The sequence below is a fragment of the Eumetopias jubatus genome, unplaced genomic scaffold, assembly GCF_037043125.1.
Source record: "Eumetopias jubatus isolate StellerSeaLion01/CBP00866 unplaced genomic scaffold, mEumJub1_p1.0 scaffold_3, whole genome shotgun sequence".
In the NCBI taxonomy this organism is placed as follows: domain Eukaryota; kingdom Metazoa; phylum Chordata; class Mammalia; order Carnivora; family Otariidae; genus Eumetopias; species Eumetopias jubatus.
In genome coordinates, this window is record NW_028274809.1 from 41,680,348 (window position 1) to 41,824,526 (window position 144,179).

The 144,179-nt window shown below is 32.9% G+C and overlaps 1 long non-coding RNA gene and 1 pseudogene across 1 annotated transcript; both read right to left on the reverse strand.

Annotated features, from left to right (window-relative positions):
- Positions 1-18,807: 18,807 nt before the first annotated feature.
- LOC148164688 (uncharacterized) lies at positions 18,808-109,281 on the reverse strand. Its single transcript, XR_015767928.1, has 4 exons — positions 109,151-109,281; positions 98,938-98,996; positions 22,073-22,170; positions 18,808-19,195 (listed from the first exon to the last, which is right to left on the reverse strand). It is a non-coding gene; the product is annotated as an uncharacterized LOC148164688 (long non-coding RNA).
- Positions 109,282-117,799: 8,518 nt separating this feature from the next.
- On the reverse strand, positions 117,800-118,685 carry LOC114222687 (ER membrane protein complex subunit 2 pseudogene; annotated as a pseudogene).
- Positions 118,686-144,179: the final 25,494 nt, after the last annotated feature.

Here is a 144,179-nt window from a genome sequence, read left to right on the forward strand (position 1 = left end):
TTTATGTGGAAAACCCAAAAACCTCCACCCCAAAACTGCTAGAACTCATACAGGAATTCAGTAAAGTGGCAGGATATAAAATCAATGCACAGAAACCAGTGGCATTCCTATCCACCAACAAGACAGAAGAAAGAGAATTTAAGGAGTCAATCCCATTTACAATTGCACCCAAAACCATAAGACCTAGGAATAAATCTAACCAAAGAGGCAAAGAATCTGTACTCAGAAAACTATAAAATACTCATGAAAGAAATTGAGGAAGACACAAAGAAATGGAAAAACGTTCCATGCTCATGGATTGGAAGAACAAACATTGTGAAGATGTCAATGCTACCTAGAGCAATCTACACAAACAATGCAATCCCCATCAAAATACCATCCACTTTTTTCAAAGAAATGGAACAAATAATCCTGAAATTTGTATGGAACAAGAAAAGATCCCGAATAGCCAGAGGAATGTTGAAAAAGAAAAGCAAAGCTGGTGGCATCACAATTCCAGACTTCCAGCTCTATTAAGAAGCTGTCATCATCAAGACAGTATGGTACTGGCACAAAAACAGACACATAGATCAATGGAACAGAATAGAGAGCCCAGAAATGGACCCTCAACTCTGTGGTCAACTCATCTTTGACAAAGCAGGAAAGAATGTCCATTGGAAAAAAGACAGTCTCTTCAACAAATGGTGTTGGGAAAATTGGAGAGCCACATGCAGAAGAATGAAATTGGACCATTTCCTTACACCACACACAAAAATATACTCAAAATGGTTGAAAGACCTAAATGTGAGACAGGAGTCCATCAATATCCTAAAGGAGAACACAGGAAGCAACCTCTTCAACCTCAGCCACAGCAACTTCTTCCTAGAAACCTTGCCAAAGGCAAGGGAGGCAAGGGCAAAAATGAACTATTGGAACTTCATCAAGATAAAAAGCTTTTGCACAGCAAAAGAAACAGTCAACAAAACCAAAAGAGAACTGACAGAATGGGAGAAGATATTTGCAAATGACATATCAGATAAAGGGCTAGTATCCAAAATCTATAAAGAACTTCTTAAAGTCCACACCCAAAAACAAATAATCCAATCAAGAAATGGGCAGAAGACATGAACAGACATTTTTCCAAAGAAGACATCCAAATGGCCAACAGGCACATGAAAAAGTGCTCAACATCGCTTGACATCAGGGAAATCCAAATCAAAACCTCAATGAGATACCACCTCACACCCGTCAGAATGGCTAAAATTAACAAGTCAGGGAACGACAGATGTTGGCGGGGATGTGGAGAAAGGGGAACCCTCCTACACTGTTGGTGGGAATGCAAGCTGGTGCAACCCCTCTGGAAAACAGTATGGAGGTTCCTCAAACAGTTGAAGTCAAGCATTTCTTTGGCATTTCTCCTACCTCCGCTGCCTGGCCCTTTCCCTTAGTGTCCATCAGTAGCCCCCTTGTGGACATCATTTTGGGAAAAACCAAGTCTAGTTATCTAAATCATATCATCGACATCAGATGCTCCTAGCTTGGCCTCATGCTGATTTACAGTGCCAGTTTGTCCTTTCTTTTGGTTGTGTAAAAAGGGATAAAAACTTAAGTTATTGAGTGTAATGATTAGTTAATGCCTCTAAGGGACTAAAAAAGTTCTAAAGTGTACTGGATGATGGAGAAATACAAATTTGTGGATGTAGCAGTTCAATTCTTCACCAGCACTTTAGGCAATGAATACAGTATACAGATCTCACATCCTAGCATTTGTCATTTCCAGGAGAAAATGCTTTTCTTACATGAAAACTATTAAGAGTAAGTCATATATTTATATATCTGTTGATAGTTTTATTGGAAGATACTTTAAACTGTATTTGCATTTGGGGTATAATATGCTTTTGATTTTGCCATAAAGTTATATGGGATAATCTTTGTAGAACAGTATTTAATGAGAAAGATAACTAAATTATAACAACTCCACACTGCTATGATATTGTCTACTTTATTATTATTGAAGAAGAGATTGTAGAATCGCTCAAATATTATTTCCTTAAATTTTGTCTAACAAAGCAAACAGCTCTTGCTTAAGTCATATTGAAAATATTTTTAACTCAGATGCTCTGGTTGAGGAGCAAGTGAATACTAGCAAATGGGGGTGCAAGTTTATTATACACTTAAACATTGGAGTGTTTTATTTAAGGCTTATTGTTCATTTACAAACATAACACTTATAGAATATGGTCACTTTTAGATTGCTGAGAATAAAGTATTTTTATATTTTACCCTAAAGAGTTATAAACATTATGATGCACACTTTATTGCAGCATAACCTACAATATGTTGTCATGTAAAACTGCAGAATTTTTTAAAAAAGTAAATTACTCTTTAAATGCCACTTACTTTAGGGGCGCCTGGGTGGCTCAGTCGTTAAGCGTCTGCCTTCAGCTCAGGTCATGATCCCAGGGTCCTGGGATCGAGTCCCACATTGGGCTCCCTGCTCAGCGGGAAGCCTGCTTCTCCCTCTCCCACTCCCCCTGCTTGTGTTCCCTCTCTCGCTGTCTCTCTCTGTCAAATAAAATAAAATCTTAAAAAAAATTTAAATGCCACTTATTTTATGTTCTTGCTGATAGAGAACATAGCATATATTGACTATGCTGGGTTAATTTCTTTTTTATTATTTTACTACTTTCTCTGGTGGCTAATTTTTCCTTAATTTTAGTTTCATGAATTACCGTGTTTTGCACAAAGTATACAGGCCAGAAATAAGATTAAAGTTGTTCAGATCATATGATAGCTATTTCTTCATAGGAATATTCAATTTGTTCCAAAACTTAGGCCTTCTTTCTTTTTGGTGTATCTAAATTATGATCCCATTAAGCCTTTACAGTTACACAGTTGCCATATTGTGCATTCCCCATTGTAGAATATTCATCACCCAAAAGACATTCTCCCAGTCTACCAGGAATCATGAATGATAATGATCTTAGAATTAATTAACCTTTTTATTCATGATATACTTGCTAAGACTTTCCATACTATATTTTAAGAGAATTCATATGTATTTACATTATCTTTTTTATCTTTATCATGAACTTTGTGAAAACTTGGGACATATATAGAAAAAGTGCTTTTAATTTTTTCTAGATATTACAAGTTATAAAGAACAGTACATTTCTTTAAATGATTACTTCTGAATTTAATAAAATAAAAAGCAGTAACTGCATTGCTGGAAAAAATTTACCTGTGGAGACACTAAAAACACAATTGGTTGCTAGGGATTTGGGGATACAGGAAAGGCAGATAAATAGGTGGAACACAGGAAAATTTTAGGGCAGTGAAACTATTCTGTATAATACTGGAAACTATTCTGTATGATACATGTCATTCTGCATTTGTCCAAATCCATAGATTCTACAACACAAAGAGTGAACAATAATGTAGTCTACGGGCCTTAGTTAATAATAATGTATAAATATTGGCTTGTTAATTCTAACAAATGTATCACACCAATGCAAGATGTTAATAATAGGAGAAACTAGGAGAGGGAATGCTAAGACAATATGTGGGAACTTCCTTTAGTTTCTACTCAATTTTTCTGTAAACCTGAAACTATCTGAAAAAGTAAAGTCTATTGATTTTTTAAAAAGCCAGTTTAGAGTTAGCGGGAAACATTGGCATACAGAAAGATTTTTGGCTTTATTTAGACCTTCATTTTCTAATAATGTTGTCTTAGAATCATTTAAATTATCTGTGCTTTGGTTTGATCATCCATAAATGATTAATAGTAACTACCTTACACATTTATTGTGAGTGTGAAGTCAGATAATGTCCATGCAGCCAACTATCATAATATTGACACTAAGCAGGTGTTCCACAATTAACAGATAATATCAGATCTCATATAGCTACACCTTCATTCATTTAGCAAATATTTGGTGAGTACTTCCTGTTTGCCAAGCACTATTCCATATCTGAAAAAGGGAGGAGAAAGATGAAATCCCTGTCCTCCTGGTAAGGATGACTTTCATGCTCAAGGGGCTTTCATAATCTCTCATTTCTAAATAGATAAAACTCTTTCAGTTCTTAAAATAGCTCAAGGAATGTTGTTTTCTTACACTTTGAGCTGTAACTGATAGATACAGAATGAAAGTTTATGTAAATTCATATCAAGAGAATTATTTTGCATTTCAACTCTGTAAGAAGAATGATATTTACAAATCTGTGAATATGTGAGTTTAGCTTTATTTCTATGTAACTGGGAATTAATTATTTTGTTTATTTGAGAGTGAGAAAGCAAGAGAAAGAGAGTGGGAGCACAAGTGGTGGGGCAGGGGTGGGGTGGGGGAGGGCAGAGGGAGAGGGAGAAGCAGGCTCCCCCAGGATTATGATCTGAGCTGAAGGCAGATGCTTAACGGACTGAGCCACCCAGGTGCCCTGTAACTGGGAATTTTAACATGTGTCCTTTCTATCTCCCAAGTTATAGGGTTAATTCGTAAACAATAATGTATACAATTAGGTCACAACATTATTACCATTACTTTGGATATGTTAGTCCAATTTGTCATTTGCTCTGCTAGAGGACTAAATATAAAGACATTGTTAGAGGACATACATATAACAATATAGGGAGCTCTAGCATCCATACAATAGGATACACAGAAATATAGATATTGTGTAAAACTCATCTATAATTAGATCAATTTTAAAATTTGAAGTCATTTTTAGCTATGTGTCAGGCAAAAGCTGGGAGACACTGTCAAAGATTCTGATCTGAAAATCAAACTAAAAAAGAATTATGTAGCCCCTGGCTCTGATTTTTTTAAATATTGTGCAAAAGAACTAAAATTAATAGATATCTATATATCATATCATACAGAAAGCCCATAAATAGTACTAATAGTTCAAGGCCAGACTTTGGTCTTCAAAGCAGGGACAGTATTTAATTCCCCTTATGCCAGTGAGACCACGAGTAAGATTTAGCAAGAATTAAAAGTATTAGCAATAGTGCTTGAAATGTAGGCTACTAGCACAGAGCTACTTCTATCTGGATTACAGTAGTATATAATATAAAGTAAGTGGTATGGTAGCAGAGAATTTAAAAAATAGTGACAACAATTCTCATATTTTATGGATAAATTCATACATGTATATACAATGTGATATATGTATAATATATATGTATGCCTATATAGTATTTATACATGATACTTAAAATAGATATAATCATTTTGATCTTGCCTCCCACCAACATGGCAAAGCAGGGATGTGACTAATCCTCACTCCTTTTTGTCTCACATAGTCCTCTGTAGGACTTTTTGTGTTTTCTATCCTGCTTTAAGATTGCAGTAATTTTAGCTTATCTCATAATATAAGTTTTTCCATTACCCTCTGTGGTAATTGAAATATAGAGGGTGACTAGAAGACATATACATAAGGATGTTTTAGGCTCTGAATACCAAATCCTTCTGATATTGCACTTTCAGAGAAAAAGAAAAAAAAAGGGACTAATTAGCCAGATGCATTTTGATTTATGAATGGCAGGTCTAATTTTGATGTGTATTTGGGACACACATAAGCATATGTATATATGTAATCCTGTTCTCAGTGTTAAAAATACAACTCACATGTCTCTGAACCCTAACTATGGTTTGGGCTCTATTCTAAATCCTTCATAAATATTGCCTCATGTAATGCTCATCATAATGCCAACAGGTAGTTAGAATTATTGTCCAATTTCACAAAAGAGGAAAGCTGAAGTATAAGATGTTAAATGACTTCCAGAGATCATAAAAAGTGAATGGTGGAGCTAGACTTTAAACAGAATTGACTGGCTTCCAAGTCCATACTCTTAACTTCTCTTCTGTGCTGCCATTTATTAGGAGAATCGTTTCATTCAGATCCCAATGTTTGTTTGAATTATGATGAGAAAAATAGAAAAGTTTGTGTTCCGTAAGAGAAATGTAAACATAAATGTTGTTTCATTGTGACACATTTTATGCATCATGCCATAGAAAATATTCACTAGAAAATTCTACTCTCTCATGGTCTAATACTGTATAAATAAGGTCTCCTATGAGATAATTGGCAATTTTTCCCTAGCATATATATTTCTTTAATTTTTCCATTGAACAATGCATAAGATTTCTTTATTGTACATTTTCTCTCTTATACAAGAAGATGGTTGTTATTGCTTTGATGTTTCCATCTTAGTTAATGTCATTCTTGCTGTAGGGGTAAAGATTTACTCTTAACGGTTTTGACACAATTCTAGCATAAACACTTCACCCATTCTAATCATGAATATTTTAATTATTTAGTCCAATGAAAATTATATAGGTATTTGTAGTGAAATGGTATTGCCTTCTTTATTATTAATATTATTGACATTAATATTATTATTATTATTAAAATGTATGCCAGGCAGACTGTCAATAAATATAAGGGCAAGGCTGCAACACATCACACTTAATATCATTGGTATGTCCAAAAAACTTTACAAGTAACTTTCCCAGAACCTGACTAGAGAACTCGTTTTCAAGTATAAATTGCTCCCAAATTTTGAGTTTTTGACACTTTATATTATATAGAGTTTGGGAAGATGGTTCTCCCTGCACTCAAGAACCTAAACAAAATTAGAGATATTAAATTACATTAATATTTTGGAAAATATGATTGTTGGATTAGTTATAAAGTGCTTTAGACTTGGGTGCCTGGGTGGCTCAGTCATTAAGCATCTGCCTTTGGCTCAGGTCAGGATCCCAGGGTCCTGGGATCGAATCCCACATTAGGCTCCCCGCTCTGCAGGAAGCCTGCTTATCCCTCTCCCACTCCCCCTGCTTGTGTTCCCTCTCTCTGTCAAATAAATAAAATCTTAAAAAAAAAGTGCTTTAGACTAGACATCACAATTGTTGATTTAAAAGTTATTTATATATTCATTTGTTTAAATGAATTACTATTTTCAGTAGTTCTGTGGGGATAAAAAATGCTAATGTTTTTGAAATGTTTCACATCTTGATTTATATTAGCAATGAAATTTTTGTATGATAGTTATATAGTGTTCATATTGAAAGTTGTACACAAATACGATGTTCAGTGGGGAAATTTTGTCCAATTTTGAATATTAATACATAGCCAATTTTAGTAGTATGTCATCTTAAAATTTTACTTTGTAGATATTACAAGCTAAGAAGATTAGGTTATCTAAGATATATCAAAGGAAAAATATAGACACTGAAAAAATTAAAGGAAAGACTTTTAAATAAGTTGTAACAGACCCTTTTGACCAGTGACTATGAAGCTCCTCATTGGCTGTGTATAATACTGCCATTTCATATGATTTTATTAGCATTTTATAACTAATTTGAAATAAATATCTCATTGAAAAAGGTTTCTTTTAATTGATGGCCATACCAAGGAAAGGGTTTATGTAGGTGAAAATGAAAATGTTAACCTTGTTCATTTTTTATGGAGTTGTTCTACTTGATTTCATGGACATCTGTGCATATTAGTTTTAAATAAGGCAATGATAACAGTTTCTCTCTAATGTTTCTGGGTTCTGGGTACTGTGTGCTATTGAGTGCTCTTTTGCTATCTTCTATAACTGCAGCCCAAATCTTATAGTCTCACTCCTATAATGAACAAGCCATGATCAATACGATGTTGATTTTATTTGAACACCTTTATTCAATTCTCTTCTTGATTTATAATTAATAGTTATAATTTAATCTAGACTGGTTTTTAAAAGCAGAGATTCCAGGAACTTCGTAAACCTAAGATTCTATTTTGTTCTGCTCATGGAAAGCTGATCAAGTACAGTACAAAAAAAAGATGAAGATTTTCTACTTAATAACTTCATAGAGAGGTATTATTTTGATAATCATAAACATTGTGAAAACCTATATCATAATTAAAAGTAAAAATTGGGCATATTACATGGAATAATACAAAAAATAAAATCTAGAATGGAAGAAATTTTTGTATATATTTACAAATACAAAATTTTTTACACTATGAAAATAAAATGATAAGTTAATAAATACTAATTATCTAAAATAGACTGATAGTGATATCTTTAGTTCTGCTTACTTATTAGAGATGCATTTTTTCCATTGGGACAAATATTTCAAGTATATGTAATAATAATAATCTGTGCATAGTTATTTTTCTCTTCCCCTTTCCCCTTAAAGATAACTTTACAAATCTCAGATTATAGCGTAAACATTCAAAATGTCATTACAGAACAGTATATCAAAGAAAATGGAGATCATTTATAATAACATTTCTCAAAACTAAACATTATTTTCACTTTGATATATGCTTTTCTTTTTTTTTAAGATTTTATTTATTTATTTGAGAGAGAGAATGAAAGAGAGAGAGCACCAGAGGGAGGAGGGTCAGAGGGAGAAGCAGACTTCCCACTGAGCAGGGAGCCCGATGCAGTACTTGATCCTGGGACTCCAGGATCATGACCTGAGCCAAAGGCAGATGTATAACTGGTTGAGCCACCAAGGTGCCTGATATATGCTTTTCAATCCTATGTTAAATTATACACACACACACACACACACACACACACATAAAGGCACATTGTTATTAAATAAAAAGCATATCTTATTGCATACACTAACTGTTCCTTGCTTTTTTATTTAAAAATATTTCATATGTACATTGTGACAATAAATATGTCATAAATATAAAATACTTCTTTAATAATCAATCACTATAATATACCACAATGAGTTTAAGAAAATCTACCATTTTTATCACATGAACTATTTATACATTTTATTATGATTTGTTTTTCATTGAGATAAACCTCATTTTATGTGCATGTCACATACAGTATTATTTTAGAATAAATTTATAAATGTAGAATTTATGGGTCAAATAATGTTCTCACTTTAAACTTGGTATATAGGACCAAAGTTATTTGAAAATGTATGAATGTAGAAATACTCATATGACTAGTCCTGGACATTACCAGTCTTTTAAATATTTGCCAATGCATTGTTCAATATATTCAATTTTTAAAAAAAAATATTTTTTATCTATTTATTTGACAGAGAAAGACACAGTGAGAGAGGGAACACAAACAGGGGGAGTGGGAGAGGGAGAAGCAGGCTTCCCGCTGAGCAGGGAGCCCAATGCGAGGCTCAATCCCAGGACCTGGGATCATGACCTGAGCTGAAGGCAGATGCTTAACAACTGAGCCACCCAAGACAGACGCTTAATGACTGAGCCACCCAGGTGCTCTATTCAATTATTTTTTCAATATATTCAATTATTATATTAAAACATAATAGCCTACTATTGTTTAATTAGCATTGCTCTGATAGGAAGTGAAAGTTATCAGATTTTCATATTATTGGTTCTTGTAATTTCTAAATTTGTGACACCTTTACAAGTTATTTGTCCATTTATCCATTGAGACACTCATTATCTTTTTGTTACCTTATGTTGCTGTATAAATTGTTTTAAAACTGTATTTTGAGGCAGAAATAAAATAACACATTAAAAAGAAATCATACGCTCACAGTTAAAATAATAATTTTAATAATAAATAATAATTTATTTGCTAGTAAACATGAATACTCCTTTGTATTCTTTCCCATTCTGTTTTACTCCTTCTATTCAGAGAGGTGAATATATATTTATTTTTTTGGTGCTTATAATTCCTACATAATTTTAAACCTAGTAAGCATATAAATAGTATGTGCAAGGAATTCTACCTGCTGTAACAAATAGCAAGTCAATATTACTGCTTTAATGCAACAAAATTTTGTTTCTCACTTAAATTACAGTCCAATATGGGTTGTTGAGGGGCTCTGCTAAACTTATAGGAACAGAGGTTTCTTCTAGCAAAAACTTCTGCCATCTCTTAAGCCCTCAAATCTTCCATCAAACCTTGCATTGGCCAGATGCAAGGGTAAATCTGATCATGGGCAATGTTAAAGACTGGGCTGGAAGTTTTGTTAAGCCATTTTAGTCCACATTCAAATGTCAGAACCCAGTTGCATGGCTCTTCCTTGAAGAAAATAGATTAAAATTGTGCACCTGGGTGGCTCAGTTGGTTAAGTGTCCAGCCTTTGATGTCGGCTTAGGTTATGATCTCAGGGTCATGGAATTGAGCCCCAAATCAGTCTCCCCACTCAGTGGGGCGTCTGCTTGGGATTCTTTCTCTCTTCCTCTCCTTCTGCCCTGCCTCCTGCTCATGCACTCTCTCTCCCTCAAATAAGTAAATAAATCTTAAAAAAAAGAATAGATTTAGAAAGAAATAAAGAAGGAAAGAATTTGAACATGGTGACCTATTCTGCCATTTATAGGCAATTTTGAATCAGCTTGTACTGCATGAAATAAAAGAGCAAGAAAATAAGGCATGACTTGTAAGACATTTACTTTTAGAACTAAGAACCCAGGCTCCATCAAGACAAAGGAAAGAAATGGGACATGATTATTTTCACAGAATATGGGAAGAGTAAACATTACTCTTTCTAAGTTTTCTAAACTCATTTATTTTGTGGAGGACCAATTATTTCTCCATTTTGACACCCTTTCCATAATCTGTATCATGGTACAAGGAAGTTACTTTTCACATTGATTATAGCCTTATACAAGTCAAAATATAAGTAATATATTGTTGACAGAAAGGAATTAAGTTTTATTTTGAGTGTGTGTGTGTGTGTGTGTGTGTGTGTGTGTGTGTGTGTGTGTGAGGGATGGTGAGAGAATGGAAGAGAGAGTCTGAGATTCCTGGAGAATGAAGGTTATTAGTGTGAACTAGTTATTCTTTCTACTCTTCATTGTTATTTTCTTATAATGTTATTTAGCAGTCTGAACAGTCTGCACTTTAAGCACCTTCCATTGCCAAATCTGATGTTTTCTCTACACAGAATACTATCCTATCAAATTTGGCTACATATTATATCGTGCTTAATGTTTCACTTCCAAAAGGGAGCTTTTGACACCTTTGACTAGATAAAATTTTAATGCTATCCTCATGGCACATTTTTCCCCCTCATAATCATCATACTTTTAGTTATTGTGTATAGAATAATGGTATCTGTGCGTAAGTCCCATGAGGACAATGGCCATATGGGTTCCTTTCCTTGCTCTATCACAAGTATGTTGAACACTAATAAATATTCAATTGAATTATAATTAGATTAAAATTATTGGTCAAAAGACACAACTACATAATATGTAAGCAAACAAAACAATTTGTGTTAGCAGTTTAATAAACTTAGAGACTGAAATACTATAAGCTACCCACACACACAAAAATTGCTGGGATCGAGCCCCACATCGGGCTCCCTGCTCAGCGGGAAGCCTGCTTCTCCCTCTCCCACTCCCCCTGCTTGTGTTCCCTCTCTCGCTGTGTCTCTCTCTGTCAAATAAATAATAAAATAAAATCTTTAAAAAAAATTGCTATTCTTTCAGATCATACCTGTTTTCTGCTATTAGTTATCATTTACCGTGTTTATGGACTAAGAGGAAAAAAGAAATTATAGAAATAGGCAGGAAAATGATTCTTTGAAATGTACTGGAGGTGAAGAAATAAGAGAATAAGGAGCTATTGAAAATGAAAGTTAAAAAATATATATATATATATAAATGGACTTGTTTTCTTCTCCAGTCCATAAGGTGATATAGTTGGAGGAATGTGCTGAAGCTAGTTTGTACTAGCTCAAAAGATCTGGCTGTTAAATTTGTGGGAATACTCTGAGCCAAGTATTAAACATAATCATTATAAAAATCACATTATATAAATATATAATTAGTGCTAGGCTAAAAAGATTTGTTTAATGAATATAATTTGTAGAATATGAGAAATAGTTGAACAATAAATCAAATATCACATTTGATTATAATAAGGTTAGTGTATTGGGAGATGATTCCATTTGTCAAATCATGGTTGAATTGCAACAATAGATTGGCTACAGATATAATTTGGTGAAATTCAACAAAAGCACTCTGGGGAATCCATTGGTTATATGAAATTTACAATACAGAATATTATATATACTATTATTTTAAATTATGTACCACACAGCCTTTATATCAGAAAGAATTATAATAAACTTTGTGCAAAAATATACACACTTTTTTCCCAGAAAAAACAGTGGTTAAGCATTTATTACCACTCCATTTTCTAGACACTCTTACCAATATACTTCCCTATTCCCTAAATTTTCTTTTTCCTTTCAATACATCATTCTGTTTAATTCTAAAGTTATTGACTTCAAGTTTGTCATTATCCTTTGGAGATTTTTGCTCTAATAATGTATGCCAAACATCATAGAGATATAGATATCCATACACTGTTCTTTTACTTTATTTGCTTATCAGAAAGTTGCTAATCAGATTTTTTAAATTCTAATACAGATTACAAAATATACTTGTAAATACACATGCCTTATAAAGTCATTTTAAGACCTTGTGGATATTTGCAACTAAAATTTTTGGTAATGCTATAACAAGTGAGTATAGATGGAGAGAGGTACAATGCCTTCTGGTTAGTAATACATATGTTCACCTGTGCATATGTTTTGAAGAGGACAAATATTGATTGGGGTTGCATTTCACATTTGGCGGGAAATGCCAAAAGATACTAAAATATTAGTATTGAATTGTAGAACACTTAGTTTATAAGCATAAGACCTTAAGAATTTGGCCATTATTTCTGAGACTAAATAAAATATAAGGATTATGCTTAGAATTCTCATAGAGTAGCTCCTCTCAACACGTGTTAGAGAGAATTCTTGAGATGCCAAGAAAATAGAGTGAGATGGACACTTGAATCTTCATAAAGAAATAAACAGCACTAAAATATATTTTCTTTTTATTTATTTAAAGTACGTATGACTGCTTAAGACCAAAAATTAAAGCACTGTATTGTGAGGTACATAATGTATCCACATTTAACACATATAACTACTGAATGTAAGGTGGAGAAGAAATTAAGTCGACTTAAAGAGCGCAAAATTTCTAAAATTTTAAGTGGACTAGTAAATATTAACTCTAGAGAAATTATGAGAAATTTAGAATGTTTATTATAATCCCTAAATCAGTCACTAAAATAGTAGTGCAAAGATATATAGCTAAATGCTAACAGATATTTCAAAATTTAATTATAAAAACAGCAACAAGAACAACAAAAAAGATTTAACTAATCCAAAAGAGGACAAGGAATGACACAAAATAGAGGGGTTAAGCAGAATATAAAGAATAAAATGGTAGACATGAATCCAAACATATTAAAAATTATATGGCAACAAAGAAATTAAATAATTGATTTTTAAAAATGAAATCTAGGGGCACCTGGGTGGCTCAGTTGTTAAGCATCTGCCTTTGGCTCAGGTCATGATCCCAGGGTCCTGGGATCGAGCCCTGCGTGGGGACTCCCTGCTCAGCAGGGAACCTGCTTCTCCCTCTGCCTGCTGCTCCCCCTGCTTGTGCTCGCTCTCTCTCTCTCTCTCTCTGACAAATAAATAAATAAATCTTAAAAAAAAAACAAAAAAATTAAAATAAAATGAAATCTAAATCTATGTTTTTTAAAGGGAGGCACTTAAAAATATTCTCTATATTTTCTATATTTGAATATTTTATACAATACATAAAATACCTACTATAACATATACATATGTTATACATAACTGAACTACTGAAACTAGGAGGACAAACTTTTACCATGCAAAGAGAAAATATAAGAAAGCAGAGTTTATATACTATATAAGATAAATTATGATTCAAGGCAAAAAACATTGCGAGAAATAAAAAATATATAATAAAAATAAAATCTCAGTTCATTAGAAAAACATAACAGTCATAATTGTATATATGCCAATAGCAGATTTTAAAATATATTAAGAAAGCCAAGGGGACAACTGACCATTAAATAATCATAGCTGGAGATGTCAACATGTCTCTATTAGCAATTAATAGAACAGCAAAATAAAGACACAAAATGATTAATACCTAATAATTGAACAAAACTATCCAACTGTTTTTACTGAATTGATATTTATGAGCCACTACTCTCAACAAAAAGAAACATGCCTTCTTTTCAAGTACACACAGTATATTCAACAAAATGGACCTCGTGTTTGGGCTTAAAACAAAGATGGAATCTTAAAGCCAAAGGAATAAAGACCCCTGATAAAGGTAACTACCTAGGTAAATATAAAAGCCAATATTGTTGTGTTTTGTTTTGTGACTTTTTTTACACGATTTGAAAGGAAAATGAATAAAATAGAAATTATAAGTTTTTGTTACTATATGCACAATATATAAAGTTATAATTTCTGACAACAGCACACAGGGGAGTGTGAAACTCCATGGGAACAGAGATTTTAGAAACTATTGAAGTTAGATGGTATTACTTTAAAGTGGCTCATTATAAATTTAAGATGTGAATTGTAACCTCCAGATGACCACTAAGAAAATTATGCAAAATATATACAGAAAAAGAAATCAAATTCAACTAAAAATCAATTAAACATAAAAGAAAATAATAAGGGAACTGAGAAAAAAATAAATATGACATATAGAAAAATATATCAAAATGGCATACATAAGAACTTCCATGTCAGTAACTGCTTTAAATGCAAATGGAAAAAAAAAACTAATCAAAAGTCAGAAATTGGCTGAATGAGGAAAAACAAAGATACCAAAAAATAAACTTGATCCAGCTATGTCTACAAGAGACTTATTTTAGATGCACAGACAAGAAAAAAGAAAAGAAAAAACATCCAAATCAGAAATGAAGAAGTAAAATCACTCCTAATTTTATATGACATAGCCCTGAAAATCCACAAAAAACAAAAACCTATTAGAGCTAATAAATGAATTCAGGAAAAAAAAAAACAGTTGTATTTTCATATGCTAGCAATGAACAATATGAAAAGGAAATAAAGGAAATTAAGAAAATAACTCCATTTATAATTCCTATAAAAAGAATAAAATACTTAGGAATAGGTTTAACCAAAGAGCTGCAAGACTTGCACTGAAAACAGTAATACCTTCCTGGAAGAAAATCTAATAAATCAAAAGGTACCCTATATGTAGGAATTGGAGAACTTAGTATTGTCAGTATTTTTACCCAAAGTGATTTATAGGTTTAAGGCAATCCCTATCAAAATCCAGTGACCTTTTTTTTTAGAGTTGGAAAAGCTGATCCTCAAATTCATAAAATTGCAAGGGACCTCAAATAGTAAACAAACAAATAAGCAAACAAAAAAGACAAAACTAAAAAAAAAAACACAAACTCTTAAAAAATAACAAAAAAGATTCATGCATGCTGAGTCCAAAAGTTACTACAAAACTACAGTTATGACAAAACAATGGGGCTCTGACATTGGGATAGACATGTAGAATGATGGAATAGAATAAAAATACATAAACAAACTCATATATCTATGGTTAATTATTTTTGGCAAAGGGCTAACACTACTCAATGAGAAAAGTATAGATTCTGTAATAATTAGTGCTAGGACAACTGGGCATCCACTTACAGAAGAATGAAGCTGGACTGTTAGATCACATACAAAATTTAAGAAGAATCAATGTCTTAAATATAAGAGATAAAACACTAATACTTAGAAGGAAACATAGGGATACATCTATGCAACCTTGGACTTAGCAAGAGTTGTAGATATGACATCGAAGCACAACCAACAAAACAGAAAATAGCTAAATTGGACTTCACCAAAATTAAAAATGTTTGTTGTCAACTGACACTATCAGGAGAGAGAAAAGACAACCCATATAGTTGATCAGGATCTATTACTGAGACTATATGAGGAGCCCTTATGTTTCAACAATATAAAGAGCCCATACAGACCTTTCTACAAAGAAAATATACAAATGACTGACAAGCATATGAGAAAATGTCCAACATCATTAGTCATTAGGTAAATGCATACCAAAATCACAATGAAATACATTTCATACACATTAAGATGTCTATAATTTAATGCAAAACAAAACAACAGAAAACAAGATATGCTGGTGAAGATGTGGAGTAATGGAACCCTCATACCTTGTTAATGGCAATGTGAAATGGCACAGCCACTCTAGAAAATAGATTCATTTCTCAGTAAGTGAAACAGAGAATTACCATATGACCTGACAATTTTCTTTCTAACATGCTTTAAAGAATTACACATTTTTGATTATACATTTGTAAAAGAATGTTCATAGTTATACTATCCACAATAGCCAAATATCAACCAATTGATAAATGGATTAATAAATAGCAGTATAGCCATACAATGGAATATTATTCAGCCATAAAAAGGAATGAAATACTGCTACCTGCTACAACACGATTAACTCTGAAAACGTTATGCTAAGTAAAAGAATCTAAACGTCAAAGAGCACATATTATGTGATTGCATTTGTGTGCAATATGCAGAAAATATAAATTCATTAGGACGGAAAGCAGATTATTGGCTGCCAATGGATTCGGGTAGGGAGATGTAGAGAGTGACTGCTTACTGGATATGGGGTTTCTTTTTGGCTTGATGAAAATGTTTTGGAACCAGGAATTTCAGAACTCCCTTCCAAGTTAAAAAAGAAAAAAACTGGTAAAATTTCTCTAATTATAATAATCCAGTTCTCCTTTTCTCTAAATTGCTGCATTAAATGTTCTTTATCATTCAGACCATTTTATTTTTAAGTCTTTTCTATGAATCATTTGATCGTCTATCACCTTGTCACTTTATTTTTTTATTTTTAATTTAGAGATTTATTAACTACATTTTTTTCATTTCTCTTAGTTAATTGATTTCAGCTATTCTAACTTAACTATAAATTCCTTTCTTTGTTAACCTATGACATGTAATTTCTTAAACATAATCTGTGAATTCTCATCATAGTTCTTCAATATTGAATTATTTAAATATGGGTTATTGAAATAAATTATGCCTTAAGTATTCCATATTCTGATTCATCAGTTTTAAAACTGAATTGTAAACCCATCATAATTAATATTTTATTTCAAAGGCACACGGGGTAAATTACAAAAAAAGAGAAACATTTTGTTTTATGAAGTCCAAATATATTACTTATGTGGATAAAGATAAAGACTAAGAAAATAGTCACAGATGGAGAGCAGAATAACTATTTATTATTATTAACGTGCTGTGCTCTCTATGTTTCTTGGAGAGTATATTCACTTACTTACCAATTAATGTGTTTGCTGTCTTCGAGATATATTTAGGTATATGGTACTATCAACCTGGGAGAGCACTAAGTAAACAGCTCAATCTACCTTCTCAAATTACTATATTATGGAAGTGTACGACATACTTTACTATGATTTCTTTGGAGCAATTATTTCTATCACGGTGGTCATAAAATAATAATTGATCACCCATGTAGAGGTGATCTTAAACTACTAAATAGTGGTATGTCTCTCTTCCCTGAAGGAATATGTGATTTATGTAGCTAGGAGAGCATATTTTTTTAATTATTACAACCGCCTCATGATTTGTATAGACTTGTGGAGGATAGAAAAGTTTACCTCCATTAATATTTTTTTGGTTTTCTATTTTTAAATAAAATTTTAGATTTGTTAAAGGTCTAAGATAGCACTGGGGATTGATTTTTTTTTACCCTGAACCACTTGAAAAATAATCCCAAATAAATATACATTGTTCCTTCTATGCCTTCCACATAGTATGAGTACTTGGCTATTTAATTTTAAGATTGCTGTACTAACAGATAATTGTTCAACAAACTTCTTCTAATCATGTGCTCATATCGATTGAAAGACTGAAATTAACAAATTATACTTTTAAACATGGTCTATACGTGGTATACATGTAAATATCTATACTTGGGAAAATTATGATTCCTTTAGTTATTAGGGATCTGACCCAGATGGACTTATGCTAAAAAATAATTGATAATGGGGCACCTGGGTGGCTCAGTCAGTTAAGTGTCTACCTTAGGCTCAGGTCATGATCTCAAAGTCCTGGGATCGAGCCCCACATCGGGCTCCCTGCTCAACAGGGAGTCTGCTTCTCCCTCTCCCTCTGCCTCTCCCCCTGCTTGTGCACTCTCTCTCTATCTTTAAATAAATAAATAAATAAATAAATAAATAATCTTAAATTAAAAAAACCCTTTAAAATCATCAATAAAATTTAAAATCTTATTTTCAGTATACCATGGAAGAATAGAAGTTGATATGATTGTTTTTAAGCAAAACTGGATCCAGGGCTTAAATGTGATTACCCAAACTATCTCTGTTATTCCCTCTTCTAGCTGATCTTTCCTTTTATTGGCCTTATATTTAACACTCCAAAAATTTATTGTAAGACAAAAACAACTTGAGCAATGAACAGAAACCAGATTCATGTTCTTTCAGTATCATAACCCTAGAGTCCAGAGGGTCTGTCTCATTAATTATAGAAGAATTTTTTTTTTGGAGGCAATTGTTTGGCATCTTTTGTCTTATTACTCCCACTACACTGCTTTGTGGTGGTTAGGAGGAAACTGATAGCCTGTGGTTTGTTATTTGAAAAAGCGGTAAAGGTAAATATTTTCCAAAAATAAGCATTCTTCTGTATAAAAAACATATAAATATAAACATACACACACCAAAAAGACCACACTAAGACTGAAGAAGCCTACTAATTTTTTTCTCATTTATATGGTGAGCTAGTATATGAGTTGAGGAAGGGAAATGTAGATATGAATTATAATTTGATATACAATAACTTTCACATCTGTTCCCTATGAACAACTGCATACCTTTTAATGAAGTTCAAGAATCATCTTTTTAAATAATTATTTCTTAGAATGGGACCAAGAAACTAAATCAACATATTAGTTCATAAGAGTAGCACTTTAATCCATTTTTTAAAACTGTAGAACTTTGGAACCAAAAAAGAACTTAGAGATCATTTAACCCAGACTAATTCAGTTACAGATGAGGAAACTGATTCGTAGGTTAAATAGTTGTCCAAAGTCGCACAAGAGATCTTAAGCAGTTGCAGAACTTACATCTTTGTTTAGGAAGCCACCATCAAGACTGAGAAGTGCAAAACTTATGATTCACCTTAACAAGAAAATAATGCTGGTTTAGGGAAGCAGATACAATTTGCATCTAAATGTATAGATATCAGGTACGAACAAACGTAGATTGTTGCTCTGTCAACTGTTGTCTCTCTGTCCACACAAATTCCTTCAAGCTCCAATCTTTTGCCAGAGAGATCTGCCAAAGGAAACCCTAATTTATAACATGCAAGAAAAAAATTTTCCAACTGATCAAAAAACAGATAAGGAAATACAGTATCACAAGAATTAAAACCAAGGACAGATAAGAGCCAAATAGCACTGATGTATTTCAGAGATGTGCAGAATAATATCTTTGTTCTTTTTAAAACTTTTGTCCAGAATCAAGATTTCCAAGAATAATCTTCTAATTGACTAGTAAGAAGGTAACAATTTAGCTGTTTTCTTACTGCTACACTGTTTCTCATTCTAACCCCAGTCATGAAAACATTTAGAAATTCTGAAGAAAAATACAAGATAGTGTCCTTACTGACCTAGATAGGTAGATAGATAAATACAAACAATAAAATACAATTCTAATTATTTTCCTTGCATTTCCTAGAGTTTTATTAAAGTAATTGTCCTGTTTTAAAAGTAGTACATTTACCTCTTCCTATAAATACTGACACTTTTGTCTTCACCTTAAAGTAACCATTAATCAGACACACATATGTAGCATGAATAACTCATTAAAGAGAAAAAATATCAATTTTAAATGGAAATTATATCAATTCATGTCTTGAAGGTAATATTATTATTACTAAAAATAAAAGCATTGATTATGTGCATACTGAAACAAATAATATTAAGTGGCTCACAGGGATTATTTCATTCAATCATCACAAAATCTTTTAAAGATTACATGGTTGTTAGCAGATAGAAAAGCAAGAGTTGAACAGGATTGTTTAATTCAAGAACCCAAACTATTATCTATTACACTATAACTGATATAAAAATAGGTTCTATAGCAAAAAATAATCACTAAAATTCTCAAGAAACAAAATAATACAAAAATATATAAAAATTAAACTGACAAATATCTAAGTAGAACATTCATGGTATATTTTACCCTATTTGCATAGAGGCAAATGCTTCAATTCATACATATGTGAATAAAAATATGCATCAATAAAATTGTAGCACAATAAATCTTTGGAATGAAAAGAAATTGAGAAATAAGCAAAAAAGGGTACTTATAATAGGTTTAGTGATTTATTTGAATAGAATTTAAGATATTAGAGATTTGATAAAATTTACATTATTATAAAATGTATTACTATTTTCAATCTTACTCTTATGAAAATTAATGTGTAATATAAAGAAATTTGGGATTAAGTAAATTTGTAATAATGTACTGTAAAGCCCCAAAATAATGAGTTTGTCGTGGCACTGGTTTCAGAAAACAGTAATTCAAAATTAATTGAAAAGTCCAAGATTTAGTGAGAATAGAACATAGTTTTTAAATTCCTTCCACATTAAATTGATATCATCTTAAAATCAGAATGAGACATTTGGTTAGATTCCTTGTAAAGTTAATATACATATCTCTTAAGAATATATTATATTATACATGTTACTTTTAAATTACATAGAATAAAACTTCAATTTTAGATATATATTACTTTATTTGATTAAGAGAAAATAATTAAATCTGTATTTCATTTTTTAAAGCCTCTAAAGGATATATTTATATGTAAACTATAAAATATTGGATGGTAATCTTTTTTATTTTCATATCATTTGTTCCCCATTTGTTCCCCATCCCCTGTCTTATTTCTGTCAGTCACATATCAAAAGCTACCACTGTCAAGTTTTCTATAAGCCACACTATCAAGTCTATTTAAGACCTTTTAATTACAAATATATATTTGATTATTGTTTTAATTTATATAAACATATCACACTTTTCATATAAGTCTGTGTCAAACATACACTTTGTATTTTTCTCATTATAAAAACATATATGTGTATACATATAGACATATATATATACACACACATATATATAATCATTGTATATATGATCACTATCATCAAAAGTTCTTTTGGTATGATATAATTATGCTGTTTCTAATAGGTAATTATTTGTTTTTATATCTCATTATATATATTTATGACTAACTTCCAGTGCCATCAGGGAAGTGTTGATATTTTAAGATAAGAGCCATTCGGAAATTTGCATTCATACTTATGATAAAATGTTCCTGGAAAATTTCCAAACCACATCTTTCTTCGCAGAACACACCTTATGTGATTCTTAGGATCAAAATGCCTAGTACTAATTTGTCTGACAAAAAGAACAATATATAGACTTAAATAACTATTATCAAAATGCTGCTTAGACTATATTCTGTATATATGAATCCAGTGTGAAAAAAATAATAAATTTGTGAAAGATACCTGAATGCATAATAAAGAATTCTCATCCCTGCTTTTATTACTAAAAATGGACCTCAGATAGATGACAGAAAATATCCAAGAAAAGCATCCAAAATATAATAAGCATGCCAAATTACAGACACATTGAAATGTTTACAATTATGAATTCCAATTTTTATGACCAGGGCAATGAAGTACAATGTGATCAGTACCATTAAGAGTGTACAGAACTGGGGCACCTGGGTGGCTCAGTCGTTAAGCGTCTGCATTCGGCTCAGGTCATGATCCCAGGGTCCTGGGATCCAGCCCCGCATCGGGCTCCCTGCTCTGCGGGAAGCCTGCTTCTCCCTCTCCCACTCCCCCTGTTTGTGTTCCTGCTCTCGCTGTGTCTCTCTCTGTCAAATAAATAAATAAAATCTTAAAAAAAAAAAGAGTGTACAGAACTGACAAACAACAGCAACAACAAACTAGAAGCTTTTTAAAAATGTTGGCAGGATGGTTTTTGGCGAAACTAAAGGAATTAAACATTGCTTTCATTATAGCAGAGCATCAAAATTTCTGAAACTAATAACCTAGAGAAATTTCTTAGGCTTAACAGAAGAAATTGAGAAATATAATAAAATTATGAGACTCAAAGTTCAAACTACTTTCTACTTACTGATTTCTTTATCAGCGTTCTGACTCAGGAGAGCTGTAGTAACCAGGAATAGTAAGTCATTCCATTCTGACTATCCTCTTCTCTATTAGTTTCAAACACTGAAACACAAAAAGTAATAGAAATGTTCGTTGAAGTATACAGTGAAGCACTCTAAAGATAGATAAGACTTGACACATTAGATTATTAAAAATATTGGTGCTAGAAATATCATCACATGAAAACATTGCATTAGGTACTTTTAAAGAAACTTTAATTAATTGGAGTGACCAACCTGATCAATTTCCTTTTTTTCTCCATAAAGTGTTTCTCAAGTTGGAAAACAGAGAAATAGAAAGCAAAAGACTTCAGAATTACTTAGGGAAGGAACAGGTTATGCATGCTATTGATTCTAAAATAGAGTCACTATTACTTTCAATACTTGGCTATCTTGTTCCAGCATTTCTCAGTCTATATCCCTTCTAATGTAATTTTATATCCTTAATTATCTCATTCTTGTGACAGATTTCTAATTTTTATTACAATTCCTTTTCATTCTTGTGATTGCAGACACTAAATCACACTTATATTTTCAAATGACTCTTTAAGTTTAAAAGCTGGGGGCGAGGTTTTGTTTCTTTTTTTGCCTAACCTCCAAAATTGGGGCTTTTATACAATCTCAGTCCATCCATGCATTGCCTCTGAAACCAAAGCCCACCCTTTGATTTCCACTTTCCTAGTTTAGGGACTCATTAACACTTGCCTGAAGGTCTGAAATGCTGTCCAAAGGGACTCCCAGGTTTCAGTTTCCTCCATTAGATACAGGAAAGCTGACCCATCTTCATTAAATCAGCTCTGGTTATATTACACCCTACTAACTGAGCTCCAATGTGTACATTTCCTTTATATAATCATCAGTATATATGTAGCATTCTCTGCAATCTAACCAAGACCCATTTTGCCAAATGTATTTCTTCCTACATCCTGAAAACACAGTCTCTATTCCACTCAATCCTGCAACTTACCTTGCACTTTTCTATATCCATGACCAAGCTGTTTTTCCACATGGAATTATTTGGGGGAGGTGGGTGTATATCTTCCAGTTCTCAACTAAATATTATCTGAATGAAATGTCTTTCAAAGTCTGCTTCTTCCATTGTATCATGAAATACTTGAAGACGTAAGTCTTGCTTATTCTCTGAATCCTTACTTCCTCTGGTTTTGTAAAGTAAGCACATGGCATGTCCCAAATAAAAGAATGTTGTATGACTTAATATGAACCTCAGTTAATATCAGTTATTTGGTACTCAAATCATCAATACAGGATGGAATACAGATAATTTCCTATTCTCATTAAAGTTTAATTTTCATTGAGCAACCATTATCAAGCACAAATATTAACTAACACTCAATTGCACAGATAATATTTGTAAATAGTCTTCTACTTGTCCTTATGTGTAAAATTGCATTGTTTTTGAAAAGATAATAAGCATAGTTTGTAAAAATGGAAAATGCATATTGGTAAAAAAAATGACCTAATTTTTGTAATTCAATAATTGATTAACCACAATTTTTATTTTTTATTTTTATTTTTTTATTTTTAAAAAGATTATCTAGACATTTTTATACATTTTTATATGTACACATACACATTTAAAAGATAATTTAGCCTATATTATTAATATTTTCCTTATGATACAATATAGCTATTTTAATAGCTACTTTGTATTACCCTGAACAAATTATCAGGATAATTTACATTTTAAGTGTAAATTGACATTTTTTAAAATATTTTATTTATTTATTTGAGAGAGAATGAGATAGAGAGAGAGAGAGCATGAGAGGGGGGAGGTTCAGGGGGAGAAGTAGACACCCCGCTGAGCGGGGAGCCCGATGCAGGACTCGATCCGGGGACTCCAGGATCATGACCTGAGCCGAAGGCAGTCACTCAACCAACTGAGCCACCCAGGAGCCCTGTAAATTGACATTTAAGATTATTTACATTTTAAGGTGATTTACATTTTTTAAGTATTATTTTTATACAGTAACCATGAATTTATAGTGCAAACTGTGACACTTTGGAAATAAGAATGATGCTATTCATATTCACTCTAATTATAAACAATATGTATATTTTAAAGATTTATTTATTTATTTATTTATTTAGAGAAAGTATAATCAGGGGGAGGGGCAGCTGGAAAGGAAGAGGGAGAGAATCTCAGGCAGACTCTCTGCTGAGTGTGGAGCCCCACATGGGCTCCATCCCAGGACCCTGATATCATGAACTGAGCCAAAATCAAGAGTCAGATGCTTGACTGTTGAGCCACCCAGGCACCCCTCTAATCATAAACAATATTATAATGAACAACATTGCACACATTTTTGAAGTAAACCACACTATTTTTATTGTGGCTTCTTAAAGTTTGAATTGCTTTGTCAGAGTATAAATATTTTTTAAGTCTTCAAACTGTGCTCCCCTCAGAAGTGTATTTTATATTCTGCCACCAGCAATAACAGAAGTAAATATTCCCTGTACTCCCAATAAGCTAGGAGTAGTTTTCTATGTCATAAGTTTAAATAAGGGATCATGTCACAATGTTGATTTGACTTTTATTTCTTTGGATACTGGTAGGTAAAACATTCTTTCATATATTGTTTTGGCTACTAATATTTCTTCTTTACATTTTTAAAGCTTAGGAAAGTCATGGTTTATTTTTTGTTTGATTTTGTTTTGTTTTGCTTTGAGGTTGAGTTCTGGCTGCATGAACATTGAAGACAACAGAGAACTATAATAGAGTAGTTAAAGTAATCACAAGCTAATGTGATTTGAGATTTATTTTCAACATTGTCTGAGGGTGGAAATATAAAAAAATATTAAAATATTGGAAAACATAACACTTAATAACTGCTGATGATAATATGGTAATTAAGGGTAATAAGATAATTGAGGATAGGATAATAGGGAAATTTATTTTGAATTTATTGTTATAATTATATATTTTAAATGAAAAAGGATAAATGTATTAGCCGAAGTTCCTCATTACACATACTACTTTTGATCAGATTGATTTATTTAGTATTTTATATATCAGCCTATAAAGGTAATATAAAGTTTAAGTCAGGCTGGAGTGGTTGCATTTGAAAAGAACACCGCTTGATTTACTTTATAATGTGTTCTTTATTTTATTTTTTGTTAAGAACATGAGTCAGGAAGTCAGAAGCCTTCTGAAATACAAGAATAAAACAGAAAATGTCAATTTTGTGAATATGAATGAGTACCAAGCTGCCTCTAAAGGACATTTGAATTATTATCAGAAATTTTTTATAGATGGTATGAAATGAATAGATTGCATTCTGACCAAAGAATCATTTTAACCAGAAAAAAAATGAGCTGAGCTATTGATAGGAATATCTGTTAGAATACAATCAAATTGAGAAAAAAATTAATTATTATTTCTCATTATATCAGTACTGGCTAAATTCTAAAATTTACTCTGTCTTGTGTAGGGTATGGATGTCAAAGTCAAAGGTGGTTCATTTAGCTATAATTAGCTTTTTAAATGTTTACTTTCTTTTAGTATTTGAGCTAAATATTACTTTGGAAGACTAACAATCCATCTCAAATAGTCTTTTCCCCCTATAATTAGATTAATATTGAGTTGCTATAGTCAGATCAAGTTAAATAGTTACAACAGTTTTTTTAATGCAATTGAATTACTGTGAAAATTATTGATAACTACTAATCACTTGGGGACAGATATCTAGATAAATGTCAAGTTAACCATATAATTATTCCAATTGAATATGTAATAGAAGTAACTTAATATATGTTAAACTACCTTAATTATGTAGCTTTGTGTCCTGCAGACTTTGCAAAAATGCAAAGAGGAGGAAAATATAAATATTCTCAAATTGTTTGTCGTTGAATTTTGTTCCAAGATATTCTGAGAGATAATAGAAAGAATGTAGTCATGAAATATCACATTTTGTTCAGCACTGCATTGCTATAAAATATCTTGCTGTCATGGACACTAAAACCAAATTTGTCATTCAAGACTGAAGCTTTACCAGAGGTAATGAATCTGTTAATTCAAACATGATTCTCAAAATTCAATTAAATGTAGCTGACACAATCATGTTAAATGTACACATCACTTCTGAGGACATATTGCAGTGAGTCTGTTCTTAGTATTCCCCTGCCAAACTATTACCACTTATTCTGCTATAAATTCGGTAACTTGCAAGATTAAGTTGCTATTTATTTTAATTATTCTACATGAAGCTTTTAGAAATATCCAATTCTATTTTTAGTCTCTTTCCAACTTTCTAGTATTATCTGTAAGTCTATTTGGAAAATCTTTGTTGTATCCTCAGTATATATTTCAGAATACAATGACCTTAATTAACTTTATGTCATTTACTTATAATGAAAAACAATCAACTATATTATGGATCATCTGTTGGTTACTCAGCTATTTAAATATTATCTATAATATCAAAAATTTAAATGGAATCTTGGATCTTATAATAAAACAAAGGGTAAAGACACACATAGAATCTTTGATTCATAAACTTTTATTACTTTAAAACATTTTGGATATATTTTGATAGATAATATACATTAATATAAATGCAGATGATATAAACATAGAAATAAAATATTATTTGGTAATTTAAAATATTCAGATATATGAATGCCATATGAATTTTCTGTTTATTAGATGTTCATCCTCATTGGAATATGAGTTTCAAACTTCAAACAAAAAACTAAACCACTCGTTTTAAATTCAATTTCAGAATGTCATATTTTGCCTATGGTTTGTTTCTCTAATGAATTAAGATTTATTCATTCAACTATTTATTTACTATATTGTGTGGACTATCTAATTTGGTCTAGGCTCCTTTTAAGTATTAGGGGACACAGCAGTGGACAAAACAGAAAGATTATATCTGTTCTTGTGGATTTCATTGCTGAGTGATAATGTCATAGTAAGAAAACAACAACAACAACAAAACCTCAATTACATGAACAGCCACAAAAGAATAGCAATGAAGGAGCTAGTTCTCAATTAGTCTCTCTGCTGATAAATGACCATTAATAACAAGAATGAGAAGGAACTTTCGGCAGCTCACTTGCCTCATGGGTTTCAGATAATTTTTCTCACCATTTCTTGGTTCCAATGTGTTGAATAAGGAGACTGATCTCTGAACCTTCCAACTGGGACCAGCAGAGAGAAGGGATTGGTAGAAGATTGGGAGGTGGAAGAAGGGAAAATCAAGAATATTCCATCCCTGGCGTCTTCAGCAGTTGCTCTATTTTCTATGGCTCCGGTTGCCAATGGAGAACCCATTTCTACATTTCGAGCTTTCTCTAAGCAGTGTTTTGTATGGGTGTGGTCGCCCAATCCAAAAAGGTCCAGGCTGTTGAATTAGTTTCCACCTCCTTTTCTCTTTACTTCTTCAGTCCTGCAATTGATAACTGTCTCCTTGTTGCCAACACAGGAGTGTCCTAACCATTTTCTGTTTGTCTGTTCACCTATTCCATCCCACGTTATCAATTTCTTGCATTGGTGTTCTCATTTTAAAATCCTAGAGTTGTTTCTGTGTTTCTGACTAAACTGAAATTTATTTTATTTAAAATACTGATTCCTATAAAAATCTAGAGAGTATAAGTGATTTTTAACTTTGTCCAAAATTATCAGGAGAAGCTGGTAAGTTTTCAGTAGCTATTTACTTTTAGGACTTTCAAAAGAATAATAGTCTTACAGCATGCTTTAGGATAGCTCAACAGATTTTCATAAGAAATTAAATCTAAAATCTACATTGAGAAGAGAAATCTTAAGCAACCTGTGTTAGAGATTCAATGCTTTATTTTGTTTTAAAAGTGTTAGAAGAATTTCTAATTTCTTTTGAAATGCTTTTGATTATAGCACAAGTACATAGGTTTGCCCCCAAAGAATGCTAACTGAATTAAAATAGCCCTGTGTTGGGTGCCTGGGTGCCTGGTGCCTCAGTCTGTTATGCATCTGCCTTCGGCTTATGTCATGATCTCAGGATCCTGGGATTGAGCCCCACTTCAGGCTCTCTGCTCAGTGGGGAGTCTGCTTCTCTCTCTCTCTCTCTCTCTCTCTCTCAAATAAATAAATAAAATCTTAAAAAAATAAAAAAATAAAAAAATAACCCTGTGTAAATGAGTTAGTAAAATTTTCATTAAATGGGATCTTATGGTGGAAATCCCAAGAACTTCCTCCAGACAGAGATACTATTTTTTATAACTGTAAAAGTATAATGAAAAACTTAAAGTAAAACATGAGGACATATTATAAACTAAAAGATATTCCAATTATATTTTGTATTTTATAGATTTTTCTATGGTGCAAATTCTGTCTGGATATTCTTAATCATTTTGTATACTTTTGTCATATACTCTAGTATATTTTTCTTCTGTGACAAATAGCTTAAAGGAAAAGATAAGTAGGGTAATAGAAAAGTGGCTCCAAAATAAGTTGTATTTTACATGGCTCATGCTCTAAAATTGTCATTTTAAAGCTACAAATAGTAGACGACGATTGGTATGAGTACTTTTATTTTGTTTAGTTTTCCTAACGCTTTTATTTTTTGCCTTGTAGAACTAAACTACTCTCTTATTTTAGCATTAACACAGATTCTGACCATATATTTGTATATTAATTAGCTATAAATTAAAATACTAAGTCAATAAGAATATCAAAATGTGAAAATAAATGTTATATTCACCAAAGTGTGACAAGAAAGAAAGATGGTTAATCAAGATGAGGGATGACTGTTTTCAAACAAAATAGGTGCTTATTTTCTCATATAATATTCAAAATTTGCTGAACCATGCATGACTGGTAGGAATGCAAAATGAAGGGTACTTTGGCAACATCTAGCAACATGTTGCTAAGTCAATTAGAAAAAAAAAAGTAAAAGTAATTGTTTAAGTTCTGAAGATGTTTGAAATAAACCATAAGGAAATCTGAATTGTATTACTATGTATCTCTGGCAGCCAATGTAGAGCATCTACTTTTTTTTAAATTTTTTTTAAAGAAGGGAGAGCATACTAGATTTTATTTTTTATTTTTATTTTTTTAAAGCTTTTATTTATTTATTTATTCATGAGAGACAGAGACAGAGAGAGGCAGAGGGAGAAGCAGGCTCCCAAGGAGCAGGGAGCCCGATGCGGGACTCGATTCCAGGACCCTGGGATCATGACCTGAGCCGAAGGCAGACGCTTAACCATCTGAGCCACCCAGGCGCCCCTAGAGCATCCACTTAAACTGTATAAAAGGTAAAGATGGAAGTAGGAATACATTAAATCGCCCTGTTTCTTACACTATTCTAATTGTGTTTTTAATATCAACTTCTCCAACCTTTTTTCTGTTTAGAAAATAGTTTACCCAATTCATATTTATATGAAACAGAAATCCAAGCATATGAGCATATCGAATGTGCTTTTATCTAGTACATTTATATAGCAATTATTAAATAATATATATATTTCTAAGTGACAAAAAATGAGCATGTGTGGTAGCACTTACACAAGTATTGCTTATAAATAGTGAAGTCACAGGAGTTTTTGGTAACTCCTCCCTATTTTTTGGATTCACCTTATCTGCTAAGATGCAAATTAGTAGGAATAATTGAGTATTTGGAAATTTCCCCAGAAAGTTACTTTACCAAAAATGTTCAATTCAAGCTTAATTAAGTTGTTTTGGTTGTTGTTGTTCATCGGTTTGAAAATCATGATACTTGCATAAAAAAATATGCTGACTTAAAAGTTGTAATTTTGCCACTAGATCACTAGATGGTATACAGTTTCTTTAAGGAAATTTGAATTGGGGAATGTGTACAACAATGACTTCATATCCAATAGCTAAACTTATTCATTTAATAATATTAATTTCCATCAAAATTAATATATTACTACAGAATATTTTTAACACAGATTATAAAATCATCTTCCTATTGTTATATAGTAAAATGATGGCTTTCCAGATTGTTGGTTAAATATTAGGACATATCATTTTTGTTTATAATTAGTAGTGTATTACCAGGTCTACCTTGGTATATAGTTCTGAAAATGTTATAAGCTAAGATACCTATAAAAACATGAATTTTATATTTACCAGTTCTTCAAATACTACAGTACATTATTAGGTTAATATTGAAAACTAATATCCAATGTGATGTTGTACCTTTAGTAATAGGCATCCTCCAGGCTAAATAACTCCAGATTATCATCATAAAGGTCCCAGACAATTCCACACTTACTAACTGAACTATATTGATTAATGTTTTAAGCCCACTAAAATTCTAGGAAAACTGGACAATTAATATCTGGGCTATCAAAAATGAAAAAGTCATATAACTGCTTAACTGAATAGTTGTGAAATATATGAAATACACTGGAAACATTAAGTGAATAAACCATTAATTGTAAAGAATTGCAGAAAAAACATGATTTAAGGAAATGTAAACTGAAATTTTAAATGCTAATACTAACTTGAAAGTACTTGATTTTAAAAGAAAATCTGATGTTGGTATTAATTCCTAAAATGGATTTGTTTTTGTTTCTCATTAATTAACAAAATCTTATGTAGACTTCTAATTTCAGCCAAGATGGAGTGGCCACATTCTTCCCAGTTCCAGTCTTACAACTAACAAAATGAACTAGAATTGGAGGAATCACCCTGCCCATTAAGATTTATTATATAGCTAAAGCAATCAAGAGTGTGTTATTCTTAGAAGGATGAACATATTGATCAATAGAACTCAGAAACAGATGCATACAATATGCCTGGCTGATTACTCACAAACTTGGAAAAGGTACTCTGTGTATATTGGGTAGTCTTTTCAACAAATTGTGCTAAAGCAATTCAACATCCATAGGCAAATGACTGACTGAAAAGAACTTCTACCTGGATCTCACCCTTACACAAAACGTTGTAGATCATGGATCCATAGATTATGGATTTATATGTGAAACATAATGCTATATTTTTTTTAGAAAAAATACAAGAAAATCTGTGGGATCTAATGATAGGCAGAATTCTTGGACTTTACTTCAAAAACACTATCCTTAAAAGAAAAAAAAATCAAATCAGATCTTACCAAAATTAAAAACTGTTGGCCTGCAGTAGACCCTGTTAAAAGACCAAAAGATAAGCTACAAAGTGGAAGAGAATGTAGCTTATATAAAGAACTCTAAAAACTCAACAGTAAAAATCATTCCAATTAGGAAATTATCAAAATAAATAAAGGAATATTATACCTAAAACAATGTACAGATAGCAAATAAACACATGAAAGATGTTTATCATTAGTTATTAACGGAAAGCAAATTAAAACCACAGTGAGATATTGCTATATGAGCCTATCATGATGTCTGAAAATATAAAAAAAAATATTGACAGCACCAAATGCTTTGAGGATGTGAAGAAACTGGATCACTCCCATATTGCTGGTAGAAATTCAAAATATTGCAGCCACTTGGGAAAAGAATATGACAATTTCTTAAAAAACTAACCAGGCATTTACTATACAACCAAGTAATTACAGTCTCGGACATTTATTCCAAATAAATGAAAACTTAATGTTCACACAAAATTCTGTACATAGATGTTCAAAGAAGCTTTAATCATAATAGCTAAAAATGGAAAAAAGTCTAAATGCCTTACAATGGCTAAATGTTTAATCTGTCACACATCCCTAGACCATAAGATATTATTCACAAAGACTATTGATCTAATGATACAAGCAACAATTTGGATAAATATGCAGAGTGAGAAAAGAATCTCAAAAAGTTACTTGTATGTGATTCAACTCATATGCCATTCTTAAAATGACAAGTTTACAAAGATGAAGAAATGAGTGATTGCCAGGGCATAGGGAGGGAGGGCATGAGAGATGTGACTGTGATCATGAAAGGTAGCACAATGGATCTTTGTAATGGAATTATTCTGCATCTTGACAGCATTGGTGGTCACACAAATCACGATGTGTTAAAACTACACACAACCAAATACAGATGTATGCATTGTAAAACTCATGAAATCTGAATAAGGTGATATATTGCATTAAGGTCGATTTCATAGTGTGCGAAGGATATATGGAATCTTTCTTGCAATCTCATTTCTTACAAAAGCACATGGATCTACAATTGTTGCTAAAACAAAAACAAGAACAACAAAAAACTCGTGCTTGATTATACATTTATTATTTTTAAAATTTTAAGTCCACTTTAGTTAGCATATAGTGTTATATTAGTTTCAGGTGTACAATAAAGTGATTTAACAATTCCATATATTAGTGCTCATCAAGATAAGTGTACTCTTAATCCAAATGTTATGTAGAGAAGAGTAAAATAATTAGCACAATTTCTGTACCAAAAGGAGACAGAGGTTGGATTAAACCACTGGTGTGCTCATAAATGTTTAACAACTAGCTGGGGGTGGGGGATGTCTGGGAAAGATCCCTGATTACATAGCATTTGCTGATTTCTCTGCTGCAGGTACTCTCATCATGGCCAATTTTTAGCTACCTCACTTGAACGCTCAGATGGGAAGAGAGGTGAACAATTGGTTTTTACAAGATGATAGAAGCCAGCTTGCGCACACTAGTGAATCAGAGCTTCTCTGTGAACCATACATCCTGTACCCTTAGTTTGGACATATATACTTTTCTTACCTAATTCAGCAACCTAAATCCTACTTCTCTGTTTATGCTAAATCCAGTCTTACCTGGCTTAGGAAAGGGGAAAAAGCACTGTATTTGGTCTATTGGCTACTATTTTCTTCTATCTTAGGCATAAGATAAGCGAATATACTGCCTGCAATATTTATATCATGTCACATAATGTTAATATATTACCACTAAATGAAATTGGATTATATCTATCTCTCCATCATGTGTGTCAGTGCCCATACATATGTGTACATGTCCCTGCACATACACATATGACTGTATGACAGAGAAAGATCTTAAAGTACATTTCCTTGGAATCAGAATACATACTTGGGGATTATGACCAAAATACTTTTAACATTATTCACTTCAAAACACTGGTGGTGCACTGAAAATTAGCTCATTAGCTTCTTTTCCACATTTCTCTTGAATGTTTTTTTTCCAGTACTAGGTAATTCTTTGATAAGAACTATGAAGCCTCTAATAAATATTTAGTAAACTAATAATAATGTCTTTTTATGATTAATTATTGCTGCCCCTTAGCAGTAATTTTCTGTTAATTTGATATTTAATTCAACTTGTGGTTATTTTTTTGGCTGATGTTTTGCCCTGAAAAAATACATCCAAATATCCTGCTAATTTTCCACCTGATTTTTTTGAGGAAAATAAAGTGAATACAATTGTTTCTAGCTCTTTCCAAACCATGTTGCTCTCTACAATCGGGTGGTTTAGTTGTTCTGTCACTGAGGACTTTTTGTTTCCTGTGTAAAAACAGTAGAAAAAGTAAGAAGTTTGGAAAGTTATATTTTGTTTTAAATTCTTTAGTGCTAGGGGGAAAAAACTGTTAACCAGCTGTTGCTAGTTATTTCACCACATTTTTTTCTAAGTAATTCTTAGAGTCCGGACATTCCTCTGGTTCCTTGGAGGATGGAGAACTCATCATATGATGAATTCTTGCTTTATTTATTTTTAAATACACATGAGCCCAGTTGGAAATAAATTTGGATGGCTGACATATAAGTGATTTAGAGAGTCAAGTAAAATATTTCTATTTCATTTTCTTTTTTATTTCATGTTTAATTTCCAACATGAGGCTAATTAAATATATTTTATTTATAAAGAAAACATATCACTCTAGGGTTCTCAAAGCATCAGTGAAAACAAGGGCATCAGCATTTTCCATTTGTCAATCTTAGTGTAGTAATTTAAATTTTACCTCTTTCTAAATAGTTCTATAAAAGTTTGGTACCTATTAAATTGTCTTCTTTTAAAACGATTGCCACAGGTTATATAAAAGAAATAAAACCAATGGAACATTTATTTAAATTGAATATAATCTTCCCAGATAAGTAATTAGCACCTTGTTTTGAGGTTTTATTTCAGACTTAACTTCTCAAAGTTTGGCTAGTACTTTTATGACATTTTGAAAATGATGAATAGTTGTAGGTATTTGTGTACAAAAATAAAATGTTGCATTAAAGGGACTTAATACTTTTTTTTCAACCAAGGCAACTTCTTTGGAGTAGGAACACTGTTCTAACCCTCTAAATCAACTGTAGTTTTGCTGTCAACATTGTATGTGGTTCAAAGGGAAAGAATAAAAAATTTAAGTGTGGCAAAATGTTAACAGCTTGTGAATCTAGGTAAAGAATTCCTGGAGCTCCATTATACTGTATTTGCAACTTCCCTAAGTTTCATTTTCTTGAAGGGCAATTTCCTCCAAAATGGAACAGAAAAATGTTATTTTAACATGCTCATGCTGTGTGTTTGGCCCTCACTCTGGCCTTGTGGGATGTGTAGATAGTAGGTTAAGGACAGGCATGAGGGGCTTGGGTAATACCAGAGATATATGGACATACATAGCTGATCCAGCAACTTATTGAGACATTTCAGAGGAGGAATTTCTGAGTCAGGACATATACATTGTTTATCAAGTTAAAATGTATAGTAAATTTGGTGACTAATAGGGAATTGGCAAGAACAAAGGAATCCAGGCAAACCTAGTTGCTTGGTAAGTAGACCATCCAGAACTGGGCTCCTCACAGGCCAAGCAGGAAGATGTCAGGGTGCTCAGGAGCCCTGACGTTCAGTCAGTACACTCTATTCTATGCCCAGTTGCAATTTGGTTACTTGGAGATAGTGTCTCAAAATGTAAGAGCTTCTCTAAACATCAATTCCACATCAGTTAAATAAAATGATGATATTTAATTAAATAAATTATCTGAGGATTTAAAAGAAGTATGTATGCCCAGGACCTACAAGAGTCTGTGAGCTCCTAGAAGAGCACACGTTACATTGAGATAATCTCTGAGTCTCATCATTGCTTATGGGAAAATCCCAGTGAGTCGCAGAGTTCCTAAATCCCTTAAATATAAGATACTTTCAAAAGGATGTTTTATATTTTGGCACCCGAACTATTGTTTCATGTTGTCTAAATTTGTATTTCTTATTATAGTTTTTGGAAAAGTTCAGAAGCAAAATCATGGAATTTAAAAATAAGTCAAAATGTTTATGGAAGATTTAGAGGAAATCATCATGTCTTTAACATTTATATAACTATTTTCAATATGAGATGATAGACAAATGATCTACCAGCATATGCTCAAGGACTTTCATTTTTATAATATCACTTTTTAAAAATACTCTGCATATTCATACTCAGATATTAATATATCTTGCATATATTAACTTTCTCTTGGGCTTAGAGTACAAAACTGTTGCCAAATTGGAAAATAAAAAGTAATCACTATTAACAGTCTATATTGATAAAGGAAACAGGATTTGTTTTTAATCAATATTTTATCATATCCTTAATTTGTTTGCCATATAGATTATATTTTACTAAAAATAGTATATTTGCCAAATTTTTCTACATTCTTTTCTATCTCTAGTCATTGTCACTATTACTAGATTTACCACAATTTAAGAGTCTTCAGTTTGAGATATTCCTCCAAACATCTCTCCTACATCAGGAAAGCTAGGAAGAGAAGACAGTAGAAAAATAAAAATGTAGTAACATTTTGTGATTTAATAATTGTACTTATCTTCTGATAAATTTGTCACGAAGAGAATTATTTAAAGTAAGTGAGCTTAAATCTGACTCTTTAGACCTCTATGTGAATATAATATTCACCTCATCTAAGATACTGACGGTTGACTATCCCTACATGAGGACACTTGGGCAACTGATTTTATTATGTGAGAACTATACCAAAATATATATTTTTTCTTTTCTCAGAAAAGGGTACAGTAATATAAGTAATACAGTAACATTACAGGAGTAAAGTACATAGTAATACAGTAATGCCGCTTGCTGGTAATGTAAAACTGGCCTCTATGCCATCTATTTCCATGGTCATATCTAATGCAGTGAAAAATCTGTATGCAGAATAAATTTGGTTTAGTTACTGTCTCTACTGGTGGATAGGGACACATACCTGATTAAAAGGAGTATTTTCTCAGGATGTTGTAGAGTTGAACAATTATACAAAGTCAGACAAGAACAAAACAGAACAAAATTCGTATTTCAATTGGTCATGCAATTTATCCTATCAGATATTTGCCTAAGTTGTTGGAGTAATTGAAATAAACTGATAATGTAAGCAGTATTACAATTTCCCTTAACTTCATTTAAAATATGTAAGTTTAAGTTAGTTTTGCTTAAGAAAGTTAGACTTTGAAAATAGTCTTCATTGGGTATAATGTGGAAGGTAAATGTATTGTGTAGTAAAATTTATTTATGGCCATTTTATCTGAGTTTTATCTACACATTTAAAATACTTAGATGATCTTTTTCTGAAACTGTTAACATTTTGTGTAAACCAACATAATTTTAAAATAATTATGATTCCTGAAGGCTTTATAAAAGTTTTGTTGTTCATTATAAATCTTGAATAGACTTCAAATAAGAAAATAGAAAAAGTATAATCTCTTAGAAAATTATAATATAAAAATTCCTTCAGTGTGTATTATAGCAGGGGATTCTGAGACATTTAAAGAGTATGACTAACTGAAGTAATCTGAGGAATATCAAATTATTGAAGAGTTTTAGTATTTGGGTTTTTTTTCATGATTTTATTTTGTAAGCAATTCAGTGTGTAAATACTATGTATTTTATAACTAAAGATATATTGAAGTATTTAAGGATGTAATATATCCAATGGAAATCAACATCAATGAAAACAAAAGGCATATTTTGTCAGAAGTCAAAACTGAATGAGACATAGAAGTAGTGCTGAAAACAGGGAAAGAGAAAATTTGGGAAAACAGAGTAAAGAAAATTATAACAAAAACAGTTTAATGTCTATTATTTTTCTGGTCATTCTATAGATTTAGGATAGTCCCTCAAAACATAAGGTTGATTTTGGATGATGCCATGCATAAACCAACAGGGCTTGAAGTGATTTGTTACATAATGAGATTTTCTGCTGAGGGAATGGCAGGATCCCAAGCAGGTCAGAAAAATAGCTGGAGAGAATGGAGAAGAGATACTGGCTTGGGTTTTATTGTGCTTAAGTCATGAGGCTGGGGTAAAGGTTTCCACAGGGGCTAGCGCTGGGTGGTTTGAACTTTCTGTTGAATGCAAAGCAAAGGAGACTCAAGATTTCTTATTGTTTTCCCAGACATGGGGCAACAGGGGAAGAGGGAAGGGTGATGCTTAAAACCTGTCAGCAGATGTCAAATATAGAATCAAACTTGTGATTAAAATTTATCTTTGATTAGACGGATGACTGATAGGGGAGGGGGTTAATTAGATTGAATTTGAACTTAATTTTTTTAATTAAGCCAGTCTGGTCCTCTAGAAGTCCCATTAGTCTGAGGCTGATAAGGGAGGTGAAAGTTCTACTGAGAGCCCAGCACTGTGTAAATTGTGAGGTGAAATGGGTGTCTTAATTCATCATCAATAGTGTTTGGAACTTCAAAAGGGATTGGAAATGTCTTATTGGGTCCTTTTAATGTGCAGAGACATGTGTGACCTTGATTTCTATTTTCAGTATCTGTGAGGCATGAAATGTACTGGCATTCCTTTCCTCAGAGGGGATAACATTAGATAAGGAATTGCTGTCAGTGGTTCGCTGGACTCCGTTAAGTCTCTGATCAAAGATCACTTTCTTAGAGGGTTCATCCATGATAACTGTATCCTCATGGTTGTCACTTTTGAATACCTCCGTGTGTGTGTTGTGTGCATGTGTGTTTTCTTCCCTCTTCCTTGTACCTATCAGTAACTGGCATTATATTATACATATTTTAAATATTTGATTTCCCCAAAACAGCTCCATGAACAAAGGAATTTTAATTTGTCACTTTTATATTCTTGGCTTAAATAATAGGGTCTGGAGCTTAATGAATGCCACTTAATTAAATAAATCAGTTAGGAATGGATGGGCCTCATTCAATTTAAACACTGAGAAAAGTGAGTCTTGCAGGGGGTTTCAGGGAAGGAAGCCATAGGAACTGATTCTGTCTTTGTAATTGGACGTCAACAGGGAAACATACTAACCTAACTGCCATTGGCAATTATCTTATGAATAAAATGGGGAAAGAAACATCCATGAATGTACTGAGTACAAGTCAGACAGGCCAATAATACAAAAGAACCTAGTATCATCATTAAGCCTCTGGGTCAGTTCAAATGCTTGCCCTTCAATAGGCTGACTATAACTTATTTTTAATAGCTGAAATCATCTAATAGAAGATATAATATCTCCATACCACAAAGAAAAAAGCAGGTATTAAGATACAAATTATTTTACTACTAGCTTGCATATTATAAAGTTTATATTATGTATTATATGACATATATACATATATAATTATACATTAAGGGCCTTTACAACAGAACAGAGAACTACACATATAGAAAAATATAGCGTGTTCATAACTTCATAACCTTATATAATTTTATTCTGTTAGACAGGTACTCATTTTTGTATCATCAACCATATGTTTAATTATTGAGAAAAATTTGTGGCTTAAATATTATTTATCTTTAGTCACTCATTATTTTGTATTTAATATACTTTATAGAGGTCCAATTTATAGCTCCAAAATTTATTTTATTTTATTTTATTTTTTTAAAGATTTTATTTATTTGAGAGAGAGAGTGAGAGAGAGAGAGAGAGAGCACATGAGAGGGTGGAGGGTCAGAGGGAGAAGCTTCCAGAACCCCACAATCATGACCTGAGCCGGAGGCAGATGCTTAACCGACTGAGCCACCCAGGTTTCCTATTTATCTTATTTTAAACAAGCATACTATTGGCTCTATAAATAGAATTTAAATTAATTAATGTAGGTCATTTAAAACAAACACCAGTCATAATAAAGATTTTAAAGGTATAATAGCTTATGAAAATTCAAATCAGTTTATTTTCAGCATAAAGGAACTATGAAATATACTGATTGAACTAAGCTATCAATTTCTTTTATATGTTTCTCTCACTTTTTCTATAAATATCTTAACCAAAATAACCTAAGTATTCCTATATCCTTAAGGGTGGTCTTATAGTGTAGGACAAAATTGAAAAAATATATATAGTCTCATTAGTACTTTTCTAGACCAAATTTTATTGTTTTAGTTTTTACTAAATTTTTACTAAATTAACTGAATATCTTGAAATGACCTCAGCAAGATTTTTCTGGAAATTATTTTTCTTTATAAACTGCTACTTCACCTCTTGAGATTTACTTAATTATTCAGAGATGATTGTGGTCAGCATCTCCTAATTGTGTTTCTGTCATTTGATTAAAAAAGCAAACTTAATGAAGATTAAGTTGCTTCATCTTAGAAGAGGAACATATAGTGAAATAAATATTTCATCTCTGATATTTAAAACAAAAATTAATTGGAGAACAAAGTTTCCTTCACATTTACTTCCATAAGAAGGTACTATTGCATATTTTAGAAACAACCTATGAGGATGGAAGATTTTTAAATTATGTTGAACATATTAGTTGAGTTTTAAAATAGGAGGAAAAATTAAAGGATAATATACTATGTAAATGTTAACTTAAGTGCTTATCTAAAAATTAGTTTTAAATACTTTATATTCAAAAACATTATATTAAAGATTGCTTTCATCTGTACTTTTATTTCATATAAAGTATGAATGTTGCTAACAGAAATGTATTGCAGAAGTGTATTATGTACTGCATATTATTATGCATTATATTTAATAATTATATGTAATATATGTAAATGTTTTCCATAATATATGTAATTTTTTTTATTTCAAGGCAAATTTTCATTTCTCCAAAATATCTAAGGGGATAGGGGAATTTAAGACTAAGTTGTGAAATATTTATTTTCTTAGAATCTCATATATTTCAATGTAATTGTACTCTATGTCAGACACTTATAATGGGTATCTGATAGAAAGATAGAAAGGGAATCTCTCAAGTGTAGTGGCAAATAAGATTTGGCACACATTGTCTTCCTTCATCTTTTCTTACCAGCACCACCACTCAGATGGAGCACTCATGCTTTACACCCTCTTTCTGAAGATGGGGTGGGGTGGGGGGAGGGGAACTGATCACAAAGAAGATATCAATAACCACTCTTAGAATATTCATGGTAAACATTTCAAGAGTCTTACTGCATGACTTAGGCTGTTGAAGTCCTCAAACTATAATTGTGGATTTGTTTATTTCTGTATTCTTCTATCAGATTTTACTTCCTGTATTTAAAATCTGCTTTTTGGTGCACGCATTGCTAGGTTTTTTTGTTTTTATTTTTTTTTTAATTAACCCCATTACTGTCATATAATATTCCTCTATACTTGTAATATTTGTTGTTCTGATGTCTACTTTGTCTGAAATTGATATAGTTAAACTAGCTTTATTTTGGTTAGTGTATCTTTCTCTCCATCTCATTTCTTTTCACTTAAGTGTTATATTTAGAGTGTTGCCTTGCACCACATTAGCTCATGTGTCTTGCTTTTTTATTCACTCTGCCATTGGCTTTTAATTGTTTTAATGGTGTGTTCAAGCTATTCACACATAAAATGATGATTAGATATGTTTGTATTAAAATCACCTCATTGTATTCATGTTTATCATTTCTTTTTTTCATCATTTCTTTTTGTTTTTCTGCTTTCTCTGTGCATTTTTTATAATTCCATTCATGTTCTCCAATAATAACATGTGATTACGAGGTACAATCTTGAACCATGTGAGACTAAATAATAGGATATCACTTCATGTGTGGTAGAAGAACCTCATAACAAGATTATTTCCAGTTTTTCTCTTTTGTACTTTGTGGCACTGCTGTCAAAAATTTCTCATTTTCATATTCTAAAACACATACTGTTAAAGCTTTTGCTTTTAGAATAATTAAAATAAGAAAAAATATTTTATTAAACTTTTATTAATTCAACTTCCAATGTTCTTCATTTTCTTTGTGTATATTTACATTTCTTACTATATCATACTAGTGAGTCTTTTACTCTGGCAGACGCCCAGGCTTTATCTTTCTCTTTCTGAAGTTTAACTATGCTATGTAGAATTTTTTTAAATTCACTCCGTTTTTGTCATGTTTTATTATTTATTTATTTATTATTCATGTTTATTATTATATTATTTGTTCATTGTTTGTTTTAATACTTACCCATTCTCATGTTTTCTGAGCTCTGGAGTTTGTGGTTTAATTTCCGTCACAAGTTTTAGAAAATTATTAGCTATCATTTATTCAGATTTCATTTTACATGGCTCTTTTTCTGGGATTCCAATAGCACATATGTTAGACCATTTTATGGTTTTTTCACATTTCCTGGATTCCCTGTTCTGTGTTTTTCACTCTGTTGTCTCTTTGGTCTTAGTTTCACTAATTTTTCCTGACCTATATTCCAGCTCACTGCTTCTCTCGTCGGCTGTGTTGAGTGGACTGAATTCTTGAAAGGCATCTCTCATCCCTATTACTGTGCTTTTGCTTTTAGCAGTTCATTTTAATATTTCTTAGAGTTTTCATCTATTTGATAAAACTACCTATCTGATCTTGCAAGTTATCTAGATTTTAACACTGTTATTTAAAATCTGTGTCTCAGTGTTTTGTCTGTGTCAGATCTGTCAGTTCTGAAATTGCTTTCTCTCCACACTGTGATTTTTCTTTCCTGTTTGTATGTATTGTAAACATTTTGTTGAAAGCTGAACTTGCTTTATTGGATAGTAGATAAAGTAAGGTGGGTATATTCATGCTTGAATAGCAGCATATCTTTCCTTCCACGAGGCTTTTATTGTAAATTTGTATTAATCTTTTAGGAATTGAATTGTTTAAAGTTTACAGTTTACATACAAAGGTCCACATAATTCATAATAATGGCACACAAACAATTTTTCCCATCTCCTCCCATCCCTTCTTGACCATACACATAACATGTTTGTGAAATAATATTTTTAAAAAAATTAGGATTAGTCATTTAGATGGTGCTAATGGGGGGCACCTGGGTGGCTCTATCGGTTAAGCGTCTGCCTTCAGCTTAGGTCATGATCTCCAGGTCCTGGGATCAAGCCCTGCATCAGTCTTCCTGCTTAATAGGGAGTCTGCTTCTCTCTCTCTCTCTCTCTCTCTCAAATAAATAAAATCTTACAAAAATATTTTAGATGGTCCTAAAGGGCTCAAAGCCATGCGTTCCCACACAAGTTAAGTTTCCCATTTGGCTTTGAGTCTCCCTATGTATCTTATAGTTTTTCCTTTATGCTATTCTCAAGGAAGTGTTTTGTTTTGTTTTGTTTTGTTTTGTTTTGAAGCTCTCGCATCTGACACGTTAGATTGGTAGTGAAGGGAAAGGGTGCAGACATTCTTTGAAGTTCTTACTATGCCTCAATTTTATGTAGTCACTAGAACTTAGTTCTAGAGAATGCTAGCCTTCACAAGTCTTCCTGCCCCTCCTCTACAAGTAACACCCGCCCTAGCACCTAATACAGAGCCTCTCCTTCAGTGTTAGAGCCTATTCCCATCAACCAGCTGCAGATTTTCACCAGTGAGGGAACACAGCTTAAAGCTTTTGACTGCAGATTCTTAAACCCAGCTGTAGTGACTTCCCACAATTACTCACCTTCAACTTCTTTGTGGTTTCTGCTTGCAGATTAAGGCTTTTGTTCTCTAGTGGATTTAGGGGAGATGCGATGGGCAGAGTTAGGGGAGTGTTTTTATTTTCTTTCTTGCTCTGGGCCGTGTGGGAAGCTTTCTTGGGATTCTCTTCGAATTTCTCTGTGAGTACCTCATGGGATTTATGGAGAAGCTTATAGAAAGGTACAAACTGTCTTAAGTTTCTGTGCTCCACTCTTTCATGCTAGTCCTACTCAGTTGTTAGCAATTCTTTAAAAATCTCTAGCTAAATGTTCTTACTGGCTTAGAAGGTGTTCAGTTGTGTTGCTCCCTTGTAAGCAAATGCTGGGATCTTGTTTCTTCTGCAAAGGCCCATCTCTCCAGGTCTCAGATTATTTGTTTTCCCTTTGATTTTGGTTTTCTGCTGGCTTGAGGAAAAGCTGTCAAATTGCAGGCTTTAGTATTTTTTCATTTAAGTCTAACCTGATGACTTGGTAAAAGATGAAGGAAAATTATGTTGTGTATGGTTGCTGTTTTGTGAGTTTTATTGCATTCCTTTAGGTTGAATACTGTTCTTATTTCAATAAATTTCAGTTAATTAAATGTATGCCCAGGACCTATGAATGATAATGTTATTTTGATAGAAACGTGATACCACATACAATCATCTGAATCAGTAAACTGTTATGTGTAGGCATTTTTAAGAATGTCACTGTAAAGGTTCTTATCATAATTCAACCAATTCACTTCAAATATATTCAAACAGATAAACTCATTAATGAATTAATGTGATTTTTTTAAAGGAAAATATTGGTTTACATTTATTTGGCTTTAAAAAAACACAATTATTTAAAAATAAACTTGCAAGACACCTGGCTGGCTCAGTTGGTAGAGCATGTGACTGTTGTTATTGGGGCTGTAAGTTTGAGCCACACATTGGGTGTAGAGATTACTTAAAAATAAAATTTTAAAAATCGTTTAAAAATAAATTTGCTCCATTATTCCTAATTTAAATCCTATTTATCTAAACTCCTTTGCCCATTGACTTTAGAATAATACTATTAGCAGATAAGGTAATCATACATTAATACACCCTTTTTCTTATTTCAATAGAGTAATACTTCCATATATTTCATCAAAGTATCTAAAAACATTTGTTTTTGTTTTGACCCACAATACAGAGAATAGTGGTACCTTATATATCCTGTGAGTTCAAGGCTAAATTTGACTTTGTGGAAATGCAAACATTAGTAAAGAAATTTGAACTTCCTGGGAGAAAGTTGGTATGTTATTATGACCAATTAAATAATTCTTATTAAAATTATATTACTTTTGAATTTGCAAACAAAAACACATTTTTCTAAGAACCATTTTATTTAAATTAAGCAGAGCATATCTCCCCCCATTTCTCTCAATTCCCTAAAGTTTTTTGTTTCAACTCCCATTTCTCTTTTTATCAAGTAAGAAACAGTTTTCCCATAGTGATTTTTAAAATTTTAATTGATTTATTCTTCAGCAGTGTATCATTTGTGTGAGTTATTTTTTCATTAGTGCTAATTTATGGAAATGCTGAGCGCTCTTTCATCATTCCTCTGCCAGGAGTGTTTTTGTGTTGTTTTAGTATCCTGAAATATCTGCAATTTAAAACTGCCAAATCATCTTATTGTCTTTGACCTAGAGGTGTCTCGTGCCAAGTAACTCAAATTAAGAAACATCATAAATTTTTACGTACTTATAAATTATTTGTTTTTGGTAACTGTGTAAACTAATGTGAAACTGATTATTTGAGCTTCTCATAGTACTTAAAACCTTATTTGTGAGACTGGGAGAGAATAAAATGCTTTTCTTATGTTAGTAAATTTGAAAAGCTTTATGAATAATAGGCTGTTACCAGATCTCCATGGATCTGGGATAATGTGATGTCTTAATCATGATCTTACTCTTATTTATCTACCATGCAACATATGTTGAGAAGGACCCTGAGGTATCCAAGACATCCAAACTTTGGCTGCATAAAAATTATATTTGGTATACGACTTTCTGGAGAATCTAGACAGACATTATTGAAACATGTTTTATATGGTTACTGGGAGGTGGAAGATTATCCCAATGATTACATGAAAAATCATAGTTTGTAGATGTCAAAATCAACTTCACATAAAAACGTAATTAAAATTCTTTTATGAAGCTAAAGATAGTGTCTGAGGAACAGTTCCACTGGCAATATGGTTAATTTTACTCAATTTTCAGACACTGTAATAACACTATTATAACATTGAGATCATTTTAAAGTGATTATAGTAATTTTTGTTTGGTAGCAGACAGTATAAATGCATATGTAAATAAATGCAAATCTCTAGAAATAATAAATTCAACTGTTAAAATATTTCTTTGTCATTTAATATTAGAATATACATAAGCTGTACTTAGTTGGGGATGTGAATCTAATATTGAAACTTTCAAGACAGAGGCTGACGGTGTTTACATTTTTGTATACATTATTCAGTATAGTCAAAACTATCTTGTGCATACTGTATTGCTATACATATTGAAAGACTGTTCTACTACCTTGTCAAATTATAAAGTTACTTACTCAAGCCACATTAGCAACAGGATTATGATTCACAAGTATACACAGGAATAAAGATGACTAACTCAAGCAACTTTCATCAGTACCTCTCAATCTTGATTAAATGTTTTATCACATGGGGAAGATTTAAAATGCCTGACTTTTGTCCCTGATATTACTGATTTTTGTCTAGGATGGAATGCACTGGATACCTATTTTTTAATTTTTTTATATCTCCCCTGAATGAGTCTAATTGGGAGCCATAATATATATTTCTTTGTGATGTATTCACAAAATTAAATACTGACTTTAAATGGAAACAATTGAATTTTTACAAATAGAAAATAGTGTGGATTTCTAATTTTGCATATATCAAATCTGTCAGAAATATGATACTTTGTATTCCTTGCCTAAAATTAATAATTATCTCTGATATGATTAAATTGATTCTGTGGAGCTGAAAAGTCTCCCCAAGTTGGTTGTATGTATCATTTGAGATTATCAGTTATTACATCTAAAGGTGGGATGCCTGAGTGGCACAGTGAGTTAAGCATCTACCTGCCTTTGGCTCAAGTCATGGTACCAGGACCCTGAGATCAGCCCATGTCAGGCTCCCTGCTCAGCTGGGAGTCAGCTTGTTCCTCTCCCTCTGCCCCTCCCCCCTGGTCATGCTCTCTCAATCTCTCTCAAATAAATAAAATCTTAAAAATAAGTCACTAGTGACTTATCTTTCTGTATTTTGACTGAGTAAATATTTGCATAAGCCCAGTAGGTACAAGTATAGAAAATAACAGTCTATCCACTCTTTTTTTTTCTCAATAGATTACATTTAACAACTTGTTAGGTTATAATTGATATAACTTGCACGTATTCTAGTATACAATCTGATAGTTTCCTAGGTGTTTATATGTTTTAAAATGTATCACCATAGTCCATACAATCATACTAATTGTTCCCTAAAATTTCCTTGTATCGGTTTATAATTCCTTCCTCCGACCACGTCCTACTGCATCTTTTCCCCCTCGTAATCTGTAATTTGCTTCCCATCAGAATAGATTAGCTTGCATTTCCTAGAATATTCTGTCAGTACAATTTTGTAGTATGAACATATTTTGGAGGGCATAGAGTTAGCTGATTCCTTTTGATTAAAATAATTATTTTGAGATTCAGTCAGGATTTCACATATATTTTACACCAACAGCTTATTACTTCTTAATGCTGAGCAGTATTCCATTGTATGAATGTATCACAAAAATGTGTCATAAATATATATATATATATTTGTGTTTCCAGTTTTTTGAGTGCTCATAAGCTTTCCTTTTTCTTGGCTAAATGCTAGGGTTTAAATGGCTGGAATGCATTAATAGATTTGTAATTACTTTTGTAAGAAACAGTCAAGGATTTTTTTTCCAGTGTGTTTGTTGTATTTTCAGTTTCCACTGATAGTGAATGAAAGTTCATTTCCTCCACATTATGCCAACATGTGGTATAGCCAGAATTTTTAATTTTGGCCATTCTAATATGGAGTTGTATCACATTGCAGTTTTAAATTGTGTTTTCCTAATGACTATCCTAAACATCTTTCAGGTGCATCTTTGTCATATGTGTATCTTTTATTGAAATGTCCATTTATATTGGGCGCCTGGGTGGCTCAGTTGGTTAAGCGACTGCCTTCGGCTCAGGTCATGATCCTGGAGTCCCGGGATCAAGTCCCATGTCGGGCTCCCTGCTCTGCGGGGAGTCTGCTTCTCCCTCTGGCCCTCTTCCCTCTCGTGCTCTCTATCTCTCATTCTCTCTCTCAAATAAATAAATAAATAAATAAAATCTTAAAAAAAAAGTCCATTTATATATTTTGTCAATTTTTTACTTGGTTTACCAGTTTGTTTTTTAAATTATTGAATATCGAAAAATTTTACATATCTTGGATAGAAGTCTTTATAAAAATTATGCTTTTTAAATATTATTCTCTAATGTGTGTTTTGTCTTTCTCTTACCAATGTTTGAAAGAGCAGACTTTTTTTCTTTTTGTTTTTTAAATTAAGTCCAAAATGTTGGTTTCTTCTTTTATGGATCATAAATCTGGTGATGAAGAAATCTGCCTTACCAAAGATCACAAAAATTGTCTTGTTTCCTTCTGGAAGTTTTATACTTAAGCTTTTCATTCATATCTCTGAACTACTTTGAAGCTATATGCTGTAGGTGTGGATTAAAGTTTTTCTTTGTTTGCATTTGGATAGTCAAGAGTCATGGCCCTGGTTTAAAACAAAACAAAAAACCCAAAAAACTTCAATAAAGTACCTTTTTACTTGGTCAAGTATCAGTTGTGTATGTGTGTATGGTTCTTTTCAAAGCCCTATTCCATTGATATATTTGATCCATCTATTTACATTTTCCCTATTTGTCTAGCATTAGAAATGGTAAATTGGGTAAAAATGTTAGATTATCTTATTTAAATCTATTTAAAATATAATTTAGCGGAAAAAAATGGCAATGTGTTTTGTGTCTATACAAACAATATAATAAAAATGTTTGACATTTACCATAGGTAATAACATAGAGCCTGGGAGGAGAGAAATGGAAGGATATTTTTAAAGATTCTTAAAACTATTCATAAAGCAGTATAATATCCTTCAAGGTACAATTTAATAAAGTTATATATTCTAATCCCCAAATGAAGCACTAAAATTGAGTTATAGCTAATAGATTAAAAATGAGATTAAATAGAATTCTTAAACAATAAAAAAGCAGAAAACTGAAAAGGAAAGAAAAACAGGCTAGTATGAAAGAAATACTAAGATGGTAAATCTAAATCTAACCATATCAATAGTCTCATTACATGTAAATGATCTAACTACCCCCATTTAAAAATCTGATTTTCAGAATGAAAAGCAACACCTAACTACATGCTGCATATAGCATATGCAATTTAAATACAAATTCATACATAGTTTAAAGTAATGGGTGAAAAGTTATATCATGCTAACATTACTAAAAGAAGAGCTGAAATAGCTATGTTTAGCCCAGATAATGTAGATTTCAGAGCAAAGAACATTACCAGGGTTTAAAAAACAAAAGTCCATTATTTCAAAACAGTGATGGGTTCAATTTATCAGGAGGACATAATAATTTTGAAAGTTTATGAACATAGTTTCAAAATAAATGTATAACGGCTGAGATAAATCCCCAAATATAGGCAGATAATTTAACATACATATTTCAAAAAAATTGATAGGAAGACTACAACATTATCAACCAACTTCATTGAACTTTTTCTAATACAACAGCAAGAGCAGAAAAATAACATGCACTTGTAACATTGTCCAAGATAGAATATATTTTGGGCCACACAACAAGCTTTAAAAACTTTAAAGTACATTTTCAAGCCCCAGGGGAATTAGAAATCAATAATAGAACTTTGGAAAACCCCTCAAATATTTGGAAAATCCTTCAAATATATAGAAATAAAACACTTGCAATTAACCCCTGGGGCAGATAATCAAAAGAAAAATTAGTAATTTAATTATATAAAAACCATATGATACCAGAATTTGTGGGATTTAGTAAGGATATTGGTTTATGATTGGTCCCTGATCTAATCATCCCCAAAAGGTTCGTTGGAATCATCCATTCTTAGTTATCTTTAGCTCCTCTCAGTGACCTGAGAAACCAGACTCCTAACTTTCGCCATTTATTTACTTAGTTTTTCAATCCCAGTAAACAGAGTATTTTCAGAGTTGTTAACCATACCCCCTTGTGAAATTTAACTAGAGTACAGTGTTTGTTTATAGTTAATTTTCCTTGAACCTCACAACATGTAATCAAACCACCATTGGTGTAAATGGTGTAAACACCATTTTTCCAAAGTGCCTTGGTCAGTTCCTGTACCATCTTAACTGAGAGATGAAGGTTAATATCACCAATGATGTTATGGAGATATTTTTCCTTGACAGTAGTAAAAGAAGAGCTCTTCCCTTCTAAGTTTTTTTTTTTTTTCCTTCAAAACACATAACCTCAATTTAAACATGAGAAAAATCACCAACAAACCTAGATTGAAAGACACTGTACAGAACACCCAGCCAGTACTCCTCAAGACATTGAGATTATGAGAAACAAGAAAAGAGAGACTGTCAGAGACCAGAGGAGACTAGAGAGACCTGACAACTAAATGTTTGATAGCAGCATTAGTAGGATTCTGGAACAGAAAGATGACCTAATGGAAAACTGAATCCAAATAAAATCTGGAATTTAGTTAATATCAATGTGAGTTACTTAGTTTTGATGAGTGTATGGTAACAATAGGCTAATCCATAAACTGGGTTACAGGGGTACTCATTGTAACTTTTAAAAAAATCTAAAATTCAGTTGTGAAAGATCTTAAAGAACAATTGCAGGTTGTCTTTCCTTTATTCTTAGTGGGCCCCTCTGGGTGTTTTTTTGTCACATATGTTGCATGAAATTTGGGAGGTCTATTTCAGTTTTACAGTGAGTGTATAATTTCAAAGTTATTTGCCAAGTCACTTTCACAATCTCCTCGTCTCATTTTCAACCTTTCTAGCAAATTCTCAACTCCCTTCTTATAGGTTAACAATGATTTTTTCCCTTCTGATTTTCTGGGAAATGTCGCATAAGGCTTTATGTAAAGATTATATTTTCCTAGCAAGACAATGTAATAAATATATGTGGGGAGGCATTTTCAAAAGTATAAATCTATCTACAGTCTTTGAATTGCTCTGAGTTTATTTCCTAATTAGATTCCTAGCAGAGTAAGTCCATTTATCTCAAGCCTAATTTCAATAAAATCCTATCATATGAAGTATATATATTTTTTCTGTCAGTTAAACCCTTTCATTATTTTGCAGACTGAAAAAGGAAGTACCCATATTTTCTGTGATTGAATATCACAATTTCAATACAGTCTACCAAATTTTGCTTTTTCAGGGTCTTGTGTGTGTCTTATTTCAGTCACTACTGATGTACAGACGGATTGCCCAGCAATTTTTTTTTACGTTTGATGGTAATTGTATTCAGGCAATAATTATAGATTTAGTGATTACATCTTTATTTCTAAAATAATGTTTTCTCTTTGTTATAAACCATTTATTGTAGAAAATATGGAAAATATAAAAGAGTATAAAAGAAGAGGCTTCAGGGAGATAGACATTGGGGAGGGTATGTGCTATGGTGAGTGCTGTGAATTGTGTAAGACTGTTGAATCACAGGCCCAGCAAGTTTTACCTGGTTTTGTAGACTTTTCACCTATTCACTGCACAAATGAGAAAGACCATGATTCCCTCAATGTAGAATAACATTTACAATAAGAATTAGAGGTTTATCCTAATAGGGTAATGACAACAACAAAAAATTCTTTCTCTTTCTTCTATTTTATGCTTTGTTGGAATGTGCTGTGAGAATGTCTACAAATTTCATGTTTACTTAAGGTCCACCACTTGAAAATTCATCAAGGTTACTCATAATTATGTCTTTAATCTCTGAGCCTAAAATCACTTCTTCAAGGAAAGCTTTCCTAACCTCCACCCTAGGACTTGCCCCTACATTAACCTTAGATAGTATTGTAAACTACAATTTCCTTGTAACTATCACATTTATTATTGCTTGTTTAATGTCATACACTGCTGAACTGTGACTTTCATGAAGGCAGGACATTCAATTGTTCTCTATTTGCAGTGCTTAATAATACTTGGTACATAAAGACTTTTGATAAGTATTTATTTTTAAAATCAATACATCAACGAGCTTTCTCTTTTTAGCTATATCAGTCTTGAAGGGAGAGGTTCTTACTGTAGAAATTAACTTGAAAATGAGAGATGAAGAAAAGCAATAGTTACTCCATTTAAGTGAATATTTCCAGTAGAGAAATGAGATTAGATTCTGAGTTTCAGCATCTAGGGCTTCTTTCAGAAAGTCTTGCTGGTTATTGTTTTTAATGTATTTAAAAGATAAATCTATGAGCAACTGACCCATGTGATTAAAGTACCTAGATAAAATGATTTAGACAGCAAAAGGCAAATTTATCATTTTTAAATATGTTACAGACTGAATATTTGTTCCCAAAATGTATTATGCTGAAATCTAATGCCCATTGAGGTATTAGAAAATGGGTCCTTTGGGAGGTGGTTAGGTTATGAGGGTGGAAATCTTATGAATGGTATTACTGTTCTATAAAAGAGACCTTTCCAGCCAGCCCTTTCAACATAGATGAGGAGATTTAGGATTGATAAATGCAATGCTTTGTCTATGTCTATCAAGGTTGTGGCTTTGTAAACACAGCTATTTTTATGTTGTATATAGTTTCTGTAATGTGTTTTCCCTCTGAACGTTTCTTTTGGAAAGAGATATATGTACGTGTGTGTGTGTGTATACATATGTGTGTGTGATTGTGTATACATATGTGTATGCATACGTGTGTATGATTGTGTGTATACATACGTGTGTGATTACATGTGTATACATGTGTGTGCGATTGTGTATACATGTGTGTGCGATTGCATGTATACATGTGTGTATGTGTGATTCTGTGTATACATGTGTGTGATTGCATGCATGTGTGTGCATACATGTGTGATTGTGTGATTGTGTGTACACACATGTATGTATATGTGTGTGATTGTGTGTGTATACATACATATGTGTGTATGTGTGTGATTGTGTGTGTGTGTATATAATACACACATACATATACACTATAATTTTGGTATGTCTTCTTATAATTGATATTATTTCTTGAACCCATTTAGCCCTGATGCTAGGACCAATCTGCTGCTTCTAAGCAGAACTATCGAATCCCTGGAACCAGCAGAAAATAAGTGTGATATTCCTACCATATTTTTCAGTCCCAAAATTACAATAGTAATAACATTAACATATAATTTTTATTTCAATAAATAGAAAACCAAGAAGATTGTGTTGTAACATAAGTGATACTAATCTTCATATTGTAAAATAAATGTATAGCTAACAGAATATTGAAACAAAACATGTGGAAGAATGGTAGAAGGAATGGTAAGAATACTGCTAAGTGCTGAGACTGCCTGAAGTTATCAGAACAAAAATGCTTACAAGGTAATTGACTTTAAAATGAATATAATAATATGTAAAACAAACTCTGGGGACAAATGAAGAAAGACCCTTGTACGCTAATTATACATTTCCTATAGCTGGAATGAATAAACTGTCTAAAATCAATATGGTTGAAGAAAATTATATTAAAATTATGAAACTATCAGAAAAATCTAGAAACCTGTTTAAAAGTGGTCTTACTTGAAGTGGGATTGCAGGTATCGAGGAATCAGCTAAACTTCAAGAATAGAGATTGTTTAATATACAAAATGAAGGAATACATTGCAGACTTATTTCCTAGGGCTGGTATAACACAGTACCAGAAATTGTGTGACTTAAAAATAATAATTATTGTCTCATAGTTCTAGAGGCTGGGAGTCAAAATCAAGGTGTCTTTAGGGTTTATTACTTCTGAGGGACATGGAGGAGAATCAGTACTATGTCTCTCTCCAAACTTCTAGTGGATTTATAGCAATATTTGGCATCCCTTGGCTTGTAGATGTGTCCCTTAATCCTCTGCCTTCAGATGACATTCTCTGTCTTTTTGCATAGTCTTCCGTCTGTTCATGTCTGATTCTGTAGCCAAATTTCTCCTTTTTATAAGAACACAAGTCATATTATATCAGAGCCCATCCTAATGAATTGACTTTAACTTTATTCTCTCTGTAAATACCCTATGTGCAAAATGGTCATATTCTAAGGTACTGAGGGTTAGGACTTCAACATATCTTTGGGGGGATGCATAATTCAATATAACACAGACTTAGAACTTTAAATAAAGTGCTCACTATATTTATCTTTCTTAACCAATCTCTTAACATCTCTTTTCATATTTTTCACATTGTTTTTGTTGCCTTGTATTTTGATTGCCAAAGTGCCATGCTGTCTTTCTTTCAGAAAACTCCAGACTCCCACTGATTTCTCTTTTTTCTTTTTTTAAGTTGACATCCTCCATCCCCCACCTTCTAAATGAATCTAGCAACTTAAAACTTCAGTTATCATTGGTTGTCCTCAATTATTGAAGTACCCAAGTAAAGTCTGCTAAAAGGTGGTTCCAATTCTCTTTTTGACCTGAAAGAGATAAGGATGATTTCCTTCTATGTTTTACTTGAAAGCCCGTATTTTCCACAGCAATCAAAGTCTAATCCCCCCTCCAGAAAAGATGAGCCATATAGGAGACTGCATTTGTTTTTTGCCTATTGAAAAACAGTAACTCCAGTTTATTATGCTTAGAATTACTAGCTATAAATGTTTCTTTGCCACTCAGAATCTATAGTGCCATCTCCATTTACATACTTGAATGTATGAAATCTTATTCATGTTAAAAAGAAGAGATGGAGTCTACCATACTGGAGAATTTAAATCTACCATGTTTTATATGCTATATACAAAAAGCATAGGAAAGGATTACCTTTGTCAAAGACACCACTTCAGAAAGGAAACAATCCAGACTTGAGCCAAAAGACGGAGTGCCCAGAAGTTGTTTTTGGAGTGTGAGGGCAGAGCACGGTAGAGATAAGGGGCCATGGTGATGGGAATCTTAGAGATTTCCTGTTATGGTTAATGATATTAAAATTTTATTAAAATATATCTTTTTCATATATTTGATCGGGAAGAATTAACTGTTGATATTAAAAAAGCAATTTTAGAGGCTAACCAAGAAACAGAATCAACTATAGAGAATAAACTGATGGTTACCATAGGGGAGCTAAGTGGCAGTGGGGGTGGGGTGGGACCGTTAAATAGGTATGGGGGTTAAGGAAGGCACTTGTGATGAGCACTAGGTATTGTAAGGAAGTATTGAATCACCATATTGTACACATGAAACTAATATTACACTGTATGAACTAACTGGAATTTAAATAAAAACTTGAAATTAATGATTACATTATTAAAAAAAAACCTAGGAAATGTAATTTTAAATTTGCTAGTTGACCAGCTGTCAGCATTTACATAGTTACAATAATGAAAGTACTGAATATAGATTCACATAAGAGCTGATAAATTGATTAGCTTAGGACGTTGGGCCTCAATTCTTATTGACACCCCATTTTTCAATTATTGAAGACTTTGAAGAGAGTCTAATAAGGGTAGAGGTGGTTCTGATAGTAGTTCTGATATGATAGATCTGGGATTGATTTTCTTCTGGTTTTCCTTGGAAACCAAAAATTTCTCCATGCATCATGGTTTAAAAAGGAGAAGAAATCAGATGATGAAACTGTAGCTCTTTTAGGTCTGTGATTACAAAACAGCTACACTTAGAAATCTTTCCTTTAAAAACTGAAAAGGTTAGAAATTCTTGCCTCTGAGAAATGAAAATTGGAAAAGGGGAAGATATGGTACTTACAGATAAAGGTGGGGGAGGAAGAAATATAAAAGTTTAACAAGAACAAAAGTCAAATGATTCAATATACACATTTGTAGAACTATAATGTGGCACAATGTGACTAAGGAACAAATATGGGGAAATGGCAGGAAATCAAGCTTAATAATTATGTCCAGACTGGGTTTCTTCAAACGTTGTTAGTTTTAATTAATGTACTGAGAATCGGGGAATTTTTTACTAAGGATATTTCTCATAGTTTTATCTAATAATTGAGACGCTAGTGTGAATATGAATTCTTTAAATGTGATCACTTGTTTTCTGTGGAAAAAAAAATTTTTCCATGTGATCACTTGTTTCTGTGTCAGGAGAGATGAAGGGCCATGGGAGCCATCTGAAATCAATTTGGAGTGTTGGCGCTTTAGGAATATTTTATTTTATTGAATAATAATTTTGGAATTTGAAAGGAAGAAAGGCATATATAATGTACTTTGATTTGTGTTTCATTTAAGTCAAATGAGTTTGAATAAAGCCCAGAATATAGACATCTAGGAGCCTTTGGTTCTAGTATGCAAGTGGCAGTTGAAACCATGAATTTGGATGAAAACTTCTAGGGCCATTAAAGTGAAGACAAGAAAGGATCAAGGGAAGTCTTTGGGAATCACTCAGTATTTAGACAAGAGGGGTCCAAAAAGGAGATTGAAAGGTAGATCTCTTAAGCTTCCTAGATAGTCTCTGGTTTGATTGAAGGGATGTGTGTGTGTGTCTTCCTTAATTTCTGGTGTGTGTGTGTGTGTGTGTGTCTGGATATTCTGAATTTTTGTTTGAGCTATTAGTAAAAGGTAGTATAACCACAATCTTGGCTTTTTTTCCCCACCATGATTTTCTGTCGGGTTTCTTAATTTTATCATGTTTTGTAATCCAGATAGGCTGATAATTACCCAAATCATCTAGTCTTATTTCCTTTGTGTTCAACAGCTCTTTCAATAATTTATCTCTTTCCTTACCTATCTCACTGTAAGCAACAAGAAGAAACAAGGCTGCACCTTCAAAACTTTCCTTGGAAATTTCCTCAGCTATATATCCAAGTTCATCCCTTATAATTTCTGTTGCCCATATAACTGCAGGACAAATTCAGCTAAGTGTTCTGTTGCTAGAAAGAAAGGAAAACGTGAACTTCATTTCCTTCTGAACCTTCATCACAGTGTCTTTAGAGTTCAGATTTTTACTAGTGTGTTCATGATGATTTATGTTTTCTCCAAGGCAATTTAAGTTTTCTCTGCTAAACTCCTCACTTCCTTCTGGGCTTTCAGGAGCAGAGTCTTTAAAACCATGCATCTATTCAAGGCAATTGAGGTTTTTTTTGTTTTGTTTTGTTTTGTTTTGTTTTGTTTCAATCAGGTTTTTCAAAATTCTTTCCCTTTCTTCCCAGTGCTTCACTCCATAACCACTCTCACAGCTTTGTAATAGTAGTGCATCGCTGTTGGTATGACAATCTGTAATAGTTTTTAATGGCTGTTGTAACAAATTACCACATCTTTAGAAACTCAACATAGATTTGGTATCGTATGATTCTGTAGGTCAGAAGTCCTGACGTAGGTCTCACCAGGCTTAAATCAAGATGTTCAAGACCGTGTTTATTTTTGGGGAGGATCTAGATCCCTTCATTTTCCATCTCCAAGAGGAACCTGCATTTTTTGGACTGTGACTTCTTCCTCCATCATCAAAAGCCAATAGTATCCTATCTGTCTTAACTTTCTTCCATCCTTATACCTCTCTCTGACTTAGCTGGGAAAGATTCTCTACTTTTAGGAACTCATGCCCACCCACATAATACAGGATAATATCTTTATTTCAAGGTCTCTTACCCTTAACCATATTTGCATAGTCCTTTTGCCATGCAAAATGAAGTATTCCAGTGGATTAGGGTATGGACCTCCTTGGGAGGGGCACATTCCACCTACCCAGAAAGTGACAAGATTTCATGGAAAGTGTCATGAAAGAAAAAATCCCACTATACTGGAATTTTTCAAGATCTCATGTTAGACTCTAATACTTTATTTATGAAATATCAATTTAAATTTCAAATATAAGAATATAAGACATTAATTATTGATCACATGAAATTTTCTTCTCTTCTGTTTTCCTTACATCAGAGAAAGAAACCACAAGAGTCACCTAGTCATTGACTATTCCTTTTTCTATAGGTAACACTTCTAATTGGTTCTTACATTTTATCTGTTTCATGACCATTAATGTGACTAATATTATCCTCTTTTTTATTCTCCTATATAAAGCCTTCACTAATTTTCACCCATCCTATTACAATGGCTCCAAGAGAGATTCCTTTCCCTCCAGCATTATCTCACTGCTATCAATTTTCTACAGTGATCACAGTAAATAGCATAACATGTAAATCTGACAATATAATGGCTTAAAACTTTTCAAAGACTCCCCATTGACTTTTTGCATATTATGGACAATTATCAACTATTTGTTTCTGGATATGTTTATAATTTCCTTCTATCTTTCATTATCTTGCCCTGCCCTTTCAAATTGTGGTACATAGCTGTACCATTCCTTCTCTCTTCTACTGCTTTGCATAAATTACTTTGTCTCTGTTGTTTCCTTACAATCTCTTCATGAGTGGTGAATAGTTTTTTCTGTTTTTTTCCTTCTCTGCTAAACCTACTCTGGGTTCAGGGCTTCATCCATGCATTCACATGATTGCCCTGTCTAAACCTCTCCTGACTTGTTTGGATACTATTCAGTAGAATTTGTATTCCTTGAGGTCACAGACTACTGCTTGATTTCTCTTGATACACCCAATGTATCAAGTATTAGATGCTCCATAAATATGTTTAAAGAATAAAAGGATGAACAGTATCTAATGACAAATAATCTTGTTAGTTTTTAATTGTGTATGTATTAATAAACATAAAATAGAATTAAATTATACTTACATGAGTATACCCCACATTGTCATTTTTTACCTTAGGTATTACATTACTGCAGAGGAAGACTGGTCAATGATTGTGTTTGTTTGATAAGACCTTAATAAGTTTTATTTATTTATTTTTTTAAAGTAGTAGTGTTTTTTTTTTAAGATTTTATTTCTTTATTTGAGAGAGAGAGAATGAGAGACAGAGAACACGAGAGGGAAGAGGGTCAGAGAGAGAAGCAGACTCCTCGCTGAGCAGGGAGCCCGACATGGGACTCGATCCCGGGACTCCAGGATCATGACCTGAGCCGAAGGGAGTCGCTTAACCAGCTGAGCCACCCAGGCGCCCAGACCTTAATAAGTTTTAGAGATTGCTTAAAAACATATCTTGACCTAGTTTTTTTTTTTTATCTCTAAATTAGAATGAAAAAGTCCAGTTGTACACTTTCAGCCTAGGAGGTATTTATATATAGATTGCAGGCTGATAAAAATACCCACACAAGAATGTGCTCCAAGAATAAGAACAGGATCAAAATGAAGAACCAGCAAAGTGAAAGAAGGTAAGATGGAGGAGTGGAAATAGCAAGTGTCCACTACAAGAGCACACAGGCAGCATGAGCTTTTTGTGAATCTGGCAAGTCAGAAAAATGAGCAGCTAGGTCTAAAACAGCACTGTTGTGGAGGAATTACCAAGTCACATAGTTCATAAAAATCTTCTAGGAAATTAATAATCTAGAGGGATTGTTGGGTCCAAAATCCACTGTGGAGAATGCAACCATATAGTTGTCATTAAATAAGAAAAACTATAGGTGTTTCTGAGGGTCAGGCAGATTTGATCACATATGCCTTAGGCACCTAGAATTCTAGGTTTGATTAAATAGTCATAAAGGCATATTGAAAAAAGCAATTTCTATTAACTTTTTATATCCTTGTTGCTTCTGACATACATACCTTTAAAAACTATTCTCTTCACAATACTATAGATAATGATATTAAAATGTTCTATAAATTCCTTTATATAGTAAGGGACTCTATAAAATTAGAACTTTTTTATTTTTACAAAAAAGTATTCTGAGCAATTTCTGTGTGTGAATTTCAATTAAGTTAAATAGTTCTTACATGACTGGCCTCAAGTAACACTTCAAATTTTGAAAACATCTTAACATCAGTGGAAATGTATAAAACTGAAAGGAATTAGTAATAAGATGTGTCTTTATAAACTATTCATAACTGGTGATAGTAGGTTAAAATGTGATGGGATTTAATGGTATGAAATAAACAGGAAATACACAGAATATAAAATGCACACATGACTAATTAAATACCTAATATAGAATGATGAATACCAAATATTTAATCCTTAATCCATGTAGGTAGCAGTTGGTATACAATTCTGTCCAGGTTGTGTACATGTGTTTATAATCCTCCTTCCCTTCATTATTTTATCTGTGATCAGGTGAGACACAGAGAGGAACATGACAAAAATCTATGCTTGCAAATTAATCTACAGGAGAAAGATATGAGGAATATTCAGAAATTAGAGTGAATGTGGGAGAGGAGAGAGTAATGAGAAAATGAACAGAAAAGGGAAAATTAAGATGAGCAGCTGTTGTGGGAAAGGTCTTTGTTGAAACACCGAGTAATGAGCATTTTTAGGATCTCTTGTGTGTTTTAGGTACAAGGTCCCCTTCAACTCCTTAAGAGACCATCCAAAGTGACATACCACTTTTAAAGGGTTGAGGTGATCTATTTTATTCATTTGCATGTGACTCAATATAGCCTTTTTGTTTTCAGTTATTTAAACAAGTCAGGAAATTTGGAACTTTTCTGCCTCCAAATTACATTTAACAGCCTTTTGAAACTTGAGCATACCATTATTGCTCTGTTAAGAAAAATCAGGTGCCCTGAGTTGGTTAAAGATCCTTTTTAGAAGTGCCTTTCAGACACCTTAGTTACACATCAAAGACAAAACTTTACCTATTCAAAAAAGTGAAGTATCTTTCTGAAGTCATTCAAGTTCCAAAATTCTTACTATGTGAAAGGCTGTGAGGATCTTGTTGAGAGCAATATGCCCATAACTATAATTGCCTGAACAAATTAGGTAATTTGGCTTAATTCTGTAGAAGGTATTGTACACTGTCATTTCTCTATTAAAGGTTACTACCTAAAACAAATATCTGAGTGTTCAAGCATGTAAACAGCCAAGAAGACATCAGCCAGACTAATTTCATGATTAGTAAACACAAAGGAGACATCTTCTTGTGTGATGTAGTGAACTTGCATCTAGAGAGGGCTGAGCCACATAATGAAACACTGGAGACTGGTAATGGAGGTCAGAAAGGTTTTCTACCTTGAAGTGAGAATCAGAATAGATATCCACTTTGGGAGATAGAAAACTTTGTTAGGAATAGGTTCAAGAAGCAAGATGAGCAGAACTTTAAAGCTGGGATCACAATAAATGAGGGGATATAGAAAATACTTTTCAATAGTGGAGAAAATATCCAAAGGGATAGTAATTACGCATGATAGATTTGACCTATGAATATTAATGAGTATCATATTTACATTTACTTTGCTTAATATGATTAATATGAGAAACATGCCATTTAATACCAATTTTAATACTAAAACAAATAATTGAAATTCCTAAATAATATAAAATTAGCTACTCCTTTAGCTCCTGAGGCTTTAGAGTCAACACGTTGAAACATTTAATAACTCCAGTGTTTGTATTCTATCACACCTCTGAGAAGCTGACAACTACCTGTAGCCTTCTGCATACTTTTAAATGTCAGATCACTATGCCTGGTCGTTCATCTTTTTTATTCATTTTCTTTTTCTTGCTAAATGCCAGCATTTCTCTGGGAAACTTGCTAGGTAAGAGGTAAACTGTCAGTGTCTTTAAAGTTTGCTCTGGAATCATTTCCAAATTGGCTAGTTTCTCCAAGAGACCCTTTGTACCAAAATCTAATCTAACCACCTACCCCTCCATCCCCACTGCCCCCCCCGACACACACACCACTTTGCATCTTTTTCAGGGTTGTGGTTTCTCACTGTAGGGATTGTGATCATTTGAAGTCACTAAACCCCTTTCAACTCCCTACCTGTATTTTAGGTTTTACCCTCCAAAGGTAGAAGTCCAAAAACTTGTATTTTCTAGACTATCCTCCATCTAAGAAGTGCAGTTTAGCCAATCAGACTAACTTGTCTGAAATTTCAGAAAGGAGCAGAGTGAGGAGCAGGCGGCATGCAGGGGCATCAATCTGGCCAGTGTAGTGCCAGAACAGAGATGACGTTTCTTCTGTTGCAGCGCTGAGAGCATTTCTGGTGTCCTCTGACAAGCGGTATCACTTAGTGCAACCCCTGAGGGCTGCTTGGATGCTGTTTCTGGAGAAGAAGCTTCAGAGCCTCTCTGGGCCTGGTAGAATACTTAATATACTTTAATTTATTTTCTGTGTATGTTCTGATTTTGAAGGTAAGAAATGTAATGTAAAATTTAGTAATGCTTATCAGTTTCCTCTCTAGATGTGCCCTGAAAGAACATTCTTTTTGCTAGTTGATTCCAATTTTCCAGCAAAATTATTGACTGAGGGGAGGGGAGCAAAGCTTCATTATATGAAGACACGTGTAGTGGCCCTTAGCCAAATAGTATCCTAAAGATGACCTGTATCATGGCAGAATATTACTTAGATTTATATTAACTTTCACAATCATGTTAGATACAGTACTTAAGTTTATAGGGTGAATCTCTCTGAGTATAAAACTATGAAGATAAAGTTGATAAGTGAGGATGTTTCTGACACAGATATAATGTGGCCACATTGGGCAGGATCTGCTCCAAGTACTGTACATCCTGTGGCCTCTTTAATGTCCCTCACCCAGTTACTCTATCCCCACATCTTCCTCCCCTCCAACAACCCTCAGTTTGTTTCTATGATTAAGAGTCTCTTATGGTTTGTCTCCCTCTTTGTTTTATACTCCTGGTGCTTTTCAAACTGCTGTTGCTGTTCCATGTTTTGGGTTATTTAGCTTGCTGGCTCTCCAAGAGCAGGGTCTCCAGTTTCTTATTGTCCTCTAGCTGTCCCAGAGTTAAGCCTTTGTGATTTTTAACATTCCTGGACTTAAGTCCTGCTGATGTTCAACACTTACGGGACTTGTCTTCCCACTATGGGTCCTCAGGGCCGGAGGTGCCTCATGTGTGGTTTGTTCCTCTTACTTCTTCCTGTTTGTGATACTCTTCCTGTTTGCGGTTAGTTACACTGAGGGTTTGTTTCCCAGCCATGTCACCAGCCCTCCCATCCTTCTCTCCATGACTAGTATTGGAAGATCTGGGCTGCCAGGCTTCAGGTCATTTTCAGAGTTCGTTGCAAAGATAGAGTTGTTGTATAGCTGTGTCCCTGGGACGAGGTGACCTCAGGGTCCTCATTCTCTACCATCTTCCCAACCTCTCCCCAGACTATTTCTATATTTTAAAATTTAAGAGCAATTGAATGAAAACTGGAGCTACTATAGATGAGATTAACATTAGTCTGATGCCTGGTTAATAAGATAAAGCTTATTAAAATATTAATTGGAAACTAATGCCAATAGCATTTAACAAACATTTGCCATACTAAATGTTTGTACTACTCATCATTGGAGTAATTCAATGTGAAGAGGAAATTTAATTCAGTGGATCAGAATAGCTAAACAAATCAAAATATATGTTCTAATGACTCATTTTAGATACTGACTTTCATATCACTAGTTCTTAATATACCACCCTCATTTATTCATCCTTTTAGGATCTTGTTTTCAAAATCTTTTTTTTAAATGTTTTTATAGTCTTATGAGACTTAGATTTTATTTTCGTCTTTGTACTTACTATTATAATATATTTGGTAGTGTTTTCTGGATAACAATAAAAATGTTTATCAATACTTACCATCAATAATGCATGTAGAATCTTTATGTTCATAATGCCTTCTTAAATTTATAGATCATGTATTCCATGTAAAAATTTATGCATGGATTTGCATATTCAAACTCAACAAAGGGATCAATTAAATAATATTCATGGATACATGTCACTAAATTTTAGCAACACACACAAAGCATTATCTTCTCTTTAATATAAAAAGATATTAGCAATCAGTGTTGCCATAAAATATAATATGTAATAGTTGGTCCTGAATAGGTGCAAGTAGAAAGAATAAGGATTTATAATAAATGATTATATTTGTAGTGGCTTTATTTCTTGATGACTCCACAACTTTCTCTTTTAACTTAAATATATTTTATGTTTATAATTTATATGTATCTTAATCCATTTTTGCAAATTTATACACCTTATAGCTGTAGGTCAAAAACTTTTACTGAGGAATCACAGTGTGCTTGAAGGGGAAAATTAAGACTAACTGAGGAACATATAACTCCTATATGGGAATATAAAATAATTTGATACCCATCAAACAAACTAAACAGCAGGTCTTCTAAAACAGCAAATGAGCTTAAATTCATACAGTGAAGACAATTCATACATATTTCAAATTTAGTTTTTTAAAATACAAAATATGTAATCCACACTTTTACTTCCCCTGCAAATGTACAGATATAATTTTGATATCTGTATAATTTAGATATAAGAAGATCTAATTTTGGTGAGGTTAGTTGCAGCTTAGACAGTATTTTAACAATAACATTTGTGTATCCATTTTGGTAACACTATGTGATGGAAACATATCTGAATTTTATTTTCTAACCCTTTCACAAGGAAGCCATTCTGTTGACAGCTGCTGTAGCCTCAAGAGCAATTTTCATTGCCTTGAGCCTACTGTTAACCCAGTCAGATGAGCAATGGGAAAACAGCGGCTACTTTTAAACCATCACTGCAGTATTGGGAAAACAAACAGTAATGGCAATTGGAAGCTTAGCATGCGGATGTATTACAAATTGTTATAAGAAGAATTAGCTTATCTTTAGAACCTAGACTATGCTTTTTCAGTTGTCTGTCTTTGATTTATTCAGTAAGCTCTGTATCCTGCTTTTGTCTTTTGCATTTTGCTTGTTTCTTCATCTTGCTTTTTCATTTCCATTCCCTTTCTCCTTTTAATCTTATTAAGCTTCATTGTTCTGCCTCATTGTATGGTCATTATGTAGAATTAAAGTTTTTTTTTAAATAAGTATATACATTTATAAATGTACATACTTAATGCATATGTCATATATATACCTATACATATATAACATACACTTATATATGACACATTTTATATAACTATAAGAGCCTATACTACATATTTTATTAAGCAGCACAAAAAATTATAAGTTCATTTCCTCTGTTGGCTTATGATTTTCATTATCAGTATTCTTCCATTTTAGTAAGTTTTGGTGCCTCCAAAAATGCCATAATTCCAAATATAGAGAATTATATTTATAGCTTTTAATTTTTTTTGGTAAGAAAGAGAAATTAGCTATCATGGCTTTCTAAAGCAATTGTCCTGGCCTCATAAGACTTAGGGGAAGTGTAACATAGTATAAAAAAGCACTAGATTGGTATTAGATTAATTCTAGAATTTAAGGCTATCCCACTTACTAGGTGCATTATGTAAATAATAATATCCTCCTCACTGGGAAAATAGGAGGAACTATTCTTTTACTGACTAAATTCCAAGGTTGTAGCAATGGTTCATTAAAGATAATACATAGGGAACATGCTCTCTAAATTTCAAATTGTATCATAAAGAGCATATTAATGTAAAAATGTGCATGGGTTACATTTAACCTCCAAATATTCCATTTAAAATTCCTAATAAATAGGGTAAACACATAAGTAGGGCTTCATTCTGATTTGTTTGTTGTCAAAAATGGATACCATCACTACCTATTATAGATTCTTTCTATATTACAGAAGAAAATGTTGGCATTTCATTTCTCAAAATCACCTCACTGCATAATTCTAGGTTAAAATTCCAGTGAGAGAACTGTGTACGAATTTGGAAAGGCAAAAAAGAGAAATGCCATTATTTTTTTTAGAGGCATATGTAGCTTAGGTGTGAGCAGACATGAAATTAACAGCAGCTTCCTGATGATCTCCTGAGAAATCAGTCATTTTGATGGTGCAAAGAAGGTCAATTGGTGAATGCTTCTCAGAGTTGCTTTAGAATTGTAGCAAACTGTTAGCTTTGGCAGCAATAACACATCAAAATGGTGTGCCCTCTGGTATGATGCACTGAGTACAAGTACAGTGCTTCCGTGGCATTCTTGCCAACAAGGCATAACCTCAATATAATCATGAGTAAACATCAGACAATCATAGACTTAGGGACATTCTGCCAGTGCTCTGTAAAACTGAAGATGTCTCAAAGAGCAAACAAAAAATCCTGAGGATATGTAAACTGTAGAGAACACTGAGGAGACATAACAATGCTAATGTGATGTGAATCCTAGATCGGACTGTGAATCAGAGCAGGGAGGGGGAGTGAAAACTTGAATGAGAAAACTGGTACAATTTAAATAAGATCTGTAGATTAGTTAAGAATGTTACATCACTGTTAATTTCCTAGTTTTAGTAATTGTATAATGATAGTATAAGATGCTAACATTAATGGAAGCTAGGTAAAATAGCTCTGTATTTTTTTTACTATTTTTGCAACTTTTCCATAAATCTAAACTTATTTCAAAACAAAATATATATTTTTAAATACAGAAACGTTCTGGCTTTTTAGAATTTTCTGTTTCAGTGTTTAAACTGAAGACTTCAGTGTTGGGTTCCCTAACTTTTGCCCCTCCAGCTCTGCCAGGTCTTGGAAGATCCTAATACATATGTGAAACCTGTGTTATCATTAATGTTTAGAGAAACTTCTATGTTCCTAAATAGCCAATAATGATACAATTTGAATATCAAAAAGTTTCAAGGAAACAAGATGGGAATTGATTAAACAGAGGAATATTAAAGATGGAAATCTGAAATTGTTGCTCTGATTTGAGTATTTAAAATTATATTAATATTTTAAGGATTAAAAGGGAATACAGTACCTAGTCTATGATTAGCACCCTATAATAGAGAAACTGACATGATATTAAAATAGGTGAAAAATAACATAATCATAAGTATCTAATAAAATCAATGTAATCAATCATCACTAATCTCTAATGCTTTGTATCATGTGTTTGCTGCTACTATAATTTTAAAACTATAAGTATTAATATTAATTTTGAATTTATGGCAATATTAATTTTAAATTAATGCAATGTAAAACTTTCTGAAAAAGCTTTATTCAAAATGACACATTATAAGTATTGTTCCTCTAGAGTTTATTGACAAACTCATTTAAAATCTCATTAACTATGTAAATACAGTTATAGAAGGCCTTGAGAACTCCCCTATTTACTAAAAAATGCATATCAATTTATGTAGCCAGGGGCACCTGGGTGGCTCAGTCAGTTAAGTGTCTGCCTTCAGTTCAGGTCATGGTCTCAGGGTCCTGGGATCAAGTCCCATATTGGGCTCCTTGCTCAGCAGAAAGCCTGCTTCTCCCTCTGCCAGTCGCTCCCCATGCTGTGCTCTCTCTCTCTCTGACAAATAAGTAAAATCTTTAAAAAAAACTTTATATAGCCAATGTAACATGCTGTAACATGCTATTTAGCTCAACCTATAAAAATTACATGTTATATGAAATGAATGTCCTAGCAATAACTACACTATTCACTAGATGAATTAAAAAATGTGGGAGCTCCTGGGTGGCTCAGTTGGTTAAGTGTCCCACTCTTGATTTTGGTTCAGGTCGTGAGATCAAGCCCTGTGTGGGCTCCTCATTGGGTGTAGAGCCTGCTTGGGATTCTCTCTCTCCCTCTTCCTCTGACAGCCTGCCCCCCCATGCCACCACACATGTGCCTGCACTCTATTAAAAAAAAAAAGTACACATGGCTCTCTAGAAGTTATTTACATATGTCTTCCCAGTTTTGTGTTCTGTGATATCATCTGAAACAAACCACAGAAATCTACAACCATCACAAATTAAGAATTTTCAATATATTTTGTATTATTTTGGAAAACCAGTCATTAAATATTTATCAGCACAGGATTCACTGAAGGACAACTTGGGAGACTAGCCATCATAATAACTTTTATTTTACAGGACTACTTCTTAAAAAGATATATGAGTTTCTGAGGTTTATATAACACACATAATTAAAAATATCTTTTTGGTAATTTGATACATTTGTTGATTGAAGTTTATGTTGGGATGCGATTGACACTTAAAAATGGTATATAATAACTAATAGTTTACCCTATTAACTAATGCAATTAGGTGGTAGATGCTCATATATAATATGAAGATCTTTCTCATTTTTATTCAGATCAGATTCTCTAATTACTTCTAAGCTGTTGAAATCCAAGGAGTGTGTTATTCTTAAGCTAACATAAACAATAACCAAAGGGTGACCAAAAATTCAAATTGGATAAATTTAATAAGTGACAAGTATATGAAAAAAGAAAAATAATTTCCTAATAGAATTTTTCAGTAACAGAAGTATATAACTAAAGGCTTATCCTTGTTTTTCTCTTTAGATTGATGTCCTGATTATAATAAAAATTAGTGTACTAAAAATAATGGAGACATATTCCTAACAGAATTTTTTTTATTAATCCAGGAATTTTTGGATTGTTCCCTATATAAAAACTGGAAAATAGCTTTCAAATGGTAGTGTTTTCTGAAGTAAATGTAATAAATAATTACACACAGAATATATTATTTTCATGAATAACATATTAGAGAGACAGAAAGCAGACATTTTAGCTTGACCTTAACAGTGGGATCTGTTTCAAGACCCTTGGGTAAAATGATTGTATATTTGATCTGAACAAAGGGTAACATTGTTTGTTTTTGCTGAGCAGGGTTATTAGCATTTGTTCTGATTTTAATACTTTCCAGCCCATTTAACTCAGTAAAGAGTTTTTTAAGCACAACTTAGTGAATGAATATCTGAACAGAAAAAGAAAAGGAAACTATTATTTAAAATGGTTTTAATTTCCTTTAAGTTTCATTTTTGTAAATTATGTAAAACTAAATAACAGAACAAATAAGAAAGAAGACAATGTATAATGGACATCATCATGACCTAATCTTTCAGAATATGGAAAATACGGGAGGAAGTTATAGAATACCATGTGACAAAAATGCCATAGTGACATAATAGAAGAGAAACAATTTGTTGAAGGCCCACACTCTTGTTGGGCTCTTTACAGAGTTTATCATTATTATAATATCAGCTTTAAAAATTAGTTATTATTATGTGTATTTTAAAGCATTGGTACATAAGTCATGAAAAAGTCAATGTGCCAACATCACATAGTTTGTAGGTGAAAACGTTGGAATTTGGCCCCAGATTTTTCTAATCTAATAGGCTTGGCTATTTCAAAACACCATTTCCTTCAGTGTAAATTTTGCATTCATTGGCAATGCAGTGAAAAGGGAAAATAGTCTGGTTTCAGCCTCATAAAGTTACTTTCTAGTCTTAATTTTCATACACATATAGCTGTGGTAATCATGGACGTATTTAATGACTATACCTCAAACAATACATCTGAAGAAGACCAAGAACTGAATGACTTGTCTACATTACTTCCATACCTCAAGCTCCACAATTATTTCTCATTAGTCCTTTATAAAAATGAGAGGAATAGGGCACCTGGGTGGCTCAGTCAGTTAAACGTCTGCCTTCAGCTCAGGTCATGAACCCAGAGTCCTGGGATCGGGCTCCACATCGGGCTCCCTGATCAGCTGGGAGCCTGCTTCTCCCTTTCACTCTGCCACTCCCCCTGTTTGTGTTCTCTCTCTCAAATAAATAAATATTTTTTAAAAAGAGAGGAATTATTATCCTTCATTGAAAAGAACCATTCCAAGTATATAAAACATACTACATAATTATCACTTTGTCCATTGGGTAGAGGTACAGCTTAAACATCCAAGACACTTATGTAATATCAAAAATTGATCATTAGGAATACAGAAATAGAATTCTAAAGGACACTTTCCAGGGTGTTTTTGTTTCTTAAAGAGAATGCTTATCTGCATGATATTGTCATGAGACCTGGTTAATTTCTTATTAGATAGAAGGTTGACATAATCAAAAACCTTTATAAGCTTAGGGAATGGATGTTTCAAGCAATATCTTCACGAGGAATGCCATTAGGAAAATATATGCACAAGTCACTGAGAACAATATGTGTGTGAAAAAAATATATGTATACACACAATATATATAAATACAAAATCACATAAAGTACTCAGATCTCAATCTTTGTGGCAATTAAATGGACTAAATGAAAATGGATTCTTTTTAAGCTCTAAAATTTTATAATTTTTTAAAGATTTTATTTATTTATTTGAGAGAGAGAGAATGAGAGATAGAGAGCACGAGGGGGAAGAGGGTCAGAGGGAGAAGCAGACTCCCTGCTGAGCAGGAAGCCTGATGTGGGACTTGATCCCGGGACTCCAGGATCATGACCTGAGCTGAGGGCAGTCGCTTAACCAACTGAGCCACCCAGGTGCCCTAAAGTTTTATAATTTTTGGCAATTTGCATGAATAATATGGATCTTTGGAATATATATATTGCCTTACACTTACTCTTCTTTCCTTTGAATCTGTATTTGTATTGAAAGTTCAACCCCCCCACCTTTTTCCTCTTGATGAGACCTATAGACCCTTAATACCCTCTCCCCCACCACACATGTATTCAGAAACATACAAATACTTATTCTTAGAGTCAAGCTCCTACACTCTATATGCCTTAACAAAAGTAAACATTACCAATTTCAAAACATTTTGTTTAATTGAATAAGATATATCCAGCAAACATCACAGTTATAGACAAAATATAAAAATTATTCCTACAAAGTGAAAGAAAAATACAAGGGTCTCTGTGAAAAGTGATATTCCATGCCGTTCTGGAGGTTCTAGACAATGATAGACAGGAAAAAGTGGTCTATTTTAGAAATTAAAGTATTGATTTCTCTTATAGGAAATGTGAATGATTAGGTAACTTTACATAATAACTAATTTTGGATCTCAGAGGATCAACTTTACAAATATATGAGAAGATAAAATTAAAAAAACAAAAATGAAGTGGGAACATGAATCCAAAATTGTATGTGGCTTCTAAAGCCAACATCTGGCCTAGTGATGTTTGCTGATCCCCATAATTGAGACTTGAGTCTAATATATTTACTATCTGACTTTTGACAGAAAAGTTTGCAGACCTGTAATATGAAATATGTTTGCCACCCCTAAAATGTTCCTTATGACCATTCTAGGTAGTTTGTCCTTGATAAGCAACTACTGTTCTTATTCTTATAAAGATTAGATTTATCTTTTTTTTTAGGTTTTTTTTTTAGTTTTATTTTTAACTTTATGTAATCACCTTTTTTTGTGCCTGACTTCTTTCCTGTATTTTATACAGGTAAGAAACCTCTATGTTGTTCTGTAGCTGGAGATTGTTCATTTACATTGCAACATAGCATTGTATTATATAAATCTAGTTGATTTAGTCCCTGTGATGGTTTTTGGATAATTTTGAATTAGTTCTTGTTTCAATATGGTCTTGCTTCATATCAAATCACACCAAACCACAGTGCTTTAAAACACTATTTACTTGCTCATGACTCTCTGGGATGGACTTCAGGCATGGTTCAGTGAGGATGTACCACATCTACTCTCTTTTGTGTCGGCCAATTGAACTTAAATGTTTGCAGTCACATGGCAGGTTCAATGGGGACTGGCTCATCCCATTGGGTTCCCTCATGTGTTTGGCAGTAGCTTAGGACAATAGGAGCAACTGGGGATATATATTTTTTCATCCAACAGGCTAGCCTGAGTTTCTTTACCTGGAAAGTGGGTTTCAGCAGCAGCTCCAATGAGAACACACTTTTACATGATTCTGCTTACATCATTTGTTTATTAATGTTGTAACCATATCAAGTTACCTGACCAACTCTAAATTCATGGGATGGAGGCATAGATTTCACTGCTTGATGGAGTCCCATTACAAAGGTCTCGAAAGATTTTGGCCATCACTTTTCCATTCTTCCTCAGCCTACACTCTGTCCGAAATGTTTTACATTATTCTTACATGCAGAAAATGCTTACCCTCTCTCAATAATCCCTAAAGTGTCACCCAATTATACCATCATGTTTGAAACCCCTGATCTTTTAATTATCATTCGATATTAATATCTATGAACTTCCTCAGTTTTAGTTCCTTGGGGAAGCACCCCTTGATCAAAAAACTAATTCTACCTTCTTTTGGAATATATATATGAGCATGTACACATGTGAATGTATAATTTGTATTTTCATTTATACTATTTATACTTGTATTAATGTCTTGCCTATGATTTTTATAAATCTTTTGTTACCTTTGAGATTACAAGCAGCATACTTATGGTTGAATATAAAGTATTGCTTTAAATTTTTTTTCCTCTGTACTCTTAAATGCAATTTTTTTTCCCTCTCTGTTGCTTCTTTCTTGCATTATAACTCCTTTCAGTACTCATTGTAGTAGTAGTGTGGGTCTACTGGTGCAGGATTATCTCAGTTTTGTTTGTCTAAATATACCCTCAATTTTGTCCCAATTTTGAAACACATTTACACTGAATTTAGAAACTTTGTTTGGTCCTTTCTGTAAGCATTTTAAATATAGCATTCAATCATTTTCTGACTTTCATAATATCTTAAAGCTATCAGAGAAAGGTCTTAGTCTTGCTCCTATGGAAACAGTCTATTTTCTTGGCTTCTCATAAAATCTTTTTTTTTTTCCATTTGAACTTTAGTGATTTGCAGTTTGATTATGATGTGTCTGATTTTATTTTTATTGATCCTGTTCAAGGTTTACCCATCTCCTTACCTCTGTGGGCTAACATCTCTCTTTAAAAAGGGTAAACCGTTCTCTATATTAATATTACTTTTGTCTGATTTCCCTCCACCTTCCTCTTGTGTCTCTCCTTATATATATATTCAGTATTTTACTCAGTATTACCTCTTTATTAAATACTTTCTGTATCTTTTTATTCTTCTACCACTTTTCTTTAATTAGGATAACTTAAAATAACCTATGGAATTAACAGTTACACCAGGATCACAGTTATAAAACAGAAACTATCTCAGGCAAACGAACTACTTGACAGCCCAAAGATGGGTTTGGGAATATGCTAGCAAGTGTTGTGGGGAAGTGTTGAACGTCTCTCTTTAGAATGTTAAAATATGTGTTACTGAATGTCACTGGCTCTAGTATTTTTCCTTTGTAAATACTAAGCAACAGAAGAAACTTTTAATATTGTTTTAAATTTTTTTTCAGCAATTTATTTCTTCTTCTTGCCTACAAGTCTTTGCTCAAGTCTTTTTCTTGTCAAAGGAGTCCTTGTTCTGCTTAGGATTTCAGCACAATGTTGAACAAAAGTTGAGAGTATGTATCCTTCTCTTGTTCCAGATCTTACAGGAAAAACTCAGCTTTTAACCATTTAGCTTTATGTTAGCTGTAACTGGTCATGGATGGCCTTTTTTGTTTTGAGGTATGTTCCTTGTATATCCAGATTGTTGTGAGTTCTCATCCTGAAAAAGTGTTCAATTTTGTTTAATGCTTTTCCTGAGTCTATTGAGGTAACCATATGATTTTTATACTTTATTTTTTAATGTGGTGTATCACATTTATTGATTTCCATATTTTGACCATCCTTGTATCCCAGGGATAAATCCCACTTAAGCATGATGTATGATCCTTTTAATGTACCGTTGAATTCAGTTTGCAAGTATTTTGGTGAGGATTTTTACATCTGAGTTTGTCAGGGATATTGACCTGTACTTCTCTTCTAGTGTCCTTGCTTCGTTTTGGTTTTAGAGTAATGCTGGCCTCATAAAATATGTTTGGAAGTATTCTCTCCGCCTCAAGTTTTGGAAGATTTTGAGGACTGGTATTAATTCTTCTTTAAATATTTGGTGGAATTCACCAGAGAAACCATTTGGTCCTGAACTTTTCTTTGTTGGGAGGTTTTAGATTATTGATTCAGTACCCTTATTCATTATTAATCTGTTTAGATTTTCTATTTCTTCTCATGATTCAATCTTTATAGGTTGTATGTAGGTAGAAATTTATTTCTTCTAGGTTATCTAAGTTGGTGGTGTATACTTTTACATGGTAGTTTTTTATCATTGTATTTCTGGCTTAGGTGTAGTGTTTTCTCTTTCTAATTTTACCTATTTGAGTTCTTTTGTTCTTAGTACGTCTAGCCAAGGTTTTGTCAAAAAGACAGCTTTTAATTTCATTGATCTTCTCTATTGTGTTTTGTTTGTTTGTTTTTTTTTTTTTTTTTAGTTTCCATTTCATCATTTCATTTATTTCTGCTCTGATCTTTATTTCCTTCCTTCTACTAACTGGGCTTTGTTTGTTCTTTTTATATTTCCTTGAGGTATAAAATTAGGTTATTTGAGATATTTCTTTTGTCTTTAGTAGTTTCTCACTATATGCCTTCCTCTTAGAACTGCTTTTGCTGCATCCCATGTTCTGGTATGTTTGTTTCCAATTTCATTTTTCTCAAAATATTTTATGATTTTCCTTTTTGATTTTTTTCTTTGACCCATTAGTTGTTCAAGAGCATGTTGTTTAATCTCTTTCTGTGATTTTTTTCTCCAGTTTTCTTCTTATAATTGATTTCTAATTTCATACCACTGTCTTTTGAAAAGATGATTGATATGATTTCAACTCTTTAAACTTATTAAGGCTTGTTTTGTGGCCTCACATATGATTTATACTGAGAATGTGTCATGTGTGCTTGAGAAGAACAGGCATTCTGCTGCTGTTGGATGGAACGTGCTGCATTAGTCTTTTAGGTCTATCTGGTTTAACATAGGTTAAGTCCATTATTTCCTTATGATTTTCTGTCTGGATGATCTATCCATTGTGATCAGTGAGGTACTGAAGTCTTCTACGTTTTATTGTATTGCTGTCTATTTTTCTCTTCAGATCTGTTACTTACACTAAATAGGCACACCCTTCTTTCTTACTAAATCTGAATGGCATAGTGGTTCACTGTCTTAAGCTGAGGGCAAGACCGCACGGCTCTCCAAGTGAGACAGAATGCCATCTCATGAAGTCTGAAGTTAGAAGTTTAGAATTAATTACAAAAGTTAGCATAAGAGGGCCTTAGTTATCTCAAATTATTTTTTCATGAGGCTTGTGATGCAAAGGCAGACATCTTTGAATCTTCATTTAGACTTTTAAACAGTAGAGTTTTGGTTTTTTGGGGTTTTTTGCTTTGTTTTGTTTTTTTAAAAGATAGAGTTTTTATAATTAATGGATATTCTCATATTGCAGTCTATTGAAAATTTTATTTCACAGATTTTCATGTTTTTTTTCTTTTAAAATTTTTTTGGTCTTAGACAATTTCCCAAATATGTATTGAGATATAAAATAAGCTTTTATTAGCTTGACAGTGTTTTAATCCCATAACCAGGAATTTATTTTAAATAAGTGATTCTTTGCTAAGTGATTCTTTGATTTTAAAAGAAAATGAGCTTTTTTAAATATGTGGAAGAGAAGTTGGTAGAGTCTCTTTATTATACAAGATATCCTATCTTTAAAATTATTAATTAAGCTCCATTGGATTATTCAAAAGTAACTTTAAATTGTAGTTTTGCTACTAAAGGAATACTTTGAGAGAGATTTAAGTGACCTAAGTTACTTTTGATTCTGCTTAATTCTGGGATATAACTTATAATGGGAAATGGTTTCATAGGATTGCAAATATTTTATATAATTTAATTAATGTAATGGTACATCAACACTGTAAAATAGGCAGGCATACCACTTCTCAATCTATAAATATGGAAACTATGGTTTAATAGTTGTTCAAAGTCCAACGGCTAATGAATGGTCAAGGAAGAGTTTAGACATTTTCTCCCCAAGGCAGTATTGACAATTTGAGTGGGACAATTCTCCATTGAGAAGGACTGATATAATGCCAAAGGATGTTCAGTATTCATGGTTCTTCCCACCAAATTTCAAATGTAACTCTCTCCAATTTTCCTCATTATTATGTCTATCAATTTCATTTGGGAAATAACTCTCTTTGACTTGAGGGAACTGTTTTGGTGGCAGAGGATCTCTTTTGGTCATCTAAAACATCCCTGAAACAATGAAATACATTCTTTTATCTATTAAATATGTAGGTATTTCTGAGCTTGTGTTTGATAATTTGCACAGTGTCTTTTGTATGGGTTCACATCACTTTTTTTTTTTCAGACATTATCAGGAAGTTATTCTCCATCAGAGTGATGAAAAAATAACTTTTAGATTTTAGAAATTGTGTACATTATCAGTTTTTCCTTTCATTAGAATCATAAGATTTACATTTACCTATTCTTCACAAGTACATAGTTTACAAACGTGCATCATTCTCATTTTTTAGAGTCTTGCTTTCCTGTGGTATCTCCTTGTCTGCATTACTTTCTTATATTATACTTTAGCTTGTTCTACTTTCTGATTCCATGCCAGCAACCTTATTTTTTTAAAGATAGGGATATAAATACAGATGCTCTACATAAATTTATAAAGAAATTATATAACAAACAAAATGAGGCATTCTACACATTTTTATATTTATACTTAGCAGGAAAATGGGATGGAGGGGTATGGTGAAATTTTTTTACTATTTCAGTAAACTGCACTACATTGAAGCAGAAAGCCTATTTTTCAGTGTTATTTTATTGCTGTCTTTCATTCTAAGCTAAATAAAATTGGCTCTGTGCATATTTATTAAAATATTTCATCACATAGAGCATTTAAGCACTTTTTATTCTGATGATAACATAGTTATATGTATAAAATCAAAATCAATTAGACTTGAATCTTATTTTTGAATTATGGATGAATGGACTTATTTAAAGAAGTGTTTTTGTTATCCAAGTGTTTAGTTTAGATAAACACATTTAACAAAATTCTAGCAGAGTTCAAAAGGTCTTTCAAATGTAGAAAAGTCATTTATTTTGAAAACACATTGCTTATGTTTAATCAAATTATTCTCTTGGCAGAACATGCAAATATTCCATAATTTATAATTGATATATATCCTGAAAAAATATGGCTATGCAATATTGAAGTCAAAGAAATATGGCTGCAGAAACATTGTAGAAAGTTAAAATGCAATGAGATAAAAAAATGAAAATAATTTAGAGTGTTCAAGCAGCCCTATGTTGTATGTTATTCCTACCCATTAGATAGCAAAGCCACCTCTTTTAATTAAAATTTATAAATTATTTAATGCATTTATTTCACTTTTCCTAAACATGTATGGCTTAAAAATGCAACCTTTGTTTCTGGGCGACTATATGATTAGTAGTTCTGTGTCAGTATACTTCAAGTGAAATTTTGGTTTCTACCTCCTTTACCTGTTGTAATTGTAAGCTAGCTGCCTTCAGATAACCCACTACACTAACTTTGTAGATATGTATATATATTTTTTCGAACATGGCAACTTTTATTAGAGAGGGTTAAAGGTTTTATACTTAGAAACCATTTTAGTTTTAGCACTCTAACAGAAAAAAAATTCCAAGGTTTCTGGTTTCCAATTTTACTCAATAGATTTGGTGTTATATACTACCATTCTTACATGGGCTTCACACTCTGTTCATGTTCCTATTTCCTTCCCCAACTGATTGAACTTTGAAAGTAATAGACATTTTCCATCTTCATTTTCTTTTCTCATCTGCCTCCTAAAACTATCCTAAAAGTGTATTGTTTTTCTCTCTATTCTCCAGGGACTTAATTTTCTTCTTCATTTTACTATTGATTTTGCATTATTGCTTACTACTTCTTTCTGATTTCTATTTACCCTTCAAATAAGATTTTTACTCTCCACACATATGCTGTCCACCACAGAATATAAATAACCTCTCCCAAATATTATAACCATCCCCTACCTCTCTGACTACCCTTTGACTCTATCAGTTCTAACCTTATCTTTTTATTCTCATTTATTTTTTCCTATCACTTTCTTTAGCTCACTCATTAGTAAATATTAACTTATCTGTGTAGTGATTAATATATCTTCACATCTAATTAAATTTCTAAACCCTTTAACCATTCTTAGAATTATATTTGATATAAATGTCTCATCAGTTGAATGGGTCAAAATTATACTTCAAGCTAAAACATGATCTCCTTCACTTTGTCAAAAGTTCTTTGTCTAATTTAGTCTCCTGAACCTTCTGCTAGGCTCTTCTGTGCACTTCCTTATAAAATCAAGTTTTAGCAAGAACTCTGCTAAGTCATTTTAACTAGAGGCACCTACCTTTGATATCCGATCACGTTTGATATGTGGTTCTTATCCTCCATCACCCTTCAGGTGATGTCTTATCACCCTGGCCTTTCTTCAGCAAGAATCCTGTTAGGTTGGTTTAGCCACAATCCCCCTAACCCCTGATGTTTTCTCCTAATAATCTTCCATCCACTGACCTCCACCTTGCTCTTTGGCTATAAATTCCCACATGCATATGCTGTTTTCAGAGTTGGGTCTAATCTCTTTCTCCCACAATGAAATCCCATTGCAGAGGTTCCTATACCCAGTAGCATGATGACCTGGAAGAAGTTTGCCTTACCATCTTTAACAAGTGTTCGTGAATATTTTTTCTTTAACAATTTGGAATTCAGGGTCTGTATGAAAAATATGTAATATTTACATTTGCATGCACATAGAATTTTGCAAAATGTATTTTTTTAAAAAGGATTTTTATAACTGTCACAATACATGATTTTCCTTTTGAAGATGGTTACTTTGTTCCCTCTTCTGACATTGTAATTTCATGCCTTGAAAAATATAAATTATATTATTAATGAAGGTGCTTGGGCAATAGCTTCTTTCTAACTCTACTAATGGGGATTCAGCTTCTAAAACTTAAGTATCAGTTATTTACTATAGGTGTTCCAGAATGGGCTCAGGAATAGATGATAGGAAGGAAAACCAAATCCAATTTTCCTGTTCATTACCTTTCAAAAATATCATTAATTGTCAATTGAGTCAAGACTATATGACTCTGCTGTTAAGGATCAGGAAAGACCAGCCTTACTAGTTGCGCTACAATTTGGATTTCTTAGTATATTGTACCAAGCACAGTTTAGATGTTTAGTGGCTTATGTCCCTCCTGACATATGATCATGTTTGTTGCTTTACAAAAAGTTTTACTTAGGAACTGTAAATAGATTATTCCTAGCTAGGTGGTGACACATTCAATATTTGCTGAAGTTTAGAGTAAATTGAGAATTACAAAATATCACTTATTAATCGGGTTTCATGGTCAGTATTTCCTTTTTTCAAAAGGAAGTGATAAGATTAGCTTTTCTATAATTAAAAATAATAAATATTTAACTTTAGACTTAATCATTCAAGTCACAGGCCTATGTTTTCTAATTTGGAATGTGAATATTATAGTTTTTAATTTTTAGGTTTATTGACATTGTCAACCTATCTAAAGAAGTGAGCTCAAAATCATTTCAAAAAATGAGTTTATTCTGAATAGCAGAGAAATTGCAATTCCAGACACACAAACTTTAGCAAGCTACAGGTGAGTCTGCTGAGGGTTTGTGGTAGTTTATACTTATGGACAGGGAATGTAAAGAGGGGAGAGTTCAGATAGTCTGTTAAAATCAAAACAAATGGAGAATATCTTTGAAAATTGCCTGAGAAGACAAAACCAGTCCAATCATACAAACAAAGCTCAATTTCGCTCATTTTGCAAGGTTAACCCGACCTGGTAATTTCTCGTTAATGCCTCTGGAAATGATATGAAAAACTTCCCAAGGTCAATGTAAGGTAACCCCTGGTTACTTCCTTATTCTTTAAGAAAACTCCAATATTATCCATTTTCTGTAAATCAAGCATTTATGGAATATCAGTCTCTTGGTCCTTAACGTTTTGTTCTCCTGAGGGCACATGCATGAGAATTTCCATTTTATATTCTCTAGTTCTATTTTAGATGGAAATTGTTTCACAATACTGTACATTGTAATATTATCTAACTTGTACTCTGCAGTCACCACAAGTCAACTAGTTAAAATTCAGTTTTTACTAATAATGGAATTATTTAACATATATTCTATTTTAAAAATGCGTTTGATAAAGGTGCCTGGGTAGCTCAGTTGGTTAAGCATCTGACCCTTGGTTTCTGCTCAGGTTGTGATCTCAACAGTCTTGAGATCTAGCCCCGCTCAGTGGAGAGTCTGCTTGAAAGATTCTCTCCCTATGCCCCTCCCCCCAGTTGCTTGCCTGCTTGCTCTCTCTCAAATAAAAAGAAAATAAGTCTTTAAAAAAATGCACTTAAAACTTATAAGTAGCACATTTACATTTGTTTTGTTTTCCCTCTGATTAAATTATTATCCTCCAAAAATTTGTTCAAACCAAGAACACACTCCAAAAAATTATCAGAAAAAAAGTTATCAGATCATACCCTTTCTTTTTGCTTACCTCCTTAAAAATACTTTTTATTATGGTAAAATCAATTTAATCCAGTAAAATCCATGCCAAGGGAAAACAGAAGAATTGGCACCCTAAAGTTGAAAAATTGTTGAGTTATAAATAGTTTGAAGAGTCAGAAATAATACCGATTTCATGTTATTTATCATCTAGACACTTACTTGGAGCACTATCAGAATAAATAGATTTGGATTTTCTAAATAATTATCAATCAGTGCATAAAAACAGGTTGTTGAAAATCACTGCAACCTTTTTTTTTTAATTGGCCCATGCCTCTTTTCAATTATTCAGTTAGATATAATAACTCATAATTTATTAGCCACCATTTTCCTTAAGGCAGTCAATATCCTAATTAAAGGCAAATAAATAAGTAAAAATCCCTTAGTTTAAAAGCTTACTGCACTTTGTGGGTACACTTCCTCACTTTATTTTTCTCTCCTGGTATAATATTATAAAGTCTGCTATAGCTTTTTAACCTTTTCTTAATCCTCCCTCAAATAAAATATGAAAACAGGCTATTCACTCCCAGGGCACACCACTTAATTTTTCTTTTTTGCTTCCTTTACTATCATTTTAAAAGGTTATATAAAAATGATTTTCAAAATTAAAATGTTTTCATAGGCAGCTATCTCCTACCAGACTTGTGGGGAGAGGCAAAGATTTTGTTTCTAGGTACCTAAAAAAATTTTAGGATAAATACTTCAATAATCTGAGTAAAAATGCTTTCTTCTTTAAGAAGCCACAACAAAATCCTGATGTAGTAACACAAGAACAAGGTTCTTAGTTCTTAGTTCTTTATTCATGCAAAAGCCACTGCAGATATTTCTTGTAGGCAGAATTTCTCTAAGAAGTGATTCAGAAATACTAGTACAATCTATTATAGTTCTGATTACTTATTTTTATTGGTGGTTAATAACATCTTCATAAAAAGAGGAAAAAATTGCACATGGGAGATTTGGTTGGGGGTAGGGGACAGTTTAGGAAGTATGTTACATCACTTTTAAATATTTCATTGGCTAGGGGCACCTGAGTGTCTCAGTCAGTTAAGCCTTGGGTCATGATCTCAGGGTCCTGAGATTGATCTCTTCACTCGGCATGGAGCCTGCTTAAAATTTTCTCTCTTCCTCTGCTCCTCCAACCCCTCAACCCCCACTCACATGTCTTCTCTCTCTCTCTCAAAAAAAAAAAAAGTTTCATTAGCTAGAACTAGTCACCTGGACCTACCTAAATGAGAAAAACTAGGGAGTGTGGTCTTAACCTTCTGCTTTGTTAAGACATAGAATGGTCTGGTGAAGATAAAGAATTGTCATAGCTTCAGCTATTAGAAGTTTAAAATATACATATACACACATATACATTCGAATCTATGTATGCAATTCAATATGACATTATTTGAAAGTAATATAAAACTTTTAAGCAATATTTATAACCACTATATCATAATACAGGCTTAAAGAGTGAATTTCCTGGAGCCTAAAATGAATGAACCCTTTTAGAGTAGATTACAAATATGATAAAGAACCTTTATGTAGCCTTATGTTCTTAATGTAAGGAAGGCATGTCAAAGAAGACTTCTAGCCATAATACCTTAATAGATAAAAAATAGTGTCTCTGTTTCTTAAAATAAGAGTAAAAATATTCTTTTTTTCCCCTTAGATATATCACTGTAGATTAGATAATTATAAAAATGGTTGTATTTTTTTATAGCCTTAAATGACTCAGAAGTATGTAAAAAAGCTGTCTACATTCAACCACATTGTTTTTTGTAGTGCTTTGAAATGTTTTCAATAATCATAATTACTTTGACATGCATCGATGTTGCACATATTAATAGTTCATTTTTAATTGCAGATGTATCAAATTTTCTGTATCTATTTACCTGTTGATGGACATTGGGTCCTTTCAAGTTTTGGGCCACCACAAATTAAGTTGTATTACATGTGCATGTACAATATTTTGTGAGGACTTTTGTTTTCCTTTCTTTATGAACAAAATGACTGGATCACATGCTTAAATTTTGAAGCAACTGACAATTTTCTGAAGTGTTTGTATCATGTTACATTTCCACTAGCAAGATAAGAGAGTTCAAGTTGTTAAACATCCTGGCCAATACATGATGTAGCCAATCTTTTTTTCTCTTATTTTAGGTATTCTAATAGGTTTCACAATGTGGATTTTATTTTAGACATTCTAATAGGTATGTTTTGCAATATATTATCAATAATGTTGAACATATTTTATGTGCTTGATTGCCTTGCATGCATCTGCTTTAGTCAAGGGTCTGTTTAGAATTTTAATATCTTTACTAGACTTTTTATTTTGTTTTCTATTTTATTATTGAGTTTTAAGAGTTCTTTATATATTCTATATACAAGTCCTGTGTGAAAAATGTGAACTACATGTATTTAATAAAGGCTTGCCCTTTCATTCTCTTAACTGTGTCTTAAAAAGAGCAGATACTTTTAATTTGGATAAAGTCAAATTTATAATATTTTCTTTTGGATTTCCTCTATGAGTTTATATCTAAGATGTTTTTCCTAACCCAAAATAAAAAGTAATTTCCCTCATAATCTATTCTAGATTTATATTTTTAAATTTTATAACTAAGTCAATGAACATTTCAAGTTAATTTTTGTGTATATTGTGACTTATGGACTGAAATTATTATTTTTTTTGCCTATAGGTATTTAAATTATGGAAAAGAGGATCTTTTTTTCATCAAATTGACCTTACACCTTTGTTGAAAAACAACTGACCACATATGTCTTCTCTTTTTGCACTCTCTTCTGTTCAACTGACATATTATCTATCTTGACTCATAAATTATTTTGATCAGTATAGCTTTATAATTAATCTTGAGGTTGGGACATACAAGTCCTCCAAATTTATTTATCTCTTTAAATATTGATTACGCTAGGTCCTTTGAATTTTCAGATGAATTTTAGAATTAGTTTTTAAGACTCTAAAAAGAAAAAATAATCTAATTAGAATATGTTGAATTTAAAAGTCAATTTCAAAAAGAAAAATAAGACAAAAGTCAATTTCAGGAGCATTCAGATCAGAAATTTTTACTTTTCCAACCCAGAAAGACAGAAAAAATCCTGCCCATTTCTTGAGGTAATATTTATTTTCTCTCATCAGTGTTTTGTAGTTTTCAGGACAAGGCCTTTCATATCATTTATCAGATTTAGCCCTAAGCACATGATAATTTTTGATGCTATTGTAGATGATGATATTGATGGTATTTTTAAAATTTTTAATTTCCAATTATTGATTTTTAATAATTGAAATATTGTTGATTTTTGTATATTGATCTTGCATTGTGAAACCCTGCTAAACTCATTTATAACTTCTGGTAGCTTACTTGTAGATTCCATTAGATTCTCTTTGTAAAAGAAACTGTTGTCTATCAATAGAGACCATATTTAATTTGCCCTTTAAAATTTGTATATCTTTTTGGATGACTGGGTGGCTCAGTCAGTTAAGCATCCGATTGTTGATTTCAGCTCAGGTCTTGAGGTCAAGCCCCGTGTCAAACTCTGCAGTCAGTGGGGAGTCTGCTTGAGATTCTCTCTCTCCCTCTCCACTTGCCTCTCCTCCCTCTCTTTAAAATAAATAAATAAATCTTTAAAAATTTGTGTATCTTTTTTTGCATTATTATATTGGCTGGACTTCCAAGGTAATATTGAGTGAAAGTAATGAAAATAGACATCCTTGTCTTGTTTCTGGTCTTAGGAGAGAACAATTCAGTCTTTCACCATCAAATGTGATGTTAATGGAAGATTTTTGTTTTTGCTTTTGAGTTATATATTTTGATATGTGTTTTCCATATTTTTATTGATGTATAATTTATATAAAACATTAGTTTCAGGTGTGCAACATAACAGGTATTTGCATATGTTGCTAAATGATCACAATAAGTCTAATTATGTCTAGTGGTATCTGTCACCAGATATAGTTATAAGATTTTTTTCTTGCAACAAGAACTTTTAAGATCTATTCTGTTTTTCATAGATTGGATTCTTAGAGCAGTTTTAGGCTCACAAAAAAAAATTAAGTGGAAGTTACAGAGACTTCTTATATACCCTCTGATCCCACACATGTATAACCTCCACCATTATCATTACCCTGCACCAGAGTAGTACATCTTTTACAATTGATGGAATGTTACATCTACTCTGACACATCATTATCACACAGAGTCCATAGCTGACATTAGAATTTCACTCTTGGTGTTTTATATTTTATGGATTTGGTCAAATATATAATCACATGTAGCCATCATTATAGGATCATACCGAATAGTTTCATTGCCCTAAGAATCCTCTGTGCTCCACCTATTCATCTGTTGCTTAACACTAACCCCTGAAACCACTAGCCTTTTACCATTTCCATAGTTTTGCCCTTTCTAGACTGTGTATTTAGCCTTTTCATATTGGCTTCTTTCACTAATATGCATTTAAATTTCCTCTATGTCTTTTCATAGCTTGATAGCTCATTTCTTTTGTTGAATAATATTCCATTGTCTGGATGTAACACAGTTTGTCTATTCATTCACCTACTGAAGGACATCTTGGTTGCTTCAAAGTTTTAGAAATTGTGAATAAAGCTACCATAAGTATTTGTGTGCAGGTTTGTGTGGACATGTTTTCAACCCCTTTGGGAAAATACCAAAGAGTGCAATTGCTGGATTGTATAATGAGAGTATGTTTCATTTTTTTTTTAATAAAACACCAAGCCATCTATCAAAGTGGCTGTACCATTCTACATTCCTATCAGCAATGAATGATAATTCTTGTTGTTCCCCGTCCTCACCTGCATTTGGTATTATAAGTGTTCTAGATTTGAGCCATTCTAATAGGTGGTATCTCATTGTTTTAATTTGCATTTTCTTGATGACATGTGATGTGGAACATCTTTTTATATACTTATCTGCCATCAGTATATCTTCTTTGGTGAAGTGTTAAGTTTTTGGGCTCATTTTTTAATTGGGCTGCTTGTTCACTTATTGCTGAGTTTTAAAATTTCTGTACATATTTTAGATAGTAGTACTTTATCAAATGTGTCTTTTACAAATATTTTCTTCCAGTCTGAGACTTGTCTTCTCATTCTCTTGACATTGTTTTTTGCAGAATAGAAATTTTTAATTTTAATTAAATCCAGTTTATCATTATGTCGTGTATTGTGCCTTTGCTTTGTATCCAAAAAGTAATTGCCAAACCCAAGCTCCTCTAGATTTTCTATATTACCTTCTAGGAGTTTTATAGTTGGTGTTTTATATTTAGGTCTGTGATCCATTTTGAGTTAATGTTTGTGAAAAGTATACAGTCTGTATCTAGATTCTTTTTTTTTTTTTTGCATGTGGATATCAATATGTTCCAACACCATTTGGTGAAAAGATGGAAATTTTTTCATAGATGCTCTGTATCAGCTTAGGAAAGTTCACATCTATGCCAAGTTTGCTGAGAGCTTTTATAAGGGATTTTGTAAGGTGCTTTAAAAGAAAAAAACCTAAATGATCGTGTTTTTTTTTATACATGTAGTCTATTAATAGTCCCCATTGCATTGACTGATTTTAAATAAACTAAGAATAAAAAAAATACAGAAAAGTTGCAAAGGTAACACAGAGAGTCCTGGCACACCACTCATCAGTATCCCTAATATTAACATTTAATATAGCCACATGGTATATTTGTAAGAACCAAGGAATTACCTTTGGTATGTAACAATTACCTAAGCTACAGACCTCACACAGATTTCTCTAGTTCTTCCATTAATTTTTATTTTACTCTTTGAAGATAATGCAGACATCAGGTAGAATTTAGCATTCATTGATTTTTTAAAATATTACATTAAGATTGTATTCCTGGGACAAACTCCATAGGCTATAATATACTATTAATTTAATATCTTGTTGGATTCTATTTGCTAAATATTTGTTAAAAATTTTTACAACTATGTACATGAGAGACATCATTTGCTAGTTTTTTTTTCTTGGAATTTTTCTGAGGGTTTCTGTATATAATAAAGTAGGACTAGTAGAATTCACTGGGAACTATTCCCTTCTCTTTAATTTCCTAGAATATTTTGAGCATGATTGATATTATTTCTTCCTTAAAGCTTTAGTATAATTCCCCAGTGAATATATCTGGGCGTCAATAATGTCTCTTTTCTCTTTTCTACCTATTTGATATGATTAGAGGTTTATCATTTTAAGTTAAATTATGCAGTGTCAGAAAACATAATATGTATCACTTGAAGCCTGCCATATTCATTCAAATTTGTTTCATGGTGCAGGATATAGTCAGTCTTGGTAAATGTTCCCTGTACATGTAAAAAGAATGTTCATTCTCTTGTCCAGTATATTCTATTAATATTAAGTTCAAAACCTTTGGCTTCTAGTTTTGTTTAAAACTTTAGAATATTTATGACTTTTCAGTCTGTTCTATCAGTTGTTGAAAGTGGATGTTGGAATCTTTGATCATAATTTTGATGTTTTATATTCCTTTTGAGATTTATCAGTTTTATATATTTTAAAGCTTTGTGTGTATGTACACAGACTTTTTGACTGTAATATTCCCTTCACAAATTAAACACCTTAAAACTATGAAATCACCTTCCACTTTGCCTGATATTAATACAGCTTCATCAACTTTATTTTGTTTAGTGTGAGTCTAGAATCTTTTTCATTTACTTATTTCTGGTTTATGCCATAATTATAAAAGCATGTTTCTTTAAAGCAGGATATATTTGGGTCTTGACTTGTAGTATAATCTGATAATCTTGTTTAGCCCATAATCTACATTTTATATGATTGTTGATAAATGTATTTATATGTTGTGTTTAAACCTGCCACCTTGCAATTTGCTCTTTACTGACATTACCTTGTTTTTTACCTTTTTTCTTTTTTTTACTTTCTTTTCATGAATTGAGATCTATTATTCTATCTCATCTCCATTTTTTGTTTTATTAGCTATATAAGTATAATATGTAATTATATTTGCTACCTTTTGGTTCACAGTGCATATCTTTAACTTATCTCTGCCTATCCTCAATAATATTCTAGTATTTCAGATAGAGTATGAGAACCTTACTTTCACTTCTTCCATCAATGTTAATGCTCTTGTCAAACATTTACTTTCACAGGTATAATAAACCTGATAAATAGTCTTGTTATTTGTTTAAAAGTGCATTGTATATTAACCAGATTTAAATAGTGAGAAAAAAACATATATTTTTCTTTGTAGAAACCATTTCTGGTACTCTTTGTTTTTTGTTTGATACACATTTCCATCTGGTACTTTTTGTTTATTACTGAAGAACTTTAACAGTTCTTATGAAGTGATTCTCATAATATTACATTAGTATTTCTTTGCCAGAAAACTTTTTATTTTGCCTTCACTTTTGGGAGATATTTCTAATGGAAAATATGTTCTTATCCTTATATTTGTTCCTCTGATTTATAAAATCTGTCCTCTTTAGGTTTTTCTCCTTTTTACTGATTTGGGACAATTATGTGCTTTTTTTGTTTGTTTGTTTTGTGTGTAGGGTTCATTAAGCTTTTTAGAACTGTGAATTTATAATATTTATGAAATTTGGAAACTTCTGGCCAATATTTCTTTCATATTTTTTCTCCCTTCCTCTCTCTCCTCTCCTTTGAGGAGTAACTATATATATATATATATATATTATATATATATTATATATATATAATATATATATATATTAGACCATTTAAATGTTTCACAGCTCAATGATAGACTTTTCTTAATTATTTTTTTCTATGTATTTCATCTGGATATTTTCTATTCTTTTCAACCTAATTTTTTTTTTAATTCTGCAATATCTTTTCTGCCATTAATACCATACAATATATTTTTTTCATCTCAGAAATTGTAGTTTTTATTTCTATAAGTTTGCTCTGTGTCTTTTTTTTTCTTTTTTACATACTCCAAGTCTCCACTGAATATTTTACATACAGAATACCAATTAAAGAATTGTTTTACTGTCCTTTCTTGCTAATTTTAAGCATCTGCACTATTTGGGTTGGTTTCAATTGAGATATTTCTCTTTATTAGAAGTTCTGTTTTTCTGCTTCTTTAGATGCCTGATAGCGTTGAATTGGACGCCATACAGTGTGAGTTTCCTTGGTTGGGTTTTGGACATCTTTGTACAGCTATAATTTCTCTTTAGCTTTTTTGTCCCCATGCAGCTAATTGTAAACAGTTTGATTCCTTTGGGACTCACTTGTGTAGTTTGTTAAGTAGACCTAGAGCAGTGCCCAGTGTAAGGTAAATGTGACCTACTACTGAAACAAGACCTTACCGAGTACTCTTTTAAATCCCGCATGAACTAAGAATTGTTCCAGTCCGGGTGGCGATAAAAGGCTCTAATTTTTTTAATGTGGTTCTTCCCTTACCTTGAGTAGTTTTGTCATATCAAACTTCCTGATTAGTTCTTTTTTTTTTTTTAAGATTTTGTTTATTTATTTGACAGGGAGAGACACAGCAAGAGAGGGAACGCAAGCTGGGGGAGTGGGAGAGGGAGAGGGAGAGGCAGGTTTCCCGCGGAGAGGGCAGCCCGACGCGGGGCTCGATCCCACAACCCTGGGATCATAACGTAAGACGAAGGCAGACGCTTAACGACTGAGCCACCCAAGCGCCCCCCCCTGGTTAGTTCTTAATTGCAGACTCGAGGAGGCTTTCTGTGAAGCTTTTCTCTTTTGTACTGTGAACTCTAGCCACTTTAGTACTACTAGACACTCAGTCCTGTCTTTTCATCAAAGATGAATTCTCCAGTTTTCTCTACTGGCAACAGGAAGCTCTCTTCACCAAGACAGTAAGCCCTTGGGGCGCCTGGGTGGCTCAGATGGTTGGGCGTCTGCCTTCGGCTCAGGTCATGATCCCAGAGTCCTGGGATCAAGTCCCGCATCTGGCTCCCCGCTCCCTGGGAACCCGCCCCTCCCTCCGCCCCTCCCCCCCTCCCGCCCCCGTGTCCCCCATGAACAAATAAATTAAAAAAAAAAGACCATTGTTAAAAAAAAAAAAGACAGCAAGCCCCCGAAATTCCCCTCACTTGCTCTCCCATCTCAGAGTGATAATTACACCTTGTTGCCCGTGTGAAGTATCTCAAAATCACTGTGTCATGTTTTTGGGTTGTCGTTGTTCCGAGAGGAGTATAAATCTAATACTTGTCTGTAAGCATAAGTGACCTTCTAACTTAGTTTCTCACTTTAATTAAAACACATTCTTCAGTGTGCTTTCAGAAAGTAACTGAGTTTAGTCTATTAGAAGCCCATAAATGTTCCTAAATTCTAATTATTATTTTGCAATTGTATTTTAGTTTTATATTTTTCCTTCAGTAATAAGAGATGTTGAACTATTACCGATATCCCTGTAGCTAATGAGAAATATACTGTCAATCTGTTTTTTTTATAGAGAATTAGATTTTTCTTCTGGGGTCCCCTTTGAATGTTTTTATCAAACTTGATGGGCAGAGATTTCACTGTTTCCTTTCCTTGCTCTTTCCTTTTTTCTACTCATTTTGTTTTTTAATTTTTGTTTTTGAATTTTAATCCTAATTTTCAATGGATTCTTAAGTTTTGAGGACTTTTTTTAACATTAACTCTCAGTTTTCTTTTTTTTTATATTTTATTAACATCAACCCTCAGTTTATTTTTTTATTAAGTTTTGAGGACTTTAATTCTGACATTATTTCTTCATTTAACTCTAAACTATTTTCTCTTGTGTTTAGTATATTAGTATTGAAACACTTAGCCCTATATTTCATGCCTTTATATTTTATTTTATCCATGCTACATTTTTATCTCTCACCTGTTTTAGAAGAATTTCCTAGTTAAGGGTTTCAGTTTGCTCTATTGAAATGTAGGACTTGACCTTGATTTATTATCTCTTCGTGTTACAATTTCAAATCTTGCCACATTAAACAGAGCAGACTTATTTAACGGCCTTTTTTAAAATGGGTCTTTTAACTGTTTCAGTGAAACTATAATTTCCTCTGTGGAGTTTCTCCTTTGTCTTCAAACACTTGATTCTTAGTTTTGCACTGATTCTCTGTAACAATTCTCAAACACCTGGTGATCTTGTTAAAGTTTCTTTTTTTTTAAAGATTTTATTTATTTATCTGACAGATTCACAGTGAGAGAGGGAACAGAAGCAGGGGGAGTGGGAGAGGGAGAAGCAGGCCTCCCGCAGAGCAGGGACCCTGATGCGGGCTCGATCCTAAGAGCCTGGGATCATAACCCCAGCCAAAGGCAGACGCCCAAAGACTGAGCCACCCAGGCCCCTCTTGTTAACAGTTTTTAATATGCTGTTGGTTGGTTATTGTGATTCAGTATCTTGCTGTTGGTTTGGGAATGATTACACTTCTGAGGGTTTCCAGTTATTACCTGTCCTACATTAATTTTCTGATCATAGTACCCACATATAGTACTATGTTAAAGGAGTGATGCTTCACTGGTTTTGCTTGCTGACAGAAGTATAGATGACATTGTAGGATTTTTTTAATTGACCCAAATATTCTAATTGCTATCTAAAAAGTCTTGAATCTATAATCTGATCTCTGTACAGTCCAGAATAAATCTATCAGAAAAATAACTTTATAGTAGTGCATTAGGGGGACGTTTACCATTATTTTTCCATCAGTCAAGTAGAGCCATCATTTTTTTCCTACAGAAATTTCTCAAAATAATTTGGTTTGTTCATAAGTAAGTGATATTGAGAATATATGCCCTTTGATTTCAGATAAACTGGGCTAAATCTCTGCTATCTTGATCTACTTTCTGTAAACATGATTCAATTTTAATGTATTTTTTAAGAATTGTTAATAAATGCCTGATTTGGGAATATATTTTAAGAGTAATTTTTACACATGTTAAATTACATATGTTAAAGGAACAAATAAAAAGTTCATTGTAAAATAAAAATTGTGCCAAAACAAAAATGAGTATACTATTAATAAAGTAAAGCAGTACTGTTAGTTTTAATATTTTTGTTAGAGACCAGATAAGTATGTCACATGATTAACCTTTTCTCATGTAAGGCATAAAATGCAAAATATCAATCAAGAAGATTTCTAATTCTTTATGATGTTAATTTTAGTTATTAAACAAAGTATAGCTTTACCGTCCTCACATATAAACATGTAACAATGTTGGCCACTTCTATGGCTTTTATTACATCTTAGTATTTAAAGTTCTTTGATATGGCAAAAAAAATAATGCAAAGCATATGCAACAAAGGTAGCAGTGATAATATTCTATATGTGTGTCATGATTTCACAAAATTGCCTCCACTGCCAACTTTTTTAGTAGTAATTCAGTGAAAGAAAATGATCATTGATGTTGTTCAAGAGTTTGAACACTAACCATCAGGTAATTTATAGTGTATCACTAAAAATGTCTAGCGAAAATTGCTTGTCAGAAAAATACATACAATTTTTAAGTGTCAATAACAGTGACAAGATATTCTCAGATTTTATTTCTTAATATTTTCTCTTTTCTATTTTTAATGGAGAATTTAATAAAAACATATCAAAACAAATTGTCAACTCCCATGCTAGAAAGCATAGTCCATGGAACATGGAAAAGGAAGCATTTTTGAATAGTATAATTCATATAAATATTGACCTCATGACTATAAAAACACAAGTTGAGGGGTACCTGTGTGGCTCGGTCAGTTAAGTGTTGATTTCCACTGGAGTCATGAACTTAGGGTTGTGGGATCAAGTCCCACATCAGGCTCCGTGCTCAGCTGGGAGTCTGCTTGAGATTCTCTCCATCTCCCTCTGCCCTTCTCCCTGCTCATGTGTGCTCTTTCTCTCTCTCTCTCTCTCTCTCTCAAATAGATAAATAAATCTGGGATGCCTGGGTGTCTCAGTTGGTTAAGTGCCCAACACTTGATCTCAGCTCAGGTCTTGATCTCAGGGTTGTGAGTTTGAGCCCCACATTGGGCTCCGTGCTGCGTGTGGAATCTACTTTAAATAAATAAATCTTTAAAAAAAAAGTTGAATTTACTGAGGAAACCAAATATACGTAAGTGACAATATAGCTTAATGAAAACAGTTGATAATAAATAGCTGTTTTTGAGGTCAACATTTTAAGTGGAGTACAGAAAAAAATAATTTGCAGACTTGTAACTATACAACATGAATAAATTATTTTATCAAATAATTGTCACATTTCTAATGTTTATATGGAATTATACATATTTACAAGATCATGTGATACAGATTCTGACTACATCTAATTTATATAGTAATGAGGTAATCTCCACTTTCCTTATAAGCTCTATGTATTTAGCATCTAGAAAATTTACCTATTACTATTCCATGTTCTGGATGCTATTCTACCTGACATTTTAAGTTATTACTCCTGCCTATATAATTTATTTTATAGAAAGGAGTAGCACCACCTCCAAACGTGTTCATACATGAGCTAATTAATTCTCCTGCAATTATCTAATTTAACCCATTTTCATTATGGTCTATAGTGTACTAGGTATATTGAACTGAGCTCTAATATAGCAAGGATTGCAGAAAACATCTATACTTCAGAAGACCATGGTTTGATAGTAAAATAATTCTTACATTTCCCACTGAAAAGGTAAACCTAGTTAAACTTCAGCTCAGTCTGACCTTTAATTATATTTGCTTTAAGCCTAATTTATATAAAAATCACTCATTGTAAGTATCCAATTCAGTCATTTATAATCTTCTATAATTTTGCAGCCATAAATATATTCCACTTCTAGAACTTTAAAATCATTCTTCAAAATGTCCCTTTGCTCCTTTGTAATCAATTCACTTTCTTTTCTTGACCTAGACAACCACCAATCTCTATAGATTTACTTCTAGAAATTTCTGTAAATGGAATCCTAAATTATGTATTCTTTTGGGTCTGGCTTCTTTCATTGGGGATTATGTTTTTAAGATTTATCCATTTTGCAGATTGTGTTAATAGGTTTATTTTTTTAACGATTTATTTATTAGAGAGAGAGAGAGAGAGAGCACAAGAGGGGGGAGGGGCAGAGGAAGAGGGAGAGAGAGTGAGAGAAGCACACTTCCTGCTAAGTGCAGAGCCCGATGAGGGGGCTTGATCTCATGACCCTCTTGATCATGACCAGAGCTGAGATCAAGAGTCAGGTGCCTAACCAACTAAGCCACCCAGGTGTCCCAATAGATATATTTCTTGTTATTGCTGAGTGGTACACCATTATATGTATATAGGACTGTTCATCCACTAATTAGTCAATATGAGTTTGGATTGGATATAATGATTTGGGGGTATTATGAATAATAATTATAGAACTTATGCATGCAAGTCTTTGTATGGACATAGGTTTTGACTTCTCATAAGATCTAGTAATTCTCCCCTTAGCTTTAGCTACCAATCAAATTGTTGAAGATACTTGGTATTGTCAGACTTTTAGATTACCACCATTTTAGTGAGTATTCCTGGTATTGCATGGTGGGTTGATTTACATTTCCTGAGTGACTAAAGATGTAGAACTCCTTTTCATGTACATAATAGATACCTGTGTATCTTTATTGGGAAAATTTCAGTGCAGATATTTTGCCCATTTCTTGTTTTTATTTTACTTACGATTGTGTTCTAAGAAATTTATATATATAGCAGATAAATTTATATATATTGCGGAGATTTATATATATTGTGTTTTTTTTATTTTACTTATGATTGAGTTCTAAGATATTTACATGTATTGCTTTATCAGGTATATGATTTGCAAATATGCTCTTTCAGTCTGTACCTTGACTTCTTGTTTTCTTTATCGAAGAACCAAAATTTGGGTTTGGTTGTGTACTCAAATTTCAGCCAATTCTCAAGACTGACTTGGCTTTCACTCTATGGCAGGCTCCTTCAAGTCCTCTCTATGTATGCATAGCTTTTCAGTTAGCCAGGGATGCATGGATAGCTTTAAATAATCATTCTATTGAGCTCTCATTTCCAAATTTTTTCAATATTTATAATTTGTATATTTTATGTATTTATAATTTGTATATTTTAAGTCTTTTCCTCCAAGGAGCAAATTTGTATTTGGGGTTTCATATTATATTCCTATATCTAATGCTTATCTTATGTTTAATTATCTAATCAATTCTTTATTACTTTTATATAGTGTTGATTTATTTCATCTATGATAGAGAAGGTAATCTATATGTTTTTTACCCACTTTTTCTGCTATCTCCTCCCTGTTCTTGTTCATTATATTCATTTTTATATTATAGTAGCTTATAATATTTACATTATGTGTTGGAATATTTGCTCTAGATTTAAATAAATTAAAAAAATAAACAGGCCTTAAATCAGTTTTCTTCTTTTACTTGTTGGGTTGGTGAAGCTGATCCAATATTATTATTACTACTATTATTATCTGTAAAGACAAGATTATGGTAACTTTTCTGCATGAGTTCATGCTTAAAAAATGTCTTTTTCCTTTTATACATGGATGATTGAAAATCTTTGAAAGTTTGGATCCTACTTTCCCCTGAAGATTTATAGACTTCCAAATATCCATATGTTAAACATTTCTTTATACAAGTTTTAAACCAATTCAATTACTTCTTAGAGGTGATTTTTGCTCAGAGAGAGGTGGGATAGAGAACTCAGAAACCTGTATAATTATTGACCTTTGAATTGCCTTTGTTCAGCTACCACCAGTCATTATTTGTTTTTTCTTATAAATTTTGTCCTTTCAAACTTTAGACTCAAGTTCTTCTCAATGTAGTTTCATTAAATTACATTTTGAAAGCATTTATCTTCCATTTGTTTTATCTCTTGTTTAGACTTAATTTTTAATATATTGAATCTTTTTCTATTTTGTGTTTCTCTCATTTCTCACTATTTTTTAAGTTTTATGTTCTACACTGTTTTCCTATGAAAAGTATGCAAGCCAATAATTTTTTTTATTTTTATTTTTTTCTCTGCCGTTTCATTTTATTACCACCCTGTCCTCATGTTCCAGAATGAATGGCAACTTAATACAATCCTTTCCTTGTTTCGCCATTATTTTCTTACTTCAAAAAAAAAAAAACTATCTTCATCACAAATTTCACTTTGAATACCACATTCAGTTATAGTATTATATCTTTTGTTTCTGACATAACTTTTTTTCTTGCTTTATTTTGCATAGATAATGTATTTTGTGTTTTCATTACATTCATCCTTGAAATTCAGAGATTTTCCTCATTGTCCAACTATTTGGATACTATGGGACAGCGACCAAAGAGATTGTGCATTAGTAGTATTAATCTCAAGATTTGATTTGATGCCCCACTTTGAATTTTTTAAAGATCCTCTTTAAAACGAAAGAAACGTTCCTGTGTGAAATAAATGAAGTGGAGGTGTATTAGAAAAATTTAAAATGATAATATAAATTATATACAAGATAAATTAAATTTGGGGGAGTTAGTGATGGCTTCAGCAAAGGTAGTACTTACCATGATGAAAAGAACACAGAATATAGAAGCCATATTTTGGTAGTGTCTTTTAAGACAGGATGTTTTAGATCATTTTTGAAAGATGATGAGAAATATCAGTTAGAGAAAGTTGGAACTTGTATAAGTTGATTGCTATGATAGAAGAGAAGGATATGAGAGGGTCAGATGCAGTGAAATTTGTACTTGATTTTGCAAGTTGCAAGTCAAATTACTTGGACAAATAAAATGAAAACAAAATGATCTAAAATAATGAAAGTCTTCCAAATAAGAAATTAATGCATCCTGTATTTTTTCCATACTTGTTTACAAAAATTGAAGTAAAATAAATACGTGTGGGCAAAATACAATTTTGAATGCACTAAGAAAAGTTAGCAAGGCATTTCTGAACTGTATCAAAACTACTGGGAAGTGAAACTCTGCAAATGTATATGCAACATTTTATGTTTGCACTTTTTAAAAATTCTAAATTGTCAATAATAGTGCCATAATTACATAAACTAATAAGTTAAAAATTTTGTATAGATATAAAGGCCTGGTAATGATAGATGGGGAGTGATAGTCTCCCAAACATTTGGCATATTGTAAGTTCCTCATCTAAATATTTCCTATTGATCAAGAATCAATACATTCATTGAAACAAAGTGGATAGCAATATTTAAACACAGAGAACTTGTTTTTAACACTTTTCAAAGCAATTATCTGCCTGATTAGAAAATTTATGATTTGAACACAAGGAACTTTGGGTTTTCTGGGAGCCACATGCATGTACTGTTACTATGAAATAAGTTAGATTTGAGTTGTAAGCTATATTTCATAACAGAATCCGTTTCTAAATATTGTGGGGAAAGCTGAAAAGTGAAAATGCATTGCTGACTCCTCTTTTGGGTATATAACTACTGGCTGTTCCATTATTACAAATTCATTAGATATTAATAAATTTCTCATTGAAATGAATTAATTTGTTATTCATATGTCTTGTGATTTTTTCATCACTGAAATTTGCTACTAGGTAATGAATGAGAACATTTCTTCATCTTATTTTCTTCTAGTAGTTTTAAAACAAACTATTCCTTGCTAAATGCATATATGTTCCCCCAACACTGTCCAACAGAATGAGTATAAAGCATTTATGACACATTTATTAATTTGCACTCTTTGTACTATCTGGATAGCCGATATTAACATGATGAATCTTTAAACATATGCTTTTGCTGAAATGATTCTTTCCATAACCTATTTGAACTCAAAATTGGAAATACAATGTTTATAAAGCTATGCCATGATAGATTTTGTATCAGAATAAACTAGGTAGAAAATACTATCCCGGTAAGGCAGTTTAGCTTTGCTACATGGTTTTAGTTTTAGACAACTGGTATAATCAGTTCTATACTTTAAAATCATTAGTGACATTGTGTGAGATTTTGTTAAGTGTGCATGTATCACATCTCTTACGATAGATTTTAATTGGGCAAAAAGGAAGAAATAACGAGCTGAAGCATTTGGTGATGAAACTAAGACAGCCTCTCGTTTGGCTCCATATAAACATGTATAATGTTTTATTTATACCAAAAATTGAAAATCCATTTGTATATAGAGGCTTGGGGAAATACCAGGAAAACATCAGAGTGATAGAATCCAAACCTTTACTGGATAGGTGAAAAATGTGTTGTGTTTGAAAGAATATAGTACCTACCTCCTCCCATTTCCCCATAAAGAAAATAATAAAATTGAGAGCCATTGGCTAAACATTTAACCAAATCCTTTGATGTCTATGGTTATAAATGTTAGAGGATGCAGTTTTATGTATATTGCAGGTGATATATTTAATGGCAAAAATTGGGGAGAAGTAGCCTTAAAAGTCCCAAGAACTGATATTCATAATATTCCTAGTATGAAGGCATTGAGGATCTGAGGTTCTCTTGGGACTTACTGTAGCTGTTCATAAATATGTTTAGTATCATCTCACCATTTTAAGGCATTAAAGATAGCTTAGGAGTTAAAGATCTTTTCACAAAAGACCTTTATTTGGAAGATTTTAATTTTTGATGACTTCCTCTTATATTTAATTTTTAACAGTCTCAAAGTATAAGAGTTATTTACAGTTTTCAGCCTTCTGAAGTGATACTATAGAGTTTCAGGTGGGAAAAAAGGAGCACTCCTTGAGCACGGCTGGAAGTGACAAGAGATGGGCACACTATGCTGTGAAGCAAATTTCAAGTAGATCTCCCAGGAGTTCAGATGATCAAAATTTTCCCTTTACTTCTGTACAGCATAAGCTGATTATAAGGCAAGTGGGAGGGAAAGAGGATAAGAGCTAATGATTCTAAGTCACATTAACAAAGATATTTTAAGAATCTATATTGTGGAGAGCTTTGAACTTAACTAGACCCTATTTGGGTAAAATAGAAAATTAGCTTATTTGTCATTTTATTAGCAGGAGACAATTAGTTGTCGTTTTTCTTGTTTTGCCATCATAATGTAATTAATATTCATGTTGAAGACTTTGAATCATTGCAATATCATGAAGTACTTTTGGCATAATCAAAAAGATTAGATCACATTCAGTATAATTCTGCTACATTATCAATTTCTATTGTTTTGCAAATAATAGTACATGCACACTCATGTTTTTTTTGCTCAGAATTTTTGTTTGATGATTGCAGTATATCTTAATTACGTGTTAGTTATAATCATGATTTTGTAAACACATAATATCTGCACCTATTATGTAAATCACACTAAACATAATCGTCATTGCAGAATTTTCTGCAAGAGTCAGTCAATTTTGTGAAAAATCAGTTAAGCAAGTAATTAGTTTTATTCCCTATTTAATGAGCCCAATAGTTTAAATCATTTGTCTAGTGTAGACTTAGAATTAAATATTTGGAGACTAATGTGAAAAGAGAGCAAGTGTCTTTGAATTTTAGTACCTTCACTTTTTCAGGAAATATTTACAACTTGTCTCTTTCCTCTTCCGCATACACATCATGAAACCCAGTTCTAAATTTTATTGTAAAATTTAAAAAAAAGTGAAGTTTAACACATGATAGTTATTTGAGACGTTTTCTTTCTTATCCCTCTTTATCACTAAACATGAATTTGGATATAAAGGAAGTGCTGCCATTGTTGGTGGCATATGTTTCAATGAACACTTCTTCCTTAATTTTTTTCTGACATATACTTCTATCTCTCATCTTATTACACATTTCACACTTCAGAACCCTACTTTCACATACTGCAATAACTAGCAATGATGACTTTAAATTTAACTTGGGGTTGCCAAAGATATGACATTGTAATAAAAATATTTGGCTATTCGGGTTCTTTTGTGAATCTTTACAGTTTTAGGATCATTCTCGTTCTGTGAAAAATGCTGTTAGTATTTTGTTAGGGATTACATTGAATCTACAGATTGCTTTGGGTACTATGAACATTTTACCAACATTATTTTTTCTAATCCAGGATCATATAATACTTTTCCATTTGTTTGTGTCATTTTTAATTTCTTTCATCAATGTCTTACAGTTTTAGAGTGCAGGTCTTTCATATCCTTGATTAAATTTATTCCTAGGTATTTTATTTACTTATTTTTGGTGAAATTGTAATGAAATTGTTTTCTTAGCTTCTCTTTCTGATACTTTGTTATGAGTGTATAGAAACGCAACAGATTTCTGTACATTAATTTTGTATTTGGCAACTTTGTTGATTTATAGTGTTTAAGAGTTCAGGGTTTTTTATGTATAGTATCATATCATCAGCAAATAGTGATAGTCTTACTACTTTCTTACACCATGTACAGAAATAAATTCAAAACTGGTTAAGGACCTAAATGAAAGACCTGAAACCATAAAAGTCCTAGAAGAAAAGATAGGAAAATCGGCCCTAGAAACCATTTTCTAGGTATGTCTCCTCAAGCAAGAGAAACAAAAGCAAAAATAAACTAGTGGGACTACACCAACAACAAACAAAAGAAAAATGTTGCACAGCAAAGGAAACCATTAACGAAATAAACAGGCAACCTATTAAATGAGAAAAGATATTTGCAAATGATATATATATATATATATACACATATATATATAATAAGGGACCAATATCCAAAAATTATAAAGAACTTACGCAACTCAACGCCCAAAAAAACCAATAATCTGATTAAAAATTGGTAGAGGATCTGAAGTTGTTTTTTTTTTTTGCCCCAAAGAAGACCTACAGATAGCCAACCAACACATGAAATGATGCTCAACATCACTTACCATCAGCAAAATGCAACTCACAACCTCTGTAACATATTACCTCATAGCAATCAGAATGGCTAAAATAAAAAAGACAAGAAATAACAAGTGTTAGTGAGGATGTGGAAAAAAAACCCTCTTGCACTGTTGGTGGGAATGCAAACTGGTACAGCCACTATGGAAAATAGTATAAGGGTTCCTCAAAAAATTAAAAATAGAAATATCATCATACAATCTAGAAATTCCCCTCCTGACCATTTACCCAAAGAAAATGAAAACGCTAATTCAAAAAGATATATGCACCCCTGTGTTTATTGCAGCATTTTACAATAGCCATGCTCTGGCAGCAACCTAATTGTCCATGATAGATGAATAGATAAAGAAGGTGTGTGTGTGTGTGTGTGTGTGTGTGTGTGTGTGTGTGTGTGTGTGTGTGTATTGGAATATTATTTGGTCAAAAAAAATGAGATCTTGCCAATTGCAACAACATGGAGTTACCTAGAGGGTATTATGTTAAATGAAATAAGTCAGAGAAAGACAAGTACCATATGATTTCAATTATATGTGGAATCTAAAAAACAAAACAAATGAACAAACAAAGCAAAAACAGACCCATAAATATGGATGACAAACTGGTGGTTGCGAGAGGGATGGACAAAATGGGCAAAGGGAGTGGAAGGTACAAGCTTCAGGTTTGAGTTATGGTATAAATATGTCTCAGGGATTAAAAGTACTGCATAAGGAAATAAAGTCAATGGTATTGTGATAGCATTGTACAGTGATAGATTGTAGTTACAACTGTGGTGAGCATAGCATAATGTATAGAGTTACTGAATCACTGTTATACACCTTAAACTAACATAATGTGCATCACCTATACTTAAAGAAAAATAAATAAATTTAAAAAATAAAAATAAATTACTTATAAATGAATATAACAATTCAGAATCTCTAACACCTATTCTTCACAATGTAAAAGGTCTAATCTAAAATTACAACACATAAAAATAAGTGAATGCGAGCCATAGTCAAAAGGAAAAAAAAGCAAAATAATTTGATGGTGATCTTAACCAAATAAGATTTTAAATAATCTATTGAAACTATTTTCAAAGAAAAAAAGGGTAATTGTGCTTTTAATGAATGAAAAAAACAGGAAATCTCAGCAGAGAACTATAAAATATAAAAAGTAGACATTATACAAGTAAGTTTAAAAAAACAGTAAAAAAAAAACTTAAAAATACAGAATGGACTTATCAGTGGAACATGGACTTAACAATTTAATACAGATAACAAGAAACAGTCCATTAATTTGAACATAAAATGGAAGAAATTAATCTAAAGAACAGTGCAGGAAAAAAATGAGGTAGAATTATAAAGTACAAATAGGTAAACTGAAATGGAGTACCAAAAATACCTTAAGTAAATAGGAGGAAAAACAGAGAACACATTCTCAACTAGAGAAATAAATCCAACCAGAGCAATGAGATTATACTCAACATTAATGAACTATACATATTTTAAAATTAGATTTGCCAAATACCCATGTTGGAATAATCATATTGTGACTTTCAGTAAAAACTCTATTCAGTGAAAAAAGTGGCTAGTTCAGCTTGCAACTCAATTTCCCATGTGTTTTTCCTCAAGAACATAATGGCATTTCTATATGCTTTAAGTAAACTTACCATTTTGTCGGAGAATATTAAGATACATAATCAAATGCCATAATTTAATAAAATCTGTTTACTATTTAAACAAGGCTATCTTTTAATTGGAACAAGCTTTCCTGTTGTTTTAACTATGTGTGGCAGTGAAAAGTACAGGGACTACTAGAACAATTTAGAGTAACTACTGACATGCATGTTAAGATCCCAGGAACTTTACTCACCATTGATCTTGCACCATTTCAAATGTCAACAAGTGAAAGAAGTCAAATAACGTAATAATTACTTTGAAAATAGTTCTATCTTCAAGAAAATGTAGTATGCATATGTATGTATTGCATATGTGGTGATATTTTAGAGGGATGATTTAAAAGTTAGTATTCATAACTGCTAGTAATATAGTCTTTCTCATTTACAAATGTAGAGGAAAAAAGGCCAGTTTTTGGTCAAAACAGTTTAGTCATTAAAACTGAAAGGCTGTTTTTGCCAATGAAATATTGTTCTTCACTTACTGAAATCCACATTTATTTATACTCAGTGCCATGAAGGTTAGAGGTGGAATACATCTTTGCAGTGTACCTAAGACATAATGAAAAATGTGACATTAGAAGAACAAAGTGAATGATGAGAGCCACTCCTAACAGCTTGATCCCATAATTCACTTATTGGTGGCAGCGTAGCCGCCATAACCTGCTGACTGTATCTAAAGTGTCAGAAGATGGTGTCAGGGGAAATATGTTGTTTTACACATATAAAGACAATGCCACTGAACCATTGGATTAGTTATTCCATGTTAGTGATAGATTTATACTCATTCCCTACTGAGACACTTCTTTCTACTTACCCTTCCTCTACCCTTTTAACCACTGAAACTCATTTTTTTTGGAAGAAACTGGGGATGGATAGGGCAGTATGTGGAAAATAACAAAAGATATCTGATTATAATAATGTTGGGCTTCTTACTGTTACACACTTATTTTCATTGGCTACAGACCATAAGGAGAATTTAAGTAAACCTACCATATCCTGTGCCAAATCCCCTTACTTTATGTGTTCATTTATTTATATAAATATAGATAGATTCTCCTATAAATGCTATACAAGTTGTTTCATTCTTAAGCTCTAACACCTGCTGTCACACTTAACTGGTTCTTACAACAGTCTGCCATAAGTCCATTATTGCAATAAAAAAGTACAGAATGTAATCTAGAGAATCTTGACAGAAAAAAATGGGAGGATATTTTGGTAGTACGTGAAAAAAAGAGAATATAGTAAGCTGCTTCAAGGAGATGGTTTTGGATTATTACTAAAAATACCATCCAGAGTACTGGAGTCTCAAACTATTAACCTTGGGATTCATTTCCTTTATTATAAAGATACAATAAGTTTTAAGAATTTCATTCAGATCCCATGTCACATCCTTTTGATTATCCTCAACAATGGCCAATGTCTTCATCTTTTTAATAGAAACTTAAAATTGCAAGTATCTCAAAACCATTCAGATCCCTACCCAACAATCAAAGTATATTTGCCCAATTTCTGGTGAAATTTGAGATGTAATTAAAAATAATGAGATTGTATTTCACAAGCCAATACCAAAAGAGTTATATCAATCTACACCAATGTTGCTCAGTATTTATGGAGCTCCCTAACTATACTGACTGATTCTTATGGCAACACTAATTAGGATATATTGAACTTAAAAGAATTATTAAAAATCAGAGTCCTATATCCAAATGTATATTATTGGAAATCAAAATGCATGCAGGTTTTTTGTGTAGCTGACTGTGTTATATTAGTGGTTACAAAATAATAGAGTATTTGCCTGAGTATAAATAATCCAATCAATGTTTTAAACCATTTCATTGAATCTGTAACATATGATCTTTTCGCTATGTCTTAGGAAACACTGGTTATAGGTCTTCAACATAAACCCGTTTTTCTCTCAAAAGAATTCCCTTGCCCCCAGATTTGGTTAAAGAGAAAAACTGTGCAGTGATAGCATACTCTAATTCTCCTTCAAAGACATTATGATAACTTACAGTAGTTGATTCTTTAATTTTTATCCTTATAGTGCCTGGTATAGTGCGCAATTTCGGTCTTCTGTTAAATACCCCTGTTGCTAGGAATATTGAGAATTGATGACCTACGCTTACTGTGCTGAAGGTAGCCATCTCTCACAAGTTTTTATCTGCTCAAAAAGGGAATACATAACCTGTTCCTCTTGCCTCTGTGAGGGACATTTCTAAAGGGCCATTCTAGCTTCACCACTCTCTTTGAGATTGACTGAGGCTACAGCAACCACATCATAGCTCCACATCTCTGACCAATTCTGCTCCAGTTGCTATCTCAAAACTCTTCTTCCTGGGAGCCCTTTCCATAAAACCTGCTACATACAGAACAGCATTTTCAGGAACACCTACCTAAGATATTTCATTCTTCAGGGTCCTGAGAACACAGCACTGATATGTAATTGCACAATTGGACCATCCAACACCAGTTGGCAATGAGGTCCACATTACTGGTAATAGAATGAATATAGATAGGTACTGCTATGCTGTGGCAATATCATTGTTAGATTTCATGAATGATAAGGTGGTAAACTAGAATGATACAAGTGGAGGTTAATTCACTAATGGGTACAACATATCAGGATGTTGAGATGTATAGGGAAAGTAGTAATTACAATAAGGATGACATTTGATAATTGTTATGGGGACAGTAAGTGCATTGGAGAAAGACAGTGAAAGGCTGAGGGTGACTAATCACCCATTTAGGTGAAGTGTAATAGCCAGAAGGCCTCTTCAGTAGCATATAAAAATTTTTACACCTCAACTATATGATACTAAAAGCTGTGAATTGAACCTAGGACTTAATTGGAAAAGAAGCAAAGCTCCAAATAATATTAACATTTTATTAATTTAAGTCAGATATGCCACTGTCAGAGGACTGTTTCAATAGAATTTAAACTTGAAATATGGCATGGGGATCCCTGAATTAAAGCACTTGTGAATCTCAAATCACAGATCCCCCTGCATGTTCTGGGCCTGTAAATAAAGTTTGATAAGGGACTGATTATCATTATGAGAGCACTCTCCTTGGAAATTAGAGTTAAACTTTGTCAAGGTGGTAGTAGAACCAGGAGAAAGATATGCTCACACACACAGCTGTTCTGATTCTTAAAAGCTTAGAAATAGTGAAGGCCTTACAGTAATTGACGTATAAACCCCAGACTTTCTGTAGAAGTCAGTGAAAAATTAGAACAAAAAGTGGAGCAAAATTGGGAGGGTCTCTAAGAAGACTGAAAACATACAAGCCACCTATATCCTATGTGATGTCACAGAAATCACTCTATTACCACAGTGATAAGAAGTGTATTAGAGACAGGGTTACTGTGAGGATCCTGGTGCCTTCTTGAAAATCAGCAATACCTTCTTTTTTCAGGCTGAGGCTAGGAGAATTTAAGAACTGGATCCTAAAAGTAAAGGTGAACATAGGATCCCAATATAATAGCATTCATGTAATGGCCTTTAATCATCAGAAATAAGGGGGAGACAATTATCTTAGTAAGTGACAATAACAGAGTGGCAACCAGAGAGCTTGTCTTGTACAGAGCTATCAAGATGGCTACTAGAACATGGTGTTCCTGGGGAAAAGACGGATGAGTAGCAACAAAGAAATTTTACAATCTGCATCATGGGAATAAAGATTACCTGATTTATAAAATAAACCAGGGGAGTTAGAACAGTGGCAGAACTCACAATATCTTGCCTACTTTCTAGTTCTGAGCATATACTCAGCTCCAGAACCCATTATCAGATGTAGCGAGTCTGGTCCCTAAGAAAGAGAATCCTGTATCACCATAACACATGCATATGATAACTTTTCTCTATGTCTTTCCTTAGGGAGACTATGTCCATTAACATGAGTAATATAGTGGGGGCAAAAAAAATGGCAATGTTTTGTGAAATTTTGAATACTGGGCCTAGTTTAGCTTTAATATCAAAGGACTCAGACATTGCCATGGCCTTCTGTTAGAATGGACCATATAGGAGATAGGTAATAAGTTGAGTCCTGGACCAGGTCCAGCTCACAGTGGATCTAGTGGGTCTACAAACCAACATTAATGTGCCTGTCTAAAATACTCAACTGAAGGCACACGTTCTTTTCATGGCCTGTCAGATAATAGCTATTGTAGTGGAAAACCCAAGAATAAACCTCTAAAACTGACATTTTTATAGGTCAAGATACTAAATCAAAAACTGTATCAAGAACCTTGCTTCAAACTATGGAGGACTTACAGTTAGAGAGATTGCCCTCCCTTCACAAAAAATATGAAACAAGAGTTTATACACATTGAACTAGAGTTATCACACAACTTTGTCCCCTAGGGAAGAGAAACCAAAGGTTGAACCCTAATTTTTACCCAGGATACTGCCTGGAGGCAGTTTCAAGGCTGCAGTGAATGGAGAAAAAAATACAAACAGGACCAAATGACTCAATGATTTGGGCAGATGGAGGGAGGCCAAAGCCATTATAATTCATGGAGCAAAGTACCAGTGATCAGAGACCTGCAGACAGAAAATTTGGAGATGTTAAGAGGAATCTCCTAACTTCTTTGGCTTTGCATTGATCTGTTCTTGTACATGGTGATACTTCTTGATGTTGGAAAAGAACCACTAGAAAGCAATATGCTGAACAATGGTCTAAGCAGATGTAAAACAAAAATCGTTCATGTCCCCAAGTGTCAGAATAAAGAGTCCTTGTAATAAAAGGGAATTAGGTATAATTCACAGAAGATTCATGCCTTCACTGAAAAGCCCTAGAGTAAAGTCTATTCTGTGTCCTAACAAAGCTTAAAAATTTAGAGAATCAAACTGATTTGTAAGTTGACTGCATGCTAAAACAAAGCCTTAAGACTCTTACAAAGGCTATAAATCCTAGTAATCACTATATAAAATTCACAATGTCAGACATCAGTTAAAAATGAGGAGACATGTAATAAAGCAAGAACATAGGACCCATAACCAGAAAAAAACATTTAATAGAAATAGAACTAGATATGCCAGAGATAATGGGTTAGTAAGAAAACATTTTAATACAGCTATTATGTTTATTACAAATATTTTCAGAGATGAAAGGGAAAGAACAAACTATGGAAAGAAAAATGGAAAATATAAAGAGCTCTAAATCATCTGGAGATGAAAAATGAAACATCCGAAACGCAAAATAAAATTGATGGAATGAACAGCATGCTGGACAAGAAGGGGGAAAAGGACAATGGTTGTGAAGATATTGAAATAGAAACAATCTAAAATGAAGCAGAGGAAAAAAATTGAAATTGAATAGAGCATTACTAACTTGAGGGAAAATATCAAGATGCCTAATAAATGGGCAATTAGGGTTCCAAGAGGAGTTAAGAAAGAAAACATTTTGATGAAATAATTCTAGATTTTTCAAAGTATAAAAAAATTATAAACCACAGATCCAGTAAGGTCAACTAAAGAATAATAAGTATAAAGTGAAGCACAGATATATCATAGTCAATTTATTGAAAACCATCAATATGATATTAAAAGTAGCAAATTTAAAAATTATATAGATAGAAAATAATAGAATTATGCAATCTGGAGGGCAATGGAACAGCATATTTAAAGTGCCAAAAAACAAGCAAAAAGCAGTCAACCCGAAATTTATACACCAAGAAAATATTTTTCAAAACTTAAGGCAAATTACTTTTCATGGGATGCCTGGGTGGTGCAGTCAGTTAAGTGTCAGGCTCAGTTTTGGCTCAGTTCATGATCTCAGGGTTGTGAGATTGAGCCTTGTGTCCGTCACCCTGCTCAGCACTGAGTCGGCTTAAGACTCTCTCTCCCTCTCACTCTGCCCCTCACCCCTGCACACATGCACTCTCTTTCTCTAAAATAAATCTTTTTGAAAAAAAAATACTTTTCAGATAAACCCAAGCTGAAGGTATTCAGAGCCAGAATTATACTGTAGGAAATAGGATAGGGAGTTCTTCAGACAAAATGCAAAGTGAAACAAACATGGAAATATGGCTCTATTTATTTATTTTAAGATTTATTTATTTTAGAGAGAAAAAGCATGAGTGGGCGGAAGGGCAGAGGGAGAAGGAGAGCGTATCCTCAAACCGACTCCCCACTGAGCATGGAGTCTGCCCGGGACTCATCCCAGGACCCTAACACCATGACTCCAGCAGAAATCAAGAATCAGATGCTCAACCAACTGAGTGACCCAGGCACCCCAGGGCAGAAATATGGCTTTAGGTGAAAAGAATGGAGAAGGCCAGAAATGTTAATTTCTGAATAAATGTAAAATATATTTTTCTTATTTTAAATCTCTTTAAACAATTATTAACCATCTAAAGCAAAAATAATAAAAATGCAACACGGTACTTTTGAATGAACAGGATATGTAGGAGGGTGGAATTCTGCTATTATAATATTAGTTAACTATTTGGAGAAACTGTATAATATAATTTAAAGGTAGATTATGAAAAATTTAATATGTATATTGTAAAATCAAGACTAAGGGTTAGCAAACTATGGCCTGAGGCAGGGGACAAGTCTGGCCCTGCCCTAGTTTCTAGGAATGTTGTTTTGATTTTTTAAGATCTACATCTATGCGTGTCTGTCTCTCTATCATCAATCTATCTAAAGGTAGGAAATAGGAAAAAGGTAAAAAGCAAAAATAGCAAAAGGAGGAAGAGAGGGAAGGATAAAAGTATAGGTAACTCTTGAGGGTCTGGCAAATTTTTTTTCCTGAAAAAAGCCAGATTAAAATATTTTAGAATTTGTAGGCTACATATAGTCTATGTCACATATTTATTTTTTCTGCACCACACTCTAGAGCACAACCCAAGAAATAAAGAAGATTTAGCCAATAAAATAATAGTGGAGATAAAATAAGGTCATCAAATGAGCTTTATAAAAACAAGTGTTTTTGCCATTCATAGCCATATCATCTTTTTTGCTAGAGTTGTGTGTTTAATAACAACACTGAAATATAGCCTAATGGATAGTAAGGAAAAATGCATTTAATATGTTAAATGTTATGAAAGTAAAATCCTTGGTCAATGGTAAAATAATAAATTGGCTTTATTGTTAGTTAGAGGTATTCATGACCCCAAAACAATTAAACACAAGTAAGGGGCACCTGGGTGGCTGAGTCAGTTAATCTCTCTGACTCGGTTTTGGTTTAGGTTGTGATCTCTCATAGGTCATGAGATGGAGCTCCGTGTGGGGCTCTGAGCTTAGCAGGGACTCTGCTTGAAGATTCTCTCCCACTACTCCTCCCCCCAATCGAGTCCATGCTCTTTCTCTCAAATAAATAAATCTTAAAAAAAATAAGTAAAATTGTTTATTGCCTGAATATAATCAACACCTAAATTTTAAAGCATGATAGAAATATAAATGGAGATTACATTTTAAGAAATACTAATGCTTGTTCAATTTCTGTTGTATGTCAGTCTACAGAGCACTTTATTTTTAGTCACTTATTCAATGTTTATAACCTTGTAAGAATGGTACTATTATCATCATCATTTCAATGATAAGGAAACGGAAGCACAGAAAGTATATCTCAATATTAGCAGTATGTTTGATTAGCTATTTTTCCAGTTTTTATTTGAAGTATTTCTACATAGCAGAGAACTTGTTTAGCTAATTTGATCAATAGACAGTAAAGTATATATAATTAATAGCAAAAGTTAGTTTGCACATACTGACTTGATTAAAATTGTCAAATTATGTGCAGCACGTGGTGAATATATAATGTGCTACATAATTTAGTATTTTTTCTATTAATAGGCTGTTCAGTTACAGTAGCATCTGGCAGGGTTTGGTGACAGACTGGGGGCTACTACTTCAGACAGGATGGTGAGAAAAAGCCTCTGATGAGTTGATATTTTCGATATGAGCAATATGCAACAAGTCATCACACAAGTATTTATTAAATACTTCCCTCTGTGTTACTGTTATAGGTTATAAGGCCCTGAAAGGGAGGTAAGGCCCCAATCTCCAAGAAGCTTGAAAGACAGAGAAAGAGCCAGAGGAAAACAAATTTAGACATTAAATGTTAAAAAACAAAATAATAGCTTAACAACAATAAAAAGCTCCTGGTAGGGGTGAGGAGAAGTCAGTTACTTTTAACTGGCCAGAATCTCTTTTAAAGATTTGATACTTAATCTGAGATATAAATGTACTGATCTGTGGAGGGAATTGCTCAAGGAAAGGAATGACCAGGGAGAAAAGCCCAGAAACAGAGACAAAGCCAGGGAGAAGAGACAGAAGCCCTAATTTTTCAAATAACCAACTGTATAAATTTAAGCCAATTTATTGATTACTCTGCACCTTAATTTCCTTTAGAGTGAGTTGGGCCGGATGTCCACAGATACTATTTCGGTGCCAACAATCTTCTTTATGCTTCTTAATCTTTGGAAACAACCTTCTTTAATTGCTTTTACATTTGTTGAGTGGAGCATAGGGTGCTGGATGGTGAGCTGTCATTCAATAAGAGACCACAAGAGAAATTAAAATAGATGTGTTACTCACAGATCCTGGAGGCAGAACAGGTCATGCCTGGAGGGACCACTCAAGGAAGTCAAGACAGTGCAGGGAGAGAACACTAGTTGCTGGGGCATATGACTTAGGGTCCATGAGTGCGTGCTTTGGGGTTCCTTAGCTAAGGCTGGATTGGTCATTTCAAACCAAGCAAGTAGGGTTTTTGTTAGCCCCATATGGGTCTTATCTAAGAGGCACACAGGAGGGAGGATCTGGGAGGCAGGGGAGACTGGTGATTATAAGGACTGGCAGGAAGTCCTATCATAAACTTACATTTTACTTGTGACTCTGAGGTCTGCTATCTAGGGCATGCATTTGCATGAGGGTGCTAGTATTGGTTTAAGGTCCCTGCCAACTGCTTTGCCAAATAAAATGGTTATCGAAATAGCAATACCATGGAGTTGCTTGCGAAATTCTCAACATTATATTTGATGTAACTAGTTTTGCAGTTCTGTCTTGTATTTGTAAGTGGGTAATCATTCAATAAATCTGAGTGTTGTTGGAGGGAAAAGTAACAGATTCAACTTCTACTTTAGGTGTTAGTTCTATTCTTCCTTATAGACACCTCAGTCTATTTATAAGACTGTTATATTGCTACATTAGCAGATTTCTGTGATGTAAGCCATATATTTTTATGGTAAATTTTATTAATTTTAAACAAACTTATATACTTTTATGCATTTTTGAAATTAATATACATAATGATAATGGTCTATGTGTTTATACTCATTTACAATGTTAATATTATTCCACCTTACAATATTTGCATCTATGCTGTATTAATCCACTCTGGTTATACCGTACATATGAGAAGAAAAAAAAAGTTATTTCTAAAATTACAGTTTCCTGATAGCCAATCTGAAGGCTTAATTTCATTTTAATATTATACATGTTTTAGGAAAAGTACTCTAAATTTTGTATTGAGTGGCCATTTATTTTATTTTTTTTAAAGATTTTATTTATTTATTTGACAGAGAGAGTGAGAGCAGGAACAGAAGCAGGGGGAATGGGAGAGGGAGAAGCAGGCTTCCCGCTTAGCAGGGAGCCTGATGTGGGACTCGATTCCAGGACCCTGGGATCATGACCTGAGCCGAAGGCAGACGCTTAACGACTGAGCCACCCAGGCGCCCTTGAGTGGCCATTTAAAACTGAGAATTGATAAATAAAATTTATCTCCAGAGATATGGTGAGGAGATCTTTCATCATGAACCACATTGATGGAATAGATAACCTATCTCTCTCTCTCTGTGTCTGTGTGTGTGTGTGTGTGTCTCTCTCTCTCTGGGTGTGTGTGTGTGTGTGTGTGTCCCTAACCCATATTTATTTACACATTAATTCTTTCATGTCTTTGCTAACCTAAGTTCATTTGCTAATTTTTTTTGTGAATTAGAGAAGCAAGCTGTGGTTCATTTAAAACAAAGGGATTGTGATGATGTAAATCCAAAGAATAGAATTACAAATAGCAAAAACATTTGAAAATGATAATTTCCTCAACAGAGATTTACCCAATACCTATTGCATGACACACATTATTTAAAATACTGGAATACATCAGGATTTGCAGGTTGCAGTCACAAAAACATCTCTAGTACAATCTATGAATTTAATGAGTCATGTTTTTCTCTTGAAAAAGATACTTGCAAAAATCATGGTCATGGTCAACTTCTTCAAATACAAGGACAGGTTTGTAAATCCTTAATTGATTTTTCATTTCTATAAGATGAGAATACTGGTTTGGATAAATTCTAATTCAGACCAGGCAAAATTTGAGGCTTGACATTCTGTGATTCCCAAATACTAAAACAAAACTCATCAAGTGCTTACAAAAATCATAAAAGCAGCTAATAGGAATTGGGGAAGATGCTAAGGTAACAAAGGTGGTAAAAAATAATTATTCAGCCTGTTCTGTTAGAATCACCTATTCGATCGGCAATTTCACATGTTATTTCAATTAATGAAATTTAATTATCACAATAACTGTGGAGTACTGAATTGGTAAGAATTCTTTTGTCTCAACAGAAATCCACTCTAGCTGATGTAATTTTTAAAAAGGGAATTAGCAAAAATAAAATAAAATAATAAAAATAAAAAGGGAATTAAACAAATAGTTATAACTTAAAAAGAGAGAGAGAGAAAGAAAAAGCTAATTACTATTTTTAATAAATGGCAGGAATTTTCACAGCTCTAGAACATTCAATCAGGAACACATGGACTGTGTATTCGTGGATGTTCACTTTTAGCATTATCTCAAGGTGACATTGCCCTCAAATTTAACTTACCAGGAGCTAAAGCCTAATTGCCATAATTGAATCATCTGCCCATCAACTGATGGCAGGGAAGAGTAGGCAAGAAGAGAGAAAATTTCTATGAACAGAATCTTCCCCAGAACCATACAGAATCCTATATCAGAAATAGAGGATCATTTTACTAAGAGCAGGGGAAAAGGATACTGTATGGAAGAAAGAAGAAAATATCCACAATATGGAGAAGTCTCACTGGTTTCAGAGAATTGAGGTACATTAATTTTGGCCAAGGCAAGACAGCTTGTAAGCAGGAGTTTTTCAAAGTTCACTCTTTTCCTTTTCATAATAACTATTTATGAGGCAAAGATTAGCAGATAGGTCTCAAGTGAACATTTTATTTAACAGTAAACTCTAGTTAGATGTCTGAAGCTTAGCAAATTACATATGCATGTCCATATGACGGCAGAGATGAGTATTTATAGAATACACACCAATTAGAAAACAATTATGTGTCAGTTTATAACGGGTTGTGCTTTTATTCTTCCATATTCTTCTGATACAGTTTCAAAAGTGAAAGTCTCTACTATAATTTCAGTCCCATTGGTCAGCCAACAATTAAAAATATAACTGGAAAAATGAAAACTTATTTTCTCAATGCTTCAGTTTTAAACAGGAGGCATAAATTTAAAATTATAGCCTGAAACAGATGTTCAACATATGCCACAGATAGAGAGATGATTTTCATCATTATCAATTAAGTGCTCACTGGCTGGATATAATAGGTATTATAAGGAGAATGTCAGAAGCTGTAAATCTTGAAGCACATTGAAGAGGGCAAGGTAAAAATTGAAGTTGTAATGCAGAGTAAAATATTTTCTTGGTGTTGTTCTTTCTATGGAAAACTGGAAAATTTTACCGTATAGCTTTATATAAAGACTATTAAATTGCTTTCTCAATTGCTTCAGAATATTGGCATTTTTGTATTGGAGAAATAAAACCTTTATATGTACCCTATTTATTTGTAAGGTACATACTTCACTGGGAAACATTTTGTTTCATAGAAATATTTTTTTGTCAGGCACCTGGGTGGTTCAGTCAGTTAAACATCTGCCTTCGGCTCAGGTCATGATCTTGGGGTCCTGTGATTGAGCAATGTGTTGGCCTCCCTTCTCAGTGAGGAGCCTGTTTCTCACTCTGTGCCTTACCCTACTTGTACTGTCTCTCTCAAATAAATAAAATCTTAAAAAAAGAAATTTTTTGTCAATATTTCCCACTCACGGTAATAACTAAAATAATTGAAATGACAAAAATATAATTGGTAAAAATTTTACAAAATTAGGGCACCTGGGTGGCTCAGTCGTTAGGCGTCTGCCTTCGGCTCAGGTCATGATCCTGGGGTCCTGGGATCAAGCCTCACATCGGGCTCCCTCCTGGGGGCAAGCCTGCTTCTCCCTCTCCCACTCCCACTGCTTGTGTTCCGGCTCTCGCTGTGTCTCTGTCAAATAAATAAATAAAATCTTTAAAAAAAGTTTTACAAAATTACATAACCATGCTTAAATAACCCATAGGAATATAGGACAATATATATTTTAGAAAGACTAATCGATTATTAGTGAACAAATTTGGCTTCTTTATCATGAAAATATATTAGATAACTTTTAGAATAAAATATGCATATGCCAAGCATTATGCTATATACTTTGCATTCATTTTTTAAATGAGTGCATTGCTACTATGAAACATAAATTATTAACATTGTAACACATTAGTCATTTCTATCAAATTTCTTGATTTCTTACTCCATGTGATGAATCCATAAATTTGACCATCTATCTACATATATGAATTTGTTGTATAAGAGTACCATTACATGCTATACAGGAAAAATGTTTTTTGGTAAAGTAAAAATTTTGAGTGAAGTTCAAGAAATTTCTCACAAAATCAAAAATCCACAAAAAAGATAAAGCAGTGTTTCTGATAGCTCTTTGGCTACTCAAATATTTTTGGAAGTCCATCTCCAAAGTAGTATTGTGAAGAAAAAATTGTAGAGCTCTTACAGTATAAAGCGATAAGTGGAAGCAGAGCATACAGAATAGTCTAGGAATTCAGCTAAGGTTTTTAAGGAGAGATGCATTATTTAATATAAGTAGGAATTAGCCAATATAAGTTTGATGAAGTGTGTACATATACATCAGGAAGAAGAAATCACATTATGAATGTGTGGAGATGGCAAAACGAAAAGGTAGATTGTGCAGGTGATGGTACCAGTGAAAAGGAATGAAGATATAATTGTGTGGGTGGGAGGCTAGAACTGAGGAAAAGCTAAAGTTTAAATATATTGATTATAAGAAGCTATGATATTTCCAAGTAGAAAAATCAACTGGAAAATTGAATATAATTATCTGGAGCTTAGCGAGAATTCTAGACTCACAAGTTCTGCAATCGCTAAAAAAAACAAAAACTTGTTAGAAATCTGGATTGTGTACTAAGAACTAGAGTATCCATATTAAATCAGACTGGTTTATTGGGTAGAACAAACAATGGATTTAGAGGAAATATCTGAGAGAATATATAATTTATAAGAGACAATAGCTAAAATATTAGCCCTTGAGGATATTTAAGGTATTATCAAAAATGCATACATAAATAAGACTTTACAACATAGAAAAAAGACAAAAGGGAAAATCCAAAGAATAAGCACAGCAAATTAGAAAAGTGAGACTTTTAAGGAAACAGAATGATGTTCTAATACTGGAGGAAATTTATCAGTTAAGTCTCCATTTCCTTGAGCTGAAGGCAGGTTATTGATAATCTTAAAAAGGGTTTTTCAGGATGATTGTTGAAATGTAATAATTACAAGAAATAAATAGTATGTGGCAATGAGAGATTATGGAAATAGAAATATAGGTAAGCAGAGGAGTGTATTATTCAATCACTGTATTTATTTATTTTTAATTTGATAGAGATGGCCAGGAAATGGGAAAAACAAAGTAGAAGTAAAGTGAATCACATTTCCAGTAACGGAAGCATGAATAAGAATGTTGTAGCAGTATTCAGATGGAAAGTGTTGGCAGGAGACATGGAACTAAGTAAAGGAATGTCATGTCAGATGACCTTAATTTCCACAGTGAAGACAGAAAGTTATTTATGAATATGAGGTATGAAGGTATATCATATTATAAATTAAGAATTTAGGATAATTACTGAGGAAAGAGGAAAGAAAATGACTAGAGTTCCCCAGAAAGATTGCTAGGTATACAAAGGTCACATGAAGTTTTAACTGTGTTTGAAGACCATGGATCTGTAATACTTATGTGGTATCTAGTTTTTATCATTGTTGTTTTCTCTACCATTCTTCATATTCATTATTTTAACCAGTTTTCCCGTGTGTGAATAATTGATCCAGAGTTAGTGTTTAGTAGGGCTTCTTTGGAAAGAAAAAAACAAAACAAACAAACTAAAACACAGGCCTGTTGAGACTAATAGCTAAAAGTTTATGTCATGGAATCTTGGATTCATAGGGAAGCAGGTAGAATAATAAGCTGGTTCCTCCTACTGGGTCTTAATGTTTTAATTCTTGAAAAATAAAAAAGTGAGAAAGGAGGAAAAACAGGACATCGTAACAAGATACCAGGGCATACAATATTAAATTTCAGCATGTGTTCAGTCCTAGGTTATAACCAGATCTGATGTGTAACATTGGATGAAAGTTATGAAAAGGAAACGGAGGTGAATTCTTCATCTATAAATCTGGATATTATTGATTTCATAAAACTATGGAAATGATTGAATAAAAATTCAATCCATAGAAAAAGTAAAAAAAATTGCCTGATATGTAGTATGCGTGCAATGAATATTAACATTTTTGGTGATATCTATAGTTTTAACACCTCTGTTACCACCTATTTCATTGTTAGTCTTGATGGGTGTCTACCCTCTACAAAGGTAACGCCAAGTAAAATACAGCAAGGTTAGAAGTAATTTGTAATATACGACAGTTCACTCACTCTTCTGAAAAGGAGCAAATAATGGAGGAGAAATATGCCTCTATAAAACTTATTCCCAGGAGATGATGGCAAGGTTGTACCTGAGTCAGCAGGAAAGCTACTGTTCTGGGAAGTCAGTCACAGGAGAAATCATATGCTCAAAGAAAAGAATAAAAGTTCCACATATAGTCCGTGATAAATGCTAAAATCAAATTACTAGATCTTCCAAATATTTATTGAGCATCTTGCGCACATCAACATCCAGGTGCCCAATAGGTATTCAATATATATTAGATAGTTACTAGATGATACATTTTAGAGAGAGACAGAGAGAGGAAGGTAGGGAGGAAGAAATGAAGAATTGACTGATGGAATAAATGAACAAATCAAACACATGAATGAAAATTTTATTCCAATGACTTTAAGCTCTTAGAATGCTTAACAGTCTCTTTTGTTTTATGCTAAAACACATTGACAAATACAGTGGGTTTTTCTTTTGCTATGCAAGTTGATAAGGTAATATTAATATAACAAATTATATTCAAGTAAACATTGTTACAAACCTAGCATATATACTATATATATTTTATACTATCCATACACACACTTATATATATTTTTTCTCTCTTCCATGATTTCTTAAACTTACTACTTATTTCTTAATTTTGAGTGGAGGAGATGGTCTTTCTCACTATCCTAACATTGAATAATAAATTTTCAGTCTATATGAAGCTTAGAGATGATGAATATGAACCTACTAGTATGGCAAGACTATATCCAGTATTTTAGCTTGGAGCTTGTTATACCAAAATCTTAGCTATTACCAGTAAATAGAATCAATGAACTATAAATAGATTTCTTTACATAAAGTATATAGCTTCTTTAAGTGAAAGGCTTTCGGGTGTCATGTTTTCACTATTTAAAACTTTGTATAATTTATCAAGTGATTAGCCAGAAAGGGTATTGATTGTCAGTACAACCTAATGCAACTGAGTTTTTTAAAATGAAAAATCATCATGAAATATACTGACAATCAATAATACTTGGCAAAAGTGCATAAAAATAAACATCTCCATATATAAACACAGTCTCTAGTAAAGTAAATTCATTCTGGTTTCTGAAATGCAAACACGCGCACAGAGAGGATATTGTTAAAGTGAAATGGATTGACAATTGGTTCAAATATCCCAGTGTCTTCATATTTGGTGTCTCTCAAAAAATCCTTTCCTATTCAATTGGCTTTAGAACTTATTTTTAAGTGTGATCCATGTATTATAGTTTAGTGATTAATTAAATATGGAATGTAGAAACATACAACTAATAATTCATCACCATACATATTGGCCCTTTATTCCATGTCCTATTTTTAACAGCTTTATTAAGATATGATATCTTCATCCCCAAGTTTGCCCATTTGATGTGTTTCAATTAATGATTTTTAATATATTCACAGAGTTGTACAACTACACTGTGATCTAAATCTGGATTTTTTATCACCCAGAAAGAAACCCTGTGCTCATTAGCCATAACTCTCCACACCCCTTGCTGCCAGTCAGCCCCATTCAACTCACCTCTTTTCTCTATAGATTTGCCTATACTGTACACTTTTGTCTGCAAAAGTATAGGGAATCTATATTTTCTATATTTTGTATAGGGAATCCCACAATATATAATCTTCTGTGACTGGCTTCTGTCACTTAGCATAATGTTTTCAAGGTTCATCCATGCTAAGTATATGTTAATAATTTATTCTCTTTATTGCCAAATAATATTCAGTTGTATAGATATACCATGTATATTTATCCATTTAAAATTTGACAGATGGGGCACCTGGGTGGCTCAGTTGGTTAAGCAGCTGCCTTCAGCTCAGGTCATGATCCCAGCATCCCAGCTGAGCAGGGAGCCTGCTTCTCCCTCTCCCTCTGCTGCACCTCCTGTTTCTGTGCTCTCTCTCTCTCTCTGTCAAATAAATAAATAAAATCTTTTTAAAAGTTTAAAAATAAAATAAAAGTTGGTAGACATTTAGTTTATTTCCATTTGATTATTCTAAACAATGTTGCTATGAACATGTTTTTGAGAGAGCATGTATTTTTTTTTGCAAGTTTAATAAATCACATGATTTATTTATGGGATTTCTACATCAGGTTGTGGTTTAAGAGAAGTTATATATGTGTGATATGAAGAGAATGATGTACAATCAATATGAATCTTGTTAAATCTCTCTTCCGTGGACTCTCTCCATCTTCCTGCTTAGCAATAAAAGGCATTTTAGGTTTATATAAACATTCTTTACAATTGCCCTCTTAACAAAAAATTAGTACATAAATAGCACTAGGCATTTAGTAAATAAGTCACAGGCCAGTAAGTTCAATTGTGCAGTTGTGAAATGTCATGTGAAAGAATTTGGAACCTTAAGACTGGGTGATCTGCAGTGTTTCCAACATGTCTTCTACTGCCTTAAGAGTGTATTTGATTTCCTTCTTACTTCAACCTTCAAACTGATAAGCTCTGTTTATTTGACTAGCTGCTCAACTAGCATATTTCATGTTGTCCTTTTTTGTTTTTGCACTTGCTTTTGGATTAGATGCAATATGACTTGCCGACATGTAAAACCCAAACAAAGCTCTCATATTTCTGTTGTTCAGTTTCAGTGCCTGAGCAAATTACTTTCTTGAAAGTTTGAGGTTTTCAAGTCCATCTTGGGTATATTTAACTTCAGCATACTGCTGACAGTATAAGTGGTTTTGTGGATTAGTCATCATTTTCTCCTCTAAACAAAAGGCTGCTTTAGCACAGTCATGTTCATTGATATAAAGTTCTGCAAGTTCATGCCAAGAAGCTTGGTCCCCAACAAATTGTTCCAGATACTCATTCAGTTCCCAAATGGCCTCCACATTTTTCCCCTGGGCTTTTCAAATGGCAATCTTATGCTTTCTTGCAGCAGTGTTAGTTGGATCTTGTAAAATTCTATCATATAGTTGTATAGCATCATCATATCTTTCCATGGCTTCAAATCTCATGCTTCAAATCTCTTGAATCTGTGACTGCCAGGGAACTGTCTTCTCAACTCCTGAAGAAAAAACAATGACAAATCATCTCGACCATAGTCTAGGGCTGCAATCATCACTTGCTCATATATGATCCAAATATCATCTCCAAGCTTAGAAGCATATTCATTAATTCCTCTCCAACTTCCACAGTTTGCTCACTGTTTCATGAGTTTTCTTCTCTCCATTTTCTCATTTTATCTCGCATTTCTTCCCAAGTGACATTGTAAAGCTCTGAGACCTTTGCCATCTTCTCAGAACCTGGAGGCCGAGAGGGCATGTATTTTTATTTATTTTTTATTTCTGTTTATTATTATTCTCCTATATCACTTATTTTTCTTGAGTACCTCCATAGGAGTAAAATTATTAGGTCATATGGTAACTCTATATTTAACATTTTGATGTACTGCCAGATCATTTCCCAAAGTGGCTACACCATTTTTCATTAGCACCAGCAGTGTGTGAGGATTCCAATTTCTTTATATCCTTGCCAACATCTTAATTGTCTGGCTTTTTGATTATAGTATCCTAGTGAGTGTGAAGTAGTAACTGATTGTGGTTTAGTTTTGCCATTTTTCTAACAATTATTGATGTTGAACATTTTTTCATGTGTTTATTGGCTATTTGTATATTTTCTTTGGAGAAAAGTCTGTACAGAGCCCATTTTGAATTAGATCACTTTTCTCTTATTCAATTGTAAGAGTTCCTTCTGTATTCTGTATACAAATTTCTTATCATGTATATGATTTAAAATATAGTCTCCCTTTCTGGTTTTGTTTTTCTACTTCCTTGATGGTATTGTTTACTGCACAATGGTTTTTAATTTTGATGAATCCATTTTATCTAAGGTTTTCCTTTGTCATTTCTGGTTTCAGTGTCATATATGAGGCAGTTGTTGAATGAATTTAAAAATATTTCCTGTTTTTTTCTAAGAGTTTTATACTTTTATACTTTTATCTCTTACATTTAGTCATTTGAACTATTTTAAGTTAATTTCTGTGTACGGTGTATGATGTGCTTAGATACCCAAATTTATATTTTGCATTTGGATATAAATTTGTCCTGGTACCATTAGTTGAAAAGACTTTTTTACTCTGTTGAATTGCTTTGGCACATTTGTCAAAATACCATTGACCATAAATATGAAGGCTTATATCTGGATTATTAAATTCTGTTCCATTGACTGATATGTGTATCCTTATGCCAATACCATATTGTTAATGTTACTTTGTAGAAAGTTTTGAAATTACAAAGTATGAGTCATCCAATTTTCTTCTTCTTCTTCTTCTTCTTCTTCTTCTTCTTCTTCTTCTTCTTCTTCTTCTTCTTCTTCTTCTTCTTTAATATTTAATTTATTTATTTGACAGAGAGAGACACAGCGAGAGAGGGAACACAAGCAGGGGGAGTGGGAGAGGGAGAAGCAGGCTTCCTGCTGAGCAGGGAGCCCAATGACCTGAGCCGAAGGCAGACGCTTAACGACTGAGCCACCAAGGCGCCCCCCCCCCTTTTTTTTCAGTATTTTCGGTACTGTTTTGGCTATCCTGGGTCCTTGAGCATGTCTATGAATTTTAGGATGAGCTTGTCAGTTTCTACAAGAAGCTAACTGTAACTGATAGGGATTGCATTGAATCTGAATATCAATGTAAAGATGATTGACATTTCAACAGTAGGTTCTGTGATCCATGAAAACAGATTAATTTTCCTTAAATTGAGTCTTTCTTTTTTTTTCTTGTTTTATTTTAATTCCAGTATAATTAACATACAGTGCTTATTAGTTTCAGGTGTACAAAACAGTGATTCAACAATTCTATACATTACTCAGTGCTCATCAAGATAAGTGTACTCTTAATCCCCTTCACCTATTTCACCCATCCCTCCACCTACCTCCCCTCTGGTAACTCATCAGTTTGTTCTCTATATTTAAGAGTTTATTTTTTGGTTTGTCTCTTTTTTGTTGTTGCTGTTCATTTGTTCATTTGTTCATTTTTTTTGTTAAATTCCACATATGAGTGAAATCATATGGTATTTGTCTTTCTTGGACTGACTTATTTCACTTAGCATAATACCCTCTAGAGCCATCCATGTTTTTGCAAATGGCAAGATTTTATTCTTTTTATGGCCAAGTAATATTCCATTCTATATATACACCACATCTTCATCCATTCATCTATCAGTGAACACTTAGGCTATTTCCATAATTTGGCTATTGTAAATAATGTTGCAATAAACATAGGGGTGCAAATATCTTTTAGTGTTTTCATTTTCTTTGAGTAAATTCACAGTAGTAGAATTACTGGATCATGTGGCCCGCCCTTCCTTCCTTCCTTCCTTCCTTCCTTCCTTCCTTCCTTCCTTCCTTCCTTCCTTCCTTTCTGAGAGCTAGTGGAGAGGAGGGGCAGAGGGAGAGAGAGAATCTTAAGCAGGCTCTACACTAAGTGTGGAGCCTGATGTGGGAAGGATCTCACAACACTAATATCATGACCTGAGCTGAAATCAAGAGTCGGATGAGCCACTCAGGTACCCCTCATGTAGTAATTTTAATTTTTAATTTTTTGAGGAACCTCCACACTGTTTTCCAAAGTGGCTTACATCAGTTTGCATTCCTACCAACAGTGCAGGAAGGTTCCTTTTTTTCTACATCCTCACAAACATTTGTTTTTTTGTGTTGTTGATTTTAGCCATTCTGACAAGTGTGAGATGAAATCTCATGGTTTTGATTTCCATTTCCCTGATGATTAGTGATGCTGAGCATGTTTTCATGTGTCTGTTGGCTATCTGTATGTTTTCTTTGGAGAAATATCTGTTCATGTCTTCTGCCCATTTTTAATCAGATTACTTGTTTTTGTTCCTTTTTTTTTTTTTGATGTTAAGTTGTGTAAGTTCTTAATGTTTTTTGGATATTCACCCTTTATCAGATACGTTTTTTGCAAATATCTTCTCCCATTCAATAGGTTGCCTTTTCGTTTTGCTGATTATTTCCTTTGCTGTGCAGAGCTTTTTATTTTGATGTAGTCCCAACAGTTTATGCTTTTGTTTCCTTTGCCTCAGGAGACATACCTGGAAAAATTTTGCTCCTGGACCAGTGTTAGAGGAATTACTGCCCATGCTCTCTTCTAGGACTTTTATCATTTCACATGTCACATTTAGGTCTTTAATTCACATTAGGTTTTTTTCTCTGTATGGTGTGAGAGGGCCAGTTCCATTTCTTTGCATGTAGCTGTCCAGTTTTCCCAATACTATTTTTTGAAGAGACTGTCTTTTTACCATTGCACATTCCTGTCTTATTTGTCATAGATTAATTGAGTATATAATCATGGGTTTATTTCTGGGAACTTTATTATGTTGATTCATAAATCTGTTTTTGTACCAGTACCATAGTGTTTTGATTACAATTAGTAGAATATTTTGAAATCTGGGATTGTGGTATCCAGTTTTGTTCTTTTTTAAGATTGCTTTGATTATTTGAGTTTTTTTTTTTTTTTTGTGGTTCCATACAAATTTTAGGGCTATTTTTTCTAGTTCTGTAAAAATGTTTGTTGATATTTTCATAGGGATTACGTTAAATTTTTAGATTACTTTGGGTAGTATAGACATTTTTAAAATATTTGTTCCCCCAATTCATGAGCATGCAATATCATATCATTTGTTTTTCTCATCTCAATTTCTTTAATCAGTGTTTTATAGTTTTCAGAAAACAGGTCTTTCACCACCTTGGTTAAGTTTATTCCTAGGTATTTTATTCTTTTTGGTGCAGTTGTAAATGAGACAGTTTTCTTAATTCCTATTTTGCTACTTCATTATTAGTGTATAGAAATGCAACAGATTTCTGTATACTTATTTTGTATACTTCATTATTAGTGTATAGAAATGCAACAGATTCTGTATACTTATTTTTTATAATGAATTCATTTACTAGTTCTAGTTTTTTGTGGAGTCTTGAGAGTTTCCTATATATACTATCATGTCACTTGCAAATAATGAAAGTTTTACTTCTTTCTTACCAATTTGGATGCTTTTGTTTTTATTCATGTCTGATTGCTGTGGCTAAGACTAACAGTATTATGCTGAATAAAATTGGTGAGAGTGGATATCCTTGTCTTGTTCCTGATCTTGGGGGAAACACTCAGTTTTTCATCATTGAAGATGATGATAGCTGTGGATTTTTCATGTATGGCCTCTATTATTTTGACATATGTTCCCTCTAAACCTACCTTGTTGAGGATTTTTATCATGAATGGATGTTGTACTTCATCAAATGCTTTTTCTGCATCTATCAAAATGATTGTATCATTTTTATCCTTTCTCTTGTTGATGTAATATATCATGTTGATTGATTTGCAAATATTGAACACACTTGCATTACAGGAATAAATTCCACTTGATCATGGTGAATTTTTTTTAATGTATTGTTAGATCTGGGTTGCTAATATTTTGTTGAGGATTTTGCATATGTGTTAATCAGAGATATCTGCCTATAGTTCTCTTATATTGTAGTGTCTTAAACAGGTTTTGATATCAGGGTAATATTGGCCTCATAGGATGATTTTGGAAGATTTCCCTCCTCTTCTGTTTTTTTTTTTTTTTTGGAATAGTTTGAAATGAATAGGTATTAACTCATCTTTAAATGTTTGGTAGAATTCATCAAAGTCATCTGATCGCAGACTTTGTTGGGAATCTTTTGATTGCTGATTCAATTTCTTTGTTCATAATTATTATGTTCAAATTTTCTATTTCTTCCTGATTGAGTTTTGGGACATTATGAGTTTCTGAGAATTTATCCATTTCTTGTAGGCTATCCAATATGTTGGCATATAATTTTTTATATTTTTTATAATCCTTTATACTTTCCCTAGTGTTGGTTGTTATAGCTCCTTTCTCATTTATTATTTTGTTTATTTGAATCCTCTATCTCACTTTCTCTTTTTCTTATGAGTCTGACTAAAGATTTATTAATTTTTCATTTTTGTTGATCTTTTTGAGAACTGAGTCCTGGTTTCATTGATCTGTTTTTTGTTTGTTTGTTTCTACTTCATTTATTTCTATTCTAATGTGTATTATTTCCTTCCTTATAGTGTTTTTTTTTTCCCTAGCTCCTTTAGGTATAAGTATAGGTTTTTCAAGATTTTTTTTTTTGCTTCTTGAGGTAGGTCTGCATTGCTATAATACTCCTTCTTAGAACAGCTCTTGTTGATTCCCATAGATTTTGGACCACTGTGTTTTCGTTTTCATTTGTCTCCATGTATGTTTTTTATTTCCTCTTTGATTCCTTGGTTGACCCATTCATTGTTTAGTAGCATGTTACTTAACCCCAATGTATTTGTGTTCTTTCCAGATTTTTTCTTATGGTCGATTTCTAGTTTCATGGCATTGTGTTTAGAATGGATGCATGGCATGACTTCGGCTTTTATGAATTTGTTGAGATTATTTTGTGGCCTACCATGATGTATTCTGGAGAATGTTTCATGTGCACTTGAGAAGAATGTGGATTCTACTGTTTCAAGATGGAATGTTCTGAATATATCAGTTTGATCCATCTGGTCCAATGTGTCATTCAAAGCCACTATTTCCTTGCTGAATTTCTGTTTGGATGATCTACCCATTGATGTTAAGTGTGGTGGTAAGGTCCCCTACTATTATTGTATTACTACTGATAGCTGCCTTTATGTTTGTTACTAGATGCTTTATGTATTTGGGTGTTCCCAGGTCAGGGGCATAAATATTTATAATTGTAAATATCTTCTTGTTGGATTATACCCTTTATGATTATCTAGTGTCCTTCTTTGTATTTTGTTACAGTCTTTGAGTCTATTTTGTCTGATGTAAGTATTGTTCTCTGGATTTCCTTCCACTCCCGCTTGCAAGATAAAGGCTTTTCCATTCCTTTACTTTCAATCTGTGTGCGTCTTTAGGTCTGAGATAAGTCTCTTTAGGCAGCATATAAATGTGTCTTGCTTTTTTAGCCATTTCCTCACACTCTGTCTTTTGACTGGAGCATTTAGTCTATTTATATTCAAAGTAATTATTGATAGGTATGTACTTATTGCCTTTTTTTTTACTTATTTTATAGTTGTTTTTGTAGTTCTCTGTTCCTTTCCTCCTCTTGTTCTCTTCCCTCACATTTTGCTGACTTTCTTTACCGATAAACTTGGATTCCTTTCTCTTTATTTTTTGCATTTCTATGCGAGTTATTGATTTGCATTTACCATTAGGTTCAAATATAACAACATATGTGTATAGCAGTCTATAGTTAGTTGATGGTGGCTTAAGTTTGAACCCTTTCTAAAAGCACTAAATTTTTATTCTCTTCCCTAGTAACTTTTAAATATATGGTGTCATATTTACATCCTTTTATTTTGTGAATCCCTTGATTTTTATAGATATACTTAATTTTACTGCTTTTGTGCTTCCTACTTTTCTTTTATGGTCTTTTCTTTCCACTCAAAAAATCCCAATCTTGTAGGGCTGATTTAGTGATGATGAATTCCTTTAACTTTTGTTTCTCTGGAGAACTCTTCATCTTTCCATCTATTCTGAATGATAGCCTAGTTGGATAGAGTGTTTTTAGTGGCAGGATTTTTTTTTTTTTCAGTAATTTGACTATATCATGCCCCTCCCTTTTGGCCTACTAAGTTTCTGCTGAAAATCAGCTGATAGCCTTATGGCATTTCCTTGTATGTAATTTTTCTTTTCTCTTGCTTCTTTTAAAATTCTCTCTTCATCACTACTTTTGCCATTTTAATTACTATGTATCTTGGTGTGGACCTTTGTGGGTTGATTGTATCTGTGTGTGCACGTGTGCGTGTGCCTCCTGGATCTGGATTTCTGTTTCCTTTTCCAGATTAGGGAAGTTTTTAGCAATTATTTCTTTAAAGAAATTTTCTGCCCTCTTCTCTTTCTCTTTTCTGGGATTCCTATAATGCAAATATTATTACACTTGATGGTGTCGCTGAGTTCCCTTAATCTATTCTCAGTTTCTATTAGTCTTTTTACTTTCTTATGTTCAGCTTGATTGCTTTCAATTACTCTGCCCTCCAGGTCAGTGATCCATTCTTCTGCTTCCTCTAGTTTACTATTTATTCCTTCTAGTGTATTTTTGACATCAGTTATTGAGTTTTGGGGCTCTCCCAGTGCAGAGCCTGCTGATTTTTAAAGTTCCAGGTATAAAGCCCCACTGATTTTAAGATCTCATGAAGTTAGGCCCCTCTGGTTTCAAAGCCAAATGTTAAGGTGATTCATCTTCCCTGTGTGGGTGCTCCATACCTGGGGTGACTTATGTGGCGTCTGTTCCTCTGAACTCTCTATGCTTGTGGCATCCCTCCTTCTGTGGGACAGTTTGGCAGGATAGTTTGGTTCTTGACCACGGCTTCACCCTTCTTACCCTCTTCAATGTGGCCTCTTCTCTATATTTAGCTGTGGATGCAGCCATCTGGCCAACACTTTTTGCATCCGTGTGTGAGTGTTTATTTAATAATTCAGTTTCTTGACTTGTTAGTGGTCCATTAAGATTTTATATTTCTTCTTTAGTCAATTTTGGTAGTTTCTGTTTTTCTAGGCATTGGTCTAGTTAATGTAAGTTACCTAGTTTTTTGCATACAGTTGTTCATAGTATGCCTTTTTATGTGCTTTGTAAAATTCCTATTAGATCAGTAGAAATATCAACTATTTTATTTCTGATTTTAGTATTTAAGACTGCCTTCTAGCCTCCATTTCTGATAAGAAGTCAGCTGTTGCTGGAATTTTTGGGCGCCTGGGTGGCTCATTTGGTTAAGCGACTGCCTTCGGCTCAGGTCATGATCCGGGAGTCCCGGGATCAAGTCCTGCATTGGGCTCCCTGCTCAGCAGGAAGTCTGCTTCTCCCTCTGACCCTCTTCCCTCTCGTGCTCTCTATCTTTATCTCACTCTCTCTCTCTCAAATAAATAAATAAAATCTTAAAAAAAAGTCAGCTGTTACTGGAATTTCTTTATAAATGATAAATTATTTTTCTCTTGCTGCTTTCAAAATTTTGTCTTTGGCCCTCAGTATTTTTATCATTATATTTCTGTTTGTGAATCTCTTTTAGTTTATTTTACATAGAGTATGTTGAACATTCTGGATAGATACATTCATATTTGTCTATAAATTTTTGATGTTTTTAGCCTTTATATCTTCCTATTTGTTTCAGCCACTTTTTTTTCTTCTGGTTTTCTTATTATGATCATTTGGTTCATTTAACAACTTCCCACATTTCTCTGATACATTGTTCATTTTTCTTCATTTCTTCTCTCTGACTTTTGCCTTGCAAATCAATTATCAGTCTGTCTTCAAGTTTGCTAATTGTTCCTTCTACCAGTTCAAATCTACTATTAATCTCTGGTGATTTTTTTTATTTTAGTTATTATTCTTTTCAACTCTAGAATTTCCAGTTGGTTCATTATTATAATTTCTCTAATTAGAGGATATTCTTTATTGACTGTGATGTTGTCATCATATCTTTCTTCTTTAATCATAGTTTCCTTTAGCTCTACAAACATATTTATAATGGCTACTTTAAAGTCGTTTTTAAATCCACCACCTAGTGACACTCACAGCTGATTTTTATTGGTTGTCTTTTTATAGGGGTGATACTTTCCTATTAGTCTGCAAGGCATGTTTTCATATTTTTTGTGTTGCTGTTGGAAACTGGACATTTTGCATAATAGATTATTGCATTTACATAATAGATAATCTGAGCATGGGTATCCCTTCCAGAATTCATTACAGTTACTTACTTATTTAATTGTTTGGCGGCTACCTGGATTATTGTAGTGAAGACTACTCCCCATCCAGTGCAGTTTGAAGCTTCTGTTATTGTTCCCCAGAGAAGGGCAGATTTGTGTATGCCTGAAGTCAGTCTGGGAGAACAGTAGTTTTGGTAGGTCTCTTTTAGCTATCTCTTTCCCTGAAAATATGTTAACTTCTGTTAATTGCCAGCTAACTTCTCTCTCTCTCTCTCTCTCTCTCTCTCTCTCTCTCACACACACACACATATATGCGCACACATTTTAACAGTATCTTGAATCATAAATCACTTCATAGGCTAATTCAATTTGCACTCTTTTTAAGGGATAGTTTCCTAAGTCAGTGTTTGGAATTATTTTTTCTCACTCCAGGAATACTCTTCCCAGGTATTTATTTTCCCATTTATCACTGAGAAAAATACAGCTTCACCTATATCTACAAATAAATCCATGAATCTCTTCCAATTTCTTTCACCACAGTTCCACTGTTTTTTTAATTCCTTCGGGATTGGCTTTTTCTACACTCTATTGCAAATGAAGCAAGTTCCTTTGCAGAGGACTTGGAGCTCTCTTTTTTTTTTAAATCTGTTCCTCAGGGTACCTGGGGGGCTCAGTCAGTTAAGGTGATGATCTCAGGGTCCTGGGATTGAATCCCTCAGTGGACTTCCTGTTCAGCAGGGAGTCTGCTTCTCCCTCTACCTCTGTCCCTCCCCCTACTTGTGCTCTCTTGCTCAGTCTCTCTCTCTCTCTTTTTCTCTCAAATAAATAAATCTTAAAAAAAAACACCTGTTCCTCCACCACAGGCAAAATCTTTGGGCCATGGCTTTTTTGCATGGGTGGGTCAATAGAATACTTCTGTCTGAGTGACACTCCCACTTTAGGAGCTGAGTGCTTGGTGGATGGGGGATAGCAGATTAAGATTTCTTTACCTTTCTTCTCTTGGAGTGGAACCCCCATCCCACAAGATGGGACCATTAGAAACAAAGAATTCTCAGTGGTGTTTTACTTATGTAGAGCCTCTGTTTCATGAATGAGAACAGGTGGAATAAGAGAGCCCTACCTCTCAGCCGGAGTCACCAAAATATAAACTTAACATATAGCTGGGGTAGGATAACAAATGATGATCTGCTTCTACCAGGAAGCTAGCCCACCACCAAGAGCTTGGGGAAGAAGAGGCTTATAGTCTTGGCTATACCAGGCTTGAACAGAGTTATCACCTCACAAAGGTGGGAAGGAGGAGAGTACACATCAAAGTTATTCCTAAATTTTAGTTGCTTTTCTTGAATATTTATTCATTTGCTGTATGCCCATAGAACCCAGCCCATAGAACCCATTCTAGATTATTAGAATTATTTTTCATTTTTATTTAATAATTTCAGCAATTTCACTGAGGAGTGGGTCATCTCATGTTGTCTGCTAGAAGTCTTCAATGGAGTTTTTATTATTGAACTTATATTTTACAGCCTTGCTGTAATTATTTTTATATTGTTTAATTCCTTAAAAATATGTGTGTATGTATTATGTCATTTGAAACTATAGATTTAGTTACTTCTTACCTAAATACTTTCTCCTTTTTTCTTTTTTCTAAGTCAGAAACCACAGTACATGATGAATAGAAGTGGCAAAATTATATTTCCTTGTTTCCTTCCTGAATTGAGGGGGGAATGATTAAATCATTCACCATTAAAAATGATATTAGTCATTTTTTTTTTTTTGTAGAAACCCTTGATCATGTTGAGGACATTGATTTTCAGTCTTCGTTGTTGAGCATTTGTTTTTTATCAAGGAAAGGTATTGGATTTCATCAAATTCTATTTCTGTGTCTATCAAGATAATTATATCATTTATTCTGGTAACATGATATATTACATTTTTTAACTTCATATGTTAAACAATTCTTGCATTCCTGAGATAAATCCCAGTTATGATACATAGTATTTTATATTTATTGTTGTTTCACTTAGTATACTGTGAAGGGTTTTTGCATCTATATTCATGAAGGATATTAGTATGCAGTTTACTTTCCTAGTGATATCTTTATCTGGCTTTGGTGTTAGTGTAATGAATATATTTGGGAATTAATGATAGATAATACTTTATTAAAATTATAAAATATGTAAATATACAAAACAGATAATATAGACATCTACATATTCATTATCACATTTTAATAAATATTAGCCTTTTGTCCTATTTACTATACATTGGTCTTATCTTTGCTTTTTGGATATATGCATTTTTGATTCAAGTATTAGCTTCCAGTGTTATATTAGTTTCAGGTATACAATAAAAGGATTCAACAATTCTATACAATTCTCACTGCTCATCAGGATAAGTGTACTGTTAATCCTCTTTATTTCACCCACTCTGCCACCCAACACCCCTCTAGCAACCACCAGTTTGTTTTCTGTATTTAAGAGTCTTTTGTTTGTTTGATTGTCCCTTTTTCATCTGTTTCTTAAATTCCACATATGAATGAAATCATATGGCATTTATCTTTCTCTGTTTCCCTTGCATTATACCCTCTAGATTCATCCATGCTGTTGAGTAGCAATATATCATTCCTTTTTTATGAATGATCAATATTCTAGGGTGTATATATGTGTGTTTATACACACACCACATTTTCTTTATCCATTTATTTATGGATGGACAGTTGGCTTACTTCCACTCTTGGCTATTGTAAATAATGCTGCAATAAACATAGGGGTGCATATATCTTTTCAAATTAATGTTTCCATTTTCTTTGGATAAATACCCAGTAGTGGAATGACTGGATCATATGGTAATTCTATTTTTAATTTTTTGAGGAAACTCCATACTGTTTTCCACAGTGCCTACACCAATTTGCATCCTTACACCTTGGTCTGTCTTTTAAGACTTATGGGTTGTAACTAAAACCTCACTGCTGTCTCCCCAAATTATCCTTCACCCTGAATATTAAGATTGTATTTACTATGAATACTTCTATAGTTCTCCTGTGACCATTCATATGTGTTATGTATCAACATGATGTATCGTTATATTTGCCAAGCTCTTAGAAATTGCATATTTTCTCCTGTCATTACTTTGATCAATTTTTCTTTTTTTAATCTTTTAACAGTTAAGGTTTACATGGTAGTCTACTCTTTGAGTGAATAATGTAATGCTTTTCACATGTGTACTTGTCTTAACAAAGTCCTAACTGAATCAATACTTCTATAGACTTCTTAAACAAAAAAGAAAGAAAATTAGGCCATTTAAAATGGATGACTCTTCATTGAATGTTGTTTTTATGAGCGGTATTTTGGCTTTATTTTCCTTATTTTATTCTGCTCTGTTATCTGTTAATTGAATTAATTTCATTGATTATTTTTTAATTTTACAAGTTTTGCTTCTTTAAAAAAAATCTTTCTGTGGGAAATTATTTTTCTTTTAGATTAAACATTTATGTTGTTTTTTACATTGTAATTCTATTTTCTTGTCTTTTTAATCTATTACAACTGTGTTTTTTGTAATCTGTCTTTTATATTTTTTAAATTACGGATTTATATTCCACATGGCTTTTTTTATCTATAAGAAAACCTTGAGGTTTGGTTGTAGAACTGCATCACGAAATCAATTTTGCATTAGTTTCTGCTTGACACCTAACACATACTCTAGGTCTTGGGCCAATTTTTAATACAGCTTCAAAATTTGAGGTTTCCTGAATATATGAGTAGTATAAATTTGAATCTCAAATTTGTATGAATCCTAAACCTATAGCTTCAAATTTTCAGGGGAGATTTTTTTTTTCTGTCAGAACTCATACATAATCAAATACATCTTCCCATCATCTCTCTTTGCTGCTAGGTGTCTTTAAAACTACTGCATTATGACCCTGAAAATTCCAACTTTTTGCAGATATGTTAGTTCCAATCCTTTACTGTATAAAGATCCAAGGCCTTGACTCCTAGGTCTATGGGGAATAATAAAACTCTTGCCACTAGGTTACATCTCCTATCCAAACCCTACCTCACATCCCTACTAGACAGCAATCACTCATGATTTTACCCCTCTGAGGTTTTTCTTTTGCAGTATCATTTTCATGTTGAGCATCTAGGACTTTTTTTTTCTCTTTTGGGCACTTAATTATGCAAATAATATTTTGCTCTCTCTCATGCAGAACTTCGTATTTTAGGGAAAATATTTTTAAATTTCTCAGTCCATATATTGTTAGAAAAGAATAATTCTTATTTATTCAAACTGCTCTATTGGGAAAATTTAAGTCTAGGTTTCAGGCAGTCATATGGTATAAAGCAGGTATATGCTCAATGGGCTCACATGGTGGAGCTGTTGGGGAAGCTCTAAGAAGCAGAAAATGGCTGAATTCATAAGACCATTATGAATCATGTGGGTGGTGGCACAGGCTCTAAGTGGGGATTGGACCAATTATTATATTATTTTTTTCCAATCAAATGTCATTTTAATATATTTTATTTTATTATTTTACATATATATTAGATCTCTTTATGATATAAAGCTGGAGAATGACAAATGTAGAATAAACAGTTAATAAATATAAAGCCACATAGTCTTTAAAAAACACAGACCATATCTTGACTATGATTATAGGTATAAAGAAGGTAGAGTAAGAGTCCTGTTGGATTCTACTAATATCCATGTCTTATGAAATCAGGCTTCTTTTAGAATCTAGAAAACTTTGAACCTCATGTGGGGCTGATGAGAATTTTTTTATTTAATCATCTCTTGCTCTTTCAAACTGAAAATATCAGCACTGCCTTAAACAGAAATTCCTTCAGTATTTTAGACTATAGAAAAATAGTACTGAGCAATAGGATTCTGTGCTTTTTATTTGGGAGGTAGATAGTGAAACACATACCTAATTTCATCATTCCATTTTGCACAGCAATTTCATCACAGGAGATTTTTTTTAAAAGATTTATCTATTTATTTTAGAAAGGAGAGGGGAGGCACAGGGGTAGAGGGAGAGACAGAATCTCAAGCAGACTCCGTGCTGAGCATGGAGCCCCATGTGGGGCTTGATCTCACAACCCTGAGATCATGACCTGCACTAAAGTCATATACTTAACCAACTGAGCCACCCAGGCACCCCAGGAGATTTTTTAAAAAAATATATTCTAATCAGCTGATGTCTGCCATTTATAATTTTTAAGATTATTATTATAAAATAGCTAATTCACACTACTATTTAAGAAAAAGTTAATTACTGCTATTGATAATATTAACTTTTTGAATCTTTAATCTCTACTAATTTTACAGTCATGATATGTTGATATAACAATTAGAAAAGAGAGAAGGAGAAGATTCTACAAAAGTCCAGTTAGATAATATATTCTGGTTGTCTGAGAAGCCTATAAACTTATCATGTAGATATTAATAAACATTGTATGTGGCATGAACATTTCCTATCCCAGAGAATTGTAAATCAGCATTGTGCTATTATACAGCACCGATATTTGTAGAATTGTAAAAACTAAAAAAACTAGAGCACATATGACTTTTGAAATACTAATTGTGTCATTCAGAATATTTTCTCAGATTAACAATATATGCCATGCAAGAGTAAGCTAATTATTAGCCTTCCTACATATTTTTCTTTCAAATTATCAATTTGAAATTACTATGGAGAATACAAGGAAAAATATGAAAAAAAAATCTGATAACCAGGATTTATTAAACAGCTAATATTACAAGCGACATATGGAGAACTGAGAATAGAGAGTAATAACTAAAATGACTATAGTCAATAAAATAGCAAGGCAGAGAGATGCATTTAATTATATTTTTATTTAATTAATCTCTTAAATATGTGAAATGCTGATTCAAACATAAGTAAAATGAACTAACATTTTCCCAAGAAAGCTCTGTGTTATTTACAATTATGTACTAAATACTACAAAATAACAGGAATATAAATATCAGTATTGATCAGATAATGGCACAAACAAATGATTACTCATTTTAAAAATTATGCAGGAAAATGATCGCAGAAAATACCAGCCTGATAGTTACCTTTTTCTGATTAAGCAAGAGTTATGTAATTCAATAATCTTCTGACTATCTAGAGATTTATAATATTTAAGTTGCATGCTATTTTAATAATGCAATTATTCCTCTCTTGCTTATCCATTATTAGAGATTTCTTGTGAATGGAATGCATTGTGAAGAAATATAGTTTTTAAAGTTCACTTTTATTTGGGAAGTATCAAAATGATAATTTTCGAAGTATAAATACTTCTGTTTGTTATACAAAAGTATAATCCTCAAAATTGTGAGTGGCAATGAATACTAAGGTAGATTTTCATTTGAGTAAAATTGTAGATACTGGATAATCCTCAGGACTGAATTAGAGAACACAGATTATTAGGTTATATAATTACAATTCCATAACATTTGAAAATTTAAAATAAAAACACTATACTGCCCACTTCTGTGGCAGATTCTAAAATGAATCACAATTACTGCTTGTAATTATGTAAATGATGTAGATTTTTAAGGATGATATAATCCTTATCATTTATTGAACATCTATGAAACAGTAGGCATATTACATGTATTACACGTATAATGTACTTGGTGCTCTAATATATGTTATTTCCTTTATTCTCCCAAGAATTCATGACATAATATTCCCCTTATACTACAGAGTAGAAAACTGAGACTCAGGGATTTGAGACATATGGAAAATAACTGCAGACACATGATCTTTATACAGACCCATCTAGTTCTATATTTACACGAATGCACAATGCAAGGAAATTGTGATAAATTTTTAAGTTTACTTACTATATGGTATATATGCTTTGAAAGTATAAACAACCTTAAAAAAGAATAACTGATAACACATCTACTCTCCCTGCATTATGAAATAGTTTATAAATATGCAAGAATAAAACATTATGGAAACAGGATATAATACTGTTTGTTGTTTGTTTGACATTTCAACATGTTCACCAGGAGAACATGCCATCTTAAGAAACCACTTTCTTTGCTCATCCAAAAGAAGCACTTCCTCATCCTTTTGAAGTCTTATCATGAGATTGCAGCAAATCAGTGCTATCTTCAGGCTCCACTTCTAATTCTTGTTCTTTTACTATCTCCACCACATTTGCAATTACTTCCTCCACTGAATTCTTGAACGCCTCACAGTCATCCATGAAGGTTGGAATCAATTTCTTCCAACATTTTGTAAATGTTAATACTTTAACTTCATCCCATGAATCATGAATATTTTTAATGGCATCTAGAATGGTGAATGCTTTCCAGAAGATTTTCAATTTACTTTGCACAGATTCATCAGAGGAGTCACTATCTATGGCAGCTATAGTCTTACAAAATATATTTCTGAAATATTAAGACTTGGAATTCAAAATAATTCCTTGATCCATGAGCTAGAGAATGTATGCTGTGTTAACAGGCCTGGAAAACAAACAAACAAAAAACATTAATCTCATTGTATACCTCCATCAGAGCTGTTGGGTGAACAGAGGCATTGTTAATGAGTGGTGATATTTTGAAAGGAATTTTTTTTCCCCCTAAGCATTAGGTCTCAAAAGTGGGTTTAAAATATTCATTAAGTGATGTTTAAACAGATGTGCTGTCATTCAGGCTTTGTTGTACTCTATTTATACGGTACAGGCAGAGTAAGTTTAAGGATAATTCTTAAGGATTTTCAGAATGGCAAATGAGCATTGGCTTCAACTTAATGTCACCAGCTGCATTAGCCTCTAACAAGAGAGTCAGATTATCCTTTGAAACCATGCATTGACTTCTCTCTGTCTGTGGAAGTCCTAGATGACATATTCTTCCACCATGAGGCTGTTTTGTCTACAATGAAAATTTGTTGTTTTTTGTAGTCACCTTCATTAATTATCGTGCTAAATCTTCTGGATAACTTGCTTCAGCTTCTACATCAGCACTTGCTGCCTCACCCTTCCCATTTATGTTCTCGAGACAGCGTCTGTCCTTAAATCTCTTGAAGCAACCTCTGCTAGCTTCAGACTTTTCTTCCACAGCTTCCTCACCTCTCTCAGCCTTCATAGAATTGAAGTTAGGGCCTTGCTATGGATTACGCTTTGGCTTAAGGGAATCTTGTGTCTGGTCCTTCTATCCAAACCAAAACCACTAAAACTTTGTCCATATCAGCAATTAGACTGCTTCACATATCATTTGTGTGTTCATTGGACTAGCACTCTTAATTTCCTTCAATTACTTTTCCTTCGCCTTCACAACCTGGCTAACGGGAGCAAGATACCTCACTTTTGGCCTGTCTCACCTTTCATCATACTTTCCCACTAAGCTTAATCATTTCTTGCTTTTTATTTAAAGTGAGAAATGTGTGATTCTTCCTTTCCCTGGAATATTTAGAGGCCATTGTAAGGTTACTAACTGGCCTAATTTTAATATTGTTGTGTCTCAGGAACAGGGAGGCCTGAGGGGAGGGTGAGAGACATGGCTGGTTGGTGGAGCAGCCAGAACACATGCAACTTTTATCAGTTAAGTTCACCATCTTTTATGGGTGTGGTTTGTGGCACCTAAGAACAGCTATAATAGTAACATCAAAGATCATTGACCACAGATCACCAGAACAAATATATTAATAATGAAAAAGTTTGAAAAATTGTGAGAATTACCAAAATGTGACGACACAATGTGAACAAACGCTGTTGGGAAAATGGTGCTGATAGACTTGCTTAAGGAGAGTTGTTACAAACCTTCAATTGGTTAAAAAAAAAATCTGTGAAGTCACTAAAGTGAAGCACAATAAAATGAAATATGCCTGTATGTTATCTTTCTGTGTCTTGTAACTGATTAAGATTATATATATCTATATCTTATATATGTATGTATATATGTTATTTATATATATAAATGATTAAGGTAGGAAAACATAGTCTGGCTATAGAATAATTTTAGGTTTATAGAAAAAGTATGAGAATAGAACAGTATTGCCATATATCCTACACTGTTTCCCCATTAACATTTTTCAATTAGTATGGTATATTTTTCACAATTAATAAACAAATACCAATAAATTGTTATTAACTGTCTATTCTTTATTTGAATTTCATTTTTCCATTCCAGGATCCCATCTAGTATGTGTATTACATTTAGTTGTCACGTCTCCTCATACTCCTGTAGACTGTGAAAGTTTCTCAGAATTTGTTTTGGATGACTGACAGTTTTGAGGAGTACTGATTAGGTACGTTATAAAATGTTCATCAACTTTAGTTAGTCTGATATTTTTCTTGGAGTTGCACAGGAATTGTGTATTTTTGAGAGAAAGGCAACAGAGAGAAAGTTCCATTCTCGTCACATCACATCAAGGTTACATGCTATCAACATGATATCATTATTAATGCCAACCTTGATCTCCTAGCTAAGGTAGGGCTTGTCAGGTTTCTCCACTATAATTTTCCCTACTCTCTTGGAGTGCTATACTATTTGGAAAGAGGTTACTCTGTATAACTCAAATTGAAAGGAGGAGGAATTATGTTCCACCTCATTGGAGGGGTGGCATCTGTATAAACTATTTGCAGTTCTCTTTGGGAGGATTGTCTATTCCTCTTCACTCACATTTTTAATAATCCATAACTGAATGGACTCATAGATATTTACTTTATACTTTGGGTTATAATCCAATAATATTTGTTCCTCGAACCTTCCTCGTTTGGGAAATTAGGAGCTCTTTCAGTTGGCATTTGTGTCCTTCAACATACTTCTATTGTTGTTGGGTTTGTATTCTTATTTTTAATACCCTTAAATCCTGACACTACAAGATGCTAAGATGATCCAAGTTCATTCTATGTATTCTCTGTCCAAGTCCTAATATCAACCATTTCTCTAAGGAGCTCTGTTGGTTTTATTGGAGAAAGGTATTTGAAACTAAGATTGGTCACAAAGTGTTCTCCTTGCTACTGAGATGTCTTTGCTTCTAGTGTCTCTTGGCTGGCAGAACAAGGGAATACATGTGTGTATACTAACTATGAATATACACATATTTATTAATATACATGTGTATCCATCTGTATATTAAGCTAATATGAGTTTATATTGATTAGTCCAACTCTAACACCCTATGACATGAATTATTCTAGCATATTCCCTTGACTGTCTGTAGCCTTCCACTCCAGTAGTGATTAACCTGGCTCCCACCATTCACCATCCATTTGCTCCATCATTCTATTTCTATATATATCTGTATAATGGTTTTAGAAATGTTAATTTGTACCTTGTGGGCAAAAACTTTACAAAGTTTAGACAGTTCTTATGTAAAATTCCTCTTGCCTTTAGTCTTACACTCTATACTGTCTTCCAAAGTCACATAGGTCAGCACGTTTTCCCCTAACTTCATCCATGAAAACATTTCATAAACTTGTAATACAGGTAAAATCTTTTGTTACAGTCTGAATTCTACCTCAGATCTCCTGGCCAACTATTTTTTTTTTAATTTCTATTGACTTTTTTAAAAAAAATTGTCATGTATCTACCATTACAGTATCATATATAATAATTTCGTTGCCCTAAAAAAGTCTATGAACTTCAGCTATTCAAATCTTTAAAATCTGTGTCAAATCTCTAGTTGGGTAAAAACCTTAGAGTACAATTGAATGGTAAGACCATGTTTAAGTTTATAAGAAATCCTCAAATTGTCTTTCATGGCAGGTGAGGACACTTTTGCATTCCACCAGTAATGAATAACAGAGTTCTTTTTGCTCCATTTCCTCACTATATTGATAATAGCAATTTCTACAATTTTAGTTAGAATTGATGTGCAGTGTATTTCATTATAGTTTTAATTTGCAATTTTCAAAAGACAAATGTTGCCCAGAATCTTTCACATATTTTATATATCATGTTTATATATTAACCTTTTATGCTGTGATTATGCTGGAGTTCATTAACTACAAAAAGTATTTTTGTAGATTTTTGAGGGTTTTCTAAATAAGTAATCCTATTATTTATTCATAAAAAGTTTTATTTCCTGTTGCAAACGACAAGAATTATTTCTCTTATATGGCTGAATAATATTCCATTGTATATATATATATATATATAACACACACTTATTCATTCATCTATTGATGGACACTTGGACTGCTTCCATAATTTAGTTATTATAAATGCTGCAGTAAACATAGGGGTGCATATACCTTTTCAAATTTGCATTTTTGTATATTTTGAATAAATACCCAGTAGTATAATTACTGAATCATATGGTAGTTCTATTTTTACTTTTTTTTTTTTTCAGAAATCTCCATACTGTTTTCCACAGTGGCTGTACCAGTTTGCATTTCCATCAGGAGTGTACAAGGGATCCTTTTTCTCCACATCCTCACCAACACTTGTTGTTTCTTGTGTTTTGATTTTAACCATTCATAGGTGTGGGGTAAGAACTCATTGTGGTTTTGATTTGCATTTTCCTGATGATTAGTGATGTTGAGCATCTTTTCATGTGTCTGTTGGCCATCTGTGTGTCTTCCTTGGAGAAATGTCTGTTCATATCTTCTGTCAGACTACTTTTAATCAGACTACTTTTTTTTTGATGTTGGGTTTTATAAGTTCTTTATATATTTTGGAAACTAACCTTTTATTGAATATCTCATTTGCAAATATCTTCTCCCATTCCATAGGTTGCCTTTTACTTTTGTTAATTGTTTCCTTTGTTGTGTAAAGCTTTTCATTTTGGTATAGTTCCAATAGTTTAGTTTTGCTTTTGTTTCCCTTGCCTCAGGAGACCTATCTAGAAAAATGGTGCTACGGTCTCCATCAGAGAAATTACTGCCTGTGCGCTCTTCTAGGATTTTTTTGGTTTCCGGACTCATATTTAGGTCCTTAATCCATTTTGAGCTTATTTTGCGTATTGTGTAAGACAGTGGTCCAATGTCATTCTTTTGCATTCAGCTATCCAGTTTCCCAAAACCATTTGTTGAAAAGATTATCTTTTTCCCATTGCATATTCTTGACTCCTTTGTTAAAGAGTAATTTACCAAATAAACATGGGTTTATATCTGGGCTCTTTATTCTGTTTCATTGATCTATAGGTCTTTTGTGTGTGTGTGTGTGTGTGTGTGTGTGTGTGTGTGTGCGCGCGTGCGCCAGTACCATACTGTTTTGACTACTAGAGCTTTGTAGTATATCATGAAATCTGGGATTATATACTTCCAGTTTTGTTCTTTATCAAGATTGCTTTGGCTATTTGGGTTCTTTTGTGGTTCCATACAAATTTTAGGGTTATTTATATTTGTCCTGTGAGAAATGTTGGTACTTTGATAGCGATTACATTAAATCTGTACATTGCTTTGGGCAGTATGGACATTTTAACAATATTTGTTCTCTCAACCCATGAACATTTGTGTCATCTTCAATATCTTTCACTAATGTTTTATAATTTTCAGACTATAAGTCTTTCACCTCCTTGGTTAAGTTAATTCCTAGGTATTTTATTCTTTTTGGTGAAATTTTATATGGAATTGTTTTAATTTCATTTTCTGCTACTTCATTATTAGTATATAGAAATGCAGCATTTCTGTGGATACTTATTTTGTATCCTGAGACCTTAATTAATTAATCAGTCCTAGTAGTTTTTTGGTGGAGTCTTTAGTGTTTTCTATATATATTCTCATGTCACTGAAAATAGTTTTACTTCTTCCTTACTGATGTGGATGCCTTTTATTTCTTTTTCTTGTCTGATTGTTGTGGCTAGGACTTCCAGTACTGTGCAGAATAAAACGGTGAGAGTGTCTTGTTCCTGATCGTATGGGAAATGCTCTCAGTTTTCATCATTGAGGATGATGTTAGCTGTTGGTTATTCATATATGGCCTTCATTATGTTGAGGTATGTTCCTTCTAAACCTATTTTGTTGAAGGTTCTTTTTTTTTTTTTGAAGAAGGTTCTTATCATCAATGGATGTTATACTTAAATGCTTTTTTTGCATGTATTGAAATGATCATATGCTATTTTTTCTCCCTTCTCTTGTTCATGTGATGTATCATGTTGATTAATTTGTGAATATTAAATCACACTTGCATCCCAGGAATAAATACCACTTGATCATGGTGAATGGTATTTTTAATGAATTGTTGGATTTGGTTTGCTAATATTTTGTGGAAGAGTTTTGTATCTGTATTCATAAGACATATTGGCCTTTTCTCTTTTTTTGTAGTATTTTCATCTGATTTTGGTCTCAGAGTAAGGCTGGCCTCATAGAATGAACTTGGAAGCTTTCTTTCCTGTTTTAATTTTTGGAAAAGTTTGAGAAATGTTTGGTAGAATTGACTTGTGAAGCCATCTGGTTGTGGACATTTTTTTTGTTGGAAATTTTTAAATTATTTATTCAATTTCATTGCTGGTAATCAATCTATTCAAATATTATATTTCTTCCTGATTGAGTTTTGGGAGGTTGTATGTTTCTAAGAATTTATCCATTTCTTCTAGGTTGTTCAGTTTGTTTGCATATAATTTTTCATAATATTCTATTGTAATCCTTTGTATTTCTGTGATGTCATTTGTTATTTCTTCTCTCTTATTTTTGATTTTGTTTGTGTCCCCTTGTTTTGTGTGTGAATATTCTTGCTAAAAGTTTATCAATTTTGTTGATCTTTTCAAAAAACCAGCTCCTGGTTTCATTGATCTGTTCTATTGATTTTTTAGTTTCTATTTCATTTATTTCTGCTCTAATCTTTATTATTTCCTTCCTTATACTGGTTTTCATTTTTTCCCCCTAGCTCTTTTAGGTATAAGTTTAAGTTTTTGATATTTGTCTTGCTTCTTGCGGTAGGCCTGTATTGTTATAATATTCCCTCTTCTAAGAGCTTTTGCTTAATCCCATAGATTTTGGACCATTGTGTTTTCATTTTCATTTGTCTCCATGAAATTTTTGATTTCATGCAATTTCTTGGTTGACCCATTCACTGTTTAGTAGCATGTTATTTAACCTCCATGCATTTGTACACTTTCCAGATTGTTTTCTTCTAGTTGATTTCTGGTGTCATAGTGTTATGTTTGGAAAAGTTGCATGGTGACTTTAATCTTTTTGCATTTGTTGAGATTGTTTCATGGAATAACATGTGATCTCTTCTGGAGGATGTTCCATGTATACTTGAGAAGAATGTGTATTATTCTGTTTTAGGATGGAATGTCCTCAGTATATAAGAGATATAACTAGCCCAGTGTGTCATTCAAAGTGACAGTTTCCTTGCTAATTTTCTGCTAAGATGATTGTAAGTGGGGTGTTAAAGTCCCCTACTATTATTTTATTACTATTGATAACTTACTTTATGTTTGTTATTAGCTGCTTTATATATTTGGGTATTCTCATGTAGGTGCATAAATATTTACACCTGTAAATACTTTTTTGTTGGATTGTTCTTTATGATTATCTAGTGTCCTTCTTTGTATTTTGTTACTGTCTTTTTTTTTTCTTTTTTAAATTTTTTATTGTTATGTTAATCACCATGCATTACATCATTAGTTTTTTGGTGCAGTGTTCCATGATTCATTGTTTGTTCATAACACCCAGTGCTCCATGCAGAACGTGCCCTCCTCAATACCCATCACCAGGCTAACCCATCCCCCTACCCCCTCCCCTCTAGAACACTCAGTTTGTTTTTCAGAGTCCATCATCTCTCATGGTTCGTCTCCCCCTCTGACATACTCCCCTTTTCTTCCTCTCCTGTTATCTTCTTCTTTTTTTTTTCTTAAAATATGTTGCGTTATTTGTTTCAGAAATACAGATCTGTGATTCAACAGTCTTGCACAATTCACAGCGCTCACCGTAGCACATACCCTCCCCAATGTCTATCACCCAGCCACCCCCTCCCTCCCACCCCCAACCACTCCAGTAACACTCAGTTTCTTTCCTGAGATTAAGAATTCCTCATATCAGTGAGGTCATGTGATACATGTCTTTCTCTGATTGACTTATTTCACTCAGCATAACACCCTCCAGTTCCATCCACGTCGTTGCAAATGGCAAGATCTCATTCCTTTTGATGGCTGCATAATATTCCATTGTGTATATATACCACCTCTTCTTTATCCATTCATCTGTCGATGGGCATCTTGGCTCTTTCCACAGTTTGGCTATTGTGGACATTGCTGCTATAAACATTGGGGTACACGTACCCCTTCGGGTCCCTACATTTGTATCTTTGTGGTAAATACCCAGTAGTGCAATTGCTGGATCGAACGGTAGCTCTAATTTCAACTGTTTGAGGAACCTCCATACTGTTTTCCAGAGGGGTTGCACCAGCTTGCATTCCCACCAACAGTGTAGGAGGGTTCCCCTTTCTCCACATCCCCGCCAACATCTGTCATTCCCTGACTTGTTAATTTTAGCCATTCTGACGGGTGTGAGGTGGTATCTCATTGAGGTTTTGATTTGGATTTCCCTGATGCCGAGCGATGTTGAGCACTTTTTCATGTGCCTGTTGGCCATTTGGATGTCTTCTTTGGAGAAATGTCTGTTCATGTCTTCTGCCCATTTCTTGATTGGATTATTTGTTCTTTGGGTGTTGAGTTTGATAAGTTCTTTATAGATTTTGGATACTAGCCCTTTATCTGATATGTCGTTTGCAAATATTTTCTCCCATTCTGTCGGTTGTCTTTTGGTTTTGTGGACTGTTTCTTTTGCTGTGCAAAAGCTTTTTATCTTGATGAAATTCCAATGGTTCATTTTTGCCCTGGCTTCCCGTGCCTTTGGCGATGTTTCTAGGAAGAAGTTGCCGCGGCTAAGGTCGAAAAGGTTGCTACCTGTGTTCTCCTTTAGGATTTGGATGGACTCCTGTCTCACGTTTAGGTCTTTCAACTATTTGGAGTCTATTTTTGTGTGTGGTGTAAGGAAATGGTCCAGTTTCATTCTTCTGCATGTGGCTGTCCAATTTTCCCAACACCATTTGTTGAAGAGACTGTCTTTTTGCCATTGGACATTCTTTCCTGCTTTGTCAAAAATAAGTTGACCATAGAGTTGAGGGTCCATTTCTGGGCTCTCGATTCTGTTCCATTGATCTATGTGTCTGTTTTTGTGCCAGTACCATACTGTCTTTATGATGACAGCTTTGTAATAGAGCTGGAAGTCCGGAATTGTGATGCCGCCAGCTTTGCTTTTCTTTTTCAGTATTCCTCTGGCTATTCTGGGTCTCTTCTGGTTCCATACAAATTTTATGATTGTTTGTTCCATTTCTTTGAAAAAAGTGGATGGTATTTTGATGGGGATTGCATTGAATGTGTAGATTGCTCTAGGTAGCATTGACATCTTCACAATGTTGATTCTCCCAATCCATGAGCATGGAACGTTTTTCCATTTCTTTGTGTCTTCTTCAATTTCTTTCATGAGTATTTTATAGTTTTCTGAGTACAGATCCTTTGCCTCTTTGGTTAGATTTATTCCTAGGTATCTAATGGTTTTGGGTGCAATTGTAAATGGGATAGACTCCTTGATTTGTCTCTCTTCTGTCTTGTTGTTGGTGTATAGGAATGCCACTGATTTCTGTGCATTGATTTTATATCCTGCTACTTGACTGAATTCCTGTATGAGTTCTAGCAGTTTTGGGGTGGAGTCTTTTGGGTTTTCCACATACAGTATCATATCATCTGCAAAGAGTGAGAGTTTGACTTCCTCTTTGCCGATTTGGATGCCTTTGATTTCTTTTTGTTGTCTGATTGCTGTGGCTAGGACTTCTAATACTATGTTGAATAGCAGTGGTGAGAGTGGACATCCCTGCCGCATTCCTGACCTTAGGGTGAAAGCTCTCAGCCTTTCCCCATTGAGGATGATATTCGCTGTAGGTTTTTCATAGATGGCTTTTATGATATTGAGGTATGTACCCTCTATCCCTATACTCTGAAGAGTTTTGATCAAGAAAGGATGTTGTACTTTGTCAAATGCTTTTTCTGCATCTATTGAGAGGATCATATGATTCTTGCTCTTTCTTTTGTTAATGTATTTTATCACGTTGATTGATTTGCGGATGTTGATCCAGC